General features: G+C 39.3%; 3 protein-coding genes across 3 annotated transcripts; all 3 read right to left on the bottom strand.

The window, feature by feature from the left end:
* Positions 1 to 29,996: 29,996 nt before the first annotated feature.
* Positions 29,997 to 43,088, bottom strand: LOC130087967 (XK-related protein 8-like). Its single transcript, XM_056254541.1, has 3 exons — positions 42,664 to 43,088; positions 32,103 to 32,296; positions 29,997 to 30,854 (listed from the first exon to the last, which is right to left on the bottom strand). The coding sequence occupies exons 1-3, from the start codon at positions 42,972 to 42,974 to the stop codon at positions 30,124 to 30,126; spliced, it is 1,236 nt and encodes a 411-aa protein (XP_056110516.1). The 5' UTR covers positions 42,975 to 43,088; the 3' UTR covers positions 29,997 to 30,123.
* Positions 43,089 to 45,345: 2,257 nt separating this feature from the next.
* Positions 45,346 to 49,549, bottom strand: xkr8.3 (XK related 8, tandem duplicate 3). Its single transcript, XM_056254258.1, has 3 exons — positions 48,991 to 49,549; positions 47,632 to 47,819; positions 45,346 to 46,214 (listed from the first exon to the last, which is right to left on the bottom strand). The coding sequence occupies exons 1-3, from the start codon at positions 49,326 to 49,328 to the stop codon at positions 45,346 to 45,348; spliced, it is 1,395 nt and encodes a 464-aa protein (XP_056110233.1). The 5' UTR covers positions 49,329 to 49,549.
* Positions 49,550 to 54,428: 4,879 nt separating this feature from the next.
* ptp4a3a (protein tyrosine phosphatase 4A3a) lies at positions 54,429 to 119,498 on the bottom strand. The gene is made up of 6 exons (XM_056254561.1): positions 119,371 to 119,498; positions 64,277 to 64,764; positions 63,713 to 63,805; positions 57,438 to 57,568; positions 55,005 to 55,079; positions 54,429 to 54,631 (listed from the first exon to the last, which is right to left on the bottom strand). The coding sequence occupies exons 2-6, from the start codon at positions 64,379 to 64,381 to the stop codon at positions 54,514 to 54,516; spliced, it is 522 nt and encodes a 173-aa protein (XP_056110536.1). The 5' UTR covers positions 64,382 to 64,764; positions 119,371 to 119,498; the 3' UTR covers positions 54,429 to 54,513.
* Positions 119,499 to 128,964: the final 9,466 nt, after the last annotated feature.

Genomic DNA, 128,964 nt, shown 5'->3' with positions numbered 1-128,964 from the left:
AACCTGGACCATCCAACTTTATCAATAGACCTTCATCATAAGGGCACACTCTGGAGGAAGAGTAAGACCAAACATCTCCACCCCCAATTGGCTAGAGTGGAGTAAAAGATCTCACCTTCCTGTCACATCATCAGTTTAAGGGGATGCATTACTTCAGGTTATCAAACATTCAATAACACAATCACAGTGTATGAACTTGAATTCCAGCAGCGGTCCCACGTTGCCAGAGGAACTGCACAGGCGCTTCCGGTGGCCTGGAGTGCTATCTGGGTTGCTCCATCGTTGCCAGAGGTGCCCAGGCCTTGCCTAGAGCGCTATCTGGTGTTGGAGCAGACAGCGGGTTTTTAAACCACCAGTTGAGTCAGCTCTTGTTTCTTCAACAGACGATGACCGCGCTTACAAATAATTCCTCTTTTGCACTATACTATATACATGTTCCAATGGTCTAATGCATGTAAGTTCTAAATTTCTTGACTTGTTACAGGAATATATAAGGTATTCAAAAATATAAAAGTTTAGTAAGTGAATAAAGTGATTAATAGTAATAAAAAAAAAACATTCTTATCTTTTTCCCATTATTTCTTGTTGCATTACCTCGTACCACGGGCAATGACCTGCTTTAAACCTTCTATCGTCCCCTCTCAAACACATATTCATAATTGTGACAGTTAGTGTGATTATATATAAAATTTCTTCCGTATGATTATATAAGTAAAACATCCAAAAAGATTATATTGGTTATATGAGTAAATATATTCAAGAAATAAGGGCCCTTATATAAAACCAAAGGAATGTAGAAAAACCCCTCTAACTAACTTCCTACTCTACCCATGCTCTAATTGTTCTAACTAATTTTATCCCCAAATCAAAATACACAGTGGGGCTATCTCCCTATCTTGTCAAAAACAGAGTAAAAAGATTATCAAAATCAAAAGTAATTAAGGTACCCTTATTCCTTGCTTCTTCACCCAACCTTTCACAGGAAGTCATCCAGTTCGTCCAAGCCTGGGCCAATTGGATATACTCCTGAGTTGGTACATCCAATGTCAATGCCTGATGGTTTCACTGACACATTGATCATTTGTTTTGCAGCTGCACTAGCCAGCATGGATCTGAGAAAAGGCACAATACAGCAGAACAACACAAAAACAACGCCAATAGTTACTGCTATTATTATTCCCACCTTAATGAGCCATTCCCTCCATGATCCAAATATAGAATCAAGCCAGTATCCAAAACTTCTGTCCCTCCCTGCATTTGTGGCAACTTCATGTCTCAACTCCTTTATCTTCTTCATGGCTCTAGTAAACGATCCATCTGGGGCTGTATCATTTGGGATGAAAGTACAACAGTCAGATCCGAACATTACACACACTCCTCCTTTCTCTGCCAATAGCGTCAAGATACTGTATGTACTGTCTTCCCAAATGATGTCCTTCCCCAGGTAAATTAACTCGAAGTCCCAGGTTAAGTTTTTCCCGAACCACCGGCCTCGTGCAGTTATTTCTCCTGCCCTATGTTGATAAGTGAGAGATGGAGTCAGTTTCACTTCACTGCCTTTTAACATGGCTATTGACACATTTAATTCCTCTTTGGTGCAGGTTTCTAATATTAAGGGTTCAAATAATTCAATTAGTGTCATTCGTTCTTTTTTGGTTAAATGCCTCTTCCCCCTACATCCTCTCTTGCCTGATCTATTCGACCATCCTTGTTCCATTCTCTGTTGTCACTGGCACTTCTTCTAGCTCCTCTTTGTTTTGCCGTATTTCTATCAGCAGGTGACGAATGCTGTTGGGGTTGTTTCTCAGCACTATCACTATCACCAGCTTGTCCAGTGTCCAATTATCCACTAAGACTGGTCTGATTTCACCTGAGCTTCCTACTTCAACAATTACATCATTTTCCCATTTTACTGGTCTCACACATGACCCCACTATCATATAAAGGTTCTGCAAAATTGTTGATCCCCCAAGTCCTGGTGGCCAGAAATGTGCTCGATTACTTTTCAGGTATGGGACACATACTGGATTTAGTTTTATCTCTGATGTTACCAACAGTGCATCCAAAAGGAGAGATTTGGGGAGCTCAAATTTGTTTAAGTGTTGTCGCAAACCCTCATACGTTATTTGGTTTTTAACTACCCTAAACCAATCTACATAGGGCCACTCTTGTTCAAGCTGATTGATATTTGTTATTTTAACCAAATCTCGCAAGAGTTCATCTCTTAACTGATCTGTCATCACCTGTCTCTGGCCTTCCTCATTTATGAACTCTTTTTCTAGCCAGAAATGATTTTTTATGCCCTTAGTCAATTCTGATGCCTGTCTCAATCTTTCATCCTCTCCCTGTCTTCTGATCCATCTCATATGTCTCTCTCTCTGGTATTCACTGAGTCCGTCCCACATTTGTTCTGTTTTTAATGTCTCAAAAAAGCCTTCTGCTGTTTGTAGCTTTCTATCTTTCTTAGCTATTTTTCTTTTCACACTTTCACACTTTTTATTCTCTTCTCATTCACACACCCGGGATTTCACTCACACACATACGCGTACATTCACTCGTTATTTGATATCTTATACTAAATGCAAAAACAATGCTTCTTTACTCAGTTCTTATCCAACAAACACTGCGTTTCTGTCTGGATCGCAGCACTTACAGTCTGGCAAACGGCCAAACAGTCGACACAACCAATTTCTTGGAATATTTCTCGTTCTCTGATATTTATATCTTTGTATTCTTTGTTCACTAACTCGATTTTTATCATCCATTCAATTAAAAATAAATTGTCCGCACACTTAAATTAAGCCAATTTAAACACCAAGCTTTGGTCAAAAGACCATCCTCAGGGCATCATCATCCATTTAATTCTCAAAGCTTTGTTTCTCCATAATTTTTATATTATTATCTTAATGTTATTATCCTTATCTTTTCAAAACTTTGTCTCAGTTTTACTAACTTAAACTGTCACTTGCAGTTCAACTTTTTGACGGTAAGCCCAGAATTTTGACAAATGATTTGCTGATTGGCTATACGCCCAGATTGGCTGTACGCCCGGTTTGGCTGTACGCCCAGACTGGCTGTACGCCCAGATTTGATCTGCAGTATATCTAAAAGTCCCCTTTTGTCTGTGTCTTCTCCTGAAGCATATTATTCTTGTACTTTTAATCAGTTTGTTCTATCTCAGTTATTTTATTCTGTTTCCTCAAAATCTATTAGTAATTTTTATTAAGTTGATGTACCTCATGCATATATATATATATATTTTATTAACCTCTCTCTACACTGCCCTCCTTACCGCTCAGTTTTAGTAAAAATAACCAAACACTCAGTGCACTTTCTACATTTAAGACAAACAAAACATCCAGAACAAACAAACAAATAATAGACTAACAGCCCCCCAAGTGCACTACACACACATGCATTTTTCACGTTGCAACACTCACACCCACACGCACACACACGCTTCTCACGTTACAACACTCACACACACTTTCACTGCTTTTCCTAATATACTAATAGACTTTACTTTTTGTCTAGTAGAGGTTGTGTCTCTTTGTCAGGGTCACAGAGCTTGCAATCTGGCAGGTGACCAAACAAACGACAAAACCAATATCTTGGGATATTCTTTGCTTTATAGTTTCTATATTTCTGGGATTTCTTTTCGCCAATTATATTTTTACCATCCATCAATTTCTTCAATTATTTTGTTAATTCATAGTTTGAAGCTTCTTATTCACTGTGCACAATTTTATTACTGTTGTTCTTTCTCCCTCAACTCAGTCTCTCTCTTAACAGTAGCTCAGGGGCTTTTTGGCAGTGTGCCCAGTTTGACTGCAAGGCCACTCCGTCTGCTTCTACAGTCAGAAGGCACCCCTTCTCTCTATCTGGGGAATTTTTACCTATTCTCTTAACTTTTTCTTTAAATTAATCACCTGTTTTGATCAATATTTTTATTAAACTGATATATTGTAATTCAATGTTCTCTCTTTTCTCTCTGCAGATCTTCCACTTTTTACGCTATCCCTCAGCCGGCACAATTTTACACTTAACAACACTAACAACAATTATAGCGTTTCTTTATCTTTGTCATTCATACAAGCAAATTCACAGCCCTTCTTGTGATCTGCCCCCTATAGCCCTTCTTATAGGGTTTTTAACATTCACTCAGGTAAAATACAGCCCTTCTTGTATTGTTACCCCCTGTAGCCCTTCTTACAGGTTATTTAACATTCACTCAGGTAAAACACAGCCCTTCTTGTGATTTTACCCCCTGTAGCCCTTCTTACAGGTTATTTAACATTCACTCATGCACTCATTCACACACATGCGCTTCTCCAGGACCTGAAAGCTCGACTCTTTCTCTTTTTAATTTAATTTATTCTTTTAGGTTCTTTTTGGTGGGGTCTTTTATTTAAGGCCGTTACCACCCAGGCGCTTACCAGGAGCCTCACAAAGCAAAAATATAAGCAAAAAGCTGCTTACCTTATTTTTATTGGCGCCTTTTGTTTTGTGAGACTTCTGTCAGCATGCCCACCGTGGCTACTCCGACCCCTTCTCCACTCCTGGCTGGCTCGCCAAATATGTTGTGGCAAATTCTCGATCTTTGGTTCAATTCTTCAAAGTCTGGTTCAGGTCTCAGAAGAAATCTTTCAGAGTCGAAGTTTCAGGTCTCAGAAGAATAACTTTATTGAGCAGTTCAACAAAGTGAGATGACGGCCACTCATCTGATCTTTCATGGGCCAGTGCTCTAGTCTTATACCTTTTTCTTATCTTTAGTATTCAATTAGCGTTTGTATTAGTATCTTTTTACACCATGGGCATCTGTATTAGTATCTTTTCACATAATGGGCATCTGTATTAGTTTTTCTTTTCACACAATGGACCTCTTGCTTTTAGCAGTCGTTTACTCAATGGACATCTTGTTTCAGTATCTTTTTCTTGGTGGTACATCGTTACATTGTATACAATATGTTTCTCTTCCAGTGCCTCCCAACACCTGCATCTGTGCTACAAGTCTTTTGGGTACTTTTCCACTCTCTTGTCCATGTCCTTATGTGCCCTATCCTCACATGCCCTGTGACCTAGTTTTTCTGCTTGGCATTACAGCATTCAGACCTGGTTTTCTCTAGCATTACAGCATTTTATATTCAGACCCATGTATGAGACATGTATGAGACAAATGAAATTCCCCAACAAAGGCACATATTTTCTAAATGCTCAGTTGTCTAACAGAGGTAAAGGCATGATTTGAATTATTTAAAGCTTCAAGCCTACAGTAGCTGGAAAATGCAGGTGCATTTGAATCTTGGTCAACAAAGTCTGCTGTCAAGTAACCAAAAAGGCAGTACAAGCTAGTTACTCTGAAACAAATAATGTAACTAAACACACAAGAACGCACAATATCCGCACATGAAAGACTAGTCTGGCTAGTTTGTTTAACAAAATATTCAATGGAGACCTATAAAAAAAAAAAAAAAAAAAAACCTGAACAGAACTGAGAGATTGTATCATAACCCATGATGCATTAGCTTGCATTCCGCATTCATGACAAGAGAACACATGTTTGAATGAGCTAACCAATATTTAAACCTACAGGCTTTTCATGACTTCCAATTCTAATGAAACCACAGACATAAAAAACAAAAGCATGAACTTACAGAAGGGGACATTCCCAATTGAATACTACTACAAGAACTTCTACAGTCAGATATTTGTTCTGACAAAAATTAGTAATTTAATGTGTTGAAAAATATATTGGAAGTGTAGACCATAATCATTACCAGTTCTGTTCTGATCAGTCCATAGTGCAAAATAAGATAAAGATAAGGTATATTTTCACAAGATATAATAAAGGCTACAGAAGTAGTGGAGGCGACCACACTCAAAATATATTAAGGTTGAACTAGTCACATGGACTATTTTAACAATGTTTTTGGGCCTTAAAAGTTGCAATGACGTTGCGGTCAATGGAGGGACAGAAAGCTCTCAGATGTCCTCATTAATATCTTTATTTGTGTTCCGAAGATGAACGAAAGTCTTACGGGTTTTGAATGACATGAGGGTGAGTAATTAATGACATAATTTTCATTTTTGGGTGAACTAACCCTTTAACTTGCTCATGAACCAATGGGCTGACAATTTTAAACTAGTGCCTATAGTTTCCCTTTTATTTTTCTATCAATTAATCTAATTCCGCTGTCATAAACGAATGTAATCTAATGCCAAACATCATCAATCTTGCACATTTGATTACTTTTTTGATTAGTTTTGGTGGGAGTTTGTTCTGTCCCAAACCAAGCATAAATTTTTGATTGTCTTTTGGGTAATCCAAATTTAAAGCATAAAACAGACCAAAATAGATGCAAATTGCCTGAGGCAGGTTCTGCAGATTATCCATTACAATACCTCTCTCAACAATGATGGCAGTAGACACTGGGCAATGATAGTCAATGACAATGACAGTCAGCACCCCAACAGATACTTGTGCCCAGGCTTCATCAACATCACATACCTGAATGAAACCAAACAATACAAATATTACAACAGGGAAAAGTGAAAAGGCATGATTAATTGTCAGTTATCTGCCCTATACACTGCCTTTAATCCATGTCCCATTAAGTATATATCATTTATCTTTTTTTTTACTCTTAAAGGGATAGTTTACCCAAAAATGAAAATTCGCCCATGATTTACTCACCCCGAAGCCATCCTAGGTGTATATGACTTTCTTCTTTCAGACGAATACAATCGGAGTTATATTAAAAAATGTCCTGGCTCTTCCAAGCTGGGCAGTGAATATTTAAAAAAAAATCCATCAAAATGCATCCATCCATGATACAAGTGCATCTATCCATCATAAAAGTGCTCCACGCGTCTCCGGGGGTTAATAAAGGCCTTCTGAAGTGAAGTGATGCGTTCGTGTAAGAAAAATATCCATATTTAAAACTTCCGGCAAACGGCCGTACGCAAGTCGACTTACGCCACAAGAGTAACACTTGATGATGTATGACGTAGATGTAGGAGTAGTGTAAGCTTTGACACCTCTCGCGGTTCAAACAAACAGGTCTGGGCAACAAACTCAAGCTCCTCCAACATTTCTCTTTAAAAATTGTCGTTTTAGACTTCCAATACGTGACTGGTGTTTTGTTTTGCTCTATCCTCTGCGCTTTCACGTTGTGCGTCAGGTCAAGTGTTACTCTTTCACCGTAAATCTATGCGTACATCCGTCTGCCGGAAGCTGGTTATTTTAGGCAATAAAGTTTACATTTTTCTTACACAAACGCATCGCTTCACTTCAGAAAGCCTTTATTAACCCCCGGAGACGTGTGGAACACTTTTATCATGGATAGATGCACTATTATGGACAGAACAGAAACAGCCATTCACTGCCATTATAAAGCTTGGAGTGCTGATTATAAATAAAATAAAGTAAACAATGACACGCATATTGCACGATCGTTGCATATGCTCAATATTAGAGCAGCGGTAAACATACAACATGTCATCAAATTCGACATTTTCAAACAATATTGAACAAACAAATACTGATCTGTAACTAGGAAGAGACTATAATATCTTATAACCTAATATAATGACAATCATTTTTGAGCTCAAAGTCTAATACGAAAAACGGTTCGGTTTCACTTTGTGACGCAGTTTAAATTGCATTCATTTTACGAGCAAATCTCGACATTCAGAACAATAATATTAACGCCAAAGGGAAAAATATATATGAAAACTCACCCGTAATCATTTACGCACTGAGAAAGAACATATATATCGCTGAATAACAGGCCAGCCGGCCTAATTTGTAACTCAGCTGCCGATTTTGCATGTCTACACCTGGCTGAGCGCTGTATAATACCAGTCACTCAGGGGGCGTGGTTAGGGCTTTCTCACACAGCCGCCCCCAAATGTGTGTAAGGACATTTGAAACAGTGAGGAACCCTGACTAATTGGTAGGCTCAATAGAGTCATCATCAGAGAGTTTAGGGAGTGGGACTATACGGGATACAGGTCTCACATATGTGCGATTGTGTACCTTAACTTCAACTGTTCTGATACGGCCATCAAGTCCAGGAAAAGTATTAGTCACTTTTCCTACTGGCCAACATGCTCGTGGAAGTTGTGGGTCCACTATCAGTACCACCTGGTCTAGACCAATTTCTCCTCCATCCTTTCGCCACTTCTGTCTTTCTTGCAGATTCGGAAGATAGTAATGGATGAATCTAGACCAGAAATGGTCAGCAAGTACTTGACTATGTTTCCATCTTCTGGTTCCCAAAAGATTACTTGAATCATAGAGTACTTGTGGGAGTGAAGAATCGTGGCGGCCCATTAGGAGAATGCTAGGCGTAACCGGGTCCAAATCCGACACGTCTGAGGACACGTATCCCAAAGGCTTGGCATTTAGGATACCCTCTACCTCAATAAGCACGGTACGCAGTACTGTTTCAGTCACTGTTTGATCCTTCAGTACAACCTTTAGGGCTTGCTTTACTGACTTAATTTCCCGTTCCCAAGCTCCCCCGAAATGAGGGGCACTCGGGGGATTAAATCTGAATGAAATCTGTTGTTCTGCAAGTTGTTCCCTTAGTTGAGGCACCATGGCGTCATATGCTGATCTCATTTCTTTGTTTCCTCCAACAAAGTTGGTACCGTTGTCGGAAAGGAGCTCGAATGGTTTCCCTCTCCGAGATATGAATCTGCGGAGAGACATCAGAAAGGCATCTGTGTCAAGGCCCTCTAAGAGATCAAGATGGAGACAACGGGTGGTCAGACATTTGAAAACTATTCCCCATCTTTTCTCTGTTCGTCGGCCGATCTTCACTGCGAATGGACCAAAGCAGTCCATTCCAGTGGAATAGAATGGGGGTTTGTATAGACGTAGACGTGCTGGTGGGAGGTCAGCCATCTTGGGTATACTAGGCTTGGCACGCCATTTCCGGCAGTCCATACACATGTATTGATGCTTCTTGATAGCTTCCCTTCCTCTCAGAATCCAGTATCGTCTTCTCAGTTCGGCAAAGACTCTTTCTGGCCCAGGATGTAAAAGGGAGGCATCATAGTCCTTGATTAGAAGCTTGGTTAGGTTATGTTGCGGATCAAGCACAACGGGATGTATTGCATCCAATTCTATATGATTAGCATGTCTGAGTCTCCCTCCAACCCTGATAAGTCCACTGGCTTTATCATACTCAGGTGATAAGGATGCTAATCTGCTGTTGGATGGTAATGGTCGCTCAGATGCGAGAGCCTTGAAATCCTCAGGAAATGAATCTTTCTGAGCCTGTTGTAGAAGGAGCTTCTCTGCTGATATGTAACCCTCTGAATCATCTGTTGAATGAGTGAAAGATGTAGCCGCCCCATGAAGGGATGTCACTGTAGATTTGAGCAATTCAGTCCAAGTACTAAATTGGTTGACATCAGGAAGGGGAACATCTGAACTAATGCACGCATGCAGGCAAATTGCTGATTTTTTCAACTCTGCCTCTGATTCAGGTTCCTCTGATGGTAAAGTGGGCCAACATGACTCTGGCTGATGCAGGAAATGTGGACCATTAATCCAACGGCAAGGTGGGGCTAAAGCCTTCAACGACTGGCCTCGTGTTATAACATCAGCAGGGTTGTTCGCTGAATCAACATACCTCCAAGAATTAATATCGGTGAGTGACTGAATCTCGGCCACTCGTGTTCCCACGAAGACTTTGTATCTGCATGATTCAGATTTAAGCCATTGGAGGACAGTGGATGAGTCTGACCAGAGAATGACATTATTGATGTCCACAGTTAGTTCTGCTTGAAGGATATTAGCCACCTGCGCTCCGGTAAGTGCCGCACTCAGTTCTAGCCGAGGGATCGTCATTTGCTTCCGAGGTGCCACTCGAGAACGGGCTAACACAAATGAGACATATACATGTCCTTCATTGGTTTCTGTGCGCATGTATGCCACTGAGCCATAAGCCCTCTCAGATGCGTCGCAGAATATATGTAAATCCCGATTGAGGATTGCCCCATGGCCCTCAAATGGAGTGTAACACCGTGGGATTGCGATCTGATTCAAACTTTGGAGCTCTTGTTGCCAGTCTTGCCATCTGGTCAACAGACTATCAGATGTGATTGTGTCATCCCACCCAAGATTGGTCTTCCACAAATCCTGGACCAACACTTTGGCTCGGGTAGTAAACGGAATTAGATAACCCAGTGGATCATATTGAGATGCCAAAACTCTGTATACATTACGCAGAGTGGGTTCAAGGCATCCAGATTGGCTGGGTTTGTAACTGAACGAGTCTTTGAGGCAGTTCCACAGTAGCCCGAGTGTACCTTCCAGGAGGTCAGTGCTCTTCTGTGATAGCCAGAGTTCACTATTCTGTGATCTTACTTCAGAAGGAAGATGCTGGATAACTTCGGGTCTGTTGCTGGCCCATTGACGGAGCTCAAACCCACCGGTGAGCAAGAGTTGCCGTAGGTCGTCTACTAATGCTCTAGCTTTAGCAACAGTTTGAAGGCTATGGAGACAGTTGTCTACATAGAAAGAGTCTTTGACCGTTTTCACCTGAGCTAGGTCCACTTGTGGGTGGTTCTGAACAATTTCCTGGAGTGCATATATGGCACAGCACGGGCTGCACGTTGTGCCAAATGGTAAAACTTGCCATTCGTAGATCCTAGGCTGTTCTGTCCTCTGCATGTGTCTCCACAGAAAACGCACTACAGGTTTATCACTTGGCAAGAGGTGAACCTGGTGGAACATGCCCTTTACATCTCCGCTGATGGCTACAGGGTATTCACGAAACCTCAGCAAGACACCAAGTAGAGACGGACCGAGAACGGGCCCAGGCAAGAGGATGTCATTTAAAGATTGGCCTTGGTATGAATACGAACAGTTAAAAACAATTCTGTCTTTGTTGTTATGCGTCACCATATGGTGAGGAATGTACCACGACTCCGGGGATTGCTCAGCTTCTTCCATTGATATCTCTGCCACATAGCCAGCTTCTTGAAGTTTCCTCATTTCAGAACAGTAAGACTCAGTTCGCTTAGGGTCTTTAGATCAGGTAATGTATAAGTGCGGTCTGTGCCAGTTTGTAGAATACCTCGGCTGAAACAGTACTCAACGAACCCATCGCGATATGATGGTGGCATCTTGCTTAACAAGCGATCGACGTGGGAACCACAGCGCAGCTCATATCCGTTTGGGCCCTCCAACGTTCTAAGCATCCCTACTAATGTTTGGATAGATAGGGAAAAAGAATCAAAAGCCTCTGCATCACCAAACTTGACTAATGGTGCATTCAGTATGGCACCTAATTCGGACTGGACCAGTTGACGTGGTTGCCCATATTTGTCCTGCAGCGCCTGTAAGGAGGTTGTGTATGGCCTGGGGTCGTGCATGTATGCTTTGGCCAACTGAAGAGCACTGGGGAGTTTTAAGTGACTTAAAAGGACCTGGTATTTGTAATGTTCACTTAAATGCTGTTGGTTATTCATTACATTGTCTAAGGCCATTTTCAGTAGTGCAAAGTCACTTTCCTGGCCAGTGTCGAAGTATGGGATAGCTGGCTTTGGGACACCATAAGCTGAGGCAGCTAACATTTCCAGACCAGATGGTTGGGCTGGGGAAGGGTACAATACTGCTCGACTATGATAAGCGTCAGGTGGGGGAACAGGGTGCGATAATGCTGTCAAATGAGGGCTAGGATTCATGGCTTGATAAGTCTGAGTATGTAAGGGAGCCCCTAATGTTACAGGAACTGTAGGTGGAACTATAGGCAGGACACTGACAGAGGGTGTCTGACTATAAGTGACAGAGGTATCTGAGTAAATGTGCGGCCTGGCCACCGCAGCCGGGTTAAACGTTAGGGGAACATCATTATCTGGCCTAAACATTAAAGTGGGCTGTGCTGCAACTAACGAAGCAGATGACCTTATAACCATGTTGGGTTGGGTTACTTCAGCAGCTGAGGTGACAGAACCGAATGGGGGTTCAGCTACTGAAGCAGTAATGTGTACAGCGGGTGAGTCAGGGTGAGGCATAACTGATGACGCAGTGGTAAAATTAACAGGGCAAGGGGTAGAATGACGAGGCATTAATTCAACTGATGACTTAAAATCATTGGTAACAGCGACTATGTGTTGTTTGCTTACCTCTGACAATGGGTCAACAACATGGCTGAACTGTGAATCAGAAACATTAACCTCTTGAGATTCCTGTTTAATAAGTCCACAAACATATTTAGCAACCTCAAGCTCATTTCGTACCTTTTTAAGGCGCCGTCGGGTCTCTACCTGCTTAGCTAGCAACTCTCTAGCCTTAGTGGCTTGTTCCTGTCTATACTGCGCTTCTCTAGCCTGAGCATCAAGTCTCTCACACTCTTTATCTACAATGGCATCCTCTTCAAACTGCTGTTGAAGTTCTTCCAAGTCCAGAGTCTTTAGCCTTTCCTCCAACATTGCAGCGTGAAGATCGGAGAGTCCATGTTTGGGAGATCTGCGTTGTGCTTGGCGACTGGATCTGGATGAAGTACTGGAAACCGTACCAGAAGAAATGGATCTAGACGGATGTCTTGATGACCTGGATGGTCTCTGTGAAGACGAATCAGCAGGAAGTGGGTCCGGGTGCAGGTTAGGCGGGAGCTGGACATCATAATCGGCCAGATGAGCAGGAAGGTGTCTCTCTCTTGGAGGGCGAGGTCGGACGACGGGCTCAGTTGCACTGGGATTTTCAGAATCCATCTTGAGGCAATCCGGCTCGAAGGACCATATGCGAGCGTATGGGACGCTCAAGGGGTTCAGAATTAATGCAGTCAAGATGGTGGTGTGTAGTTTCCGGTAAAACAAACACCCGATGGAATCCCAGTTTAACTTATTTATTCAAGGGAAGTTGGTATATGTTACTTCACAAATGTGTGGTCTGTAATAAACAAAATAGAAACAAAGAAAAACAATTGTAATTATATCAGTAAATGATATAAACATTCAGGTATTAAATAATATATAAATGAACATACATGGGTTAACTGCGTGCTGATTATAAATAAAATAAAGTAAACAATGACACGCATATTGCACGATCGTTGCATATGCTCAATATTAGAGCAGCGGTAAACATACAACATGTCATCAAATTTTGAAGAGACATTTTGAAACAATATTGAACAAACAAATACTGATCTGTAACTAGGAAGAGACTATAATATCTTATAACCTAATATAATGACAATCATTTTTGAGCTCAAAGTCTAATACGAAAAACGGTTCGGTTTCACTTTGTGACGCAGTTTAAATTGCATTCATTTTACGAGCAAATCTCGACATTCAGAACAATAATAATAACGCCAAAGGGAAAAATATATATGAAAACTCACCCGTAATCATTTACGCACTGAGAAAGAACATATATATCGCTGAATAACAGGCCAGCCGGCCTAATTTGTAACTCAGCTGCCAATTTTGCATGTCTACACCTGGCTGAGCGCTGTATAATACCAGTCACTCAGGGGGCTTTCTCACACTGGGAACTACAGACTCACTGCCCAGGGCTGTGTTTCCCAAAAGCATTGTGAGCTAAGTTGATCGTAGAGACCATTGGTGGCAAAGGCTCTACCAAAACGATCTGCTTAGACTTGCGATGCTTTTGGGAAACAGATGGACTATGTTACTAACTACAATGTTTTTTCATGTTACATGTTATTTGGAATCATTAACGGAATACATTTAGTAAGTAATCTAGCAAGCTCTTTTTTTTTACAGTGCATTGCTGAGTGTATTTGGTGGTTTAGGAGTGTGTTTCTAGGATATTTTCAGTGGTTTGCAGTGCAGTGCAGTCCACTCCCCTCCCAGGTGTCTATGACTTGATACTCTTAAAGTATAAACATGCAGTGAACATTCAGTATAAATCTGTGTTATTTTTCGATCATCCATCCGGTGAAATCATCATCTCCTCAATAAGCTGCACAATTTGTGGTCTCATTCAATTACAAACAAGTTATGCAACAATGTTTAATACTTAAGGTTTAATGTTTTGTTCAAATGTCTAACCTTAAGTTGAACAACAGTAGTAATGCTTGCCTCAGCAAATACCACTAGCAATACAATTCAAGTCAATTTATAAAGCGCTTTTTACAATGTAGATTGTTTCAAAGCAGCTTTACAGTGATAACAGGAAAATAATGCAACAAAGTTTGTAAAAGGCACATATTTTCTAAATGCTCAGTTGTCTAACAGAGGTAAAGGCATGATTTGAATTATTTAAAGCTTCAAGCCTACAGTAGCTGGAAAATGCAGGTGCATTTGAATCTTGGTCAACAAAGTCTGCTGTCAAGTAACCAAAAAGGCAGTACAAGCTAGTTACTCTGAAACAAATAATGTAACTAAACACACAAGAACGCACAATATCCGCACATGAAAGACTAGTCTGGCTAGTTTGTTTAACAAAATATTCAATGGAGACCTATAAAAAAAAAAAAAAAAAAAAACCTGAACAGAACTGAGAGATTGTATCATAACCCATGATGCATTAGCTTGCATTCCGCATTCATGACAAGAGAACACATGTTTGAATGAGCTAACCAATATTTAAACCTACAGGCTTTTCATGACTTCCAATTCTAATGAAACCACAGACATAAAAAACAAAAGCATGAACTTACAGAAGGGGACATTCCCAATTGAATACTACTACAAGAACTTCTACAGTCAGATATTTGTTCTGACAAAAATTAGTAATTTAATGTGTTGAAAAATATATTGGAAGTGTAGACCATAATCATTACCAGTTCTGTTCTGATCAGTCCATAGTGCAAAATAAGATAAAGATAAGGTATATTTTCACAAGATATAATAAAGGCTACAGAAGTAGTGGAGGCGACCACACTCAAAATATATTAAGGTTGAACTAGTCACATGGACTATTTTAACAATGTTTTTGGGCCTTAAAAGTTGCAATGACGTTGCGGTCAATGGAGGGACAGAAAGCTCTCAGATGTCCTCATTAATATCTTTATTTGTGTTCCGAAGATGAACGAAAGTCTTACGGGTTTTGAATGACATGAGGGTGAGTAATTAATGACATAATTTTCATTTTTGGGTGAACTAACCCTTTAACTTGCTCATGAACCAATGGGCTGACAATTTTAAACTAGTGCCTATAGTTTCCCTTTTATTTTTCTATCAATTAATCTAATTCCGCTGTCATAAACGAATGTAATCTAATGCCAAACATCATCAATCTTGCACATTTGATTACTTTTTTGATTAGTTTTGGTGGGAGTTTGTTCTGTCCCAAACCAAGCATAAATTTTTGATTGTCTTTTGGGTAATCCAAATTTAAAGCATAAAACAGACCAAAATAGATGCAAATTGCCTGAGGCAGGTTCTGCAGATTATCCATTACAATACCTCTCTCAACAATGATGGCAGTAGACACTGGGCAATGATAGTCAATGACAATGACAGTCAGCACCCCAACAGATACTTGTGCCCAGGCTTCATCAACATCACATACCTGAATGAAACCAAACAATACAAATATTACAACAGGGAAAAGTGAAAAGGCATGATTAATTGTCAGTTATCTGCCCTATACACTGCCTTTAATCCATGTCCCATTAAGTATATATCATTTATCTTTTTTTTTACTCTTAAAGGGATAGTTTACCCAAAAATGAAAATTCGCCCATGATTTACTCACCCCGAAGCCATCCTAGGTGTATATGACTTTCTTCTTTCAGACGAATACAATCGGAGTTATATTAAAAAATGTCCTGGCTCTTCCAAGCTGGGCAGTGAATATTTAAAAAAAAATCCATCAAAATGCATCCATCCATGATACAAGTGCATCTATCCATCATAAAAGTGCTCCACGCGTCTCCGGGGGTTAATAAAGGCCTTCTGAAGTGAAGTGATGCGTTCGTGTAAGAAAAATATCCATATTTAAAACTTCCGGCAAACGGCCGTACGCAAGTCGACTTACGCCACAAGAGTAACACTTGATGATGTATGACGTAGATGTAGGAGTAGTGTAAGCTTTGACACCTCTCGCGGTTCAAACAAACAGGTCTGGGCAACAAACTCAAGCTCCTCCAACATTTCTCTTTAAAAATTGTCGTTTTAGACTTCCAATTCGTGACTGGTGTTTTGTTTTGCTCTATCCTCTGCGCTTTCACGTTGTGCGTCAGGTCAAGTGTTACTCTTTCGCCGTAAATCTATGCGTACATCCGTCTGCCGGAAGCTGGTTATTTTAGGCAATAAAGTTTACATTTTTCTTACACAAACGCATCGCTTCACTTCAGAAAGCCTTTATTAACCCCCGGAGACGTGTGGAACACTTTTATCATGGATAGATGCACTATTATGGACAGAACAGAAACAGCCATTCACTGCCATTATAAAGCTTGGAGGAGACAGGACATATAACTCTGATTGTATTCGTCTGAAAGTAGAATGTCATATACACCTAGGATGACTTGAGGGTGAGTAAATCCTGGGCTAATTTGAACTTTTGGGTGAACTATCCCTTTAAGTATGCAAGGTATTGAATTAAAGCTACAGTAAAAATAATTTTGTTAAAGGGTTACTTCACCCAAAGATTTGAATTATGTCATTGATTACTCACCCTCATGTCATTCCATACCTTTGAGACTTTTGTTCATCTTCAGAACACAGGTGAAGATATTTTTAATGAACTCTGAGAGCTTTCGCTCCATAGACATCTAGCACTTTAAAGCCCCAGAAAGGTAAGAAAGACAAAGTAATCCATTCAAGTCTAATGGTATAATCTTAATTTTATGACGCAATGCGAGTACTTTGTTTGTGCAAATAAACAATATTCCACCTCATTTACAAAATAACTGACCTGCAATGCGTGTTCACGAGGACATCACAAAGTATGTGTGTTTTGCTAATGCATGAGGAGTTGTTGTTCTGTGAACATTCGATAATATTTAGTAAATAAAGTTGTTTTTTTAAACAAAAAGCACTCATGTTGCTTCATGAAATGAGGTTAAACCACCGGAGTCACATGAGCTACTTTAATGATTTCTTTCATTACTGCCTATGGAGGAATAGAAAGGACTCCGATTTCATTAAAAGTATCTTAATTTTTTGTTCTGAAGATGAAAAAACAAAAGTGTCATTACCATTATGCTGCTTGACAGTGCACATTTTACTTCACTTAGTAAACCTCCAGGCTGAGCAGACGGAGCAGGCTGAGTAGGCTGCCATGGCGGAGCAGGATGAGCAGGCGGCCATGGTGGAGACGCCCCTTCGGGTGGCCATGGCGGAGACGCCCCTTCGGGTGGCCATGGTGGTGACGCCCCTTCGGGTGGCCATGGCTGAGATGACCCTTCGGGAGACCAGGCCCTCCCGTGGGAGTCAGGCCTGGCCCCAATGGCTGGGGACCTATATCCCCCTATATATTTTCTTGGGGGCAGTGACAGGCTCAAGGACATGCTCAGGAACAGAAGAATCAGGCTCAGGGACCGAAGAATTAGGCTCGGGAACAGTCTCTGGTTCGCTGTGCATGACGGTAACAGTCTCTGGCTCGGCGGGCGTGACGTGAACAGTCTCTGGCTGGGCAGACGAGACGTGAACAGTCTCTGGCTGGGCAGACGAGACGTGACCAATCACTGGCTGGGCAGACGAGACGTGAAGCGCAGGCTCGGCAGGGCTGACGTGGAGCTCAGGCTCGGCAGGGCTGACGTGATGCGCTGGCTCTGTGCTGGACGGGACCAGCGGTGAAGGCTCTGTGCTGGACGGGACCAGCGGTGAAGGCTCTGGGCTGGACGGGACCAGCGGTGAAGGCTCTGGGCTGGACGGGACCAGCGGTGAAGGCTCTGGGCTGGACGGTACCAGCGGAGAAGGCTCGGGGCTGGACGGGACCAGCCGTGAGGGCTCTGGGCTGGACGGGACCAGCCGTGAGGGCTCTGGGCTGGATGGGATCAGCGGTGAGGGCTCTGGGCTGGACGTGACCAGCGGTGAGGGCCTTGGGCTGGACCGGACCAGCGATGAAGGCTTTGGGCTGGTGGTTGGAGAAAAACCTGGGGCTGAGAACCGGAGAAGGGAAGCTGATTTCAGCGCTGACCGGACGGACGTAAATGCAGGATCTGCCACTTTTGCCCCCAGGTCCATGCTATTCGAAATTTTCTTCCGGGCTCGGGGAAACACGGGTGGACGGGAGGGCATGGGACCCTTGGAAAGGTATGTGGAGTGTGCTGGCTTAGGGGGAACTGGAACGCCTACATGCTCTCGGATAGGGACTGAATGATGATTTTGATTGTCTTCATTAGCTATATCAACAAAGAAATCTGAACCATTTAAATCAAGGACATAGTTAATACAGTTTGTAACGGACCTATAACAATCACCAGGAGAAAGGAATCGAAATAAATTATCATCATCCAGTCCTATCATAGCATCATCCCAGCTCACCAGATGGGAAACATACAGGAACTCCTCCACATATCGCTCCAAAGGTCGTCCGTTCTGCTGAATGGTGAGGAGCTTGACTTCAGCCCAGTTCATTTTGGAAGGTCGGCTCTTCTGTTACGGTTGAGTGGTAACCAGGAAGCACGAGGAGACGAGGAATAACTGGAAACAGGAATTTAATCTTCAAAATCTCAGGAGACACAAAAACCACACTATACATAAACGAGAACCGACAAAGACTAACTGAACAGAAGGAGACTAATGCCGCGTTCCAGGCACCCTGTAACCCGTGTTTTTCCAACCTTATACCCGTGAAAGTGCACTGGAACGGCAGTCAAACCCGTGACTTCCCACCCGTGAACTCGTACTAGATCGATGTACTCCCAGTTACGAGCTCTGACATCACATAGCCCGCGAAACCATACAAAACAACAACGGCAGCCCCTACGGATGCAGTGTTTCTGCAGGCGGTACACGGTGAGAATACACTTTAGGACAATATAAAGTTGAAGTCAAATTAATAATAAATAATAATATAATAATAATGATAATAATACACACATGATTATGTATTACAATGTTATGTGTCTGAAACAATAAGTATGTATATTGCGCTCAGGTAGCTTGGCGTGACTGGCCTGGAATGCTACAAAGTGGTGAGTCGTGGTTTGAAGTCGTGATTTACGTGCTCAAAAACCTGCCTGGAACGCAGCATTAATACAGATACCAATGAACACTAACGAGGTGAGGACAGGTGACACAGATGATGATGATGATGATAAACAGGTGGGTAATGAGGGAGTGAGTTTAGGTGTGGAGACAAGGAGGATTCTGGGAAGTGTAGTGAAGACGATTCAGGATGGTGCAGACAATGACTGTGACACAGAGGAGAATGCATCAGTGAAAATGGTAAAATAGAAAACCATATTCATATTACATTTGGGACAATTAAATAACTTTTCAGGCATTCCAGGAACTGTTATGGTACCTGATAGTTTTATGTGCAAAAAAAAACAGGCCAAACCATATTCTTCTAGCTCCAAATATCACAATTATTTGGTACAAGAAGATCAGTAAAAATTAGCGACAGACAATAAAAAAAAAAATTCACACAAAAGTCGCATGCTTGATAACTCACCTTATTATTATTATTATTCCAAAAACGTAGCGAAGCTCCAGATAAAAATAGTCAGTCTGTCAAGTCTTTCCACATCTGCAAAATTGGCGCCGAAATACGCACAGAATCTATCGCGCACAATGCTGCTTTTTCTTCTTTGTTTTTTCTGCACATTACATGGTTTAGTAACGTCATTGCATTCTTTGTTGCTAATTGCTTGTTTCAAGTAAGCGTCACTCAAACGATTGAGTAACTTGTTATTTTCACCCTGCAATTGAGTATAACTCAACAAAACCTAGTAAGAAGTATGTATTTTATATTACTGAGTAAAGTTAACTAAGTATATGTGAGTCAGGAAAGCTATTGAAATTGACAGTGTATTGATCATTGATATATCCATATCTATGGTTTATATCACCTGCAAACTCACCACTTTTTATAGAAATTCTTCGTTCTAAGAAGTGCAGCTGCATAAGCGCCAGTAACTGTCAGAGAGTGAATTAGCATTTTCATTCAGCCCATCTGCTGTCGTAAACAACTGCAAAAATCAACCCATATTTTTACACAGCAAGCACGCAGTGTTGGGGGGATCGAAAAGAAGGGGAATGAAAAGAAGCAAATGTGCATTCTGAAAATCTAAACATCTATTTTAAATATAATCATTAATAATGTTCTCATCCCTTTTCTTAAAAACTGCTTTAAAGCTGAAATGTGACGTTTATAATTGTATAAAACTTTTTGTTTTTCACTTCATCATGACATTTCAGTTTAATATATTACTGTAGACATTGCCCTACCCCGCACATACATTATTCATTTTATGCAAGTCTTAAAAAAGGTCTTAAAAAGCTTTTAAATTTGATTTTCAAAACCCTGCAGATACCCTGCACATGGGGGTGCTGTTACTTAGTTGAGTAGTAGTTCTCTGGCTTGCCTTGTTCCTCATATTTGTTGATATCTAATCAAGATTATTGGAATGAAGTTCATGACAGCCTCCCCAGATAGCAGAAGATGTTATTTCAACATGGAATTTTGGTTGAAATGGTTGATTTATGGTTATGGTTGAAATGTGTTGGTGAATCAACCACTGAAGAATTGAAAGTTGAAAAAATGTCATTGAATCAACGTTGAATTATGGTTGAATTTAATGGTTGAATTGCAAACATTAGATCAATGTTTAATCAATGCTGTCAAAGTTAAACAGGCGGGACGCACGAGGAGTGGCGGTTACTGCTAGGTGAGACCATTAAGATGAGGGGGTTTATATATTTGTAATTGTTATATTTTTAATTAAACACAATGCTTGGACGATTGATTGTGATGTTTTTTTTAACATGTATCTTAGGTTATGTGTGTAACCTGTACAGAGAACAAATAAAAAAGTAAGAAACAAAAAACATATTTCTTTGGAACGGTCCATATCAGTTTCTAGCTGCTACCGTTAGACCTGCAGTTAGCCAGCGCCATTTCCAGTGACTGCTCATACCCACTCCTGCTTGTGGTAAGTTTTAACTGACTTTTGTTTTTAAAAAAATTAAAATAAACATGTTGTTTGTTTTGGCACTTTGTCGTTAAATGGAAACTTTATCACTCAATAAGGGAATGACCATGATTCATTTATGTGAATAGTGCTAGAGCTAGTTAGCTAGCAGGTAACACTAGCTACAATTTAAACAGTTGCTGTAGTGACAACAAGCAGTAGCGGTTTTAGGCACGGGCGAACCGGGCAGTCGCCCGGGGCGGCATTTTTTCATGTAACATGGGGGGCGGCACGAGCAGTTAAAAAAAATCCTCTGCGCCGCGAAGGTTTTCTATTTTCTATCATTTCAATTCAATTATTGGCAATGGCGCCCCTGCTTGCTGAGAAGGTGCCGTGCACAGAAGCGATGTCAAGGGAGTCTCCTGATTGGAGGAGCTCACCAAGGGGCCGTTCACATATCGCGTCTTTTGCGCGCTCGAGGTCGTTATTTCAAATGTAGGCGCACGGGAAGCGCGCTCATAATTGAAGCGACGCGCTCATTTTTTTTCCAGGAGCAGCGAGATGAACATTTTTAATCTTTTCAGTATGGGGGTGCACCCAAACACGTGGGTGTTTTTCTCTTCTCCGTAAATAAATCTTTTAGCAGAGCTACTGCAAGCGTTTTTCTGTGGTGGAAATCCATTAGCTACTAAAACTTCTTTGTCGTTGTGGAGAGCGCAGGGCATGGTTGTATAGCAACGACAGCCATGGGAAAATCGGACCGAATTTTACTATTAATAATAAAAAATAAGCTACTGTGCATTATAAATGTCAGGAATTTATCTTTATTGGCCCATTCTTTTTATAAAGATGATTTAAAGGCTGAAATATGTGAGGTTTATCTTTTTATACAACCTTTTTTGTCAAAAGTTTATTTGAACGTGTACATGTTATTAGATAACATAAAACACACTCCTTTAAAATTTGGCCATCATCTTTAATGTTATTAACTTGGTGAATAGATTTCATTGTGTATTAGGCCTACTTTTTGAACAAGATTCTGTGTTTAACCGTGATCATTTTGGTCACTATATTCATGAAATGAAAATCATTTTCATAATGATCAACTAAAATCAACTATAATTATGTGTTTTTACAGTAGCCTATAATATGCAAAGTACAATTTTCTATTAAAAAATAATCTCTGATTCTGTCCTTTTCTCTGACATTTAAGGCCTAAGCTATTTTAGGTCTAAAACAGTTTGGATAGTTGTTAATATTAGAGTTAGAAATTAGAAATTATTTAAGAGATAAGTATTGTGTTACTACATAAGTATCTCTCGGCCACTTTCACTTTTAAAAACTCTATTTCGTGACAAAGTATAGTTTAACAAGTCATAACTAAAAGTGCTCGAAGGGGGTCTCGCCCAGGGTGTAATTCAATGTAGAACCGCCACTGACAACAAGTCAACGATATTGTTGCAAAAGTGCGAGCCGAGTGTGTCACTAGCGAGGAGGGGATCAGATCCGTAACGTTTCAAAGTTAACAGAAAACTTGTAAAATGTATGTGCCCATAAACTAACTTACAGCAACCGTTCAAATTGTACCTACCGAGTTGTCTCAGAGAGTGATTCGTTTTGTTGATGGTCCCAATATATAAATTAATATCTTTGTTTTGCAGGTGCCAGTATATCACCGTATGGGACCATGCACACCCCATTTCGTGCCCCACAAGGTGAAAATGGGTAGCTTTTGAAAGGCAAGTCTATTAAAAAATTTTGTGCTATGTAACCACAGAAGTATTTTGCACATTTTTATCTCATGACAATTTGTTTTTACCCTTGTTTAAGACCTCGCCATCCAAAAGATGACAGGGATGCTTGCCGAAGTGCTAGTGGTGGTGAAGGAACTTTCACGAGATGTGCAGTTCATCATGGGGGAAATGGCCGAGGGTAGAACCCCAGCTAGTGGACCAGCCACAAGCCGAGAGCCGTTCCCCGTCCAGCTGCCTATCACAAACGAGGAGGACTTTAATGAGGCCGAAGCCCTCTTAAAAACAGAGGCAGTCCGACAAAAGATGGTAATTTGTTTGATAAACTGAGCTGCATAATGAGACATTCTGCATATTAGGCGGGGCCTTACCAGGTGCTGTTGGGCCTTACTGCGCACCCTACCCCATAATCCAACAAAACCAATTGTTTTTGAAAGGTCTGACCATGCTGAACATTGATCAGAATGTTAAGTAAGGGATAATGTATAGAACGCCGGTCATTATCGAGATTCGCCTTGTGAATCAAGTAGAAAGACTTTACATTTTGGTCTCTACTATTTAGGGAAATCCAATATACCACTGAAAGCTTACATTTTCTGAAAGCTTATGTCCTCTAGATGTTATTAAACATGCAAAGACAGATGTTACACCTTCCCCTAGCTCATGGAGAGTCATGTTCCTGTAATGGATTTCCCAACATTTCTACATTTTCAACATTTTAACATTTCACTGTTTTTTATCCATGTTCCGCATGGTCGGACCTTTAACACCAGTGTTCCAATTGAGTTACATCAACAGGCAAACTGGAATTGTACTTAAATCCATTTTTCCTCACATCTCAATAGATTGTCCGCTTGGCCATGTTGGGAGGCACCAGCTCGACCTGCATGATCAGGAGGATGCTGGCAGCAGCCTTAACAAACGGCCTGGCCTGTAAATTTAGTTGGGCAGGGAAAGCGTACAAACACAGTGAGGCCAAGCTGCCATTTAGGGACACTTGCCTGCAAGACTGCATGTTTGGTGAGTTTAACTTAATATTCCTTGTGCTGTTTTCAGCTGGCAACAAGTTATTTCAACCCAACTTATGCAATGAGTATCTTATCATTCCTTAAACAACCATTTTGGATTCATGTCTTTCAGTTGCTTCTCGGCAGTGTGACAGGAAGCTCACACAGCAGGCCTTCAGTGACATCGTGAAGAACTGGCTACGTTACGCCCCTTGGCGTGCAGGAGGCTTAAAGAAAAATTAGATGTAAGTGAATTTGATATTCCTAATATTACTAAATAGCTGTTGCATAAGTTGCTCTGCAAAATGTTTCATCGTGAGTGCTGACATGTTGTCTCTGCTTCTCTCCCACAGTGTCCTCTTTAGATGTGCTATGGCCCTGCACACATACAAGCCCACTCACACACATAGCATCACCCCCTTGTTCTTCATCTTTTGTTTGTTGCATTAAAAAAAAAGAAGAAAAAATCTTAAAAATATCTAATAAATGTTTTTATCCATATAACTAAATGAATCCAAAATGTGTCTGTTGTTATTATACGGTTAGTCCTATTGTTGGTGGCAGTCTTAGGCCTACTGCTAAATAGTGTATTTTCAATGGAGGTTGATGTTGATTGTTCTTCAAGATACAATGCCCATCAATCATTTTAATATATATATATATATATATATATATATTAATGCATATAAATTAATTTTATACCTTTTAGATAATGGTTGAACCAATATTGATTCAGTAACATTATTTCAACATAAAATCAACATAAAATCAACTTAAATTGATATGTAGATTCTCATTAGATGATGGTTGATTCACCATTGATTAAGTAACATTATTTCAACATAAAATCAACTGAAATTTAAATGTAGATTCTCATTTAGATGATGGTTGAATCACCATTGATTAAATGTCAGTATGGTTGAAAATCCAATGTTGATTCAACACAAAAGTAGAGGGGACACTTTCAACATCGGATCAATGTTAGGCTTCAACGTAGTTTCAACATTTCTGCCAAACCATATTTCAACGTTGATTCAACTGAATTTTGCTATGTGGGTCGATCATGTGTGCTGCCTGATTGAACTGACAGTGGTTCAGTTGTGGAATAACTGGTTTACTGTTCCAGCATGCTATAGCTTGTACACAGAACACCGAATTATATTATACCACGTCCAGTTGTATCTTTAAATTATGCATATTATATATAATTATTACCCGTAAAACTTCAAATAGTAGCCCGGGCTTTTATTTTCCCAAATCGTCGAACTGCACCGGCTTGTATTTGAGACAGGCGTCTATATGAGACAGGCCTTTATAATTTAGTGTTGAGATGTTGTTCATTGAGTGTATAGGCCTGTCTCTAATCTCTAAAAATCTCCAAATGCTCCACGTGAAACTGCGGTCTTCCGACCTTTTACTATCGCGTCAATTGATTTTGATTAATATGCGCGAGGGAGATAGAGCAAGACAGCGCTCGTGTTTTTTGAAGACGTGAGAGTGCGTGCGCGCGCGCGGCCGGGGCTCTCTCTCTCTCTCGTAATAAAGCCTTGTTTATACTCGACGCGTCCGCACGAGCGCGAGTCTCCGCTGACTGCGCGCGGACCTCTCCATATGGACGAGGCGTTTATACTTGACGCGCTCGCCGTTGTGCTATTCTGTGAAACGACAGGGGGCGACTTGGAGTAATTCTCCTCTAAACCACCAGGAATCAGCAGTGAAGAAGTAGTTTGCCATTTATTAGTAGTTTATTAATTTCTGATTCATATAAAAAGAGTAATAAATGCAGTAGGTTTATTGCACTTTCACTGCATGTAAACTAGTAAACAACTGAAGCCTTATTGAAGAGTGTTTAAACCTTAATTTCATCAGCAGGGCTTACTTCTGCTATTGTAGGCTTATTTTGTAAATGTAAGCAGTTACTTTATACAAGTGCAAACTGGGTGCTTAATGTAAATGTGTTCCTATTCACAAAATGAGAGGCTTTTATGGTCGCCCATCAATGCAAATGTCTCTGTGTATAGAAGGATCATAAACATGGTGGTACAGACATACCAGTTCGGCCAGATTCGGCTCGAAGTCGTTCATCTTCGGATGCGGCGCCGCGCGCGATGTTACAAAAAGTGCCGTGCACACCGCCAGGCGAAATGGGGTCTTGCGCACCCAACGCGCACGACCGCCCACACCGCAATGACGTCATTTTTGCCGCGCGCACTTCGCGCTCTTGCGGACGCGTCGAGTATAAACAAGGCTTAACGCGCCCTGTCAAGCGCAGCAGTCATTCTATTCTACATCACTCATCGATCAAAAAAGTCTTTGGAGGGACAAAAATTTACTTTGGCGGCCGCCAAAAAGCGGTCAATCTGACGGTTTTAGAGGATTGAATACAACCCGAAACTAAAAAACAGACCCGGCCTCTATTTGAGACCGGCCGTTATTTACCCAAACCTGTAGCCACACCAGGCGTGTAAAAGAGACAGGGACTGGGCTATTATTTTAAGTTTTACGGTATATATAATATTTAAATGTCAACATTGCATTTTTTTTTTAGGTCTGCTGAGCCCAATGAAGAGAGACCTACTGTTCAGGCTTCGCTCAGAGATTGAGACCGTTACAGATGCCTGGCGGAGCACTGCCCTCAAATCTCTCTTGCTTGTACAGTCAAGGTACGACTATAGCTGCATCTAGGCTGGGCAACAAAAAAAAAGAAGAAGATTTTTTCAATTCAATTTCAATTTCAATTATTGTTATTTTTATAAATGATGCATGAATTTTCGGTCAAGATCTTGTATTGACAACGCAAGACTCAAGCACTCTGTAAAGTCTACTCCAGCACAACCCAAAGACTTTCAATGAATTTAAGGTAAGGATTCAGAGGTGCCAATTCATGTGTGAAAATGATTCTTCTTTTCTCTCTCCCAACCATTCTTTAACATTTTGATCCTGATGAGTCTTGACATTGTCATTCTAGAATGTGGCCATGATGTGTCTTCTTACATGATTAAGAAATGAAAACCTACACAGTACACATTCCATCAATTAAGGTTAGAAGAACTGTTACATATAACATGCTAGAAACATAATAATCACTGCAACAATGATCCAATCATAGACTCTTAAGCATTTGTCTATTTAAATAGAAACAGTGCTTTTTTATATATATTCATTGATTTGAATTGAGAAACACATTGAGTCAGGACATCTGTACCGATACCCAGCCCAACTGCATCTGTCTCTGTTCTCAGAGCATGCATGATTTACAGGAAATCATCAGATCCTGATGATTTTGGTGTTTGTTCACAGGGGCAGATGTATGAATATTCTGGTTATCACCACTCAGCTAGTTCCTGCTTTAGCTAAAGTGATTTTCTATGGCCTGGGTGACGTCTTTCCCATCGAGAACATCTACAGTGCCATTAAAATAGGTAACAGGTTTGGTTAAGAAAATTTAAATAAATAAAAAAACCTGGAAAGTTTAAAAAAATTCTGGAAACTTTGAAACCCTATTCCAAAGCCAGATGGTCCACACTTGCAGAACACAAGAGGATAATGTTAAAGAATGTTCAAACTCCAAATTTTTCTATACAGTCACCAGGGGCTGTTAAGCTCCAAAAATGTAAACTAAACTACAACCGTATAGACCGTAAGCTGTCAAAAGCTGTAAAAATAAACCTTTCCACATATTTCCATTTGACAAAAAAATAATCAGGAAAATATGGATTATGTCGTGGAAGATTTAAAGTCTCATGTCTCAAAGAAATCTCTCAAAGTCGAAGTTCCATGTCTCAGAAGAATTAACTTTATTAAACAAACAACAAAGTGAGATGCCTGGCCATCTGACGCTGACAATGGTCAGGTCTTATACCTTTTTCTTATCGCTAGGTACCCAATGAGCATCCATAGTTATTTTTCTTTTTGCTCCTCCTCGAGATATTGCCACCGTTAGAAACATCTTCCCCGAGGCCTTCTTTCTATTGGTGGAGAATCTCTGAGCATGCGCCTTTTTAAAAAACATCTAATATTTCATAGACTTTTTTAAAAACTTCTCATATTACATGGTTTTCAGTACCTTCTCGTGCCTTTCACCATGTCCACCTTCCGTAAGATATATTGTACAGAGCTGTTGGGTACTTTTCCATCCTTGCATACCCTGTGACCTAGTTTTCTGCTTGGTATTGCAGCATTCAGGCTTTTACATGAGACAAAGGAAATTCTCCAACAGTTTCAGCAATAATACCTCACCGTAGACCATAATATATCATATGTTCTCAGAAGACTTGGAATGTACAACCTTGAGTCTTAATAAATTATTCCAGTATGTTCATTTTAAACATCCTCTCCTTTTAAAATCATTGCTATCAAACTGAAACTAAGCACAAGCGTAAATTTACACATGGTATATCTAACATTTGTTAGAGTAACGCTGAATGACTCGTCTGTTAACAGGAAAAGAGAGTTGCTTTGAACGCATCATCGCTCGCTTTGGGAAGAAAGTGACCTATGTTGTTATGGGGGACAGCCGTGATGAAGAGTTTGCAGTATACATAATCATGTCAACGTGATCACATCACATCACAATATAATACCTCATACTTTAATGATACTGCTATTCAGGTTTTTTTTTTTTTCAAACTCTATGATCTAAATGATTGACATAAAGTATACCCTTAAACGTTTGTAAGTCAGTAAGATGTTTTTGGAAAGTCTATTATGTTCAACAAGGCAGCATTTACTGGATTTGATGTAAAAACAGCAATATTGTGAAACATTACAATTTTAAAATAACTGTTTTCTATTGTAATATATTTAAAAAAAAAACTGTGACAAGATGAATGACAGGCCAGTTTATGGTGACAGGATGCATGTCAGGATGAGACAGAGAGCAAAGATGCAATTTTATGACATGATAATTATGTTTGATAGTAAAGCTTGTCTACTCTTTTGCTATACTCAAAAGTATGTTGTAGCAATGACTACATCCAAAATAGCATACTTCCTTACTATATAGTATGTGAAAACGGTATGTAACAAAAGAAGTATGTCCGAATTTACAGTACTCATAAAAGAGTAGGCAAAAAGTACCCGGATGTCCTACTCTTCCGGCGAGATTCTGAAGTGTGTATACGATGAACACTTTACTATTTAGCCATCAGGCCACAGGAGAGAATTTAAGAATGGCAGTGAAGCGACTGACGCTGGTAGATCACATGATAATGACAACATGGCGAATAGTACGTCCAGATAACATTCATCTAGAACATACTTTTTCAATGGTCGTGAAGTAATTACTTAATCAAAATTAGTACCTACTAAAGAGAGTATGCGATTTCAGACGCAGCCCACATTTAAGTATATGCTTATGTTAAATTACGCTATCATCAATATTAAACAGCATATAAATCAAAACTGCCTAATGTTACTGATTGAAATGTCGACCCAGGGCGATCTATAGGACTGTGAATCTTTGGGGGTCTTGATGGACTCGATCGACCCCATCTGTGTTTTAATCATCGTTCTGAATCCCATCCAGACGAGGTCATTGCTTAAAATGTTGCTTTTTTATTAAATGTACCCACATTCAAGTGTTGATAAAAAAGGAATGCATAAAGCTATAATAAAACAGGCTTTTTTTGTTTGTTTGTTTAAAAGCAGAGGTTCTGTTCTTTCTTTTGTTATATGGCATATTCAGATATTCATATACAACAAAACATTCTGAGGGCCATGAAACTTGTGAAAAGGATAAAAAATGGTGGTGGTGGCTGGCAACTTTTTTCAAAAACATTGGCGGGGAAAGAGTTAAAAAGAGTACTTCTTACTTGTATACTTTAAAAGAGCAATGTAATGACACTTGTAATGGAAATGTAAATGTATTATTGTTTAATTTTCTATTAAATGCAGTTATCTGAACTTTAGGGTGCTTTTTGGCCCACTTATTTATTGGCCACTTTACCCCTTCACTTAGCCATTTTTTTATGATAAAGTTCTGGCAGCCACAGCTGCTGTTTTGTTTTTACCATACATTTTAGATTTTTTGGTGTATAGTTTGCTCTAGTCATCCAGAATCCATTCAGTTTACCCGTCTTGCTCTAATAAACGTGTATGATTTGATCACATCTACATTTTAAAAGCTAAAGTCATGTTGCGTGCAGTAATGGGTCAAAAAAAGAAATCTATTATTCATTCTTTATTATTCATTCAAAAAGAATTCTGAAAAAGATTAAATAAAAGTTTTGGCAATTTTTTTTTTTTTTTTACAAAACAAGGTAGTCTGTGTATAAATACTTATGTTATAAATAAAACTTAAATTAGGCATTTAATAATTTATTCTTAGAAAAGTTGAACCAAGAACTAGTAGAAATTAGCAGCCATGTTCCTCCCCCTCTTCAGAACACCAGTGACAGGTAGAGCAAGAGTTGCATCCACAGCGTCAGATGAAGATTCCAGGGAGTCAGTCACCATGTTATAAAACGCTGCAGCTTGTCGTATATTCTGTTGTTCAATGAGTTTAGCTATTTTCTGTTCATCACAGTTAGGATGAAACCACCTGTAGTATATCATTTTCAATAGAATTCCAACAACGTGCAAACCTAGTAGTGTCGGGATCACTATGTAAGGATTTAAGGAGCTCCAACAGCCTGTATACTCAAACACCTTCCAGCACCAGAACCCCAGCAGCATCATTGTGTCCAACCCCATGACACTGTAATAGAGAATAGTCTTTAATTTAATATTTCCTGTTGATACGTTAAACCAGCTGAAGTACCAGATGAGTCCAACAGTAGCTCTGTAGAGCCACTCCCAACCAGGACTTTCCATGTGATCTGTTTTTTGGCTCCAGACCCCTAAAACCAGCAGCATCCACAAAGACAGGAAATGGGCTATGATGTAGCATGGCAATACACTGCAAAAGAGTGCCAGAGCGGTTACACGGGGAATGATCAGCAACAAGTTCCACAGAAAGTAGACGCCAGTGGAGATCCAGCTCATCTTGCGTTTTTCTTGAAGAAAGGAACGCATGCTGCGGTGGTACAAGGCTACGGTAAAGGCTATTGCAGCAGCTGATGAGAGGATTTTTAAACCTGAAATGAAAAACCATTACATATTATTAAACAATATAACACAAGCAATAGTGTTCTTCTGAATATGCAAGTGATGCATATAATCACAGCCATGCTGATGCTGAGACTATGAGAAACACACATTGGCACTACTGACTGAATCAATGTTTGGAATTAAATGTTTTTTATTTGCATAATAATTGATCAGTGCACAGACATGGGTCCTGCCCCAAATGGCCCCCAAGGCACTCGCGGTTTTCCAACGCATTCTCATCCTTTGGCGTCATATGGTGACGCCATATGACATTTCGTCGAAATCTTACGCACATGGCATCCTTTAGCGTCAATATAACACGCACTGTTATGGGTAGGTTTAGGTCTGGGGTAGGGTACGGTTATGACGCCTTGGGATCTGCGTCTCATATTCACGCTAAACGATGCCATGTGCGTCGGATTTAGGCGAGCGTCACCTGTATGACGCCTTGGGTTCTGAGTCTCATATTGATGCTAAAGGATGCCATGTGCGTAAGATTTCGACGAAATGTACAAAGCGTCCAATGTATGACGCCAAAGGATGAGAACGGGCTGGGTCTTCCAACGAGTCGCACTTTCGTGACGTGACGTAAAAAAAACAACAACCTGTCACTCACACAAGATGCAATCGACAATGATCCAACAATCTAATCAATTATCATTCGACAATATCATGTCCCGTCCTACATTTTTTGTCTTATTTGAGAAGCCCAGATATGCATCACAGTAGAGAAGAAAAGACCATCACAATATCTGTTTCATGCAACTTTAAAGGTATTTTTTGCTTCTTCTTTTTTTGGTGCTTGATATAGCATCAGTTACAATCCACTTTCTTTATATAAAAAAGAGGTAAATATTTTAGATAAATATCTTCTTTGCTAAAGATCTTCTTTTGTGTTCCATGTAAATATAAAAATCTGAATGACGAGGGTAGGTAAATGACAGAATTTTCCTTTTTGGGTTAATTATCACAATAAAGTCAGCATTAAATGGAAGTTGCAATCGTCTTTTCTTCCCTATTTTGACATATCAGAGTGAAATGGCTTCTCGGGCAAGAAAAAAATATATAGAGCGGGACTTTATTGGATCATTGAATCGTTGCGGTTTGCTTTCTCAAGTGATTGGCAGGCTGTCCCGTCATTTAAATCGTTCATAATAACGTTCAGAGACACATAATAACTATCTGAAAAATCTGAAAGTAATAAAGATTCAAAGTGTTCTGGATTTGAGACAGACCTGTAATAAGCTCCAGCTCTCCTCTCTGTAAGATTCTACACATCATAAGTATGAGTTGTGGGGCACTTTCAGAAAATGCCTCAAATAGACGAAGCATCTGAAGGTCATGGTTCAGGTACACAGCCACACCCTCTGTGAAACTATTAGATTTTTTAAGGAAACGTGTTGTGGAAATCTCTATCACTCCAGCATACCTGTGAACACAAGGTTGCATTTACTTAAGCAACACTTAATACAACACAACTTTACAACCCTTACAAAAAAGAAGTTTATTCAAGTGTGCTATCAGTATACTTCTAACTAACTAAAAATAAAGTATACTTTCAGTCTACTTGTTTATGTACCTCTCAGAAATATACTTAAAATTGCACTTAAACTTTTCTGTCAGTACAAGTCAAGTATACTTAAGTATATTTGCCCTGTATTTGTATTCAATCTATTGATATAAGTATAATTAAGTATTCTAAATATATTTGACTTATATTATATAATACATACATATATATATATATATATATATATATATATATACATATATAATATATAATGTATATAATATATATTTGACTATTGACTTGTAGTTGTGTTTACTCTTTTGATAGAGTAGCCTAATTTTTTCACATAGTTTTTCACACTTAAACCTTACATTGTTTAAAAAATATTGATTTATAAAGAAAACAGATGTTCATAATTCTAAGTATCTGAATTTTTGTGTATAGGCTAGCCTAGTCCACTGGTATTGTAGGAATTTACTTCAAATCGACTTCACTCTTTCCCCACCACTGACTGGAATTTTCCAAGTAGGTATAACTGCAGACGGGAGATCTCCAAAATGGGGCGTGAACTCCAAAAGTGGGCAGAACCTCCAAAATCGGGCGGGGTCTCACCGCGCAGAGACTTTCACCATTGGTTTTGGCTTCTGCCAATTGTCACAGAGCTCATGTCCAGTGTCATTCGGACTGTGGGAAAGTTTTTACTCTATCACTGTGTTCTAACGCAATGGGGGTGTCCCGGGTCTTGAGATTCGCAGGGGAGGAGGGGGTAGTGACGCTGAGTGCAACTAAAAAAGTCCCATTGTCAGGAGAGGTCCGGTTGGGGAGTTATGGATCTGCCCGGCTCAGCGATCTCATATCGCATCTTATTAACTGCCATGCAGTCTATTTCACTGGTTGAGGTTAGGGTCAGGTGTAGGGTAGGTTTAAGGGTTAGAATCAGTTGTAGCATAGCATTGTGTAGGAAATCAGCACTGTAGAATCGATCGGCTATGGGGCGGAGTTTGCACCGAACTGGATTGCTGTAAAAAATCTCGCACGAGTGTCAAATGAAAGATTTAAAGTACAAAAATGAAGACCTAAATAGGAACATAGTAGTATACTTAAAATGCAAAAATAGCCTAATATATAAATAATAAACTATAAGTATAATGTCAAGTTAACAAAGAAAACGTTCAAGTATACTTGCTGTTAAGTAGGTTTCTGGACTGTATTGACTGGTTCTGACTCAATTGGGATCATCACGGGGCATCAGTAAGCATGCATAAAAGTCCAAAAGTCCAATCAATGTTGTTTAATAGTACGTTCAAGCCATCAACATACTCAATGCGGTGCATTAACATATGTATTTGATATAAAGGGTGTGTGTGTGTGTCTGGTTTTTTCAAAGTTACGCACACTCATCTATGGCTTGAATACACGCAAGCCCTCCACAGCTTTCAAGCGGAACATAAGAAGTCACGTCAAACTCTGGGGGCGGGACTAAGTTACAACTGTTAATAATTCACAACCCACCAATAAGAATGAACTTACTGAGCCTTTTCAACAGCTGACCCAATTTACATAGTAAATTCTACTTTAGAAAACGCTTATGAGTCTTTGTTATCATCAGGTAGTGGTGGCAAACAGATAAGTTTACTCACTGGTCGGATGTATTTTCGACCCTGCACTTGTACTTCAGCAGTTCTGAAATTCCCATCAGCCCCTGGTACTGTGGCTGAGACCTTACCCACTGGCCAGAGGGCTCGAAGCAATTGGTGATCCACTATCATCACTACTGTCCCAGTCTTTAGATCTTTGCCAGTCTCAGTCATCCACTTTGTACGAGTTTACAGTTCAGGCAAGTATCTCTTGATGAAGTGGGCCCAAAAATGGTCGGCAAGGACCTGGCTATGTCTCCAGTGTTTTCTGCTAAGTAATTCGGATTCAGGGTATTAGTGTTGTCAAAAATATCGATATTTCGATAAATATCGATACTGAAATATCTGAACGGTACCAATACTAATTTCCCGAAGTATCGATACTCAGGCGCGTTGACAAACACCACACGTGACGCACTCGTCTCATTCGCTCTGGTTAAATAGCAAAAGTGAAGTGAATGGAAAGATGGCGAGGGCGGCGCCCCCGCGACCGGCTTTGGTTGATTGATAAAGAACACCGCGAGCGGGCATGTCGGAGAATAGCGCGGACACGCGTAAAAAACACACCGCGAGCGGGCATGTCGGAGTCGGAGAATAGCGTGGACACGCGCTACACACCGCGAGCGGGCATGTCGGAGAATAGTGCGGACGCGAGCGGGCATGTCGGAGAATAGCGCGGACACAAGCTACACACGTCGCGAGCGGGCATGTCGGAGAATAGTGCGGACGCGAGCGGGCATGTCGGAGAATAGCGCGGACACGAGCTACACACCGCGAGCGGGCATGTCGGAGAATAGCTCGGACACGCGAGCGGGCTGCGGGCACCCAACAGATTGTTTGACTATCAATAATCCCTCACATCACTCATTTTTTTAAATTATTGTATAGGTGAAAACAGACTTAAGGAACAGGCTCCAGGGGTAGGCTACTATTTAGCAGCATGCTCAGCATCAGGGGTTTTTGTTGTTTGGACAGACCTGCCCCCACTGCTAAAAAAAAGTCCTCAAGGAAACACTGTAACTCTTCTCATTTGAACTTTTCTGAAACATTAACCAAGAGGGCCTAGTATTGTTGTTGATAAGAGTCTGTGTTGTCTCGTTTTAATTCTTAAAGTTAACATAATCTGACTGAGGAATCTTAGAAAAGTAAATATTGTAACTGTGGTCAAATGTAAATTAACTGGTGCCTATTTAACTTTATTCAAATATTATTATTTAATTCTGCAATTTTCCTTCATTAGCCATTATCATCAATTTGATTACACAGATATTATTTAAACTAAACGGCTATCTCTGAATTCAATAATGACATGCCTTTAACTGAAAATTGAATGTTTAATCTTATTATTATACATTACTGACTCTCTATCCTCCAATTTGATACTGTTAAGTGCTTTTTTGTTACAGTATATTTTAATCTTTGATAACAGTAGGTAATAAAAATACATCATGTTAGCTCTGGTCCAATTAAAAAATATAAACAAATAGAACTCAGGACATTTTTGTTCGTGTAAAATATACCTCATTGTCATGTTCTAGACTTGTTGTATTTAGCTTTAAATTAAAAAAATACCCCCTTAATATTGTGGCAGCTTTTTCTCCGTGGTATCGAAAATGGTATCGAATATCGATATTTTTCAAGGTATCGTATCGAAGTTAGAAATTCTAGTATCGTGACAACACTACAGGGTATACAATTTGGGGTAAATCAGGGTCTGGCAGCCCCAATAAAAGGCTGTTTGGAGTGATGGGGTCAACATCTGCTACGTCCGATGACGCACAGGGGTTTAACATGCCTTCGATCTCTGTAAGCACTGTACTTAGCACTTCCTCAGTTACATGTTGGGCTCCAAGTGTAACATTGAGAGCAGATTTTAGAGACCTGATCTCCCTCTCCCATAGTCCACCAAAATGAGGAGCTCCAGGGGATTGAATTTGAACTGAATTTTCTGCTTTGCAAGCTGACTTTGCAGAGTGGGTTGTATGGCTGCAAATGCTTCTGACAGTTCCCTTTCTTCTCCCTTGAAAATTGTTCCCCTGTCAGAGTAGAGTTCATGGGGAGTTCCTCTGCGTGCAATGAATCTGCATAGGGCCATGAGGAATGAATCTGTATCAATTTTGGGAAGTAAATCAATGTAGACTCCTCTGGTCGTCATACATTTAAATATGATCCCCCACCGTTTTTCATTGCGCTGGCCTACTTTGATTGTGAAAGGCCCAAAACAATCAACACCAGTTGAATAAAAAGCTGGGCAGTGAAACGGAGTTGGTCTGGTGGTAAATCAGCCATTTTTGGCACTTCAGGCTTTCCACGCCATTTTTTGCATTCACGACACTGATGTTGGTGCCGCCGCACTGCTTCTCGTCCTCTAATGATCCAGTATTTACGGCGTAACTCAGCAAATACTCTTTCTGGGCCAGGATGATGAAGTTTCTCATCATAAATGTTGGATCAGGAGTTGACTGAGTGGGTGTTTGAGATCAAGGAAAATTGGATGGGCAATATCTGGTCTAAGCAGCTCACTACGTCGCAAACGGCCACCAACTCTTATGAGCCCAGTAGACTGGTCAATCTCTGGTGCAAGTGAGACTAATCTGCTGTTGAAAAGCAAAGATATACCACATATTAATGTGTCAAGTTCAACTGGGAAACACATTGGGCTTGTTTCAAGAGTGAGATCTCAGCAGCTGCATAGTCTTGCACAGATAATGATTGGCTTGTTTTAACTTTTCTTGTGCTTCATGTTCACCAGTTGATAAAAACTGCGGTATGGCGAGAATTCTTGCATTATGCCAGAGAAGTCTACTGTGGTCAGGCTGCAGAAGGTTACTTTCTTCTCTTCATCTGTGCTGTGTGGACCAATTCCTCTGGGTCATTAGACCAGGTACTTGGGTCTTGCCACAAAAAAATGTTTGTTCTGAGAGGTTTGTCCTTGTTTCCACTGACTGACTTGGCACTAGGGGTGACCCCGAATAGTCGAATGATGCTTCGATAGGAGGAGCCTGATTCGACTACCAATCTCACGGTCGAATCTTCGCAGATGTGTTGTTAAACGAGGATTATGTCATTTTGGCTATATGAGTGTGCTCAATGTCTGATTTCACATAGAACTACTGGTTTTCTGTCAATACGTTAATATACAGCCTATTATGATAATGCTGTCAATAAAAATGTGCAAAGAAAGAAGCTTTTAATAAATATTTTTTAACGTGCGTGCAGCGTGAATAAATCCAAACACCCCGTGACAGATTTAAGTTTCACTTTCGATCCGTGACCGACAGAGGAGCGTCTTGTCGGCAGGGATTTAAATCTTTGAAAATGTCTGGGATAAGAAAATCTAAATGCACACCATCAGAAAGGATATTCTCCAAGGCTGGATTTTCATTTTCATCAGGAAAACCATGATCGCACTTCTGCCGGCCAACGTTAACAGGTTTTCCTCGGGATGTTCTAAAATGCCTAACGTGAAAAAAGCTTTTAAAACGCTTAAATGGCACTTTTACGTGCTTAATGTATGTACAAAGTAGGCTACACACCTTAAGAAACCATTCTATGTGCAGATAAGCAGATGAACCCAGAATATGAACGCAACGCGTTTCTCCTATAGAAAGTCACGTAAAGCTTTTTCTTTAACGGTTTTCAATGGGAGGAAAATGCTTAACGTAGCCTATAATAAAACGCGTTGCGTTCATATTCTGGGCTCATCTGCTTTTCTGTAGGCTATATAGTATGCTTTATTAATAAGGTGTGTACAGAATTTGATCTTTTAATATAACAGTTTTAGGACAAAGCCGTTAAGCGTTTTTCACGTTAAGCGTTTTAGAAGCCAGGTATTTTATCCGCGCACACAATTTTAAAAGACTCAAACGGACACAGGCCGAGTGAAAGACTGGATTTTGTTTTTTCGATCAGGTATGGGTACAAGTGATTTCAAAACATTTCACCCGGTTCTAATTTGATTTTTGGATACTGTGAACACGTTTAGCTAAAAAGACTGCCGCTCCAGTTTAGCGTTTATTGTTGTTTCTGCAGTTAAAAAGACAAAGTTGACAATCCTGGCCATACTTTCGTTATTTTAATAATTTCTTTATTTTTTTTTTATTAATTGATCACTCAGGGTGATCTAATTTAACTATTTGTGACTTGTGTTATGAATATTTGTTATATTTGTTTTAGGCATTTTGCACACATTTGTTCTGCTTCTTGTGACTTGACTTATTTCGTTTTGTATTTTTATTTATTATAAATGTATATTGTGTTCTTAATTGTTGATTATTTTTCAGTGCATCGATGTTGCGCTGTAGGCCTACTTAGAGCATGCTCATACAGGCAATTCAGCCGATTTAATTTGCATGTGAAATGCAAATCCTATCTGCAGTGTGGCCTTTCTGCAGCTATTTATGTTATTTCTTAGTTTTATTGATCCAAAATGTTTTTATACATTTTCTTCTATATCTTTGTGTGATGTTCTGTACATCGCGGCTTTAAAATGTTAAAGCCCCGCCCCCTTCCCAACACCACACACATGATTCGACTATTAGTCGACTATAGGCAGGACTTGACGAATCTGATTCGACTATGAAAATCCTTAGTCGGGGACACCCCTACTTGGCACTGATAGTTGGTGAAGTGATTTACCATGGATAATATCATATGCAGGATTGTTTTCAGACTTCACATAATGCCATGCTTGAGAAGCAGTCAGCTCCTGAATTTCTGAAATTCTTGTGCCCACAAACACGTGATATCTGCATGAATCTGATTGGATCCAAGCTAAAACTGTCTTTGAGTCACTCCACAATGTCACTTGTTGAATGTTCAGGGTGAGTTCCTTTTCCAGAAGTCTTGCCCATTGAGCCCCACTGAGTGCTGCACAGAGTTCTAACCTGGGAACAGATAACTGCCGCTTTGGTGCCACCCTTTATCTTGCAACCTCGACTTGGCCTTGAGGACTCTCTGTTTTAAGGTACGCCACTGACCCATAAGTATGATTGGAAGCATCACAGAATACGTGGATGTCTCTTTTGCACACTTCAGAATCCAGTTCTGTGCTGGTGTAGCATCGTGGTATAGAAATCTTGTTCAGGTATTGCAGTTCTTTTTCCAGTTCATGCCAGGCTTGCAAGAGGTCACTTGGTAGCAATGGGTCATCCCACTCCCGTTTGGATTCGGAGAGATTCGGTCCCATTGCTTTTCTGTAAGCCAAAGCTCATTTTTCTCAGATCTGGCTTCTACAGGAAGGTGTGCAACGACAGAAGGAATGTTGCTAGCCCATTGTCTTAACTCAAACCCACCAGAAACTAAACGAGCTTGAAGCTTGTTCACCAGTTCAGTCGCTTTGTCAGTAGAAGTTACACTTTGCAGGAAATTGTTCACATAGAAATGTTTCTCTACAACCACACGTGTGTCTTCTCCTGGAACAGTGTTCTCTTGGACATGTTTTAGGACAGCAAATGTTGCGCAGCATGGGCTTCATGTAGTCCCAAAAGACAAAACCTGCCACTCATAGACACTGACTGGTGTATCACGCTGCATGTTTCTCCACAAGAATCTGAGAAGTGGTTTATCCTCTGTGAGCAGACGAATCTGGTGAAACATGCCCTTCATATCGCTTGTGGTGGCAATCGCATGCTCTCTGAAATGGAGTAACACTCCTTTTAAAGTGGAAGTGAGGGTAGGCCCAGGTAGGAGGTACTCATTGAGGTTATGGCCTTGGTACTGAAAGGAACTGTTGAAAACGAGTTTAGATACTCCCTGCTGTAAAGCAACCCCTGCTGCTCTCTCTAACAACTTCTCTTTCTCTCACACCCCTCACCAGTCTGGGAGGGTGGGGGTACAGGTCTGCTCATTTCTAACAATTGGAAATACTCAACACTCTCTTCTCTATGCAATAACAACTTGTTTGAATATCATGCCATTACACTTACAACCCCCATTAAGATCCATATTGTAGTTAATTATCGCCTCTCCCACAGCCAAAAACCTTCTCTCTTCATTCTCTCTACTAACCGAGGAAGAAGTATCTAAACACCTTGTCTCCAGTCATCCTACCATCTGCCTTCTAGACCCCATCCCCTCACACCTTCTACAAGCCATCTCTCCCACACTTCTACCAGCACTCACACACATCATCAACTCATCAATCCATACTGGCACTTTTCCTACAGCATTCAAGCAGGCTCGGGTAACTCCACTGCTTAAAAAAACAACATTACAACACATCACTTTTAGAGAATTACAGACCTGTGTTGCTTTCAACCAAGTGTCATCTTTCTTGTCTCTGACCAACAAAGGGCTTTCAAAAAGGGCTTTCAACCAAGTCTGCATTACTGTCGGTCACAGAAGCCCCGCGGATTGCAAAAGCTGCTTTCAAATCATCAGTTCTCATTCTCCTGGATCTGTCAGCTGCCTTCGACACTGTGAACCATCAAATCCTTCTGTCTACCCTCTCATCACTGGGCATCACAGGTACTCCTCTCCACTGGTTTGAGTCCTATCTCACAGGTCGATCCTTCAGGGTCGCATGGAGAGGCGAGGTATCCAAAGTACATCAACTGACCACAGGGGTTCCTCAGGGTTCAGTTCTTGGACCGCTCCTCTTCTCCATTTACACCGCATCACTGGGACCCATCATACAGGCACATGGTTTCTCTTACCATTGCTATGCTGATGACACCCAGCTCTACCTCTCATTTCAACCAGATGATCCCACAGTAGCTGCACGTATCTCAACCTGTCTGACGGACATCTCGGAATGGATGAAGGAACATCATCTGCAGCTCAACCTGGCAAAGACTGAGCTTCTCGTCCTCCCTGCCAATCCGTCTCTACAGCATGACTTCACTATCCAGCTAGATTCAACCTCAATCACCCCATCAAGGTCAGTCAGAAATCTTGGAGTAACATTTGATGACCAGCTGACCTTCACAGACCACATTACAAAGATAGCTCGATCATGCAGGTTTGCACTGCACAACATCAGGAAGATAAGGCCTTTCCTAACTGAGCATGCAACACAACTTCTCGTTCAGGCCCTGGTTATCTCTAGGCTTGATTACTGCAATGCTCTTCTGGCTGGACTTCCATCATGTGCAACTAAACCTCTACAAATGATCCAGAACGCTGGAGCTTGTCTTGTCTTCAACGAGCCCAAAAGGGCCCACGTCATGCTCTGTTCATCTTTCTGGACTGGCTACCACTCGCTGCTCGTATCAAGTTCAAGGCATTGACGCTTGCTTACAGATGTACCACAGACTCAGCTCCCTCCTACTTTCACTCGCTCCTACAAGTCTACATCCCTACCAGAAGCCTACGATCGGTAAATGAGCGACGGCTCGTGGTACCATCACAAAGAGCCACAAAATCACTCTCCAGAACATTCTCATTCACGGTACCGTGCTGGTGGAATGATCTCCCCACCCTCATCCGGAATGTAGAATCCCTGACAACATTCAAAAGACAGCTGAAAACTCATCTCTTCCGTGAGCACTTAACCTAAATCATATATATTTTTTTTAATCTTTCTTTTTCCTTTAATCCTCCCTTGTCTGGCTTATGCTACTCTAAGCAGTGCCTGGACTTTGTATTTTGAGCACTTCCTGCGTTGTTTTTGCCTCTTCACGATGACTCGCTTGCTTTAGTCCTCAGTTGTAAGTCGCTTTGGATAAAGGCATCTGCTAAATGACTAAATGTAGCCTATGTAAAAAGTAAATGTAAATTGGGATCATCACGGGGCATCAGTAAGAATGCACACAAAGTCCAATCACTGTTGTTTAATTGTACGTTCAAGCCATCAACATATTAATTGCGGTGCATTAACAGATGAATATGATATTAAGGTTGTGTGTGTGTGTGTGTGTGTGTGTGTTTTTTTCAAAGTTATGCACACTCGTCTATGGCTTGAATACACGCGAGCCCTCCACAGCTTTCAAGCTGAACATAACAAGTTGCGGAAAACTCTGGGGGCGGGACTAAGTAACGACTGTCAATAATTCACAACCCACCAATAATAATTAACTTACTGAACCTTTTCAACACTTGCAGCATAAAACAACTAAACTAGTTAGTATACTTTTATAAACTACAAAATTTGCTACAGGTATTTGACTAGTGAACTATCAGTATACCTAAGTTCACTTGTAGTATAGTTGCAGTAGCCTACAACCGAAAAACTTAGAAACTACTTGTGTAAAACACTTAAAATATACTTAAAAGTATACTTTTATACACTCAAAAGTGGTCCAATTTAGTCCCAAGTAGTATTGAAACAGTACACTTACAAGTTTACTACATTGATATTAGTACACTTAGAAATATATGAATTTTACTAAAGTATACTTAAATGAACTTGAAGTACACTTATTTTTTTGTAAAAAAGACAAAAAATAATAAAAATAATAATTACATACAAAGATGTATTGTATAAGTCCTACTTAAATGGGTCAAAAGACAAACTAATTGCATTTAATATTTTAACTATAATGCATTTTCATTTAATTGCAATTAACATGCAGTGAAGTGTCTAAAAACATTGCATTCAGTTCACACTTAAGTATATAAGAACTCTTTTTAAATGTATGCTAAAGTGTAGGCTACTTTTTTCCCCACAAGACTATTCAAGGAAAATTGAGAAGCAAATCTGTCACAGACCTGAGGTAGACTCCAAGCTGAAGGAAGTGGAGGGGTTTGATCAATATATGCCTGTTAGCAAATTCCTCCACCTTAGTCTCAAGCTTAGTCTCCGGGGAATCTGAGTACCAGACCCAGCTGAACACCTGTAACAATACTGAAGAGCCCAGCAGCAGAAAAATCATCACCGCCATATACACATATGCCCCTTCCTGATAAAATAACACAACAGTCCAAATGTCCAGTGCTATATCCAGCAGGAAAAGTAACAATCCCACCAATGTAAACAGGTATTCCAATAAAGAGTACTTGAAAGGGAAGCTTTCCTCCATGATTGCTCCAGTGTAACAAACCTTTACAGCATGACAAAGTAAATACAACTACCTCATTTTTACGTGGATATATATGCTGTTAAAAAAATCTGAAAGAGAAAGTAAACTTTACACCCAGACATAAACTCCTCCCATGTCATGTTTCTGAATGATTAGTCATGTGTGAGATAGTGAATGAAGTCACTTAAGCATGTGACCAGACTCACACACAATTGATCAAAGTGGGAAGCTAACTTGTGAGCTAGTGTTATGGTGACTTTGAAGACGTAAATAAAATCATACAAATAATATTTAATTAATTAACAGTAATTTTAATAAAACATTAACATTAGAATTTGCAACTCAGTATTTTAGCTTTGAAATGTATGCACAAATTTCACAACCTGGCACTCAACTAATTCATGAGGTTCCAATGATATATTTCAAGACCTGATGTCCATTGTACTTAAAAAAATATTGTGTTCTGCAACTCTATTTGCAAAAATAACTTTGAATATTATAACTTGGTACTATTAAGCTTATAATAGGTGCAAGTTGATGAGGCTACCATGAACATAAATCTTCATATAAAAAGTAAAAAACGGGGCTTCCTCCTTCTCCTGTCTAGTTGATTAGCCATGCCTGTCTTTTGTGATGCCTGAAGCTCATCCAGATTAATTTAGGGGTCATATCTTCATTGATTGGTTGATCAGTGACCAGTCATTGCTCATATTATAAAAACATAAAATTGTATTTGTTTAAACAAAAAAAATCATGTGATGTCCATTCCAATTCAACTTCATTGAAAAGTTTAATATTTTGTGTGTGTGTTAAGAGGTTTATTTTGATGACATTTTTTATGATTTATTATTAACTGTTCATTGCACTCACAAACCCCCTGCCATTCAATCACGAACCTCAATCTGGAAAACCCTGACAGTAATATTTAATCCATGTCATGTTGTTGATAAAGAATGGAATATATTTTCTTTCTTTTTGTATTTTTATACTATTCAAACCAATGTGATAAACGAGTTAGGTCAAAAGTAACCGTAAGTAGTCAGATTATCTAAAATGTCAAATGTAATGGATTACGTTACTAACTACAATTTTTATTATGTTATTTGGAATCAGTAACGGACTACATTTTGAAAGTAATCAACTCAATTAATTGGAGACCAGTCAAAATAAATAAATAAATAAAAATAGAACTGAGACATACTATTATAACCCATGATATATTGTATTCCACATGGCATGACAAAGAGAACACATGTTTGAAAGAGCTAACCAATATCTAAGCTTACAGGTTTGTCACGACATCCAATTCTATTGAAACTACAGCCATACAAACCAAAAACAGGAACTGACCGTAGGGGATATTCACTATTGGATAATGTTACAATACTACAAGAACTTCTACTGTCAGACATTTGTGCTGACAATAATGAGTAATTTACTGTATCGAAAAATATATTGAAAGTGTAGACCATAATCATTAACAGAGCTGTTCAGATCAGTCCATAGTGAAAAATAAGATATAGGACAAGATATATTTTTACAAATTATAATAAAATGAGACCAATAATAGACACAGTTGTGGACACCATTGACTTAAATGGGCAAAAAATACTGATAGCTTTCTCAAAATATATTTTTAATTTCCACAGAGAAAACAGTCATTCAAGTTTGGCATGGCATGAGGACGAGTAATGATAGAATGAATAAGAATCAAAGGTGGTTTCTTTTTTCTTTTTTAGTCTTGCTTCTTAGAGGATTCTTGTTTGATCCCATTGATTGATTCTTAATTATGACAAAAAATTCCATTAGCATTCTGTAAACACTTTTGACAATTTTTGAAAACCTCAATAGATAACAAAACTTATTACAACTGTACACACATATATACATGTACAAAAGATAGAAATAGTTTTGGCAAGTTGACTAAGGATCAGTCTGTGCACATATTTCTATTCTACATCAAAGAAATGAAAGAACATTCACTGAAACCGTAGTTGTGCTTCATGTGAGTACTACAACTTGATTGAAGTAAAAAACAACTTCAATTTGGGTCAGTTCCTCACACAAAGCCATACATTTTTAAAGTTCAAAGTTCATAAGTCGATACAAACCAACTTAATGACTCTTCGTAATTTTTGTAGCTTGTCAGCCCACCAATCGTCTTAAAGTCATGCGGGTGTGGAAAGTCATGAGGGTGAGTAAATGATGACAATTTTAGTTTTGAGTGAGCTATTCTTTCAATACAAACAACAAAATGAATGACTTCATTTCAGCTGTCACGTCATCCAAAAACAATAATTTACAACAACACTATGTACAGAGAATTTTAAAATATTATAAAAAGTGTAACAGTCAAACATGCTATTCATATTTACCGTACCAATACATTATTTGCTTTACGTTCAATTGTTTTAATTGCAGAGGATGTGTTTGTTGTGTAAAAGTTAGCAGCATGTTGGCTCATCCTCTTGTTAAATCTTTGAAAAGATGCACCACTGGCCTGAACAACGCTGTGTGGCTTCACTCCATCCGAATCACCAACGGTCTGAAGAACGCTGTCTGTCTCCCCTCCACCAGAAGCACCATCAGCCTGAAGAAAGATGTCCGTCTCCCCTCCACCAGAAGCACCATCGGCCTGAAGAAAGATGTGTGGCTCCCCTCCATCTGAACATTTCTCCAAATTCACTGACCGCCACAATTTGGGGTGAAAACAGCAATAGTAGAGAACTTTTATCATTAAGCCCAAGACATAACAAAGTGGGATGGAGATAATCAGACTAATGGCGTACGACTGGGTCGTCTCTGCATCGCGGTAAAACCACCATGTGGCCAACAGGATGCCAGTGTCTGTGATGATAAATGTGTGGTAGATGCTACTCCTACTCCTGGTGTGTCCTTCAGCCACATTAAACCAGCTAAAGTACCAGATGAGACCTATGGTGGCCCGGTAGAGCCATTCCCCCCCTATGCTGTCCATGAAATTGGTGCCCTGCCTCCAGGCCCATATAACAAAGCAAGGCCACAAAAACAGGAAGTGAGCAACAATGTAGCAGGGCAACACAGAGGCAAAGAGAGCAATTGCAGCTACGCGTGGGCCAATAAGAAAGAGGTTCCAGAAGAAGTAGACCAGTGAGGACAACCAACCCTGCTTGTCCTTGTCAGGCAGAAATGAACGAAGCGACCGATGATAGTCCACCACCATCCAGGCTATGGAAGTAGTGGAGGCGACCACACTCACACCTGTGAAACAGAAACATCAGTGTCTTGTTCTTCCATTTACATCAGAGGTTTTCTACTGCTGGGTCATAGACAAAAAGAAAAAAACAATGCGAAATACATTTAATAAAATCTAACTAATATAATAGCAGTGTATTATTATTAACTAGAACCATTAAAAATGATTTTCATTAATTGAACTAAACCTGAAATAAAATAAAAATATTAGATGGAAAAACTTTAGCTTAAATTTTTAGTTTTGGGGAGGTGCACCAAATTACAAATTACAACCTGAAATAACCTTAACACTGTGTCTACAGCGGACGCATCATAAAGCAGGCTGTACACTGGACGTGACAAAGCGACCATTGCGAATCCACTTGTTCTTCCTGTCATAAGTAGCACGGGGAATCAGTTTACTGTCAGGGATTTGTCATGTCGCACCGCACCACATCCAGTGTAGACGGCATCACTGATTATAATGGGTTCTATTTGCTTTTGTCGCATCGCGCCGCTCACATCTAGTGTAGACAGTATAATAAATTGTAAATTGATGATATACAGCCTTAAGGGTCAACATGGATCCTCTCTAAGATATAATTTACGGTTTAATGTTTTTTTGTTTCTCCATGTTGGTCACACCACATTTGGTGGACAAAAAATATATTTACTAATACTTAAACTAAAAAATTATATTTTCAACCCAGCCCTAGAAACAGCTGACATATTTACCTTTTGTACCTTATCCAATTTGTGTGCACAAAATAGAAGCAGACACAGTCAAAATGTGCATTCTGACAAGCGCTAATGAAACGTCACTGTTTCGGTCAGTGATTTCTGCCCTCCAAAACCATTTCAGCCGAAACATTTTTTCTTTCAACTGATAAAAGTTGCCGAAATTTCAGTGCATCACTAATTAAAATGTTTTTCTAAAAAATAATAATAAAATAATCTGTCAAACTATTTAATAATAATGTCCGACAGATTCAAACATTTCATTCTTTTATTGAGGCTTTTTTCATTATGATATTAACATTTATATCACTGGGGCATTTTTTTATTTTATACATCCCCAACCCTACATACATAAGTAGGAAGTCTGGTACTGTATTTAATGTCCAATGTAACATCATTAACCTGTAGGGAGATCAGATTTCTGCATTTCCTCTTTAGGTCAATGCTCAAGTTTCTCAAATCAGACTGGATGAAAAAAATGTCAGCTTCAACTAAAAGGAAATTCTTTTTACCACAAACTGGCAAGAGGAAATCAAGCATAAATTAGAGGAAGTGTTGTTTGGAGGTTTTATTGTAAACTTACAGTATTAACTAATATTGGATGAATCGCACGCGGATGATCATCCCTCGAGCTGATTGGATGTCATAAGTTTTATAGAGAAGTGGTTATAAGCATCATTAGAGCAGAAGCGAAATGGTTACCCACATTGTACCATCCTTGCGTGGTTGTTGCGTAGCATGATGTACATCATGAGGGTGAGCTGGGGAGCGCTCTCGCAGAACGTCTCAATGAGACGCAGCATGCTGAGGTCATGGGTCAGATAAACTGCAAACTCAGACCCACACCCCCCTCGCGACCACACACGAAAGCCCTGCCAGATAGCTGATACGTGCCTATTGAAGAAAAAGAGAGTATATGAACTAAACATTATCAAAGTATGCTTAAAACGGAGATTAACAACTTTTTGTACATGACCATGTTTTTTGGACCATACAGTAACATTTTGTCTGACAAGAATCCAGCTGTCTATAATAGCTTGCCTTGGACTTTTACACTTACTTCCATTACTTCCAGTACATATTACACATCTCTGAAGATACAGCATCAACTACATTTAAATCCACACACACCATCAAGTGCTGAACTACTACCAAAGAAACTGAATGTCACACATGAACAGTAAGTCATTAATCAGTAATTCTGTCACACTGTCTTAAATGAGATGATCTGCCAGTGTGACATAAACAGAGCAACACAAGTATTAGGAAATCAGAGAAAATGTCAACGTGACTCTGCGATCACTTGGTTCTGGACGTGCTATGGTAATAGTTGTTTATTTGTTTTTACACTGTCCATTTTAGTATCATATTTATATCATATGGTATATGGTATAAAATTAATAAAAAAAATAGAATAAAATAAACATTTGGTATTAATAAATGAATAAATACACAGCACAGTACTATAGTGAGTAGAAAACATAAGCAGCTAAATATTTTCCAAAGAATACTTTACACATTATCTAATTTATTTTGCACTGTTTATACATAAAAAATTCTAACCTTGTTATAAAATTCTAAACCTGATCTAATACACCACTGGATTTTGGTAATGCCACAATGCGTTTTTGCTAGCAGATCAAGATCTAAGGGTTTACATTTAAGAATGTAAATCTTAGGTTTTTCATGTTTTGAATAAAAACTGTATTCAAAGGAAAGAAAGTCAACTCACTGACTACTAGATTACGGTATATAACAAAAGTTACTATACACCACAACTTAAGCTGTTGCATGCCGTTATCAAGATTGGAATGTGACAGATTTAACGATAGAAAAATGCACACATTTTACTTTAAATAAATAAATAAACATAAAAGCGTTTGCAAGGTTTTTATATCTTGTCAATAAGTCCTATTTTTTTTTTTTTTAAAGATGTATTTGTTTGTAACTTACGTTTTATTTAAAAGACTTGAAATAAATTGAAATGTGGAAAAAAAATCTGGAAATAAAAACAAAATTCTGCCATGTGTGGTATAACAAGCTCGTGATAGCACTGCAGTCTCACCTGATGAAGTAGCCCAGATGACACAAATGCAGGAGGAGCAACAATTTGACTCTTTTCGCTTCGCCGAAGAGAACGGTGTTCCCAGAGGACGCTTGAGACTCGAAGTCCTTCAAATGACGATCATACTTAAGCCAAAACCAGCTAAACAGCTGAACTACGACAGATGACATGAGCATGAAGCCCACCAAGACCCCGAACCACATGAAATCTCCATGTTTGTAGAACTCCTTCGCAACCCACAGATCCGAGCCCACGTCAAACAGAAATGTGCACACGCCGATCACAGTAAAAACAAAATCCAACCAGGAATACGTCGAGGGAAAAGTCGCGCTCTCCATGATGGGATGAACTTCAAAACAGAAGCAGCTGATTGAAGTTCAGCCACAACATGCATTTAGCCGTGAACCGTTAGCATATGTAGGGCTATAGGCAAACCACACAAAAGTTCCGCACCTTAAGTTAATTCTCATTATTCACGTAAACGAGAAATCGGCGAGCAAATACGTCTCCTCAGAGCCATTTCTACAGCAGCAGATAGACGATGACATTTTTGAACATAAAGTCATCCAAACTTCTACTGTCTGGCATAACTTAAGTCACGCCCACGTGACGTCACACTGCAACATACTTGGTGGTGAAAATGTCATTAATGGTAAAATGTTCATATATACGTAGATCAAATGTTTTTGCACAGAATTGGGTAGGCTACATTTGAAATAAATTAAATTTATTCAATGCTTGGAAATAATTATGTGGCAATTTAATTTCATGACTTTAATTCAGAAATGGCAAATAAAAAATATTGAAAATGCAATAATAATAATTATTATTATTAAATACAAGTCTGGATGTAGCAATTATTTTAGTAACGTGAAACTAGCTTCAAATGTTTTAATTAAATGTATATTTCTTTTTGACCACCAGAGAGCAGTGTTGTACTGTAGCCCTTCATAATTGACTGATCAACAACACAAAAAATAAATAAATAAGCAAGCGCATCAAGTTCATATATGCAACAATAAACTTTTTTTCAACATCAACATTTTAGGTTGATATTTATGTCTATGTATAAATAAAAGTGCACAGTACCGTCTCACAATTAATAGGAGGATATAAAAACATTGTAAATTGTTATACTATGTCTAATAATGTATAACAACTTCTTGATATTTCATGTGAAATATCCTTATTTATACACATGGGTCAATGACAACTAAGATGATAAAATTGAGAAATCATTTAAAAAAACAAGTTTAAAACATCTAAATAGAATGTTAAGTTCATGTTAATGTTGCTTTCATACACTTTTGAAAAATATTCATACCATTTGCCACAAAATCTTTCTAAAAAAGTCTTGGCGATAATCAATTGAATATACAAGTGTATATTATTATTATTATTATAATTATTTTTACAGATAGGCCCATCATCAATGTTTGGGTCATGAATAGGTTGAACTAATAATTAACGCCATTTTTCTTTGTAATTGATATATTTCAACTTCAAACTGCAACATTTAGGTGGAACGCCGAAGGTGGAAAACTGAAGGAGATGTGAATCTTTCATATTTCAGTACAGATACAAGATACAGTAATGAATATGAGGAATTGAGAAAATGTACTTTGATTCTTATGTGATGAAATAGCCGGGTAAATTTAGACTTCATAAGACCAGAAACAAGCATGATTTTCAAATTCAGTTAAGAAAAATTACATATTTGTAGGTTGTACACTTATTATGACTCATAATTAACAAACTTTTTTTTTGTTTGAAACAATAAACTGTTACACTTGGATTGTAGAATAAGCTCAGAATCTTTTCTGTGGATGTCTTCAGGTAAGAAAAAGTTAAAAAATGATGTTTTACTTTGGGTGCACTTCTAATTATCGTATCTGGTATCATTAGTAGGGGGAAATAGCCGTTTCTATGCCATTTCAAGTTTATTTCTTAATACTCTCATTGTAGAATATCTTTTAATCCAATCAGCTGCTATTAATCATGTTGTCATGACAAGAAATTGTGCTCGATGCTGCCCTCTGTTGTTTTCTCAGTAGAAATGACCGAACGACAATGAATTTTCAAATGATACATTTTAAAGTTCGTCGACCGCGGAGGTGTTACAATAAACTGCAACACTTGGGTTAACATAGGAGGAATGAGTTCTGAATCTTCCTTTTTATGATGTTCAGCTTCAGGTAAGAAAAAAATACCTTTTTATTGGTTGTACACTAAATAGGTCTCATAATTAACACTTTTTTTATATTGAAACAACAAACTGCAACGTTTGGATGAACATGGAATAAAATAATTGTAGGAGTTTGCACTGAACTGGTTTAGGGGGAAAAAACTCCTCCGGACTCGGAGCAGGTTATATGTTCAGAGAACAAGTTGCTATGGTTACTTGCATATCCTGAAAGCTACTTCAGTTTTCTGGAACCAAAAGTCGAAGTTATCAATTTACTTATCTGTGAACTTACCCAGGCATGTTGCATGACCACCATTCCAGGGTTCCCTGGCCTAAAGCACCTTGCAGATCTTAAAATAACCTTTTTCTTAATGTGAAGAACATTTTAATAAACCATTTGTGCAATGGAAAGGTTCCATGGATGTTAAAGTATCTCCATAGAAACCAATAAAGAACCTTTCTTTTTAAGACTGTATGACTTTAAGACCTTTATTTTACAGGTCACCCATGTAAAAAACAAAACAAATACAACATGAGTAGGAGAACATTTTCTGCGAGATCACTAGGTTACACTATTTCGATAGCCTGACTTCGTCATACTCATATTCTAGTCAGAATGTGAGTCTGATACTGCTTCATAGGGCTTTGATTATGAGGCGTGTCTTAACCGAACCAGGAAAAAAAAAAACTCTGCACTCAATTGGATAGACCTACAACCAATGAGAGCAACGCAGTAAGTCAACTACTTTGCATAGCACAGTTGTCAACTACAGAACTCAACTACACGCACGCTGGAAGAAGTAAAACAACGAGTGTTGCTTCTTTTACTTGGTCCTCTATGAGTGCTACCAAAGGAGAAACCACAACGACCACAGGGTTTTCATTGCGTCCCATCTTCTTAGTTACCATCGGAGACAGCTGATAAATTAAACTTTTGCCGAATCCCGTAGGAAGGACGGCAAACACATCTTTCCGATCGACAAATGCCTTGATTGCAGTTCTCTGTTCGTCTTTTAAAATGAATGCGCTGTCGATTTCTTTTACAACAGACGCGATAGCGGAATCTCTACATCTCAGTTCTCCAGCGGCAGTCATCTCCATGGCATACACAGTATAAGAAATGGACAGAGCCATCTCATTGGAACTCAGTTGAGACAGTTGAAGCCCATTTTAAGCGATTTCTGAGCACTTCCGTTCCTGACGCGCAGACTCAAACCGACTCAAACTAAGCTTGATGACGTGAGCAACCTTTCTGACAGACGTTACTCTTCTAGTAGCTGTGCGTGAAAATTGCCAACGTTAATCTTGCAGAGACGGGGAACTTGAGCAAAGATTTCTTTGGGGCGTGAGTGAGCAGGAGTAAGTATTCCATTGCTTTTATGGACTCATTATCTATGGGCTTCTCCCTTGACGGGACGTCCCCCCCGATCGCCTGCGAGCTTCTCCTCCTGTCTGTACGGTAATTTCTGTACAGCGCGACAGAGAGTCGAGTGGTTATGACGCAATCGTTAGCCTATTTTTACTAAAACTGTTTCTACGGGGCCATAATGTAACATAGAAGGTAATGGAGCACTTTATACATTGTCGTGTTTCTTTAGAAATAAATAATGGACAAATGGAGTCTTTAAACGCCTCAGATGTAAAGTTATTCGCTGTCAAAGTGACGCCAAAATGAACGGGAGTCAATGGAAATGCTAACGCAAGTGAAGTTCTGCTACAACATGGCGGCACCCGGCCGGCTTCAACTTCCGGTCGATGGATTACCCCCTTGGTCATCTTTGAGGGAAACCAGTTCAAACCAAGCGCTCTTTGATAACGTGATGATTACGTCCCTGCAGATCATCTGTCCATCATCGTATAAAGCCCGCCCTGGCAATTTGATTGGCCCGACGATTTCTGAACCGATCATAATTACTCCTCAATGGAGCGAGTCCAGACCGAACTTCCCAACCAAAAAATGTTGTGGGCGGGGTTCGGGCTGGCATCCAGGCTACTATTTCGATGGTCCACTATAGACATTCTACTAACTATAATTAACTTTGCAACTACATGTCAACTAACTATCATTAGAGTAATAGACTGGTACACTGTTCAGTTAGGTGTTAGGGTTCAGGTTAGAATAAGTTGACATGTAGTTGCAAGTTACTTATAGTGACTAGAATGTTGGAGGAGCATCAAAATAAAATTAACAGATATTAAGCAGACAGTCTACTAATAATCTGATGAGAGTTAGTTGACATGTAGTTGCAAAGTTACTCACAGTTAGTAGAATGTATAAAGTGGACAATCAGAATAAAGTGTTACCCATCACTATTTAATCAAAAAGATCTGAGTCTTTGCCCTGCAGAGGGCAGTATGGCTATATTTTGACGGGCAGTGAACTTGTTACACATTATGAGGTCACCTCATGACAAAACACTCCCAGTCCTTATTCATGATTGCAACAGCCTTTATTTGTATTATGCAGCTGGAGGTGTGTTCTTAAAAAACAGAGAAAAACAACTTTAAACCACTGTCTTGTCTGGTAATTCATTTATATAGGGTCGTTTTTACCATCTGATCTCTGTTGAACTGAATGGACAAGTATCATAGACAGACCGCTTCCAGGGAGCCCTGAAGTCCTAACACAGTAAAATTACTCCAACAAACACAAGGTTTGATTTTAAGCACATAAACACGCATAAGCATTTTCGCAGTTAAATTCATTGACCTTCGCATGTAGCTTTCAGAAACCTTTAAGTGTCTGGCACTGACCCTAATAGAAATAGCAAAGAGCTGCTTTATGAAACAGAAATATCTTTCACATAAGCCCTTCATTAGTCCACTTTAACCGTTGTTTGCTCATAAAACAAAAGCATCATGGAAAAGGTCACCAGTAAAAAGATTTGTGCTGAAAACTGAAAGTGTTAAAGGAACCATAGTCGTCTAAAAATTGGACTCCTGGCAGAGAAGAGAAGGAAAGCTGTAGAAAGAAAAATTAGTAGAGAGTAAGAAAGCACAAATTTTGTCCATGATTCACATTATCACACCGCCTGGCTCTTTCAGACAGTCACGATCATTTGAGGCATGATTAGGGTGTCAGTCCTGGTGCAGGGTCAAAGGTCAGAGGTTGCCTTCACCATATCTCATTAACCTCAGAGATGCGCAGCCTTTCAGACCTCTGAGTCGTAAGTCTTGGAAAAGCCATGGCAGTATCCACACCACAATCAGAGTGAGGAGGATTTTAGGCACCAGCGGGGTTTTCATCCATATTTGTATAGCAAATCAGCAAAAGTGCATCAGTTGTGGCCCAGTCCATCCGGTTCAGCTCGGTTCAGAACAGTAGGGTGAGGGTGCAGTCACATGATGCAGCACTTGTTCTTGAAAATGTGCGGGTGCTTATAGCGCAGTCTCTGTTTTGGCCGATATTTCTCTAGATATGTCAACTGCTTGCTGTTTATTGCACCTCTGCGCTTCCTGTGAAGGCAAAAAATGTCCATTAGCATGTTAATTTACAATTTCATCGCGTTACAATTAAATGACTTCTTTCAAGAAAGATGGCAGATAAAAATGGCTTGCAAACTCATGTTTCACTCCAGCCCACATTGGACTGAAAATAGCATTGAAAACACAAGGAACAGTACCTGAGGGAGCAGAGCTTAAAAAAGGATCAATTGCGAATCTTTTGCGTATTGAAAGCTTTAAGCTTGGCCTTGCTATCAAAAGGCACTCTGGCAAGCGTAGCAACTAAGAACTAGCTTTTATGATCCACTTGTATGTATATAGCAGTTGACGTCAAGAGCTCAAGGTCTGTTGTCCTTGAAAGAAGTCAAGAGAGAGATGTACGTACTGTCTGATGAACTGGATGGCATCTTCATACTTCATCCCACTTTCAATCAGTGCCACAGCCACAAGTACTGGAGCTCTAAAGAAAAAAAAAAACATTGAGATATGGGACATTGATTACTTTTTTCGTTTTTCAATGTTTACTTAAATACTGCAGAACTTCAAGGACTGAATTCTTAATTTGTATCTTTGTTCTATTTGTTATTTGTCTATCACTTGTAATCTGCTAAGTTTTTTATGCTTTATTTTATTACTGACATTTTACTTGAATAATTACTTGAAAACAACATACAACAAAACCTGCATTGTTTCACAGGTAGTAGATTTGACTACTAAAATGTTGGTGTCGTAACCACTCTAACACACACACACACACACACACACACACAACTTTAATGGCTCATTAGAGCAGCTCAATTGTTCCATGAGATGTTTCTTAGATAGAAATGACTGTAGCTGTACAGTGCAAAACAGATGGAGCAATGCCACATTAAATGCAGTGGAAAAGAGGCATTACAAGAAGTTAATTCATCATACATAAATTCATGTTTCACAATCCTCAAAGTCAAGATTCAGGCAAAGCAAAAAAAACAACTTCCAGAAAAGGTGAGTGGTGGAAAACAAAGGTTAATGCTGTTGCTAGGTGTTCTGGATGGTTGCTAGGTGGATACCTAATGGCCCAAGTCATATGCAAAGACCAGAATATCGCAGAGACTTGGGGGTGGGTTTCTTTTTATATCACTCGGGTCCCCTCTTTAATGTCTATGCAATCTTTCCACTCTCTTTATCGCCTGCGAAGCGGAAAATGTTAAATCTGATCTCTTTCAAAAGTAACAGCACACTTCTCCTTAACAAGCAGCGACTGAGGTATAATTCATGCCTGCAGGGACAGCAAAGAAAAGTTTAATACTTAACCCTCAATGCTTCACATTCAAACATACACTGTACAGTAAAGACAATTAAATCTTACGCCATAAACCCCAGTTCTAAACAGTGTTGCCATCTGAAAATGAACGAGTCAGGCCAAAAAAAAACATTGGCACTCTTTCAAGATTCGAGGCAGATTCCCTTTGGAAGTGGATGAAGTGCGTCAGAGATGGAGTTTTACTGAGAGCAGCGAGGCCAGACTACCTCCTCCTCCTCTTAACGTCACTTGCTGTTTTATAGCCGTCGTTTGGGGTGTTTTGTTGCACTGTACGTGTACCAACAGAGAGCATAAATACATCATCTGTAGGAGATACTTATGAGACACATACTGTTCAATGTTTATAACTGCAATAGTTTCATGGTAACAACAATATTGCACAACATAATGCACTACGTACCTATAGTACACATACTGTATGTACCCATTAAACTTCTATGGTCAAACACAGCTAAGGGAGTTCCCATTCATAAGCAAAATTCATCCAAAAGGTAACTGGGAGCATCAGTCATGTGGGATAGACTGTCTGGCATAAAGGTTATGGACGGAGCACACGTTTGAGGAGGACAGTAATAACAAATGGATAAAAAGCAACTTCCTGTTTTGTCTTCGGCCCTAACCCCAATGCCTCTTAAAACAGAGAGGGACTGCAGCAGAGTCAGTGCACTTTGGGGACTGTTGACTTTGGCGGAGCACTCTGTCCACTTTAAAGCCTCCGAAGAGGTACCTCTCGCTCGCAATGTACGTAGTATGGTTTCAGTCCATTGGGAACTATCAACTTCATCTAGAGTTAATAGAGGAGACATGTCTCCTGGGAGACCAGAGGTGCATAATGTCCTATAGGGCACACAGTACACATTCCTTTCCAGATTAAGGTCTAGAACAGGGCACACAAGGTGGGCTTACTTATGGGACACCAGACGAGAAATGAACCCATTTGCCCCCAGAGTTCCCAGGCCTGAGCAAAACCCAGCTAGTCAGCAAGTTAAAGTGTCATGAAGCCTCGTTGCGTCGTTCCGCACAGAAATATACACTGCACGTGTCCAAACGCAAAACTGAACAGGCAGATGAGAACGAACAGTGCTGAAGTGGTCTTTCGTGACATTTGAATTCTCTGCTTTACTGAGATCTCATGCGTAATAAATACAGCGCAGTGATTGGGTTAAAAGAGTTAATTCTCATGAATAATGTAGAGAAATGCTCAGAAACTGCTGACGTAATTTCGTATTGACCAGCCACAGCAGCCAATCACCACTGATAAAATTATACTCACTTTTCGTGACGCTGGTTCAACTTTGCTTTTTAAATCGGAAGAACGAAATAGCTCAGAATAAATAAAAAATGGCCACTTTTCACCTTATAATAAACATACCGAGTGCTATTGTTGTTTTCAGTAACGTGTAACCTGTACATATGTTAATATCTCAAAAACTGTGTTTTAGGGTTTCATGACCCTTTAAAAATATGTTTAAATCTTTATTCGATTCTCTATCTGTAAGGACATTTACTGACCTTCCTAAACCGGCCACGCAGTGCACAGCCACGCAGCAACCGGGGTCATCTATGAAGCGTCTCTTCAGGAGACTCAACCAGTCCTCCACAACCTTAGTGGGAGGAGGAGCGCCGTCATCAAATGGCCAGTCCTAAGGAGAGAAGAACAAGCTACCCCTTAACATGAGCACATTAGTCTGTTCACACTGAAAAACAAGCTTTGACTTTGAAACAATCCATTATCTCGGACTTCACGTGATAAACTATGTTCAAATTTGTTGCATCTAACTGTTGCTTTTAGTCATGTTGCCTCAAGTTGGTGATAATGAATAACATCCAACTTAAATGCATGAATGTTATTGCATGATACAACTAAATATCAAACCAAGGGGCATTTATTTGAATAAATAAATAATTTCATAATAATTAAATAATATATATATATATAGTACAAACACTTCTAAAGCAAAATATTTTCCAAAAATAACTTTAAAATTAAAGTTCTGAAACACTTTGTGGTTGTCCAACTGTAGTGTTTCGTTCAAAGTTAATGTGATGAACTATACCTGTGGTTACTGCGAGTGGACACCCGTGTGAATTGCAAAAATGGTTCAGAAAGGGAAGCAAGTTCTGAGAAGAGCTAGTGCAGCATTTGTTTACAGATGCCACCAGGTTTGCATTTAATGCAAATACTTTTTTTTTTTTTTTAAATGTGACTTAAGTGTCCAAATAATGGCTGGGGCCACTGCATCAGTTTTCTGCTGGCTTTTGCTAAATGTTTCTACACCTGGTTTATTTGTGAAAGTGGGTTATCCAAATGGTGAAGGTGTTGGGGGTGGTTAGACCTGCAACAGTACTGGGTTAGTGAGGATCATTCGGAAATAAACATCCATGGGTGCATATCCCATACAAAGACGTAACTGGCTGCTGAAGTAATTTAGTCACAACTGTTTTTCTAAAACCATAGTAACTTTGACGCACATCAGTTGTTCAAGCAAAGTTGGTTCAACAATATAAAACTATTGCTAATGATGTCTTCACGCAGGTGGAGTAATAACTTCTGCTAATTAATCGGTTCAAGGTCAGATTATTGCTGTCCGAGGACTACTTTGCTTTTTTGTTCTCTGTTGTTATGTTGTATTTTCAGATGTTTGACTCAATCATGGGTTCCTTATTTCAAAGGTATTAAAGCTCGTTCGAGACTTCAAATATGGCGGTTTCTGAGGTGAATATATCCATTGTGTTCGTGGTAACAAGAAGTTATCGCATTCACATCTGTCAACTGTCATCAGACAAAAAATAAATCAGATTGGGTTATATTTAACTCATGTATGTACACTGATACTTTTTTTGGATTTCTTTGCATTGTATTTTATGTCGCATATTTATTCATCTTGATTTCTCACAACTTGTGTGATTTTTCCGGGAGAGACGTGAAGTGTGGAGTCTCAAGAATACACACATCGTGTAGCCATGCACAGATGACCAACGGCCAAGGTCAAGATTTTTGTTAAATAATAGGCCAACATTAAATTTCAGTTTGTTAAAAACCTTATTTTATACCCCCAGAACACATGGAATATACAAAATGTGTCACATGGCATCATTCTGTGATACTTTTGCATCTTTTTAAAAAAAAAAGCTTGATGCTGGTCGCTATTCACTTCCATTATATGGATGAGCACAAATGGGAATTTTGTGAAAATGAACCTTTTGTGGTCGAAAAAAGAAAGAAGTGCATACGGCATTAGAACAAAACCAGGGTGAGTAAATTATGACTATTTTCTTTTTAGTGTGAACTATCCCTTTAAGTCCACGTTGTTCAAACTAAAAAAATCGAGAGCCATAGTTTTTTAACCCCACAACATCGTGATGCTGTTTGCAAATGTTCATTTGAACAATATTATAGGAAACACCAAATTGTTTGGAATGGTGGAATATGTGAACAGTTGGCTAGCAATGCTTTTGGGAAACCAATTCCAGAACAAAAAATACAGACTCTGAGAGCACTGGTAAACACATTTATGAAGCCAAGGAGTCTCCTATCAACTGAGATTGTTGGGTTTTTGGGACTTGTACAATATGGTTTGAGACTTTCAGACAATAAACCCTTCAGCTTACTAACAAATGTGTAAGTTCAGGGTTTGATATAAAAATTTGTGATGCCACTAAAGTGGTGATGTACTGTCATCTATCAATCCCTGCTACTGTTCAGGTGGTTTGTAAAAGCGGTGCATGCTTATGTGCCATTAAGGCAAAGCGCGAGGCCCGAGAGGCACGTGGAACACGACATAAATTTAGCATATGTGTGTATCTTTCCTGTGCTCTTTTGACCTCAAGGTGAGAGGTGAATCACAATCATGCTTCACAGGAGATCGGGAAAATCCCACCCCTCCTCTTCCGTTTTCCCGCCTAAACCACCGCTGGGGGACTTTGATGTGGTTCAGCTGCTGAGGGACGTGGCTCACTTAGACCAGCACGCTAACTGGCATGTCTTCACAGGCGCAGATGCCCACACAAACACGTACTCATGTGATCCAGAGAGGCTTGGCAGGGCAGGCCTTAATTATAAAAAGCTTTCTCACAGTACAGACACATAAGTCGGCATTCAGATGCCTCAAAATATCGCTTATCACATGGGACCGACGAGTGATATGCAGTCACACAACAGCCCCAGGGACAGGACGCTCAACACTAGCAGGTGCGAGTCTTTTCAAGTAAACAAGTCAGACCAGCAAGGCCTTTAGGAGGTTGGCTTTACAGAAAAGCCTTTGAAGCATGAATGACGCGCGACAAACGCTTCCTCTACTTCCCTCCAGCCCATCCTATTGATTTCCTGGGCAAACACACCTCAGAAACCTTTCGGGAGCGGATGGAAGGCCACTGACGTAATGCAGGTTGGGTAAACAATCGTGGCCTACTTTTCGAATCCAGAATTAGGTAGCGGGGTCACTTGCTCAAGCCTGCAGTCTCGCAGATCTCTTTACAGTTGTTCTGAGTGAGAAGGGTGTGGAATGGCACGTGTGTGCCTCCCAGGAGAACACAGTTTACTCCCTTGTTGCAGGTGTTCGCACAAATACACGAGGCGAACAACATAGTTGATTGTTCCCACTGGGATTTTGTGCTTCGCAAAGTTTCTCAGCAGCTTGTGCTGCGGACATAAACAAACATACGTCTTAGACTGTGTATGACACCAACGCAAGCCACTAATGTCCAATGCGTCACATGTAGCAGTCTTTTGAATGCGTCTTGAAACAGAAGTCTTTTTCACTGCAGGTGATCAACCTCTCTTGAAAATATAAAATACATAAAAAAACGTCATATTTGTGTGAATTTTCAGGTTTGGCTAATGTTTGCGGAAAGAAAGAGGTGTATCCAGCAGCCAGCGTGTCCTTAATATTCACAGAAGTCAGTAAAAACAAGACTTATACAACAGTTAGCCTTGGGCTCTCTTTTCTTTACAGTTTTGCTGTGAGAAAGTCAAGAAGAAAAAGTATAAAAGAAAGGTTGGGTGGTGGGGGAAGGTGGGCGGGGACCGATCGGAGGCCACACGGAGAGACCAGGCTCTGCCGCTACCATAGCAACAGTGAAACGTTGACGTCGGTAATAAGAAACACGTGTGGCTGCTTGGAAGAGAACATTCTCTATAATGAATTTAGTGTGTGTGTGTGTGTGTGTTAGAAAGAGCGAACGAGTATACGAGGGTCAAGGGGGTCTGTGGGGAGCTGTTTCACTTTTCACTTCTAACGCAGAACACTTTCAATAACTGCCTACGTGCACTAGAAGCTCTTACCTCTCCATCGTTTTCACCATCTGGCCCTTTAAATGTGAAATAAACTATTTATTTACACAGCTCTAGAATAGTTGTTTCTGATTGGGTGATGGTTGCATTCTGGGGTCAAATATTTTTGCATATTGACCACTAAACTGTATATCCAAATATTGTCCTGGATAATCCATTTTCTAATAGCAGTCCTAGTTTCATGTCACTCATATCACTCTGCTGTCTTTTTTTTTTTATATGATAAAATTATTTCAAATCGAACCAATATTTTATGTCCATTTATGGACTATCTGGTAAGTAGCGATGAATACTGCAAAAATGGCTTCTTCGTGAATTTATAATTACTCTTTTGTTTATGGTTTTCCATTTAAAATATCTAAAAATCCTTGAAACAAAACAAATTTACTTGAGAAGTAACACTGCATACGATTTAAAGACTTCACATTTTGCATAATCTTTTTTTTTCTTGTTTTAACTTAAAAAATCTGCCAGTGCAATATAACAAAATACTTGTATTTAAGATTCTTTAACAAGAATGCCAATAAGTCTTACACTGTCTAAACCAGCCTTTCTCAAACTTTTTTCAGTCGGGGCACCTTTCAAAAGTGCATAAAATCTCAAGGCACCCCAGTGTAAAATATAAATTAAAAACACTGCATAACCCAAATGTAAATGCAAATGTCCTGTTTATTTAGACAGAACAGTAATGAACAGAGCATAATACGAACTGTAAATAACAATAACAATAACAATGATAATAACAACTTTACAGGGCTATCACTTTTGTGAAAAAATCCTGATCGATTTTTGAGACATAAACGTTCATTGAATCGATTGTAAAATCGATTTTCCATGTCTAAAGACGTTTCCATTTTCAGCGCCAAATATAGGCAAATCCACGGACAACTAACAGGCATTAGCACGAGCGTAAAGAGTGCGCTTGAGACGCGCACAAGTCAGCAATATTTCTGATGATTTATTGGCATGAAGTTTCGTGCACAATGACAAACAGGAGTGCAAGATTCTCGAAAAACAATAAGCAGAGTGGACTGCCATAACATCAATGAAAAACATTACTGCAGGCTTCAACATGGCTGTGTTTACGATTAGAAATGTCAAACAAATTTCGCCTACGTAGGCGATTGTAGGCCGGATCTGTATCTGTATGCATGGGACTGTCTGAATATCGGCAGAATTCACATTTTTGTTGTAAAAAGAGACACATTATGCAGAAGTATAGTATAGTTTGTATGTGTGTTTGTCATAGCCTGCAGTTGCTGTGTGACGCGCGTTCGCGCGGTCGGTGTTGTTGCTATAACGCGGTGCTATGGGTTGCGTCACTTGCGTCAAGTTGTGTGTGTGTCTTGCTTCTGTCTTGTGAGACAGATTTTTATGGTTAATTTTATATATATATATTTATCTAAAATGAATTTACAATTGTATTAATACGTTCATATGTTTAAAAAGAAGAAGAATGTATTTATATAAATTCATATATATATATATATATATATATATATATATTTAGCCTACGTAATTTTTTGGCGGCACCCCTGACAAAGTCAGGGGGCACCCCAGTGTGCCGCGGCACCCACTTTGAGAAAGGCTGGTCTAAACTGTCTTATGCAGTTTCTCTTCTCAAGCATCCAGTTGGTGATCTGATCTTGTTTTAAGGATTTTTAGATATTATAACAGGACAATTAAGACAAAAATACTTAAAGGTCCCGTTCTTCGCGATTCCATTTTTCAAACTTTAATTAGTGTGTAATGTTGCTGTTAGAGCATAAATAATACCTGTAAAATTATAAAGCTCAATGTTCAATGCCTAGCGAGATATTTTATTTAACAGAAGTCCCCTTTCAAAGCATACAGCGAACGGCCGGTTTGGACTACATCCCTCTACTTCCTTTTTTAATGACGTAACTAGAACAGTTTTTTGACTAATCTCCACCCACAGGAATACACAAAAAAAGGGGGCGTGGTCTTGTTGCGCTTCCACGGAGAAGAAGCACTTCAGCTGCGCATGCATCTCCAATTTATGGTAAGAGGCGTGACCTTTCTGGGCAACGTGCGATAAGCTGCTGTCGAATCACAACACAGGAACCCCTGGCACAATCAGAACTCGTTACGTATTTCTGAAGGAGGGACTTCATAGAACAAGGAAGTCATCAGGCCGTTTTTTGGACAGTGAAAACAGCGGTATACAGATAAGTAAATTGTGTGAAAAATACTGTTTTTTTTACACGCGAAACATGAACACATGTTATATTGCACACTGTAAACACAATCAAAGCTTCAAAAAAACATGAAGAACGGGACCTTTAAGAACACTTTTACTGTGCATTCAGTGAGATATCCTCTAGTCAGACAGTCAACATCGCAAAATAAACCCCTTCAGGATGACAGAAGACCCTTCATGTCGGGGTTCTGATCACCCAGTTGTTGTTTTTTTGTAATGTCCAGCTGATAGTACATTATGGCTTACAAGGGCATCAAGAAGATGTGCACTTACCACGACAGTTATCCCATCCTTCTCCAGTGGAGATTTGTCATAGGTTATCTCGCAAACTCTGACCACCGTTGTGGCACCATACTTCTTAAGATCCTAAAGTGTGATGGGAATAGAAATACAGATGATAAAAAAAAAACTCAATTGAGTAAAAAAAAAAAAAAGCTAAAAAAATATATCACCATTAGTTCTGACAACATTAAAATACAAACAATCATTTTAATGGCGTGAGAGGTAAGGTAAGCTGTTTATGAACACACTCTGTTCCTCATCCCTGCCATGTGATGGAACACTGGGATGGGTTTCCATGGAAACGGAGGCTTTGTGGATGTGCTGTTATCATTAGAGCCTCTATGGTTCATGCACACTTTCCCAGCAAGATAAGAATGAGTGGGCCATGTGACAGTGGAGTTGTCTTAAGATAGACGGAGCCGAAACGGGACGTGTTGCTAAAATGAGTACGTGTTCAAGAGAGGGATAAAAGTAGAAGCGGAGGGTGGGAGGAAACAGACGACAAATACATGCAGAGAGGGGACACACGGGGTAAGATGGTGTACAAATGCTCACCTCTATGAAGCTGCTCAGAGTGGAGTTTGTTGGGTTGTGAGTGATTAAGAACCTCATGTTCTTGTAGCACACCTCCACAGGGGCCGGCCGGTTCATCCGAGCCATTGTGCTTCCTCCAACTCAGTGTCCAAACCGTTCACAAGCAAATTCACCAAAAGGACGCTCTTCACGTTTTGTTCAGCCTCTGATCTTGCTTCGTGAATAAAACACTGCAAAACTCTTCGATGTTCAAAGTTCCCAATATCTTGTTTTCCCTCTCTAATGGCTTGCCGTAGCCAAAGAGGTAAGATCACCCCATTAGATTTGAGAGGAGTTTTGGGTTGCAGGACCACAAGTAGTAGAGGGAAGAGCGTCTCAGTGCATCCAGAAATCAGTGAAAAGAGCGCAACACATTCTCCCAGGGTTTAGACGTGTAGATGTTGAGCGTGGCAGTAGTCTCCAGTCCTCTGCAAGAACGCCATGGACAAAGCCACTACTGAAGGACAGTGCTGTTGGAAAGAGAATCAGAAAAAGAGATAAGTGAGTTTTCTTCTGTGACATAACCTAACACGCAGGACCAGGGCAGTCCGTTGAAGACAAACATGACGCACACATGACAGCGCAGCTCACGTTAACTATGAGTGTGTGACCGGAGATTACATACAGTGTCCCCGAACCCACCCACACACAATCCCACTCACACACAAGCACTCAAAACATTGCGCAACATGGAGGCTGATAGGGACTTGAGGTTTTACAGAAAGCAGATAATAAGAGTAAATACTTTTCCCAGGCTTTTTCCTTTTTTTTTCCCAACTTTTTTTTTAGGTACAAAACCTTTTTTGTTTACATTATTCCTTTTTGAAAAAGTGCTTTTAAATACATTTAATAAATGCACTGCCTCTTTAAATGTTATATAGATTTTTTATCTTAGTAGGCAAAATTTTGTTACAAGCAATCACTCTAATTAGCATTGAAACAAATTTGTAGAGCAGTGAAAGATTTTCACTGAAGAACAAATTTAAGGTATACAAAAATCACATCTGAATGCAGCATTTCAGATCAAAAAGTGTGTTACTTACCTGCGCTATGTCTCTTAATAATATTTTTAGCGTTATTGATTACAATTCAAACTGGTCAGATGCACAGGCAAACTGTGAGAAATTCTGATGTATGAATGCTGCTCTCTTGCGCTCTACAGTTTTACTGTGCGCTCCCCGCAGACCTGCGTCTGCAGGGACTTACACGAGTGTCTTCAGCAGTGGCATCTACAGCAGTTAAAGGTACAGAGACAAGTTTTCAGATTTGGCCGAAACTGGTTTGGAGTGCCGAAATCACTGACTGTTCAGACTAAAGTGGAAAAACTTTGTTTCTAACACCTACTGTACATGTCCCACAGAAGAAAACAATTAAAACTAAATTTACATTATTTCTAAAAGGCATTTAACACAGAATCCTTAAAGAGTATATATTTATTTTTACACATTTGTTTACACTAACACAGTTTTACATTTTAGACTGGACTAACACATACCAGCCTAGAAAAGATATCTAGATTACGGTTGAAAATATTCTGATTCTTAGTACATAAAGCTGTGTTGTTTTGCATTTTAATCTATTTAAAACATTGGTTTACTTCATAAATTTCAAGTGTATCACTTCACTTTATTGTAGGTTATTGAAAAAAGTGATTAAACTTACCATTAAAAGTACAATATTGAATACAATACTGTTTATTTATCTTTTAAATAAATTCAGCATTGTGATAATACTATGAAATGAAAATTGCATACTGTCACGGCTACTTGTTGTCACTGGAAAAAATTGTGAAGACTCAATGTTTCTTATGTGTTTTTTGTATGTGTGTGTGTGTGTGTTGATTTTGGCATTAAGCAGTATTCAATATTAAGCCATATCAATAGCCAACTTTTTTTAACGTTTACTTAACATTTATTCAAAAGTACAATGGCAAAATTTCAATAATAATAATAATAAAAAAAAGAATGAATATAGTAAAAGATGGGCATCTGAGTTTTGTGCTCCTGCAGTATTGAGTAAATAAAATCAGGCACATAAAGACTTCATTTGGAAAGTTGTATTAAGCCAATAATTGCAATCCTAATTCGCCGTTTACGGCTGGTAATTAATTAAAACTTTAATACTAAGGCTTAACCTTATTTGCCATTTCCTCTCCTGAAAATAAACATACTTTTTCTAAACGTAATCCACACTTCCAAAATTCCAAGTTGCTTAGACCCAAACTAATAATTTCATTCACTAAGTGAAGCAACAAAAAGAACAAAACAATAACAACCAAACAACAATGACATATTTAATGTGGTTAATAAAAGCCTACTTTTGAACAACTTCACTGAGGAACAAAATAGAGGCTGTGCATGATGGTTAATATACACTGGATTTTTCACTATATTAATTTGTGTTTGCAAAGGCAAGCGCTACAAATTATTTTGCGCTTTTGTTAATATAACTTGTGGGTGGGCTCTTTTGACTTTAATTATACATAACTACCTAGCAATGACCCAAAACACCCTAGCAACCACATAGGAAAGCCCTGGAAACCATCCAGAAAACCTTAGCAAAGACAGAAAACCACAACTAACACTTTTGTCATAAAAAGTACAAATGCAATTATATACAATAATTGTATATCATAATATAATAATGAAATGATAACATTGTAACTATAAATTTAAACAATATACAATTAAAATAAATATTTTAATACAAATGTTTACTTAGTTTGGAAAATGTTACTGTCATTATTTCTTGCTTTTAAAAATGTAATTTCATATAATAAAATATGCTGATATACTTTGACTGGTTGGTGTTGCCACGGCAGTCTATTTTAATGACGAGTAACAAATTACCTATATTAGGTTTTTAAATTTTGCTTTAGAAAAAAACTCTAAAATGGTATCAGGTTTGACTGTAAAATTTCTTCTAAAGTGTTTGTGTGGTAACAAAACCAGCACAAATTAATACAATAATATGTTTAAGAGACTCTGCACTCTAGCACGAGGAGAACAACAGTGGATCTTCATTTGATATTAAGAACTTTGTGTGTGTGTGTGATTCTGGAATGTCCTATTCAGCATCATGTACAGTGGGGAGAACAAGTATTTGATACACTGCCGATTTTGCAGGTTTTCCCACTTACATAGCACGCAGAAGTCTAATTTTTATCATAGTTAATCTTCAATTGTGAGTGACGGAATCAAACAAAAATCCAGAAAATCACATTGTATGATTTTTTAAGTAATTCATTAGCATTTTATTGCATGACATAAGTATTTGATCACCTACCAACCAGTAAGAATTCCCGCTCTCACAGACCTGTTAGTCTCTCTTTAAGAAGCCCTCCTGTTCTCCACTCATTACCTGTATTAACTGCACCTGTTTGAACCCGTTGCCTGTATAAAAGACACCTGTCCACACACACTCAATCAAACAGACTCCAACCTCTCCACAATGTGTGCTGAGCTGTGTAAGGACATTAGGGATAGAATTGTAGACCTGTACAAGGCTGGGATGGGCTACAGGACAATAGGCAAGCAGCTTGGTGAGAAGGCAACAACAGTTGGCACAATAATTAGAAAATGGAAGAAGTTCAAGATGACGGTCAATCTCCCTCGGTCTGGGGCTCCATGCAAGATCTCACCTCGTGGGGCATCAATGATCATGAGGAAGGTGAGGGATCAGCCCAGAACTACACAACAGGACCTGGCCAATGACCTGAAGAGAGCTGGGACCACAGTCTCAAAGAAAACCATTAGTAACACACTACGCCGTCAAGGATTAAAATCCTGCAGCGCACGCAAGGTCCCCCTGCTCAAGCCAGCGCATGTCCAGGCCTGTCTGAAGTTTGCCAATGACCATCTGGATGATCCAGAGGAGGAATGGGAGAATGTCATGTGGTCTGATGAGACAAAAATAGAGCTTTTTGGTCTAAACTCCACTAGCCGTGTTTGGAGGAAGAAGAAGGATGAGTACAACCCCAAGAACACCATCCCAACCGTAAAGCATGGAGGTGGAAACATCATTATTTGGGGATGTTTTTCTGGGGGACAGGTAGACTGCACCGTATTGAGGGGAGGATGGATGGGGCCATGTATCGCGAGATCTTGGCCAACAACCTCCTTCCCTCAGTAAGAGCATTGAAGATGCGTCGTGGCTGGGTCTTCCAGCATGACAACGACCCAAAACACACAGCCAGGGCAACTAAGGAGTGTCTCCGTAAGAAGCATCTCAAGGTCCTGGAGTGGCCTAGCCAGTCTCCAGACCTGAACCCAATAGAAAATCTTTGGAGGGAGCTGAAAGTCCGTATTGCCCAGAGACAGCCCCGAAACCTGAAGGATCTGGAGAAGTTCTGTATGGAGGAGTGTGCCAAAATCCCTGCTGCAGTGTGTGCAAACCTGGTCAAGAACTACAGGAAACTTATGATCTCTGTAATTGCAAACAAAGGTTTTTGTACCAAATATTAAGGTCTGTTTTCTGATGTATCAAATGTTATGGCATGCAATAACATGCAAATGAATTACTTAAAAATAATACAATGTGATTTTCTAGATTTTTGTTTTAGATTCCGTCACTCACAGTTGAAGAGTACCTATGATAAAAATTACAGACTTCTACATGCTTTGTAAGTGGGAAAACCTGCAAAATTGGTAGTGAATCAAATACTTGTTCTCCCCACTGTATGCTCTGATCCCAGTGACTATTGAAAATAAAGACAACTTTTACCCACAGTAGGGTTAATTTCAAACAGTTTGTTGCTTGTACACTGATCCCATTTAAAATTAAAGATGGGTTTCTTGGGATTCCACAGTGTCCAGGTACCCAACAAAAATAGATAAAGTTCTGTGTTTCTAGTTCCGACCACATGGAAAAGATTTCTCTGAGCTGAATATAAATCTACGTCTGTGTGAAGCAATGAGCTATGAACTTCAACTGTTGAACAAAGATCAGCATGTAAAACAAACAGAGAGAAGAATACTCCTGACTCCAAGTCCACCGGGGGTCCGACCCTGAGGTACTGTACTCGTTTACTCCATGCAGAGTAAGGTTAATTGTGTGGTTCTGAGCTATGTCAATAGCACACAGGGGTCACACACATCAACCGAAACACACAGAGAGAATTGTGAAGATCAGTAATAATAATGAGTTACATTTATATAGTGCTTTTCTGGGTACGCAAAGCGCTTTACATGGAAGGGGGAATATCCTCAACCACCAGTAAACAATTGCTGTCGAGGTAACAGCACCACCAGCATTTACTAGTAAACCCGCAGAAGTACCATTAACTTCATCTCTGAGGGTAACCATGACAGTGTTGTGATTGTCTTCACAGACCAATTACCAGCCCTTGTCCCTTAAGACTGCAATACTGGTTAAATATTTGTGCTGACAATTTAAAGTGCTGCTGTGGGCGTCTGGGACCTTTGTGTAGTGGCACTAACAAATAATCTATGGGAAAACAGGATGGGGAATAAAGGAGAAAGAAACTACACTTATGTTTGACAGCAAAAGAGAAAATTGTCGAGAATGAAAAGCTTCTTGGACTTGAGTATATATAGTGATTTGGAATATGCACGGGCTAATTTCGAGCTACAGGCAAAACAATGAAAAATGTAAATTGTTCGATTTTGAGGTTTTCACAACAATTTGTTGATTAAGCCCTCATCTAACGATCCCAATGCTCCAAATAGTGATTAAGCATCTAAAAGCATCTTTATTTGTGTGTTTTCTGAGAGGTGAACCTTTCCTTTGTCCATGAAAAAGGCTGTTTTTCTCTGCTCGCTTCTCATGCTTCCTCTCAGCACAAGTTTGATATCATTGTAAAGCGCAGTATTCCAACTTTGTGAATATTCATAGCAAATTATCGATGGCATGAGTCTGAACCAATGAAATGTAATTTTCAAACTCATGCTGCTGTATGTAAACAAAACGATCTTACTTGCGCTGACTGACAGAGCTGAAGCGAAGCGTGTGCACAAAGACGCCTCAGACAGCGCACGATCCCGATATACACATACTGTATGCATAGAATTACAGTTTTTCTAAATATCTGTCTTGGCGAGTATTCACGCAAACATTATCTGTTATGTCTTAAATAAACGTTTGGTTAACTGTTGGGGAAAATCATCTGATGTGTAACATTACATCCGTGTGGTATAGGCTACATTAGGTATACCTGTCTGTTAAATAAAATGTTAAAATAAACAAATAAAAATGTTAATCAAACAATTGTGTTATCATGGGAAAAAAGTTGAATATATATTTTTCCTATATTTGGTTTTGACTTTGTGTGTGCCAAATTTGGTGTCATTACCAGGGATTTTAAGGTATGGTTGCTTGCTAGGGGATTTTGTTTTGGAACCTTTTCAAAATTTACTTTGCTTACTCTATCGACTTCAAAAAGGTGTAGCTCAGTATTTTTTTGTCTGATACATCATTTTGAAGGTTTTTTAATAGAGAATGTGAAAATAACAATAACTCATTTTTGGCATGGTTTGTTGGGAAATTACAAACCTGCGCACACATATTCAAACAAATTTAACTATAGAATCAATTTTTAATGCGCATGTGAACGCCATCAGGTCACAGGTTCGCGTTTAAAGTCTGTTTAGAGAGAACGCCATCGTCTTAGTGGCCCCTAATGTAATAACAAATGATCATTTTGCTGGAAGTGAATCAATCAAAACCAACTTTAGCTGGAAATAACATTATTCAAAAATCGCTATAAAGCCAAAACAATCTCTGTTACCGTAAATTGTATGTTTATCTCTGTAAAGCTGCTTTGAAACAATCTCCATTGTTAAAAGCGCTATATAAATGAAGATGACTTGACTTGACTTGAAAATGTGCTAATTCCGACTCATTTTGCCAGCACGGGTCACATATTCAGTCACAGAGTGTTCATTGAATCGATTGTAAAATCGGTTTTCCATGTCTAAAGACGTTTCCATTTTCAACGCCAAATATAGGCAAAACCACTGACAACTAAAGCCTGGAACACACCAAGCCGATGGTCGGCCGTCGGGCAGTTTTTGTGCGTCGGTTGACTAAGTCTTCTCAGTGTGTTCCGGACGGTTCCGCACCGTCGGCTGAAATTGGTCCTCGTCTGCTTTTTTTCGGCCGATTCGACATGTTGAATCTGCGTCGGGCCGTCGGTGAAAGAGGGAACTCTGATTGGCTGTTCAGCTTAGTGAACGAGTCAGTGCACGAGAACAATAGCAAAACAGCGAGCAAAGAAGTCAAAACGGTACAGATAGAAGGCTGTTCTTATGTTATGTCATCTTACCTGAGTGCTCCTTGGCCAATATTTCAACATGAGCGGAGTGGAATAAAGAAAGTGTTGAGCAGGATTGATATTCAAAACGGTAAGCACGCACTGCTTTGTTTACGGTGTGTGTGTATCTGCAGCCGGCAGCGTCGGTTTCCCTTTTTGAATGACGAGTATAGACGAATATATCTGCAGGAATAGACAGTTGTCTCATTTACACGTAGGCGCAGAACGCGGATTCTAGCTAACAGTCGGCTGTAGTTCTCTCGGTGTGTTCAAGTGCAGCTTTTACCCCGACACGAGGCGACAACACAGTCGGCTTTCATCAGCGCTAGTTCGTCGGCGTTGGTTTGGTGTGTTCCAGGCTTAACAGGCATTAGGACGAACGTAAAGAGGGCGCTTGAGACGCGCCCAAGTCAGCAATATTTCTGATGATTCATTGGCGTGAAGTTTCGTGCACAATGACAAACAGGAGTGCAACATTCTCGAAAAACAATAAGCAGAGTGGACTGCCATTACATCAATGAAAAACATTACTGCAGGCTTCAACATGGCTGTGTTTACGATTAGAAATGTCAAACAAATTTCGCCTACGTAGGCGATTGTAGCCCGTAGCCCGAATCTGTATCTGTATGCATGAGACTGTCTGAATACCGGCATAATTCACATTTTTGTTGTAAAAAGAGACACATTATGCAGAAGTATAGTTTGCTGTTATGTGTGTTTGAAAGAGCCTGCAGTGTGACGCACCCATATGGTGCGGATCCACTTGTCCGTGCGACACTTCTGTCGTGCCGCGCTCCGCTTTATACCTATGGGTGATGTCACGCGACTTTAACGCGCCCGCAAAGCATCCCGGCCGGGAAGGCGGCGCTTCATTTGGAAAAATGCTGCGGGTCAAAAAAGTTGCCCAATGCCCATCTTTATGCAAATGAATCCGTTGAACGTGACGCGTTTATCCAATATAGAAGTAGAGCACATGGAGACTGGGGAAGTCTCTCGCGGGTCCCATTTGTTCTAGACGTCCTACTACAAAAACCACGCCCATAGCGGTAAACTTGAGGAAGGCCCATCAACGTACAAATGTGGGGAGGCGTCACGACACCACGCGACAGTCGTGTCGCAAAAGTGGATCCGTACCGATAGGAATAAAGCGGAGTGCGGTGCGACAGAAGTGCCGCACGGACAAGTGGATCCGCACGAGCTGGACGCGCTCCGAGAGAAGGCCGTTAAAATCGATTCCCTATTTTCGTTTTCGATACTTGCGTTGGTTGGTCCGATCGATTGTGCAATCGATTTTTGAATGTAAAATGACAGCCCTGACTACTATAGATTTTGGTATCGTGACATCCCTAGTATAGTGTATAGTAGGGTATTGGATATAGGTAACTTATAAAAGAAAATGTAAGCTGGTCATCGGATATAGTCAACAAATCGTAATTAACCATCAAGACCTCCAGTGTAAATGCGGCCAAAGAGCCAAAGCCTAAGGTCTGAACCTTTAGACATGCAAGCCAGGCTAATAGTATCTCACAAACAACTCTGAGCGATGATCAGAGTGACTGGCCCATGTGCTGCATGTCACCTGAATGTTATAAATAGGCCCGGCAGCTGTTTTCTGATGCATTTAGCCCTGACTGGACTGGGCCATTGGATATGAGATAACAGCAGTAGGGGGTTCGTTTCCAACTCAGTCTAGTTTAGTGAACTTTGTTTGAGAGACCAACCCTCTATCCTGAGCGATGGAAAATCTGTAATTAATTATGGATTCATTGGGCTGTTGAACTGGAAAAAACGGCATCATAAAGTTGTTGTGGTGGAAAGTACAAGATGAAGTTATCCAGGAAACATGAGATGAGATCAGAACAGAAACGCACAAGCTGACTTATTGAAATGTCCATTAGCTATTGCTGTGCTACTGAAATTGGTGTCATGAATTGTGAAATTTCCCTGGAATTGGCATAAACTACTGAAATGGGGTTTTGATAGATCCTATGATTTTTAGTGATGTGAAAACGAGGACAGAATAACAGAATCCAGTCATAAAAAATAGAGTTTACATCACTGAATGTCACAGAATATGAAAAAAAATTGAAGAATAATTCAAAAGTAGTGCTGTATACATCACAATATCGACTAGTATCTGTGAATATTAAGCGCAAAAACACTGCTGCTTAAAAATGATCCCAAATAAATTTGAGCAAGTACATAACCAGCCAGTGTTCAAAACTAAATGCTTCCCTTAGCTCAATTCAAAACTGTAAGCTTATAATATGTTTTTAATTCCAGTGGTACTGGTGGATTTCCACGGGAAATTCGAGCATGTCTTTGCGTCATTATGTCACATCTGTACACATAAAGAAGGTGTCTCGGCTAGTAGGCTATATTGCATGTGAGAATGTTGGAGGTGGATATTTATAGCCTTTTCTCACAGAACTTGATATAATTAAACATCAATTTGATGGCGGATCCTGAAAGGTTCAAACGACAATCACCAGTGACAAATGGAGATTCACCCGTTGTAAAATGCAAAGACTTCGGACTTCGGAGTGGCTATAGAAAAAAAGAGACTGCAACCGGGCCCATGCGAAAACAAGGATAAATATCGGAAGGGCATTAAATGTAGTCACGCAATGCTGATGTTGTTAACATTAACAATTTGATAAAGTATAATTTGCACGGTTTGACGTGATATGATAAGCGATCGTTAGATTTAATCATCGCGATTTACTGCAATGCTTTTTTTCGCTTAGTTGGTCAGAACAAAATTGGATGTTACTTGTTAAGATGATATTTTCCGGTGAAAATTCTTATGTTGGTCATACTTCCAAAAAGTAGAATCTGTGATTGCAAATGACAGTATCCACACCGCGCGTTGACTGACAGCCGCACATTCTCCTCAAAACATTGGATTCATCCGCACTGTGCCGTGGCGAGGCACAACCCATGTAAAGTTGATAATTCCGCGAATAACTGCAATTGCAGGTTTCGAACAGAGATGGCGACAAAGAGCAAAAAACTATGGACTGCAGCTTAAAGGAATCTCACAAAAAAAGTTACATGGTGGCATAACTTCAAAATCCCGATCCATGGTGATAAACAAATGAGATTTGGAGAAGACATTGTGTACTTGTGTTGCAGCAGGTGATGGGCCCTTAGGGGCAAATCTGTGCCTCTATTTCTATGTACACACAACTATGTGCTTCCCACAGGGATAGTGCAGTTGATCTCCAATAATCTCAGAAGCATGGATCACCATGGCAGGAATTTGTGCAGCTACGTGCGAGTCATGTTACATGAGTCAATTTCACAATTATCAATACTTTAGCAAAAACTAATGCTATAACCAGGGTTCTAAATTAACACCCGCCAACCCGCCAACTGCGGGTTAAAATTCATTTTGGCGGGTGTTAATAAAAACTTACTAGCCAGTTTGGCCGGTGATGCATAAGGCTCTGTTCTCGGTCATTTATCCCCTGGCCGTACTTCCTACATTTCCCATGAACACTGTGCCGTAATGCTACGTGATGACGTTTCATACGCCCATTGGCTGCGCGCAGTTTGCAGTGAAACCAGCGCGAGAAATGATCATGGAAAAGAACGGAGCGTCCGTCCACCAGAAAACACAAGGAAGATGAAGAACGAATGGAGCCAGAGCAGGGAGCATAGACTGAAAGAGGAGGGAGCTAGTAAAGTAAAGTAAAAAGTTAAGATTAAACTAAATGCGGAGGTGGTTGGGACAGACTTCTGGGTTTAAATTTAAATGTCGTTTAACGAGAGATACGTTATTTTTTTAAGTTTAAGGTTTTTGTCATTATTTCTGAACAAGCTTATACATTAGGCAATATACACAACAAGCTTACTATATATCTTAAGGTTTTCTTTTAGTTGAAAACATTAAACAATATGTGTAAACAAAAAATATAAACAGCAAAAGCATTTAAGCTCAAGCAGCGCAAACGGGGGAAAAACGCTAAAAAAGCAGACTGCGCAGTTATCGTACAGAACGTACATAACGTTACTCGAGTAAGCATGATTATCGTGTTTATATTGTTTCACGTTCATGTTGAGAAAAACAATAATATCCACATGCTCGAGTGAGAAAACGCGCTGCGCTGACAGACGTTGCAGAGACACGTGTGTGTGTGCAAAGTGAAGTAACAGCACTTTGCGTTTTCTGTTCTTAAACCTGTATCCCTCAACGAAATTTAAAGGAAGCATATGTCTCAAAATCATTTTGCTACCAGAAGATATCATCTCGGATCATGATTCCCTTGGGGTACAGCTGCTGTCCTGCAGTCGTTAATGCAGTGATGGACAGCTGCTTCCTCAGTCGACTGGTGTTTCTTTGTATTTCATGTGATTTCTCATAGGCCTATATATTGTGGTGGTGATATTATGATAACTCAGTTTAATTAATAATTGATTAAAAGTAATTCCATTTTGTAATAGGCTATAATTTTCATCTAAGTAATTCCAAACTTCGTGAGGCAGACAACGACATTATGTGATCAAATACAATCCACTTGTTAAACACGCTCCACTCAGTGCATTTAATTATAACTGGGAAAAAAAAGAAAAAAAAATTCGAATAGTATTTTATTTTTTGAATTACAGATCGAAAATTTGAATATTCGTGCACATCCCAAATAGATAGATAGATAGATAGATAGATAGATAGATAGATAGATAGATACCAAACTTGAAATGAAATGGTTGCACTTTCTGTGTTGTATTGTACTTTATATGTGTTTTTCATGCCAACAAACAATGTTAATAAAATGATCAAATGCATTCAGTGGCACTCATAATTTCTCTTATTTTCACTGGAAAAAAATTTGGCTAGAGGAAATTCTGATTGGCTGGTAACTTTAGAAAGTTACCAGCCACATTGGCTGGTGATCAAAAAAGTTAATTTAGAACCCTGGCTATAACTTAATGTAAGAAAAAGGTCCTTAAATTAATTACATAAGACAAGTAAACAGCCAGCCATACAATTAGAACAAAGGAACTAATTACAAACAAAACAGACAAATAAATAGAACAGAACGAAAATACAAATGAAATAAAGTGTTTTAAAGGGGTCATCGGATGTCCATTTTGTTACATACTTTGGTTAAAATTCCTCAATGGTTGTGTAAAAAAAGCTCCTCAGTGGCAAGGCACCGGGGGTGGATGAGATCCGCCCTGAGTACCACAAGTCTCTGGATGTTGTGGGGCTGTCTTGGCTGACACGCCTCTGCAGCATCGCGTGACAGTCGGGATCAGTACCTCTGGACTGGCAGACTGGGGTGGTGGTCCCTCCGGAGGGTGTGTTCCAACTACAGGGGGATCACACTCCTCAGCCTCCCCGAGAAAGTCTATGCCAGGGTACTGGAGAGGAGAATTTGGCCGATAGTGGAGCCTCGGATTCAGGAGGAACAGTGGGGTTTTCGTCCCGGCCGTGGAACACTGGACCAGCTCTATACCCTCGCTAGGGTGCTGGAGGTTTCATGGGAGTTTGCCCAACCAATCCACATGTGCTTTGTGGATTTGGAGAAGGCATTTGACTGTGTCCCTCGCGGCATCCTGTGGAGGGTGCTCTGGAAGTATGGGGTCCAGGCCCCCCCATGATTTCGTCTCTGCTTTTTGTGGATGATGTTGTCATGTTGGCCTCATCAGACCAGGACCTTCAGCGTGCACTGGGACAGTTTGCAGCTGAGTGTAAAGCGGCTGGGATGAGAATCAGCACCTCCAAGTCCGAGGCCATGGTTCTCAGTCGGAAAAGGGTGGCTTGCCCGCTTCAGGTTGGTGGAGAGTTCTGGTCTCAAGTGGAGGAGTTCTAGTATCTTGGGGTCTTGTTCACGAGTGAGGGAAGGATGGAATGGGAGATTGACAGACGGATCAGTGCAGCTTTTGCAGTAATGCGGTCGATGTACCGGCCTGTCGTGGTGAAGAAGGAGCTGAGCTGTAAGGTGAAGCTCTCGATTTACCGGTCAATCTATGTTCCTACTCTCACCTATGGTCATGTGGGTCATGACCGAAAGGATAAGATCCCGGATACAGGCGGGCGAACTGAGCTTTCTCCGCAGGGTGGCTGGGCGCTCCCTTAGAGATAGGGTGAGGAGCTCGGTCACTCAGGAGGAGCTCAGAGTAGAGCCGCTGCTCCTCCACATCGAGACCGGCCAGCTGAGGTGGCTCGGGCATCTGTTTCGGATGCCTCCTGGACGCCTTCCCGGGGAAGTGTTCCGGGCACGTTCCACCGGGAGGAGACCCCATGGAAGATCTAGGACACGCTGGAGGGATTATGTCTCCCGGCTGGCCTGGGAACGCCTCGGTATTCCCCCGGAAGAGCTGGAGGAAGTGTCTAGGGAGAGGGAAGTCTGGGCGTCTCTGCTTACACTGCTGCCCCCGCGACCCAGCCCCGGATAAGCGGAAGAAGATGGATGGATGGGTTTATTAATATTAATCATGTTTACATCATTCACTAGCGATCCCAGAGACAGGAAAGAAGCACAAAGTACTTCACATTTTAAAGATTTTAAAGGAATCTCAAGTTGTATTAACCCGAAACAGTCATTTAATTTATGGGAACACTTCCCATATATCCTGATGTACTTGATACATCACAAAAAGGATGGCATCTACGCTAATATTAGTCTCTCTGTTTCTCCCGAGGTTTACCGCAGTCCGCCGGATTCAGGCCGTATCCAGATCTGATGAAGGACCTGCGGCTGAACCCGACGACAACGCAGTCCTGAAGTCTCAACTAGTTTCTCCCCTGTAAAGGCCTCCTTCCCTTCCCTTTACCTCTGTACAGATAAAGCGTTGTCGGGATAATTCCGGTCCACGTGGCTACGTGCTTCAAGGAAATGGACTCATTCAGAGGTTACTCATGGGTCTCACTTAAGGCTGCACGATTTGGGGAAAATGTCATATTGCGATTATTGAGGTCAATATTGCGATTGCGATATAATAAACTATAATAACTTGCTTGGTTCTAAAGCAAAATGCACACACAGATTAGTGATAATTCTGAAATGTGTATTTCTCAACTCAAACTAGCAACAACAACTAAATGATTGATAACACCTATAATGATCAATAAGCCATTGATGTCTGGATAAAAATTGTTCTTTGATTAACTTTACTGACAGAAAGCTTTATTGGCTGCTGGCCCTTTAAGAGCAGCCGTTGCTGACAGAGACAAGGATCTCACACGCGCCTCATTCTCTCACAACTCTTTACGTCCATCATAAGACTGCTCTTATGTTATGAAGATACTCGACAAACGACATTTTTGCATAATTGTGTGTTATTGTTCGTTCAAGCGCGAAAGAGAACTGTATTCTGGCACGCGGTCTGTGCATGCGCATGATACTGGTGTGCGTCTTTCTGTGAGTCACAGTCAGTACATTCACAGGCAGCGCGCTCTCTTTTGACTTTTGACTGAATGGTTTAAAGCATCCGCACGAATAAGAGCGGGATCATGGAACACTAGCCAAAGGATGACAAAAAATAACAGATGCTGTGTTAATAGCCCTAATTTGTTTATTACATATTAAATCGCAGCATTTTGCTTCATATAATCGCATAGGCTTGACATCGCGATTGCGATATGATTAGTCGTGCAGCACTAGTCTCACTGCTAACTAGGGGTGTAACGGTACACAAAAATCACGGTTCGGTACGTACCTCGGTTTTAAAGTCACGGTTCGGTACGTTTTCGATACAGCAAAAAGTAAGAAATGCCAGAGAAATTTCCTATTTGTTAAAAGAAAAAATATTTTTTAAATAAGTGAGTTTTCCTACATCTTGAAACTTTCAGGTTTATAAATGGGGGTCATCTTTGAAGGATGAACAAATAATGTTTTGGTCATCACATTAAAAATAACATTTAAATTTATGAGGAGTTTAGATGCAAAAGCCATTTGAAATTTTCTTAGAATGATCATTTTTATCAAGCTTGTATATTTAAGTTCAGTAATTTCACTTAAATGGCAATGAAGATTGCCTATTAATTGTCATTTGAGTGAAATTACTGAACTTAAATGTACAAGCTTCATAAAAATGATTATTCTAATTTCTAGAAGAAAATTTCAAATGGCACTTATAGAGGCTTTTGCATCTGAACTCTTCATATAGGCTATTTATTTATATAATATTTGAGTTTTGAAGTGCTGGAAAAAGATGTGTGAAGTACTTGAAAGCATTTCACTATTCCAGCCAAACTGGTTACAGACAGTTAGTGTTACTATATTAAATACATGGTGAATGTTGCTGGTCTGTGGACGTAAAGTATTACTAGTTCATTCACGGCACAATGTTTCTCCTGGTGTCCACGTCAGCGCTGTTTGATCTAATAGAGATCTACGGTTAATAACGGAGAAATTTGAATGCTTCTCACTAGATCTCGCAGCGATGTTATTACTTCAGTGGCGAACTCAAATGTTTTCTTTACTGGATCTCTTAGCGCTGTGTTGTAATGGTTGTAACAGTGTCGCTTGATCGAGATCGGCTCCCGCTGCACAGATGTTGCTGCTCTGCTCCGAACTGATAAACGATCCGTGAAGCACAATAGCGCAGTTTCGTTCCGGTTTCATTACGCTTGCCATTTGATGTTGCGCAACGTTGTGGTGATCGCGCCAGCGCGAATTTTGTCGGCAGGAAAAATGGTCCAAGGAATCGTTCGGTTTGTATGCATACCGAACCGGAAGCCTCGAACCGAAACGGTTCAATACGAATACATGTACCGTTACACCCCTACTGCTAACAGTTTTTAAATGCAGCTGACGTGTACGGTGTACTTATAGGAAATCATGAAGAGGCCAACAACCTCCAGGTGCCTTTGAGCAGAACCACATGTGTATGAGATGGGTGAGTGGTTTCCTTATGAAAAGATACCTTATTTCAGCAATCAACAAGTTAAGAACAGCAGGTAACATGTTGCAAACACCTGCTGTAAGCAAGCTGGGCTATGTTAAGAAAATATAGGCCTATACAAATTATATTATTATCATAAAAAAAAACTTTATATTTTCCAAACCACTCATCTCATTTTTACACCATTTTGATGTTTTAGTATAGTACTGATGAAAATGTTTTTTTTTTTTTACATTTACATTTCATCACGTCATTAAGGGTGCTCCGATTGATCGGGCGCCAATCGTTAACGGTCGATGATAGCTTTATAAAGTTTGACCTGTGGTCTGGTCTCTATAAAGGCAGAGCAGAAAAGCTGATCAGATGATGCAAAACTGGCGAGACATTTTTTCTATGCGCAGCTAAAATTGCTTCTCTATTCACCAGTCTGGAAGTTCTGCCAGGTATCTGATAAGGACAATAAATTTTAAACTTATTTGCGGAGAGCTTGAAACAGCTTGACGTGCTCGATAAAAAAAAAAAAAAGTTAAACTGCATTAACCCACTAAAGTGATACTGTTTCAAGCAGCTTTCTGTGTGAGCACTCCAAGACGGAGTGGGGCACGAACAAGCAAAGTGAACTTTGAGCCTCGGGTTCGCGCCTAAATGGTTATATACACACAGAAATATGCCAAAATCACTGGCTTGGTGAGTATTCGCTTTAAAAACATTGGTTATGTGTGACCATAAACTGTTGTGAAATATGTGTATCAGTATATTGGATCCGCATTATGTTTTCATCAACTTACAGGTTATAAAGTGTATTGTACCTATGTGGGCGCTCAGTTTTTATTGTTGTTGAATTCATTTGAACAAAATCTCATGATATATAAAAGATGAAGCACTAGGCCTATGCATTATGCACAAGATATTTAAAACAGTTGATTGGCTAACTAGATGGTAAATACCAGATTAAGACACTCTTCAAAAAAAAACAAAAAAAAAACATCCTTTATAGACTGTTTAAGTAAAGAAAACGCTGTACTTGTTCAAACATCAGTTCTTTGTTTACATTTGCATTGCAAACATGCTGCGATCTCCAAACTGCGTGCAGCACTTCATTCATGATAGAGGCGGGTGGAGCTATGAGGTTTGACTGACAGTTTGAGGATCCAATGGAGTTACAAGGATTAGTCACAACACAAGCTCTTTTAAATATTTATGAATCCCACATACAGGTGTGAAGGATGACCAATAGCATTGATTTTTTTAAAATAAAATAAAACAAAAAAGATGAAATATAGAGATACCGGTATGTAACCCTGGATCACAAAACCAGTCACAAGTCGCACGATTTTATTCGTGGAAATAGCCAACAATACAATGTATGGGTCAAAATGATAGATTTTTATTTTATGCCATCATTAGGACATTAAGTAAAGATCATGTTCCATGAAGATATTTTGTAAATTTCCTACCGTAAATATATAAAACATTTATTTTTGTGAGTGAATGCAGTACAATCACGAACATAAATGGACAACTTTAAAGGCGATTTTCTCAATGTTTCGATTTTTTTGCACCCTCAGATTCCAGATTTTCCATCTTGGCCAAATATTGTCTCAATTAAATCTCGATCGCCTGACAGCGACAATATATCCTTATTTGTAACATTTTTTTATTTATTTTTTGGCATTTGATAATTCCCACAGCACAAGAATAATATAGAATTCATAGACAATTGGAAAGTTTTGGGGCAAGCCTGACCTGTTGAAAAGAGATGGTATCCATCCCTCCTGGGCTGGTGCTGCTCTTCTCTCTAGTAATTTGGCTCATAGTCTTAGAGATAAAACATGACAATCTGGGGCTCAGGTCAGGAAGCAGACAGACTGGCTAAACCGACCGTCTGCTAGCGGCCTCACGTCACCAAGGTCAGATAAATCCCATCACATAGAGCCTCTTTCACCTAGATATCATCATATAGAGACTGTGTCTGTTCCCCGAATTTGGAAATCCAAATAACGTCAGGTTAAAAATTTAATTGATGTTCAACAAATAAAAAACAGATATAATACAGATGAGCAAATGATAAAGCTTGGGTTGCTGAATATTTGATCCCTTACTCCAAAATCTCTCATAGTTAATGATATGATTTCAGATTATAATCTAGATGTGCTGTGTTTGACAGAAACCTGGCTAAAACCAAACGATTACATTATTTTAAATGAGTCAACCCCACAAGATTACAGTTATAAACATGAACCTCGTCTGAAAGGCAAAGGGGGAGGTGTTGCTGTAATTTATAGTAATATTTTCAAAACCACTAAGAAATCTAGTTTTAAATATACTTCTTTTGAAGTATTGGTGCTTAATGTAAAAATATATAGTGTAAACGATAAATCACATTTGAGAATTATGCTGGCTACTGCAGTGGTCTCAAACTCGCGTCCCGCGGGCCGCGTGATATTTTGTGGCCCCCTACTTGACATTAAAGTTTAATGTTAGTGCGGCCCGTCGTTGCGTGTGCCGCGTTTTAATTTATTTTATTTTTATCCCTTATGGGCTACCATAGATAGTCTCGTGACAGCTTACGGTGGGTTTGTTGTCAATAGTTGTCATAGACAACCGCGAAGTACAAACATACTGCGCCTGGAAAAAACGAGCACGTCGCTTCAATTATGAGCGCGCCTAGATTTGAAATAACGAACTTGAGCGCGCAAAATATGTGAGCGCGATATGTGAACGGCCCCTTGGCGAGCTCCCACCAATCAGGCCACGAGCTACTGATAGCTCGCGAGCGACGTGTTGGAGATCCCTGCTCTAAAACAATGTGAGAATAATCATTTTGAGCTTGTAATATGTGGCCAACAGGTTGATAAGAAGGTTTGCTTTGATTTGTGCAGTCAGTAATTTGAGACACTATACATGTGTAGAAAGAATTCAATAAGACGGGCAGACATGACTGCAAATATTTGTATTTCAAAAGCAATAATTGTTTTTCTAAGAATAATAAAAGGAAATGTGCCTTCCAAAAAAAAAACATTCAATATCATTAATGTGTTGTATAAAGAAAATAAAAAGGACATAAGCAAATATAAATATCACAAATATGTGTTATAGACAAATAAAGTTTGTAAAATGAACTTCAACTGTCAGAAGGACAGCTCATGAAGAACCAATCATGTACAGAAAGGAATGTTCAAATTCAGAGGAACAGTTCAGAAGAAACGTTAATAATAAATATTGAGAAGATTGAATCAGTTGTGCTCCTTTTTTGTAATACTTGAATACTATTTTTTTGTGGAATACTTGATGCGGCCCAGCCTGACCCCGACTCTACCTCCAGCGGCCCCCAGTTAAGTTGAGTTTGAGACCCCTGGGCTACTGTATACAGGCCACCAGGGCACCATAAAGATTTTATCAAAGAATTTGCAGACTTTCTATCAGAATTAGTATTGGCTGCAGATAAAGTACTAATTGTTGGTGATTTTAATATACATGTAGATAATAAAAAAGATGCATTGGGATTGGCATTTAAAGACATTGTAAACTCAATTGGAGTTAGACAACACGTGTCAGGACCTACTCATTGTCGTAATCATACTCTAGATCTAATATTATCACATGGAATAGATGTTGATGCTGTTGAAATTCTGCAGCAGAGCGATGACATCTCAGATCATTATCTAGTCTCATGTAAATTACATTTAGCCAAGGCTGCAAAGCCGACTCCGTGTTATAAATATGTTAGACATATAACTTCTGCCACTAAAGATTGCTTTATCAATAATCTTCCTAATCAGTTTCATCATCTCAGCATCCCGGATAGCTTAGAAGAATTGATATTGCAACAGAAACTTTTAACTCTCTCTTTTCCAGCACTTTAGACGCAGTTGCTCCGTTGCGCTTAAAGAAGATTAAAGACAATAGTCCAACGCTGTGGTACAACGAGCACACTCAGGCCCTTAAGAGAGCAGCCAGAAAAATGGAGCGCAACTGGAAGAAAACTAAACTAGAGGTATTTCGGATTTCATGGAAAGAGAGCTCGATTGCTTACAGAGAGGCTTTAAAAGCTGCTAGATCTGCTTATTTTTCAACCCTATTAGAAGAAAATAAACATAATCCAAGGTATTTATTTGAAACAGTGGCTAAACTAACGAAAAAGAAAGCTTCAAGCTCAGAAGTGTCCAAGCAACACAGCAGTGATGACTTTATGAAGTTCTTCACTTATAAGATTGATAATATCAGGGACAAAATTATAACTATGCAACCGTCTACCACAGTATCGCATCAGGGAGTGCATTGTAGTCTCCCTGAGGAAAAATTTGATTCATTTGTTGCTATAGGAGAGGAAGAATTCTGCAAACTCGTTAATTCATCTAAATCAACAACTTGTATGTTAGATCCTATACCGACTAAGCTACTGAAAGAGATGTTTCCAGAGGTCATATATCCTCTTCTTAATATCATTAATTCATCTTTGTCTCTAGGATATGTACCAAAAACCTTTAAACTGGCTATGATAAAACCGCTTGTTAAAAAACCACAACTTGATCCTACAGAATTAGTCAATTACAGGCCGATCTCGAATCTGCCTTTTCTGTCAAAGATATTAGAAAAAGCAGTATCCTCACAACTGTGTTTCTTTCTAGAAAGAAATTATATCTGCGAGGATTTTCAGTCCGGATTCAGACCGTACCATAGCACTGAGACTGCTCTCATTAGAGTCACAAATGATTTGCTCCTATCATCCGATCGTGGTTGTATCTCTCTATTAGTGTTACTCGATCTTAGTGCTGCATTTGACACAATTGACCACAACATTCTTTTAAATAGACAACTATGTTGGCATTAGTGGAATTGCACTAGCATGGTTTAAATCATACTTAACTGACCGTTATCAGTTTGTAGCAGTAAATGAAGAGATGTCTTATCGATCTAGGCATGTGCCGGTATCAAATTTTCATGCTGCGGTTAATTGATTGAGCTTTTATCACGGTATACGGTATTATCACGATATTTTAATTGCTCAAGAGAAACAGATGGATTGTGGGTATCTAAAAAACAACAACTTGCATCACAATGTGTAATTGTGATTTTCAAAACATATGGTAACTAAACAATTTTATTAAGTTTAGCGACAACATGTTACAATGTTTACATGGTACAATGACTGGTAGGCTACTGTTTGTATTATTCAATTAAATTCTTGGATTTGATTTCAATCTTAATTCAATATTGACTCATTTGGATAAATATTAGGTAGGCTACAGTCTGCATGTTAATTTTTCTCAAGAAAAAAATATATCTCACATAATGCTGTAAACATACAGAGAGAAATGAAATACAATGCGGTTTTACAATGCTGAATGTTTTTTTATTATATATATATCAAAAGTAACCTGCTCTGTCTAGTCTGTCGGTGTCAGTGTCCTCTTTGCTCCGCGATTTTTCTCTGCGTGAGAGCGTGTGAAAAGTGTCAATTGTGTAAAGCGCCTTTCAGACAGGACCCGGAATGCGCTGCGCTGGCCGCTGGGTTCAACGTTGCCCTTTAGATACAACGCGATTTGCTATTTTGCAAATAAAAAGTTTAACTATTTTGAACTTTGACCCAGGCGTCCTTTGGTCGACGCAGCAACAAAACGTCCACGCACGTGTTCCGCGTCCTGTCTGAAAGGCGCTGGAGTCTCAAGCTGAATGCGTGAGAGTTGGCAGCCCTGTGGGGGATAAATCGTCGGCAGCGTTCCTCCTTCCGCCATGCTTCTACTCCATGTGAGGATTGTTTACATTGGACTAGAGAGCGCACTGCGCCGCATGCACACAGTGCTTATACATGTGGGGATTGTTTACATCAGAGTGCGCACGTGTTTTGCGCAGCATATACGCAGTGTTTAGGCGGTTGATGGAAAATAAGCTAATGCGCGTTCTAAAAGTCTAAATTCGAATCTATTATTTTTCACGGTATTTTAAAGTGCCCGCGATAACAATATTGTGCATATTCATTACCGCAATTTATCGCATTACCGAATACCGGCACATGTCTATATCGATCACAAGTTCAGTATGGCGTACCACAAGGCTCAGTACTAGGACCGTTGCTGTTCACTCTGTACATGCTACCATTAGGAGATATCATTAGGAAACATGGAGTTAGTTTTCACTGTTATGCTGATGATACTCCAGGGTATCTGCACACTTTTTAAATTCAAATTTAAGGCTTTTTAAGACCTTTTTAAGACCTGAAGAAATCAAAATTAATACCTTACATTAGGGGTGCGCAATATTGAAAAAAAAATGTCTCAATATTTTCAAAGTTTTGTTGATGATAATTAGATGATATTTTACTGATTGTGTTTGTGTACTGGTACCATGGCTGGTTTAGGCCTGTTGTTGACAGCTGACTCACGAAGATATTAATATTTTTCATATTCTATGCAGTGGTCAGTTCACAGCAGTGAAAGGAATTAACATTTTTTTATTAAAGGGCAATATTTGCAACCTTAAATTGAGTTCCAGGGGCATTTTCACCCATTATGGACTTTTTTTTTTTTTTTTACTTAGAGGTATGCATCACCTTTTATGTCAAATTCTAACATTCAAATTAAATTATATTAGAATAATAACACAATACCACTGTTACCAGTTATATTAAATCATTAAATCAAAATCCATCTTTGCAGTGCAGAGGAGACACAGAAGCAGAACTGGCATTAATATATTTATACTCCATTTACAATTGCATAAATAAAGCTATGATATATTCATTTTTTTCAATTCTTAATTCAATATTTAAATATGAACTGATTTCTAATTGTAACATTTTAATTACAGGGTACTTAATGTGAAACTAAACCCGCAAGTAGGTGGCGGCAAGTCACTGTCTCAGGGAGTCATTCATTCAAACGATTTGTTCAAACGGCTGATTCATTCAGGAACTGCAAGTGATTGTTCATTGAATCGTTAAAATGATTCGTTCAAAACGCGGATTTCAGTCAAGAAATCATCGCTGTCTTTTGCATTGAGACTCTGCTACGGTTTCATTTTGAAATTCTCGTCAGCGAAATAAAGGGAAAACAAACAATATTGACAATATTGTTTATAAAATGTAACAATGTTAATTTAACTGTTATATAAAATAAATATCATATTTGCTATTGTGCACGGGAAAACAGCCCTCTTGCTGATGTAATATTGTATGATGACAACATATGATATATAAAATACAAAAACTTTATACGTCTATTAGGGAACATACCTATAACTGCACTGACACATCACGCAGTGAAAGCAAGCATGAGAGACAAATGCGATGTCAGCTCGCAGTGCGCCCTCGTACATAGTTAACGTTAAAGTAAAACAATGATTACAATATCATAATAGACAATACACATCGCACACCACTACGCACATAAAGAATGAACTTACAATTGAACTGAAATTAACCAGCTTTCTTCTCCTCTCCTGCTGTTTCGCGTGCAGGAGACAGACGTAATGCTGGCGCGAATGTGACGCGAAATGTCACGTGAACGAGCAGATCCACAAAGAACGAATAGTAAATAAAAAAGTACGCTAATTAGATAGTTTTAATTTGGAAAACATTTAGATATGTCTAACTCAAATTGCCATTGAAAATTTAAGACCTTTCATAAGTCAAAATAAGACTTTTTAAGACTTTTTAAGGCCATACATTTTTAAAATCTAATTTAAGACTTTTTAAGACTTTTTAAGGACCCGCGGATACCCTGTACTCAGCTGTATATTTCTTCAAAACCTAACGAAACTTACCAATTCACAAAATTAACGGAATGCATAGCTGATATAAAAAATTGGATGACTAGTAATTTTCTACTACTGAATTCTGAAAAGACAGAGATTCTAATTATTGGACAAAAAACTTCCACACGTAATAACCTAGAATACTGTCTAACACTTGATGGCTGCTCTGTTAAGTCTTCGTCGTCGGTTAGGAACCTGGGTGTGCTCTTTGATACCAACCTTTCTTTTGAAAGCCATGTGTCTAGTATCTGTAAAACTGCATTTTTCCATCTTAAAAATATATCTAAAATACGCCATATGCTCTCATTGGGAAATGCGGAACAATTAGTTCATGCGTTCATGACCTCAAGGCTAGACTATTGTAATGCTCTACTGGGTGGTTGCCCTGCATGCTTAATAAATAAACTACAGCTGATCCAAAACGCAGCAGCTAGAGTTCTTACCAGAACTTAAAATGTTGTTGATTACTTACAAACCACTAAATGGTTTAGCACCCCAGTACTTGAGTGAGCTCTTAACGCATTATAGTCCTTCACATCTATTGCGATCTCAAAATTCCGGCCATTTGATAATACCTAGAATTAGAGTTGTTCTGATTCCGATACTAGTATGAATTGCAGCTGTATAGATACACACCCAGGTATCGGAATCAGTATCGGGAAGGGAAAAAGGGTATCGGAACATCTCTACCTAGAATATCAAAATCGACTGCTGTCTGCTGGCGGTAGATCCTGTTCCTATTTAGCACCAAAACTTTGGAACAGTCTTCCTAACATTGTCCGGGAAGCAGACACAGTCTGTCAGTTCAAATCTAGACTAAAAACACATCTCTTAGCCTACCCCTTTTCCACCAACAAGAACCAGGTGCTGGTTCAGAGCTAGAGCTAGAGCTAGTGCCGGTTCGGAGTTGGTTCAACTGACGAGCTTTCAAAGAACCGGTTTGCCTTTCCACAGGCTAGAGAGCAATCACAGAGCCAGATCTTACGTCACTGTATACATCTCATGTTGCCCAGCAACGCTACCGCGGCACACACAAACACACCAGGCTTGTTCGAGATGGTTCGGCACTGCGAATCTCGAACTGCGAGAGCGATCCAAAAGCAGGAGGAGTCGTATGCTCTCTCCAAACACTCCCGCAGCTCTGATCAGTCCACGCCGCTCCGATGCATCTCGAACAAGCCTTCCATCAACAATGGCGGTCGTTGCGTTACTATTTATGCACATGGCTTTGCAAACCTACATCGGTATCCAAACCCGGCGAATCCAGCACGTTCGTGCAGCTCGCCGTAACTTGCATTAACGGAGATTACAATCGAGCTGCTATTAGCACGATTAGCTGCTATTTAAAAAATGGCGGTCACAAGTTTCTGTTCGTCTTGTTGGTCACGGTAACCCCGCCCCCAGCCGCTGACGTATCCAGTTCTTACTTCTAGACCAGCAATGGTTTGGTGCTACTTAAGTACCACTTTTACTGGTTCGGAGCTGGTGCTTTGGTGGTCGAAAAACAAAGAACCGATTTGAAACTAGGCTCTGGCTCCAAACCAGCGCCAACTCTGCCTTGGTGGAAAAGGGGTATCTTTGACCTAGCATACACATAACACATTGCAGACTTCTCTAATTCAATGTTAGGCTGCATAGATTAAAATCCCATAAATCCTAATGTACTTGTTTCATCATAAGAAGGATGGCGCCTACGCTAATATTAGTCTCTCTGTTTATCCCGAGGTTTATCGCAGTCCGCCGTATCCAGGCCGTATCCAGATCTGATGAAGGACCTCCGCCTGAACATGACGACTGAAGTGTCAACTAGTCTATCCTCTGTGAAGGCTTCCTTCCCTCCCCTTTACCTCTGTACAGATAAAACGTTGTCGGGATAATTCCGGTTCACGTGGCTAAGCGGAAGCGATAAATAATTCTTTATTATAAATCTTTAAGGCCTGACAAGTAGTTTGTTGAGGGTTGGTTTGTAAAGAAGGAGTACACGCCTGTGCACATATTCAAACATTGTTGTAAATATTGTAAAGCTGTTTTGAAACAATATATATTGTAACTTTAATCTGTAATTTTAAGCATTTGACATTTGAATTATATACAATCTATCTATTTACATTTGAATCATATTCTATCTATCTATCTATCTATCTATCTGTCTATTATCATCTTTCTATCTTTTAAAAATCATTAAACATTCAAATGTATGCATTACATTTGAAAAGATTAGAGTATTATAATAAACTGATACAGATTTTTCGTTATCAAAGTTTATAGTTGTAACAAAAAGCAGAAATCTCACACTCCTTACCTTCTGCATTTTATAATAATTTCCTTTTCCTCTGTCGAGCGATCATGAGAGTAATCGCTCGACAGAGGAAAATATAACCGCTGAAAAGACGTAGGAGGAAGGGGCTCTGTGTTTCGTGAGACCATTTTTATCATTTTTATATGCCTTAATTCGTGAATTCGTATTTGGCGCGTTTCACCATCAGTGTGTAATGCGCGTGACGTCTACGTTCGTCAATAAATAAACTGCACGTGTCTTGCGGAAGAACATTGTAGACGGAACTTCTCTCCGTTAATGTCTATGGCGAGTCACGCAGGCACTGGGCTACTCCGCAACCGAGACGACATATAGTCCGAATATAAACACTTATTATAGGCGTACTGTACTAGTGATTCAGAATAAGTCAAAAACACGGTGGAAAATGGATTCATGATGTAGCCTACTCGTTCATTTTGAACATAAGTTACGGACTGCAGCAGCTGATACAACAGCGTTCTGTTGCTCAAGCGTCCACTCGCACAAATGCGACCACATAACATTTTAACTCGCACATTCTCAAAAAATGGTCGCATATGCGACCAATTTGGTCGCAGTCTGGAACCCTGAGAATATTAGGCTGATGTCACTTTAATACCTAATCATTAGACAAAATATATAAACATTTCTAACAAATTTGAAATCAACCAAATTCGAATCAACATAATTTCACTTCAAAAACTTCACGATCCTCTAGGATCTTATTTCACAAGAAGGTGGACAATTTGGCCTTCCTGTAAACCCCTAGGAGACCACCAGTGGTCTGGTCTGGAGGTCTGTCTGAATGCAGGAATCCAAATTCTCACAGAACTCTGAAAGGTCAGGAGTGCCTAAATTGGCCAGAGCAGGGAAGGAGATCACAACACAGGAAATCCCTCATCCTGTCTCACAAGTATCAATGAAACAAATACACACACACACACACTTTAGTGTGCAATGAACACTAGTCAGCAAGAGGACAGCATGACCATGTCAGTACATTAAACTCATACACCTGCATTATCATAGTCTGTTTAACAAAGTTGTCTAGCAGTTTAAAAGAGAGCAAGAAACTCAGAACACATGAAGTCCAGTGTTTCCCAACCACTAATGTGCCGTGAGAGGTTGTCAAATGACAAAAAAAAAGAAAAAAAAAAGCTACATATAAGGCTATATCGTCGCTGTCAGGCGGAAACCTCATATCTTTTACAATTACCAATTAAATTATAACCTGTAAGTTGATGAAAACGTAATGCTTAGACTGTCTCAGATGCGGCTGGTCAAGTGACGGACAAAACACACATCTCTGTTAATCACTGGTCAAAAACCTCAGAACTCCATTTGAGCTTGATTTTCATAATGACATGCATGACCATATAGAAAGCCACAATACCAACTTTGATGACGCAGTGTTTAATTATTTAAAAAACACAAGATTTCCGCCCGTTTGCCGTGGGATTTTTACTTATCAAAACTGTGCTGTGGCAAAAAGGTAAAACACTGGGAAACACTGATCTAGTCAAAGTGGATATTTTGGATGCAGATTTTTTTCATGGGACATTCCCTGTGTCTGAGTGCAGCTGTGTGTTTTCAAACAACACTGATGTCAGAGGGTTTCCTGTCTGAGAACTGCAGCTGGACCGTCAGTATTGTAAAAAAAAAGAAGACGACAAAGACAGGGGAGGCAAACACCTGTGTCTACCAACATGACACAGACTCAAAACGCTAAATAAAATTATCCGGAAACAATTTTGGTACTGCCCTACAAATTTTCACATTGAATATCCTGTTTGACTTGGAAATACGTCACATTACAGATGTAAAATGGGCTGCGAATGTCATTTCATGTTGACTTTAAAGCTGTAACTTTTGTCGCTCTAGCAGTTAATAAACAGAACTGTATGCGACTTGCGGAAGAACATTGTAGCCAGAGCTACTTATCTCTGTTTATATCTATGACGAGTCACGCGGGTACTGGGTGACTTCGCGGGGGTACGACACATACCAGTCTAAGATAGTCTGAATAAAGTAAACACTTATTATAGGTGTGTACAATAGTAATTGAAGATAAGACAAAAACACAGTTTGGAAAATGGATTCATGATGTACTCGCTTATTATAAATTTTGTACATTTTGAACACAAAAAAGTTACGGACTGCAGCTTTAAAGACAAAATAAAATTGAAATTGATCTCATTTACTTTAGTACTAAACATTTCATCCATACATTAAAGAAACACCAAGCCAACCAGGGAATGAAATCCCAATGGAAAATTACTTACGAAAGAACAATATTTTTTACTAATACTAATCTACACTTTCTGCACCTTTAAATGCAATGCGACATGTGAGCTAGACTCTTCCATCATCCTCCATGAAGTAGAGGGGAAAAGAGTCTGGGAAGTCTGTTCAGTTGGCCAAAGCACAAATCCTAAATCTCCTTGAAGGAGACTGCTGCATTGCATCACACAAATCATATGGTACAGGTCTTACAATTTAGTACCTGAATTTGACATTAACATTCAATTGTGTTTTAACCCCAAATTTATTTCAGTAGATATAAATGTTTAATCACGAAACAGAATAAACTGATTGTGGAACATTTTATCGTCAGTCAGTCTGATCAAAAGTTCAAGAAAAGACAGATGATTTGAGGTCTCATTCATGTCTGTAGCACAAATGGTGTGCTTTCAAACACAACTAAGGTCCAAATATGTTTCCCAAACAAGGTGCACATAAAACTGGGATAGGATAAAGTATTTTGCCATTTAAAATGTTTAAACATGGGCCTCACATTTTACATTATTGTATGGGATTAAATGCCGCCCAACGCCTATCTTAAATCTTTAATCTCGTAGCATGATGTGAATAGTTTCCTGACTATTCACATCATGCTATAACACCAGAAGTTTTGCCACTTTTAACAGCCTGATATGGGGGGAATGAGTTTTCCCTCTTTTCCCACCCCATCTTCTCGTGATTAAATCCCAGTCTTGCGTCACAGCAGGCTCAGGCAGCCACCCATGGCCCTCCACTGGATTAATTAAAAGCATTTCTATTATAACCACTTTATGGGATGAGAACAATAAGCCACTGTAAAAGAGCAATACAACATTGGGAGGTAGTCTGTGCAGAGTGATTGCTTTCACCGGTGTTTCAAGTTAATGGATGTAAGACAATAAAAAAACCACTGGTTACGTTCACCGTTGCATAACTTCCTGTTGAGATCACAGGCTTTTTAAATAATGTGCGAATATATATCACCAATTAAAGGTGATTTCAGTTGCCATTTTGTATTCTATATTAATTGCATGTTACACTGTTGGTTACTAGTTTTAACGTGTCTTACGTAGCCAGACCTTTGATTATCTGACTTGCAAAAAATCAACAATTAACCACTGTTCGCCTTTTATGATTTTGATTTTGCTTTTGATTTGTTGTGAATGTGATTCAGCGCTCAGGGCTCCAGACTGCACCAAATGTTCGCATTTTGCTAACTTTTTTCCTGCCGGTGCAACTAGATTTTGTTAGACCACGTCGCCCAACTGATAAGAGCAAAAGCATGTCTGTTGCATATGAGAAACATCATAAGGTAAACTAAATGAAAGCGGACTATTCTTGTTTGAGCCGTGCAGAGTGGACCGTTTATTAGCTCGGAGCAATTAAGCAATATTAGACATTAGCATCCAAATTCGGCGAAGAATTCTCTGTTACCATAGATACTGTATCAGATCAAACAGTGCTGACGTGGAAACCAAGAGAAACATTGTGCAATGAACGAACAAGTTATAGAAGGCTCTCCAGTCCACAAATCACTAACATTCACCATGGATTTAATGTAGTGACGTTACCTGTTACTATGGTATTGTGGCAGAAATAGTCAAATGTTTTTACATTATTCATTTCAGGGTTCATGCAAACTTTTGAGGGTGAATTTCAACCACTTTTTTAAAGTACTTCACACTTTTCCAGCACTTCAAAGCTCTAAATATTACCTATACATTTTTAATGTTGTTTTTAATGTGATGATTTGTAAAACTTAAAGTTTAAAGATGAAGGAAAACTAACACTTCACGGCAAACAAACACTTTTTATTTAAAAAAAAAGTCAAAGTCTCATGAAAAACAAAAACTTTTTTTCAATTGTGACTGAATTACACAGAAAGCAAGTAAAGAGCCCTCCCTTTTATAGCCTAATCCCTGAAGCTGTCGGTCAGTTTAGTGTGGTACATTTAGTAAGAGTAGAATTTGGACAAGAGGTGAACTGGACTGGACTGTTGTAAAACTCTCGTGGCAGGCCGTCCATCATGCACTGTCAAGCCTCTGCAAATGATCCAGAATGCGGCAGCAATAGGGGTCTTTAACGAGCCAATGAGAGCGCACGTCACACCTCTCTTCATCGGTTTGCATGCACTGGCTGCCAATCACATCAAATTTAAGGCTCTGATGTTTGCCTACAAGACAACCACTGCACCACTATACCTAAACTCACGACTTATGTGCCATCCAGAAGCTTGCGTTCTGCAAGTGAATGGCGCCTTGTGGTGCCATCCCAAAGAGGCACAAAATTACTCTCATGGACCTTTTCCTCGTCTGTTCCCTGCTGGTGAAATGATCTGCCTAACTCAAACAATCTGAGCAGCTATGGCTAAAGTGTTTTGTGAACACCTGACCCATTAATATAAGCTCTTGTTCTATTCCTCTATTTTTTTTATTTTAATTTTTTAACTTGCTATGTGCACTCTGCTAGACTAACTGGGACTTGACTTACTATACTGTTGTAGTAAGTCAAACTTACTACAAACTTCTTGTATTATTTTCATGTTATCACTGTGAAGCTGCTTTGATACAATCTGTATTGTAAAAAGCGCTATATAAATAAAGATGACTTGACTTGTTGTCCTCTTGTTGATTTAATTGCTTCTATTGTTCTCATTTGTAAGTCGCTTTGGACAAAAGCGTCTGCTAAATGATTAAATGTAAATGATAAACTATTAATTAACTCCATCTCATCATCCTAACAAGCCTGAACCAGAGGAGCCTCTCGAGACATCTGTACAATGACGCATTTGGTGCGAGTCAGAGGCTGTCATGAGAACTGTCATCTTGGATACTGAATGAAATGTATGGAACAATGCCTTCTGGAAGACTACAGTTTGATATCTAATGTATGTAACACCTCAGTCCACAACCAATGAACTGAGCTTAATTAAAAGCAGATAAAAAGATGAAAACCACCAGTGTTTCCGGAGTCTCTGTTAAGGAAAGCCACTGCGCTTGAATCACCAAGGAAATAAATTATATAAGATTGAATCGGTCAGACAAACTCACTTCCTGACTGAATCATCTTAGATTAGACGCTCACTTACTGAACCACAGATCATTAGATCTGACTCAAAATACCGCTAATAGTTAGCAACAGGGTTGCACAACAATATTGCAAAAAAAATATGATCTGTGATGACGTTTATTAATGCGATACGATAATGCTTTCAGTGTGTAAAATCTATTTAAGTGATATTTAAAAAAAAAAAAAAAAATCCAACAAACAATTTTCACAAGAAAGCATCACGGCACCTAGAGCTGCACCGAAATGAAAATTCTGGGCCAAAACCAAAAATTCTGGATGCACTTGGCCGAAAACCGAAACCGAAAATGACTATATATATATATATATATATATATATTAGTGCTGGGCAAGTTAACGCGTTATTATCGCGTTAACGCATTTATTAATTAATGCCGACAATTTTTTTATCGCGCGTTAACGCAGTTTTTTTTTTAATTATTATTTTGAAAGTCCGTTGCTTACTGGCTCTGAATACACATAGGCCTACAGTCAAACCATGATCACAGGAGGGGTGGGATGTTGGTCAGCCAGCAAATAACCCACCCAAACAAGCAGTGGAGAGAGGCTTTGGCAGGTTCTCTCAGGTGAACAGAAAGGGAGACAGCGCTCCGCGAGTGAATGACAGGCGCTCTATGGATAGTAACCATGGCAACGGCTTCTGTGCGCTACGCAGCTGTAGCCTTTTTAACTTAAATTAAAATTATACATAACTTTACCTGATAGGCCTGCGTTTAGTTTAGCGGGGGTGCTCTGCCATGTGAATTCCCTCCTGTTAACTATTTAGATTCTGGAAACTCGCAAACAGCGAGCCGAGGATCAGTCTCTCTTCCAATGATTTGTGCTGCGCGTGACGCGTCGTGTACAAAAAGTTAGACAATTCAACTTCGGCAACGCGCGGGCGCGTGCGTGAGGCGAGTATGACCGCAACTATTTCACAGGAACGCACCCGCTTGTCGCTGCCACCTGTGCTCGACCACTTAACCTCACTCTAGGCTGATTTATACTTCTGCGTCGGACCTACGCCGGAGCCTCAACGCTATAGACTACGCGTTGGTTTTCATTTTTATATCTGCGTCGTTGTCCGCGTTGACGCGCAATTACACATGCAGAGGGAGAGTGTGAAACCCGGGGAGCGGTTCTAGCAATCACAGCGCTGAATTGACGTTACATTTTTGGAGAGATGCACGTCAGGGTACGCGCGCTACACAGCTAAGGCGTGACTTCGACGCAGAAGTATAAATTGGCTTTACCTCTGTTTAATGTAATCTTACGTGGGAAACCATGGCATGCCATGACCAAACCTAAGCTGCTATCAGAGGCGTTGGTCGACTTATATCTGTAGTAGTGATCATGACCCTTTGACTACATAGACTGTTTCTGCTGCTCCCTGATACAAGATACCTGTTCAGAAAAGAAAAAAAAACAACAAGAAAACTGGACTCGTTTTAACAAGCTAGATAAAAGGTAATGCCCTGGCAGTGGCAAATAGCTTTGTTTAAATATTTGATTTGATTACATTAATGTTTAAGTTGAGATTTACAAGAAATATTTTATTGATACTGTGTAAAGGGAATACTGCTGGTATAAAAGCACCTTATTTGTTTAAAGTTTTTGCAAACCACATGTTATTGCACTTTTGTAGCAGTACATTTAAATCAAATGTGCGCAATACATTACTTTAGAATTCATTATTCAATTTTGCGCGTAACAATGCGATTAATCGCAAGAAAATCATGCGATTAATCGCGATTAAATTTTTTAATCGTTGCCCAGCACTAATATATATATATATATATATATATATATAGAAACACTCTCAAATATCATTGCTGTGCTTTATTTTAAAACTGGGACAACATTCCAATCATAACACACTAATAAATGAACATTTGAACAGCAGATAGGCTATAATAACCATTTGAACAAAATATGAAATATGAAAAATATAAAAAATAAATTAGAGCAATGACATTCAAGGTAAATAAATAAATAAATTTAGCAGCATTATCTCAGTTATCATAAGAAACATAAGATTTTATCAATATCAATGCCACTGACGATTCTGCTTATCGATCCGATTCTTTAACGATTCTCTTATCGATTCATGATAGCATTGTGTGGAAAAAAGTAGTCATATGCTTTTTCGGGGGGAAAAAACAAGTGTTTTTATTTGTTTTATGTAATTTATGTAATAAATGAAACCTTATTACAAAGTGTTAACGATTAGTTATACACCGATTCAGACAGATCAGTTGTTTTAACCATTCATTAAAACGAATCGGTTCAAATGAGTCATTAGTTCGCGAATTGGACGTGTCATTATCGGACGTGTGCGCGTTGTGTGATTATCCCGGCGGTTACATCCCACTGTCATCACAGAAAACATTTCATGACTGGATAGTTTTTTTCGTTTATTTAAAGTGTGGTTTATGTCAGCTGAATGTGCGGAACGATTCAGAGAAGATAAGGCAACGTATTTTACCACAATTTACACCCAGCGGTAATTCAAAAAAAAAAAAAAAAAAAACTCCGAATGCTCCACATGAAACTTTAGTCTCCCGACCTTACCATCGTGTCGAATTATTTTCATTAATATGTGCGAGGGAGAGAGAGAGAGCAAGACAGCGCTTAGTTTTGAGACGGTGCAGCCTTGTTTATACTTTCGCCTGGCTCCGCAGAGAGAGAGAGAGTGCGCGCGCGCGACCGGGGCTCGCTCACTCTCTCTCTCTCTCTCTCTCTCTCTGCTCGTTCAGTTCACGCGCCATGTCACCAGGGCCGCATTAAGAGCTCACTGGGCCCCGGGGCTATGAGTTACTGCAGGGCCCCCCACCACTACAGGTCACCAACTACATGAGCTAAATGTTCTATCATTATACGAGTCATTTTATCCATCTATGATATACTTCACAGTTCAGTTATATTACTTTTAAAACGATTTTTTATCATATCAAAATTTAATGGCACTAACATTTCATAATTCTTGTGACCAATTTTAATATCACAAAAAATAATAGTAACTTAAGAAAAGAATCTCAAGCTTACCGATGACAAGAGTCACAAATAACAATAGAACAAAGGCACATAATAAATCGACCTTGAAAAACTTAAAGCACTGAATAATATTATATTGTATAAAGTAATCAAATATACAATACATAGTTTTCACTATAAATTCAACATTCATTCTTAATAATTTTTACAAAAGTGATTCATTCAAGGGCAGTAAATTACTTTCTTTCTGATGTTTGATTATGGACACAAATGGCGACAAATGCTTTATTAGCAGCTACTGTCACTTTAAGACCTCAGGGTCGGAACTCAAGTGCGCTGTGCAAAACCGTCTCAAGTTCACCATCATTTAAAATAATTTGTATCCAAAGTCAAACCACAATGATTAAAAACGCGTTTAATTTATAAACTTACATCATGATGTCTCAGCAAAATTTACATATTTCTACCGGATATATTATCGCCAGCCCTTTAGGTGAATATAGAGTTTGATCAAACACAAAAAGCAATATCAAACATCCATCAAGTTAATAATCAAACTTACCGAAAATTTGTGGGGTCGACGATGACGCTGTGTTTTAAAAAATAGTCTAGACTCTAGATGAAGTGAAGGGTGGAGGCGATTTATTGGTTGATGCATGCGTAGCTATATTCTAATAAGGCACAGGCACTCCAGGCAGCCATCTATAGGCCTATGTGCAGCAGCAGGTCGATCGTTCACAAGTTAAATATAGAATAAATGTATTATGTTAAATTAAAACGTGACGTTTCATTTCACCATGCCCTGTCCTGCTGACCACGGGGGTTTGATTGACAGGCGACATGGCCAATCAAAACGCCGAATACGCAATTTTGTCCGACAACAAAGCTGTCAGTAGATTAACGTCGGTGGACTTGAACTTGAAAACGGTATTGTTTAAATTATTTAAATTACAATATTTGAAAGCTGAGACTTTGTTTCATATCAACAGTAAGCTGCTCTGAACTCTCTCTCGTAGTCAATTGTGTAACGTTACGCGTTAGTCTTTGCCCCGCGATGTATTTTTTCACTGCGTTAGAACATGATGTGCGTGACTCGTGAGAGCCGCCTTGCTTGTCACACAGTAACTAAAAAAGGCGGGTCTTTGCGAACGGTCACTATAATATTAATGATAATGATTCCATGATAATGCATGGAATATTCGGCAAAGCGCTACTAAATAACAGGGCTAATTTGTGGGGGGCGTTGCGTGGTAAGGATTTGGCAATCAGATGGCTAGTATCTGCTCCACAGCCAATCAAGGGCCCCCTCCTTGTTCGGGCCCCGGGGCTTTAGCCCCGCCTAGCCCTATTGTTAATGCGGCCGTGCATGTCACACGCGCATGAGGAGAAAAACACAGACGTCCATAGGGAGGCACTGGAAGCGTGCGTTGCACACACCAACATGCAATACTCTCTTAAAAATCTGGAACGCGGTCATTCTTAGAAGTATCGATACTAATAAATTTAGGTATCGTGAAGTTTTTAATTTCCGAGTATCGCGATACTTTTGAAGTAGGGGAGAACCGGGGCGAAAGTAACACGGGACGAAAGTAACAAAGCGATTTTCTCTGAGCCCTGACTACATTTGCATTTCAACCTATGACAGCACTTTCGGCATGCAGCCAGTGACCGAGCTGATAAATATCACGTGATTTCATCATCGTTTCACGCGGTTAGGTCCGGAAAGCAGTTTTCCAGTATGATAAGTAAATTTCTTAAACGGTACTTTTTTTTAATTACAAGTTGTGTTTTTCGTTTCATGTGTCACACAGTAATGATCAATCTATAGGTTATTTAGTGCTGTAACACATCCTGAAGTTTGCCTGGTCAGAGTTTTTCAGTATAAAAGTAAATCGGGTTTAAATGTCAGGAGTTCCTGTCGGGACGAAAGTAACACTCGTTACTTTTGTCCCGCTATAGGGAAAACAAGCGTTTCTTTTGTTCCTCCTCTAATGTGGTGACTTTCTGTGTGTTGCAGCATTTATTTAAACATATTTATGTCATATTATACCAACAGAATATGGCAGATGTTTATGAGGGGGCTTTTAAAGCTTAAGTCACATTTAAATCAGCTGATTTCTGTCTCACCATTTTTTTCACTCAATCTGTTTCCATTTACCCTAGTCACATTTAGATTTTAGCCATACCTTATAGCTTTAACACCTCCACCTATGCATTTGCAGGATTTCTATCCAGATGTTTTTTATGCACATTTTAAATGTAGGCTATGCATAAAAACAGCTGGATGGAAACATGACTATTGTTACATTATGTTGATAATTTATATTATGCTAATTTAATTTAATTTCATATTTTTCATGTTGAAAAAAACATTTTATAAAATGGATTGACAATAAAAATAAAAAATCTAAACAATTCAAGTATGTACTGTTGGGTTACTTTTGAAACATTTGATGAAACTGAAATTTAAAATGAAAAAATGTAAATTAACAATTTTTTGCAAAGATAAAGGCTAAAATATGTTTGCAGTTACATGTTAACAAGGTCATACTCGGGTATATTTAGGCAAAAAACAAAAACAAAACAAAAAACAAGAGTAACACAAAAAATCTAGCTTGTATATTGTTGTGTTACTTTTGACCCACCTGTGTGTTACTTTCGTCCCAACTGATGGGGTCGAAAGTAACATGAGCAGTCTTAAGTTCAAAGTGAAATTATACTGAAGTTGTTCTACATTTTTACAAAATACCACCTGGTATTGATAGACCACACTTGTGAGTGACTGACCACAGCAAAAATATATCTCTGTCTAAACCATCATCTTTTAAAAAGATGTTTTTCTGAAAAATGGTACTTTCGCCCCCGCTCTCCCCTATCGGTGCACCGTGCAACACTACTAGGCAGAACTGCGGATCGTACCACACAAGTCTTGTACGTGACCATTCAGCACATAGTTATAGGCATCTAAAGATTTATATGCCCTCAGTTTCTTTTTCCGCTCTGTTTCTCTATCAGGTAACGTTAGGTGTAGAAGTCGGGCCACTCAACTGGAGGTAGCGTTGACGTTAATCCTGTCAGATCGTCCATCCATTGAGTGAGCGTGTAGGCCTACAGTACGGGCCAGCCAATCTGGTTCCGTCCGTTAAAATTAACTTTTGCAAAAAACTTTTGCAAAACTTGCTAACTAACGTTAGGGAAGCGGCCAGAGGGATCGTTCTGCCAGCACCTAAGCTCCGCCACAAAAAAAACGTCACCATGTTTACTTACTGAAAGGGGGTCTATTGGAGCCTTTCATATTACAATACTTTTGCGCAATGAAAGTTTATTGATAGCCTTTCTTGTTCTGTATATAACTGCTGCTTCATTAAAAAGCTCCGCTTAAAATAAAAAAATAAATGTTTTTTATTTTATTTTATAGAATATATTGTTTTTCATGAATGTGTCATACTCAAGCGGCAACCTTACTGTACGTACACACCGCCGCCGACTTGAGCTGCAAAGAAGCTCTGGCCGTCCTGTCAAGGACGCTTGCCAAAAAGTATGGGGAAGCTTGTTGACGCTTTGGCCGCTCTTACGTAGCAGCATTCTATGTTTGATCATGTGAGAAGAGAAGTGTCACAACATGAAATGTAAACAGAAAAAAAACAAGCAATACATTGACACTAGAAACCTTTTATAATGACAGCATTTTTATAACCGTTTTGGTCACATTTGGTCGAAAAAAAAAGAATAATTACCTATTATTATTATTTGCATAATTGGTCAAATTACCGTGTTACCGTGAGCAAATGAATTGCATTCTCACTTAAACGAGCGTTCGTAAATATTTCCAATAAAAGTTGCGCTCATCCTCAAATGTGTATCACTGGATCATTATGGATCATCGCGAAGTTGTTGTGTTTGGTGCTGCTGTATTGTTTTTGCGGAGAAGACGTCGGACTCTTGAGATGTTGGGTTCATGACACCCTCCACTCCAGGACCGTTATCAATTCGGAGATATTTCCTCCATTTTCTCGGAACTAATGTTTTGGTAGGAACGAAAGTTTACATCGTATGTTTCTCCGGAATCAGCCAGCGTGAAGGATGTCTATATTCCGATTGGTTGCTGGCGTTTTGCCTCTGCTTGCCGCTGAACCGCGTTATAGCTTATTACCATAAAGTTGAGCTACTTTCAACTTTCTGATTGACGCTCTGGTCGCTCAAAACGCGACGCCGATGGATTTGACGCTCCTTGCAGCTGAGAGAAGCCAGCTTCCATTCAAAATTAATGACTTCCGGTAACTTTGGAAGCTCAAGTCGGCGGCGGTGTGTACGTACAGTTACTGTCTCTCTCGTGAAACCAACACGGAAGTGACTTATACTGCAATTCATCTACTGACCACTAGAGACAGGCTGCAAAAGAGAGTCAATCCCCCATGTTAAAATGCCGCGTTTACAGCCTAGTGCAAAAAGTGGATTTGGTCTATATAGCTAATTTTGCCCTTCATGACAACTGTGAGGGGGGTGAATTTTTTTATACCTCATCCTTTTAAATTATATTAAGCCTTAAAGTTCTGCATAATTAAGGGCGTGGCCACTTGAGTGACAGGTGGATTGCCGCTGCTGTCACTATAGCCGTTTGTTTGCTGTCTGTTAGCGTCACGTTACCTCAGCTAATACAGCCTCTTTGCACATTTTCTGTTATTCGGGACTCGGGAGTGATGCACTTTGATGCTGTAACGGTCACCAGCTGGAGTGCCCTTGAGAGCCACCAGAGGGCACTCCAGATAAGACTATTATCACTCACAAACTACATTTCCCATAACTCACTGCGCGGACTCACCATCACTTATCACTGATCACATTCGCCTGTACCTCATTCACTGATTGCATTCACCTGTCTCATCATCCTGTTAGTCTGTCTATTTATACCATGTTCATTCATTCACTCACAGCGAAGTCTTGTTTAAGTGTTACACTGCATTTCTGAGCATTCTCATGGTTTTCTTGTCTCTTGGTTTTGGATATCTTGCCCTGTTCCCTGGATTACTCTCTTGCCTCTGGTCCCTGCCTGTTTTGTTTGTTTGTTTGTTTGTTTCTCTGTTTTGGACTGCCTGTCTGTGTATGACCCTTGCCTGTACTTTGGTTTACGCCTCTGGATTGCCCACAATAAATGAGCTGCATTTGGATCTCATCTTCGTGTCTTGGAGCAGATCGTAACAGATGCGCTACCAAGATGGCGAGGGGCTTTGGGCTTCAAAAATGCTCTTCAGAAACCTACGGGTGACGTCACGGACACTACATCCATATTTTTTACAGTCTATGGTCATACTAACTACATGACCGTTGGTCTTCTGCCATCAGTCTGAAGGTCTGGCTACGTGAGACTATGAATAAAGGAGTCAGCCTGACTCCTGGTTATTTTGAATGTCTACCAAGCTATTGAAGCTATTGGTTTATTTACAGTTGCTGCACTGGTGCATAATTATTTAATAAATAATTCACTACATTTTTGTCTGTATATTGTTTTACAAAGTTAGGCAAACATTTTTAAGTCAAGCCTGATGCCTTTCACAAAAGATTAAATCACAGTCTCTTCCCCACAGTGAGGAAAACAGATACAGTTTATTAGGTAATTCAGCACTGTTTTTTTAATTATTATTTTAGTATCGGATCGGTACTTTGTATCGGCCAGGGATGGAAATTAACTTTTTTGTCCACCGGCCACTGTGGCTGGTGGATTTCAAAATCTACCAGCCACTCAATGTTTTTACCAGCCACTTTCTTGTTTTTAACCGACAATGTGTAACTGCATGTGAAAATTAATACTACAAGAATACTTAAGCAGTTCATTTAATCTCAAGTCTCAATGAAATACTGACATTTTCTCTTTCTCTCACCCTCGGCCTCATCCACCTAATCTGTCATTTATTTTTGTTTTGATGATAAATTGAGCCAGCCTCCAAAAGTAATTAACCTGTCCTGTGATTTTTTTTTTCTCTCACACAACACTCTCCAGACACGGATTTATGAGCTATAGTATGTTGGTTGCCTTTACATTAGAATAATATTTAATATAATCTAGAAATGAAATGAAGAGCATTCAATACAAAATGAATGAGTCACATACCGTATTTTCCGCACTATACGGCGCACCGGATTATAAGGCGCACCTTCAATGAATGACATATTTTAGAACATTTTTCATATATAGGGCGCACCGGATTATAAGGCGCATAAGATACTGCAGTCAAACGTTTGACTGGGTTTGCGTTATGCATCCACTAGATGTCAACAAATGTCAACAAAACAGTCAGATCAAACTTTATTAAGCGTTCTGACAACTCCGTTCACTCCCATGGTAACGTTGTTCAAACGTTAAAGGAAAACTCCGGTCAATTTTAACATTGAGCTCATTTTTTTGTAAATTTGGAGTGCTGTCAGTACAGATAACAACGACAAAAACCGGTGTTGCCTACACCGTGTTATCCTCTTTTTAAAATTTGCACCCTGTTGACTTAAACGGGAAAAGTTTTAAACCTGCTTTTAGCCTCTTAACAACCTTAATTTGTCATTACAAGTGCACAGCCATGTGAGTGAACACGGTGAATCTGACTGCAGTGCAGTAAATGTGAAAGATATGAATAAAAAGGATGTTTATTCAGCCAGCTCACATACCCGTATTTTCTTCCTGTTTTCGGTCGAAGTCCACAGTAGGCGATTGTCGAGTGCGCGCGCGCGATCATTGGTAACTGAGCAACAGTGGAGACTCAGCCTGTCAGCTGTCAGCCGATGACGGTGCTGTGTGGTGTGCTGAGAATATCAGCTCAAATGGATAGTTCATCAGGATCAGATGTTGAACACACGGAGGAGGTTTGATCGCGCTCGCGCGAACTCGACAATCGACTACTGTGGACTTCGGCCGAAAACAGAAAGTAAATACGGGTATGTGAGCTGGCTGAATAAAGAGATTATTCCTGCGGCCTGCCTTCGTGAAAGCTCGGATCACAGTTGAGACTGATATATCAGCCCAGGCATCCACGATCCATTGGCAGGGCGCGGTCTCCCCGTCTTGGTGAACGTGTGTTCACCATCCATATATAAGGCGCCCCGGATTATAAGGCGCACTGTCGTTTTTTGAGAAAATTAAAGGCTTTTAAGTGCGCCTTATAGTGCGGAAAATACGGTATATTGAAATTAAGTTTTATGTGATAAAATATTTGCTTTGTTGTGCATTAGAACCACATCAGGCATTTAGTACAAAATAATTTATTGAAGCATCCAGATACTTCACCACGTGACAGCAGCTAGGCTCCTGATTGGTTAACGCGGCGCGAATTGACGCCAAAGTTCAGATTTTTCAACTCGGGCGGCAGACGCGAATTCGCGTCAAACGCGTGAATGCACAAAAGCACTCAATAAAATCATGCGCGCGGAACGCGTCATGGGCCTTTCACACAGGACGCGGAAAGCGCTGCGCTGTGCTATGAAACCCATTCATTTCAATGGCTTGCGCCGCGCGAAGACGTTTTGTTGCTGCGTCGAGCAAAGCGCAAGCACAGCGGTGCGCACCATTGACTTGCTCGCGCGCACGCCGCGGTCAAAGTTCAAAATAGTTTAACTTTTGCCGCTGCGCTCTGTGACGATTATCAGCGCGGCCAATAGAAACGGGACATCCAAACAAACACGGAAATCAAAATGGATGAACGGCTAGTACTGTGTGTATCGGAATTTCCTGAGCTCTATGATACAAGTTTGAGGTCGTATAGGGACATCGGCAGAAAAGCGGTGTCATGGAGACATATCTCCATTCAAGTTGGCATGTCAGGTGTGTTTTAATATAGGCCTATATATAATTTGTTCCTTTGTGTCAGCTTTAATGTTTGAATAAATGTTTTATTCTAAAAAAGAACTGAGCTCATGATTCGTGTGTTGATTTCGATGTTATATGTGTGTATGTGTGTGTGTATATATATATATATATATTTATATCAGGTAGCTTGTTATAGATGGGCAATATGAGCGGCGGACCTTTAATTTTTGACGTGCTGAGAACGCCAGAGAGCCTGAGCACATAGTGCTCGCATTCTCTGTGTTTATTAGTTTATTAGATCTGTTTAATAGACCTGTCTAATACAACTGTTATACATAGAATGTATGCACGTCCCCCATGACACCTAACGTTACACCTGTTCAATTTTCTCACGTGGGGGAGAGCGAGGTATAGTATAGTTTAGTTTTAACATGTTTTTTGTAAGCCAATTTCTAAGGAGGAGGATCACGTGGGAAACACTGACAAGTGCTACAAGTCACAAAGAGTTCTATTTCTCTGTGCAGACAGAACACAATTAAGGTAGGCAAGGAGTTGTCAGAACAACACTAAACACTTCTAACACAAGTAAAAGCACATCAGTAGGAGCACTGGAGCGCACGGCTTAATAACTCCCCTGCTGTGAAAAACGAAACCAAAGTTATGTTTACTTGGCAACAGCTGAAATGTTGTTGGCAGCTGCATGTTTGAGAGTTTACAGTTTAAGATGTTTGTTACGTAAAGGACGTGGGAGGTTCTTACAATTGTCTAAGAAGAAACTGAATTGGATTTGTGCACATCTTCACAGAAATAGTTGAAGGATGACAATATAAAACAGGGCTGCATGAGTGGTCAAAAAATGATAATGAGGTTTGAACTGCAATATGATATTATTAAACAATGAATTAATCATTTAATAACTCATATTTCTGCTTTTCTTTAGGTCCCGGTGCTGCAACACTGAACACAGAGTTCCTCAAATCCGGTCCTGGAGGGCCATTGACCTACAGAGTTTAGTTCCAAACCTAATCAAACACACCGAAACAAGCTAATCAGGGTCTTCAGAGTTACTAGATCATTTCAGTTAAAGGGTTGGTTGATTATGATTTCACTTTTCTAACTTTAGTTAGTGTGTTATGTTGCTGTTTGAGCATTAACAACATTTGCAAAGTTACAACGCTCAAAGTTCAAAGCAAAGGGAGATATTTTATTTTACAGAAATCGATTTTTTAAGGACTACAACAAACTGACTGATAGGGACTACACGAGCTTCCTCTCGGGTTAGTGACATCACGAACCCAAAAATTTACATAAAGCCCGCCCCGGGAATGCATTTATAGATTATCATGACACAATATGATAATCAATGACTAGAAGATAGTTAACTCCAGATCAGCTACATAAATTCATCAACAAACCATTCAGAAATGTCCTGTTGCATTCTACATGTTCACTTCTTCTTGAGTCTCTCCATCATTGTCCGACTCCGGTTTGAACATAAAAGGCAGAACAGTTTCTGAAATTTCAGTGCGTGTCTGCGTGAGGTAATCGTTGCTAACACACAAGCTGTTGTAGCTCCGCCCTCTTCTTGAAAGGGAGCAGCAGCTCATTTGCATTTAAATGGACACACAAAACGACGCGTTTTTGCTCACCCTCAAAAAAATTTAACATGCTATAAAAAATTATCTGTGGGGTATTTTGAGCTAAAACCTAACATACACACTCTGAGGACATCAGAGACTTATTTTACATCTTGTGAAAAGGGGCATTAGGCTATACCACCCCTTGAGTTAAGCGAGTTTGATCAGGGTTGAGATAAACCAAAGACTTTAAAGACGGTGCACTCATATTACTATGAATTGGAAAGTGCAATGCGCAATATGGCGGAACAAGTCCTGTCTTCTAAATAAAAGAGCCAAAGTCACTGCGTCACTGCAGCCGCCTTTAGAAGCTCTGGCAGCTATAGAAACAGTCAGTGTTCTCAGATATGCGCACACTGACTGGTCTAGCCTGAAAAATGCAGGGTTTTTTGTCATGATCCGAGCTTTTAGAAACAAAATGTATTATACAGTTGTTGTCAGATTTCACTGGTGATTTAATCGTGGTGAACAGCTTTGGAGAATTTGATGTTTCCCCATTCAAAGAAAAAGGAGCTGTACTTGCATGACTGAAATAGCCTGATTTGAGGAACCCTGCCCTAAAATGTGTTCATTTATTAGGGATGTGCAAGACTAGTCGACTAAACCGTACAGCTGCAACTAGTCGACACTGGAAACAATAGTAGATTACACAGAAAACTACACAAGATTTTATTTTCAATTTCATTTAAAAAACTAATACTAGCCTAAAAAACGTCTCAGGTTACGACTATAACCCTAGTTCCCTGAGAAGGGAACAAGTAGGGCTGTCGAGGTGAAGGAATTTCCCTTGCAGTAATTTTGAGTGGCTCAATAGCACGATATGCGGTATTACCGCCATTTATTTATTTATATTTATTTGTTGCTATATAAATACGTGTTACGATGTGGTCAGCATGTACAAAAACAAGAACATTTTCAGTAACCAATGTAACCGAAACTAAACAGCGTCTCTGCGCCACTCTAAGACTGCCACTCAGCGCGCAGTTACATTGTTACGCCAACGGACTGTCTTTGAGTGAGTCATTAAACCGTTCATTCAACAAAAACGTTGATTCATTAAATGATAGATGTAATGAAACAAGGTGTTAATTATTTTTTTACTTTGAGCTCCCCTTTTCAAGGCTCAGCTGACCAGCAATGCTTCGCTTTTGGGCGATGCTGAAGCAATGCTTCACTTAATAGAGACCAATGGCATTGATTCAATGCGTGACTCACTGCTTTTTTGCCCCCACAGCTTCCTCACGCTGTGTAATGCTGACCAGCGCTGACGTCATTCATGGTAAATAATACCCTTACATGTTAAAAGGATGATACGACATATTTTGTTTTCCTTGGAAACGGCAACATTTTCACAAATAACCATGACTTGACTTCAAAGACAGATGCAGGTAATCGCACACGCTCAGTCGATCTCATTCACTGTCTGTTTAGGCTTAAGTCCAAATCCACGAAGCCTATGTACAAATCACCATGATAAACAGTCTTGTTATCATTATTAACTTATTAATCATTCAATACACATGGTACGAAGTTCAAAACAAGAAGGGTGTAGCCTTATGAAAAAAGAAAACATGTGAATATCACGGTTGCTGCGGTTACTTGCATTCCTCTGCGGTTGGCCTGTCAGTAGTGCGGTACTGCAATATTGCGGTTATCGCGACAGCCCTAGGAACGAGACGCTGCGTCGATGACGCTTTGGGAACGCCCCTGCGTGATTGCGTCTGAAGCACTTGTGTCAACTAGTCCAATGGTGACGTCATGACCAGGAAAGGAAAAAAGCACATCCGGTCTGACCGGCGTTAGCTTCAATTTAGCCGAAGCAAGTCGATCACAGGAATGCAGGGAGTATGGCAAAATGATGCAGAATCTCGTTCCCTTCTCAGGTAACTAGGGTTACAGTCATAACCTGAGACGTTCCCTTTCGAGGGAACTCACGCTGCGTAGATGACGCTTTGGGAACAAGAATGCCTGAACGCCATACGAACCAGAGCCTGTCAGTGTGAATACTGAGAGCACAACTAAGACAAGAGCACCTGTGAACCTGGGGTAGTGCCCAGGTCGAAGTTCTAAAACCTTATGAATGTGAGCGGAGAGGACAAGCCTGCCACATACCACGTCCTGCAGGGATACCTGCTTATATAATAAGGCTTCTAAGCCGCCATACTCCTGTACTGGTCTACAAGCACCACGGAGGAAACATGCACCAAAGGTGAGTCGTATCCTGAGACGCGAACAGATCCATCTGTGCCTGGCCATAAACCCTCCAAATGTGCTCCACTCCCTCGGTGTGGAGCCTCCATTCCCCGGGCCTCAGCCCCTGCCTCAATAGGATGTCTGCCCCTAGATTCTGATGCCCCGGAATACAGGGAGAGCAGCTTCCCTAGGGACCACAAGAGAATCTGGTGCGCCAGTTTGCATAGTGGACGTGAACGCAGATCCCCTATGATGATTTATATAGGAGACCACCGATGTGTTGTCTGACCGGACAAGCACATGATGGCCCCTCAGGTCTGGGAGGAAGTGTCTCCGCATTGAAGACTGCATCATCTCTAGGGAATTTATGTGTAACGAAAGATGATGACTCCTCCAGAGACCCTGAGCTGAGCAGCCTTCCATTACTGCTCCCCAGCCAGTGAGGGAAGCATCTGTCGAGAGCACAACTCGATGGTAAAGAGCTTCTAACACTGGACCCTGGGATAGGAACCAAGGTTTCCTCTATATAACCAAGGCGCGGAGACACCGCCGCGTGACCTTGATCATATGAAGTGGGTTTCCCCTCGGGAAGAACCCTTCGGCCCTGAGCCACCACTGCAAAAGTCTCATGTACAGCAGGCCAAAGGGTATCACATTGGATGCCACTGCCATGAGGCCTAACCGTCTCTGAAACTGTTTCACAGTGCGTGACTGGCCTAGCTTTAACTCTTTCGTGGCTGTGAGGATAGCAGCTACACGAGCGGGCGATAGAACGACTCGCATCTTGACTGAATCCCAAACCACACCAAGGAAAGTGGTTATCTGTAGTGGAGAAAGCCCACTCTTCTTGGCATTGAGTCTCAACCCCAATTTCTGCATGTTTGCGAGGACGACATCTCGATGGCGAACCGCCAATTACTCTGACTCCGCTAGAATCAGCCAGTCGTCTATGTAGTTCAAAATGCATATGCCCTGCAGCCTGAGCAGGACCAGAGCTGCATCTACGCATTTGGTGAACGTGCGGGGTGATAGAGCTAGACCGAAAGGAAGCACCCGATATTGGTATACTTTACCCCCAAAAGAAAACCTCAGGAACTTCCTGTGCGGAGGGAGGATGGAGACATGGAAGTATGCGTCTTTTTGGATCTATCGTGACAAACCAGTCCTCGGATCTGATTTGAGTCATGATCTGTTTGAGTGTCAGCATTTTGAACTTGAGTTTCTTGACTGCACGATTCAACTGAGATTAACTTTTTATTTTTATTTTTATTTTTTATTCCCCTGCATCGATGCTCAGCACCTCTACCTCCTCAGAGATAGACAGCTGAAACGCCGGGCTCTTTACCAGGGCGGAATAAGCCGCGGAGCGGCCTTCCGATCCCAAAAGAGAGCGCTGGATCCCCTAGGTGAAGGCAGAGAAAAGGCAGAGCCCGTCTCTAACCCCTCCGTGAGATCCATTTGCGAACCCCACAATACCAGCTCCCGTGCTGCCTCGGCAACAACGGAGCCGGGACTGCGAGGAACACGAGCCTGAACACCCTCCTCAAAGAGTGACAGGCGGGAACGGAGAGTGCAAAGCGATAGTAACTCGCAATGCTCATAGTCAGAACCCTCGAGCGATGACAGATCATGCTCCGTTCCAAACAAACAACACATAAATCATTAAATCGATCTAAGGTTTGTTTGTTCGCCTTAATATCTATGCTTGACTGATATAGTGACATCAATAAATAAGAGACCGTATGAACACGAAGCGCTTGCTGAGGCAAAGAAGCTAACCCCGGTCAGACCCGTGACGGTCACTCTCGCCATTGGACTAGTTGACAAGTAGGGGTGGAACAGTACATGTATTCGTACCGAACCGAAACGGTACGGGCGTCACGGTTCGGTGCACGAATTTACACGGAGAATACACGGTATAAAAATAAATAAAACTCGCGTGAAAATTAATTAATGTAATGCGGAACTACTGTTAGATACGCGGGTTCTTTAGGGACACATAATCTGTACCATCGGCTTAGCTCTGAACGCGCGTTCACTTCAAACGTTGGCTTTATACGCGCGTCCTATTCGCTTTGGACCGCATGTGTGACCGCATAATGAATAGGCTGCGATGTCAAGATTGCAATGCTGGAGTGTGTGTGTGTGTGTGAGAGAGAGAGAGGCGCGGCCGCGATCGAACAGTGGAAACATAAAAAACATACTCCGTCATTTTGTTCATACAAATCATTAAACCTGCAAAGTGTTTACTTATATTTGTGTACACTCGCAATAAAACACAACATTGTGCTTTTGTCACACTGTAAACTCTTGTCAAACTGTAACCTACAACTGTCACCCAACCAAAATCTCTCTCTCTCTCTCTCTCTCTCTCTCTCTCTCTCTCTCTCTCTCTCTCTCTCTCTCTCTCTCTCTCTCTCTCTCTCTCTCTCTCTCTCTCTCTCTCTCTCTCTCTCTCTCTCTCTCTCTCTCTCTCTCTCTCTCTCTCTCTCTCTCTCTCTCTCTCTCTCTCTCTCTCTCTCTCTCACACACACACACACACACACACACACACTGTTTTAAAAGCAAACCATATTTATCCAACTCCATTTCAAAACAGTCTGTGGGTCCCATCTTTTGGACATTCATCATTAGGGATGGGCATTCGATTAAATTTTCTTAGTCGATCGTCGGGAGAATTAACGATCGACTATCGATTAATCATTAATATTTTTTATATATTAAAATTAATTATTTATTTAACTTTTTATAAATTAAAAATGCAATGAAAATACAAAAATACAGCGTGTTTTTCCTCGATGAGATCTTTATTACAAGATAATCAACTTGCGGCAGTTAAACTGGACATTCGGCTAAACTTGAAATATGCGCTGCGGTGCTCTAAAAAGCAACAAAACCTGCAGCTGCGAGTTGGCGTCCTCAAACAGAGACCCGATCGTTTGTTCCAAAATAATAATAAAAAAAATCATGTTAAACAATAACTTAACCAAAAACATAATAATACTCAATGTAACTCAAAACTATCCAAGGTACGAAGTCGAGAAAGAGTGTGAGAGAGATTAGCCTACCTAGCAACAAATTAGGCTACTTAACAAAGCCTCAAAAAAAATATCTATTAACTCACATAAAACTTCTGCACCAGTCTACTGATTTTTGTTGAGAAAGATAAGCATGTTGATGACATGGACTGGGCCTGGGGTCAGACGCGACCGCAACATGGTGACCGTCAAGCCTCGTTTATACTTTTGCCTGGCTCTGCAGCGCGAGTCTCCGCAAACGGACGAGGCGTTTATACTCCACGCGCTCGCCTGTAAAACGCCGAATACCGCAATGACGTCATTTTTGCCTCGCGCACCTTTGCTCGTGCTTGTGCGGACGCGTCGAGGTCGAGTGTAAACAAACTCTTCAGTCCAGCCGCCGAAAACACCCGCTCTGAGGGGACTGACGTTGCCGGGATGCACAGGTACCTCTGCGCTAACTTGACCAGCCCGGGAAACAACTTATTCCGTTCACTTTCCACCCGTCTGCAGTGGTGCAATCCAGCGGTTCATTGCTTCAAGGCTCACATTACGCAACGCAACCATATTACATTTACATTTACATTTAGTCATTTAGCAGACGCTTTTATCCAAAGCGACTTACAACTGAGGACTAAACCAAGCGAGTCATCGTGAAGAGGCAAAAGCAACGCAAGAAGTGCTCAAAATACAAAGTTCAGACATAGCTCGGAGTAGCATAAGCCAGGCAAGCGAGGATTTAGAGGAAAGGATTTTTTTTTTTTTTTAGTTTTATCGATAACAAATTAACATGATCGACGAAATTCTTAATGATCAATTATCGATCGTCGATTAATAATGCCCATCCCTATTCATCATATTGCATTGGTTTTCATTTCTTGTCCTCGGAGCACTAATCTCACACATTCTACATTGATTAAAAAAGAAAATCGAATGTGTTTTCAATGGTAGTATTATTTTATACAGAAATCAATTATTTATAATTAAGATGAGAATAATGTTATTGTTAATTAATAATGTTAATTAAAATTAAGGAAAACAAATATATTGATCTGACATATAGCAAATTAATTTTAAATAATTCAGGTACAATTACCAAACATATCGCAAGGTCTTTTTGTCTTTTTATTAATTTAATTAATAAACTAATTATATAAAACTATTGTCAGTGCACTACAAATAAACTGGTTCTATGCCTTTATTAATAAAACTTATTTAAAAAATACAATGCCTTCTGCATTTTTGTTTTGCTTTTCCCTCCATTGTACCGAAATCGTACCGAACCGTGATGTCTGAACCGAGGTATGAACCGAACCGTGACTTCTGTGTACCGTTCCACCCCTATTGACAAGTAATTCAGACGCAATCACGCAGGGGCGTTCCCAAAGCGCCATCGACGCAGCGAAAGGGAACTCTCAAGCTTACTGAAGACAAATAAACAGGGATAAAGAAAGACCAAAGAAAACCAACTACAATAAAACAAAGACACAAATGAAATGGACCTACCTGGAAAATCTCAAGCGCTAGAAATAGCCTACTACATAAAAAGTATAATTAAATGTATAAAAAAAAAATCAATGGATGGTATTTACTGTGTAAATTAAATAATATAGCCTACATTTATTCTTATTAAAGATACAAAAGTAATTCAGTGAAGAGCAGTGAGAGATTTTCTCTATTTTTTGTTGTTTGAATTGAATAACATTAATAATGACACCAGGTACATTTGGATGCTATCATTTTAAGACCGACTACACGGATCCATTATACTCGAGCGTTGTTCTTTCTCAACTGCTTACGTTTACTTAAGACATGACTTCACTCTGACACATATGTGTATTTAACCGTTCAAGCCCAATTAGGCGCAAAAAGCATTGAGTTCAGTTTTCACGCGCTCTATGAGCAAAGGCTTCATGTCGCGCGTCTCGAGCAGAGAGCACGCACATTTACTGAAATGAGTTGTCTTTCGCAGCTTACTGCTACTGCGCAGCACAGCAATGTCACATGAGCGTAACCGCGATAGAGACTATAGTCAAAAATCTTTACAGGTTGACAAATTTCTACCGGTTAATCGTGTCTACCGTATATCGCCCACCCCTATTTCCTGAATGATATTTTCCATGACATGTTCTTTGAAACTGTTAAAGGAATGTTAGCAGAAATCAATTCACTTCCAATAAGGCACAAATTCTCATAACTGTTTTTTTCTGGATGGGCAGATGACCAATAATTCACATTAAAGGGTTAGTTCACCCAAAAATGAAAATTATGTCATTAATGGCTCACCCTCATGTCGCCCCAAGCCCGTCAGACCTCCGTTCATCTTCGGAACACAGTTTAAGATACTTTAGTCCGTCCTTCGGATGAGACGTTAAACCGAGGTCCTGACTCTCTGTGGTCACAAAAAATCCCAGGATGTCTTTCGAAAGAGTAGGGGTGTAACCCCGGCATCCTGGCCAAATTTGCCCAGTCGCCTCTGTCCATCATGGCCTCCTAATCATCCCCATACTGATTGGCTTCATCACTCTGTCTCCTCTCCACCAGTAAGCTGGTGTGTGGTGGGCGTTCTGGCGCAATATGGCTGCCGTCGCATCATCCAAGTGGATGCTGCACATTAGTGGTGGTTGAGGAGATTCCCCCTTCTATGTAAAGCACTTTGAGTGTTGAGAAAAGTGCTATATAAATGTAATGAATTATTATTATTATTATTATTTAGATTTAGTCCGAGAGTTTTCTGTCCCTCCATTGAAAATGTATGTACGGTATACTGTGCTTGTCCAGAAAGGAAATAAAGACATCATCAAAGTAGTCCATGTGACACAAGTGGGTTAGTTAGAATGTTTTGAAGCATCGAAAATACATTTTGGTCCAAAAATAACAAAAACTACGACTTTCTTCAGCATTGTATTCTCTTCCGGTTCTGTTGTCAAGCCGCGTTCACGAGATCGCAGTGACGCTGATGACGTAAGATGCTGCTGACGTGTTATGTGGTGTGTCCGTGTATTCAGGTTCAAATAAATATGGCTGGGCAAAAAAATGCAAGTCTTCCTCTGTGTCGAAATCCTTAGACATGTTTGCGAAGATTGTGTTGTTTACAGCGTTACAGAGAATACAATGCTGAATAAAGTCGTAGTTTTTTGTTTTTTTTGGACCAAAATGTATTTTCGATGCTTCAAAAAATTCTAACTAACCCACTGGTGTCACATGGACTACTTTTATGATGTCTTTATTTCCTTTCTGGACAAGGACAGTATACCGTGTATACATTTTCAATGGAGGGACATAAAACTCTCGGACTAAATCTAAAATATCTTAAACTGTGTTCCGAAGATGAACGGAGGTCTTATGGGCTTGGGACGACATGAGGGTGAGTCATTAATGACATAATTTTCATTTTTGGGTGAACTAACCCTTTAAGCTCCCAATGGAATTCCATCATTTGACATGATGAATAAAGTTCCAGTCGGCTGGAGAGTGTTTTTGATTGATTTGCGTGATGTTATTTGTTTGAGTGAAATTGGATGTACCCACAGTTCAATACATCTGTGTGTGCTGCCCTCATGTGCACCTGCAAGAATACTTGCATTATTGAACTAATAGAGTTCTCACACACAAATAAACAGCAGACAAACCACCTGGACCACCAAACCCACTTCAGCTTAGAGTCAGCAACTAAACCTGAGAAAAACAGTGAAAACCTGTCAAATCGTAGTCATTTTAAGAGTCTTGTGCCTAAGCAAATATGTTCTTGTGCACAAGAATGCATGCATGCTATGACAACATGAGTTAATATTAATAATGAAAATATTTATAATCTGTCCAATTTAAGCTAATAAACGCATTGAATTAAAAAATATATATATATTATTATGCATGTTAAATGCTCTGCACTGAAATTCGCCCCACAAAGATGCACAAGTCACATCTTATCAGCACATAAATGAGTAACATCTGGAACATAAATTAGCCTAAATCACCTGCGGCTAAGTGCAAGTTGGCATACTGCCTGGCACACTGTGTGTGGCTAACAACTGTTTATCAAACAGATAATTGCATGACCCATATCCGGTTTGGGGTTAAGTGCTGACTGATGCTCACCAACTTTGGCACATACCTCAAAGCTGGAGATAGGAGCATGTTTATTCATTTTCATTCTGCAGGGGCTGGTAACTATCAAAGTCTTAAACCTAGAGAGAATACACAACGATTTTTCGGATATGATTAGGCTAAAGAGCTCCGTGACCCCTACCATCGACAAACACCACCTCTGGCACTTTAGGAAGGAGCTCCATAAGTTTTTCTTTCATGTAAGATGTTAGTGCCTGGTCATAGTCATCCAGGGCAGATGAGATCTACATTTCCCTGGCACCCTACAACCTCGCGATCAAGTTTTATAGACCACAGCTCAGGGCAAATAAAATTCCCAAGGAATTGAACAAAAGAGGAGCTCTATATAGCTAAAACCGCACTGCAAAAAAAGAGCAGTCACTGACATCTCAAGGAATCCTGTACGTCACTGAGAGTGCAGAAACAGCTCTTTCTGGCACACGGACTGAAGGTCATGTGGAAGTATTTATTTGAGGATTGGGACCCTCTTGGGGAAAGCTCTGCAGAATTCTTGGTCCTGAGAATTTGCTGGTCTTTCTCTTACCACATAAGAAGTCCAATGTAGAGAATGAAAAACAATGTGCAAAGCAAGCAGACAAAAATACCACGGGCTTGGAGCGTAAATGTGATGCATTTCTGATGAAAACAGCTGACTTGCTCCGCTAAAACATTTTCTTCTGCAGAAAACAGCTTTGCCTCCAGTCTTTAAGCAGACATTAGTTAAAACATGTGAGAGCTCATGAGCTCTCTACAAAAGCCATTTGTAATTGCAACACTATAGCAAACAAAGTTGACAACAAATAGGCCTACCTGAAATGAAAATGTAGCCAAAGTGCAACCATAGCAGTCAAATGTGTAAGATAACTTAAAAAGTCATCTGTAAATGTGAATTGTCAGTCTGAATTGTGAATGACCTGTTGGGTGGGTGTCTTACTTTCTGCTATTAATCATGACAGGTCTATGGAACACAAACACAATGTAAATGCATACCACTAAAATGTCATCACTCAATAATAGAAGAAATTACCTTGTTCAGCATCCCTCTAAAGTCAAAAGACTCATGTAACTGGCACAAATCCTGACTAAAATATGAATCTGTGATGTGGGTGACCTGGCTGAATTACTCCGGTTTCTAACCAGATGATGCGATGGTATGGGTAGAAAGACATGTTTACTCTCCTATAGACAAAAAAAGCTAAAATACCTAAGGGTTCTTATCATGGAGAAAAAAAAAGTTACACGACCAATTTTTTCAATCTTATATAGGTCTATTTTTTCCCCCACAGAAGAAGTAACGTTAGCCTACTTCATAGCGTTCAATTTAACGACAGAGACGTGGACAGAAAAATGACAAGATGTCGCCCTAAAAACCGTTGAAACTGGCCTAACGTTATAGACTGACAATACAAAATTATTAAACCTCATTTTAAAACGAAAATCGTGTATAGTCTTTGTTATTTTACTAAAATCCTGTAACATTTAATTTATGCTGGATGCCCCCGGACATTTGTCTCGACATATCCCACAAAACAGTTAAGCACATTAGCACAGCTTTTTATGCAAAATGTTCTTTACAGCTACTATAATTCAGTAGAAAAAAATAACCGAAAACTACACTGATAACTCTGCCAACCATGATTTCCGACAGAAAGCCGGTATTCGGGCAACACCCTCAGCCACACAATCCGCTTAAATGCTCATCATACATGGCGCGCTGGTCGCTCATCAAGTCTATTTTCAACAGTCAGTTTTTAACATCTAATACGCATTTATTAAGATAGATTGCGAAAGATTGTGCCTTAATTCTACTTACCGAAAGGTTCCAGCAAATAATATACAATGTCTGAGTGACTCAAGCCTCGCCATGCGATCGTAGTGATGTCCGATTCGCGAGCCAATCGTTCTGTTCGAAGTTCTTTCTCGTGAATCAGACGAACCGATTCGCAAAACCAAATGGTTCAACCAGATCCATTTGCCGGAGTTCTAACAAGCCTTGGTAACGTTTGATTCGTCAAATGAACGGACAAATCAGTGTGACTAAAACTTGTACTTTTAAAGAAAAAATGTCTTGTAAATTTGGACGAAAACAGCTACTGTTAATAATGGACGAACAGCATAGGCTAATGTTTGGCGTTTTATGCTTTCATGCTTGGACAAAATCCAGACATGTCTAGACACTAAAGTTTGCCTCTTCTTCGTTTTTTTTTATTTTTTTTTTATTGATTTCATTTGAGACAAAAAAGACCTAAGTGAGTTTTCACATTTGAATTGGCTGTCATGTGCAATAGTATTAATTAAGCCTACAATTGTAGGCTATATTAAAAAAATAGTTGTGTGTGGCTATACTATAAATAGTGCAAATAAAAATAAATAAATAATTATAATAATTATTATCAGGATATCACGTATTATTTAGATTTTTGTTATAGTATATCTATTGTTAGGCTACTAACATGTTCCAAATTACCGTAATGGTAAACTGTGAATGTTGCAAAATTAGTTTCAACACAATATAGCCATTGTTGGCCTAAATTACATCATATGCTAATCAACAATATCATAATAAAAAAAAGCCTACCAGCATATTTTAAATAAATAATACACGGAACATTCAAAATACAACTTGTGGGGATTCCCTTTCCCTAACATGCATCAGTGTTCTCAGTGAATATTGAATCGGTTGTTGAATATGACTTATTAAAATGATGTGTTCAAAGGAATCGATTCTGTAAAATGAATTGAACTACCTAGCACGTTCTCGATTATTTGGTCCTCCCACACACTCTCCATTGATTCTGCGTCACGACCAGCGAAATGACGACAGCGCCAGATTAAAATCTAAAGCGCGATTTCAAATCTTTATGAGTCCATGTTTGTTTGGAATTTTTAAATATTCATGCATTTATAGCCTAACCATGCTAGTGGTTTTACAAGATGTTTTATCTAAATGTCTGAATTAAGATAACTGGCCTTATATTGCTAATAATAAAATGTGTATTTGGATGTTATTGGTAGACTATATTTGGGAATTTTTACATTTATTCTCAATGTTCAAACTTAGGCTACAGTGTTGTATAGGCCTATGTTACAGTATTAAACATCTACAGCTAATATACAGCTGATGCCCGCCCATGTGTTAACACATCCATCAATTGGCCTACAAAAGAGACATTATGGGCATTCCTCATTAATAATCTCATTTTCTCATCTACTTCATATGGGCCATTCTACAAAATTGGTGCAAACTGCTGTCCGACAACCAAAAACACACACATTTAAAAAGCATTTAAGTATTCACATTTTAGATGTTTAAGATCCATTCTATTGAATCCCACAATAATATTTAAAATATTAGTAAGCTTAATATATTTAAAATCATCCTTTATTGGGTAGCCTACTTACCATTGGGAGGTGGTCCCGAACCCTAACCCCTAAATTTCAACTTGTGAAAATGATATTGAAATATTTGTTTTCATTTTTTTTCCATTGTTGTTTTTAAAAATATCTTTGTGATTTCTTTTACAAAGTAAAGTTAAAAAAAAACTTTATTTAATATTTTATTTTTAAATCATGAAATTTAGTGTGTGTTTTAGTCCATATGAGACTGATTTTAACCACACCGCACACCCCTACATTTTTGATCAGGAAATATTCTTGTGTACCTCTCTTTCATTATAGTAGCCTACCATCATTTTGAGGGAAATGTGTTCAAAAGTCAGAAAATCTGTGTGTAACTTTAAGGGACGTCACTACCAAACACCTTTTTTTTCTGCAATTAAGCAAACTTTTTTGGGTGAAATTACCCAAAAATTTAGTTTGGTTTAGTGGACCCTCAAAGAGGATGCGCTCAGTTTTGTAGGTGTGTACAACTGTTCAGAACTGTGCTATAGGAACCATGTGCTGGCTACATCTTTGAACTAGGCTCAAAAGTATCTTAAATTGTCACTACCGAAACATGTGGTGAAGTTTCGGTTGTGACATCATGTTTTTTTAGTGTTACTGTTATTCGATAAAATGTAGTTTTTGTGTGTGTATAGGTATACAACTGTTCAGAACTGTGCTAGGTAACCATGTGTTGGTTAGCATCTTTGGGTCTGATCGCTTATGTCATTCAAAACGCACCTGAGAAAAGATTAACCTTTTACGAGGTAAGTTGTAGGGTAGAGTGGGGGAAAATGCCCCCCTGGGGTAAAACGCCCCCCACCCGTTTTTCCCAAAATAACCACTAGAATGAATCAAGATACATTTTTACTATTGCTATGCACTACGTTGACAACGGGGATATACAAGTCTCCATGGAGAAGCTGACACCAGCGACGTATTTGAAGAGAAGAGGATTACATGGAAAGTGCTATAACTTTCAGATATTAATAAACAAGTTTTTAATAGAATATTGTTCACAGTGATATCACATTGATGTATGATAGATGAATAGTGATGTCTGTAGTTTGAGAGCATATGTTAGTTATAAGGAATATAATAATATTTTTTAAAAATAAACAATTTTTTAAAAAGACATAGCTTGTGGGGTAAAACGCCCCCTATGCTGAGGGGTAAAACGCCCCCCAAGGGGCATAGTTTCTCTTTATCATAATTACTACAGTAACATATTTCTGTTCATCAAAGTCTTTATTTTACACTTTAATGCAGTATAACTAGGCGGTAAAATCAAAATATTTGATAAAAACATGAAAAAATTACCTCAAGTGAGCATTAGCTAGCTTGGTGAATGCAATGATGGAAGGTGGTTAGGTGACCCAATGATAAAACACAGTGACCTTTAATGCATTTATGGAATATATTTCACTATAAATATACTAATTTATGTTTAATATTTATTTAGGGTTTTCTGTTTTTCTTGATGATAGTGGTGAACAAATACTACATCAATTATCAACCCCATATAGGCCTAGTGTAGAAATCAAAATATTAAAATGTTAGAAATTTGGCTATTTTGTACATTGCTGAAATAAATATTAATAGGTATATATATATACATGTTGTTGCATTACTTGCCTTTTACTTTTAGAGATTAAAAACTATGTTAATTTTGCTGTTGATCTATGAAGCAAACTGGTTGGTAAGAAAGGGGGCATTTTACCCCACCTTGGGAGGCGTTTTACCCCACCGCTGGGGCAAAACGCCCCCTTTGTACAAAAATATTTTCAGTCAAAAAAAAATATTTATTATGAAGGTTGAGCAATTTTAATATTTGGTAAATAACTCCTGCCATAGACACTCAAAACTGGGATGGCAATTCTAGTCACATTTATGTTTTGTTTCACAGTAATGTCACATTTTCCTTAAGGGGGGCGTTTTTTTCCCCACTCTACCCTACATATTTTGCGATATCAATTATAGGCCTATGTTCATTTAACAATTTAATATAAGAAGTAGCCTATTATGCTTCAACAATATGTAGCTCTGTTTTTCTCCCCCTTTCTCTCTTTTTTTGTTGGCTATTTCTATTATATTGTAGCCTAGACTACATGCTATTCATTGTTGGAAATTAAGAATAAAAAAATAAAAAAACTACTTGGCAGAAGAATAGACCTTATTTAGACCTTATTTTACTTATGTCATGAAAGGAATAAAAGCGAGGCTGTGAGGGATAGACTTGCTGTGTTTGCATCCGCTGTAAAAAAGCTGTAGGCTAAAGCTCATCACTTAGCCTATAATTCTCCACAGCATGTTGTCTAAAGTTTTCTGTCAACTGAAATTTCTTAGTAAAGATATTTCGTCAGTGTTTTATCAGCAGAACAATCCAAAAAAAAATAAAAAAAAAATAACATTCAATTACAGTAGGTAACCCACTGAAGAAATGTCCGCTTTCATTAGGCTATACCCTTAAAAATCAAAGATGGCGCTGCTGCGAATAAGGTCTTGTGTCCTGGGTTCAATTTCTGATTTACAGTGCAAACTTTTATTCAGGGCCGGCCCGAGGCATAGGCCTAACCGAACTAAGCGGCTGCTTGGGGCAGGGGGCCCCCCAATCGAGTCGAAAAATCGAAAAATATATATTTTAGATTACTTAAACAAGTGACATAAATGAATGAATGAAAATGAATGAATGAATAATTCGAGACAAGAAAATTCTGATTACACTGCTGCTGTGTCTGCCAGCGTTAATCGTGTCTGCCAGCGTTGTCATGCGCATAATCTAGACACCTCGCGCGTGTATAGCCAATTCGTGCGCAACTGCGTATAGTCACGGTAATGTTAAGCCATGTAACAAAAAAGGACGTATCCCTCTGGTGCCGAAAATAGAAAGAAGAAAAGGACAGAGGAGGAGAAAAAAAGAGCAAGATAAAACTATATTTGCATGATTATTTACGGTATGTTTTGTGCAGCAATTGACCCATTCCTATCTACGGCAAGCCCCGAGGGGAAAAATACATTGCATACACACATACAACGAGCGCCAGTACATCATTACCGGTATTATAGTAACAGACTTTGTTGGATTCTGTCATGTACAATCCAACCAAGTCTGTTACAATAATAATAATAATAATAATAAAGTTACACTATATTGAGACAGTTGAGAAATAATAATATTTTTACAGTTTTCAACAATAATTGTCATTGTTGAACCCTTGCTCTTATTATGTTTCTGATTTCTCAGTTTTGTCATTATTTTAGCAAATAAATTATTTGATATGCTTTGAGACAGTTTGTTTTAAGAAGTTTCAAAGAGTTAGTAAAAGAGTAAAGTAAAAGTTAAAACTTTTTTATTTAAGTAGGCTATCTATTTTTCATTAAGTATTTATTTTGTATTAATACATAACCTCACTGTATTAATTTATAATGTATCATTATTGCGTGATATTTGTGTCAATAATTGTCAAGCACAGGTGACTCCGCGTAGTGGGAGGGGGCCCCCAAATCAAATTCTGTTTAGGGCCCCCAAAAGGCTCGGGCCGGCTCTGCTTTTATTGAATGTTGCTGTCTTTTAAAATTTTATTTTAAAAGCAATAAGCCACTTTCCTATAGGTTTCTTTATATAGGCCTACACTGTAAACCCTAATAAGTTGAGACTACTCAAATGATTTGAGAAAAGTGGTTGCGTAAGTTTTTTTGAGTAATGGGAAAATTCAAACTTAATTAATTGAGTTGACCTAATGTGGTCTTCTCATTGAATTAACTTAAATGTTTAAGTAAAGATAACTTAAAAGGCAAATGGAGTAAACTCAAATTTTCCAGTTTATATTTTGTTGTTTACTTATTATTAAATACATTTTAAATAAATTATAAATCATTAAACCAAGTTTTGTTTTTCACATCAACAGCTTTATTAGGCTTACATTACATATCTTAACTTCTATAATGCATACTGACTGAACATTGTATATTAACATTTAATCAGTAAAAAATACAATTACAATACTTGCAGTAAATTAAATCAATTGATTAAAAATTTATTTAGAAATCGGTCATTTAAAAGTGAAATTGACCAGATCAGAACAATTGACCAGAACAATTAAAAACACAGTGTGATGAACAACAACAGACATTGTCTATTGTAAATATTGTCATCTACTTTAACTTATCTTATCTTTCACCCTTTGTAATAGTTGTGTGTGTCCCTCAGTTGTCACCGGTGTGAATAGATAGATCTCTGAGGCAGAAAAGAAATTTACCAGCCCGTTTTCCATTGAGTCACTTTTGCAGCGGGAGAGCAGCGCCTCCGCGAGGCACAGACCTGCAGTTTGTGCAACCAGGACCTTAGAAAACGTGTTTCTGGTCCGAGCAAACGGAGACCATGGCTTGGCATGCAAGAGGAAGACATGGGACTGGCCCAATCAAACTGCGTATGCCAATTTCAGTGGATCGTATATTCACACTTTTGTTTTACTTACAGTTTGGGCCAAATGAATGATGGATGCAGTCCCTCTAGTGGACCCTCAAAGAGGATGCGCTCAGTTTCTGAACTGTCCTATAGTACAGCACTGTCTTTTAGACATTTCACTTCAAATGCTGTCAGATGGGCCTACATGTAAAACTGCCCAGCATACACTTGACTTTCTTAGTGTACATATTCTTACTGATTTACATATCTGCCAGGTTCTCATTTGCCAAATAAAATGACAGTGTGTTTTTAAAATGTAGCCTACATATGTTGGGAAACAGCTGGTGTGGGAGACTGTGGGAGAGTTATTTATTTATTTATTTTGCGAATACGCCTTTATATAGCCCTTTATTAAAAGCAATTTAATGATAAGCCTTCCATTCAGACACACACAAAAATGGATGATTCAAATAAAATTTATTGACGTCCAGGTTCCAGCAGTCAATATGCATGCATACAGGCTTCAGTCAAAATTATTATTTTTTTCAAAGTTTCCCATCCTTTTTTTTTTTACAAAACTGCGTGCACCTTAAATAATTCTGCAGCGTACAAACCACAAAAATACCAGTTTTACATTATCAAATACTGCACATAGAAAACATTTACAAAGCACAAGTATAAAATTACAGCTTCCCCATACAGCTCTTTACCATTCTGTTATTCCTAAACAGCAGTGCACTGTCAGCTCGAATAATTTTTGGGGTCTACCCATCTCTGATAAATCTTTGATCGTGCTCTCCCAAAGTGCAAGACTTAAACCATAGTGGGTTAAGCCAGGATACATAGATGTATGGATGCAATGGGCATGGATTTCAAAGTAGCTACATTTCTCATGAAAGTTGAAAACCTCGCTCTGCGAAGGTGAGCATGTCCTAACAGTGTCTTACAGTGCTAATAACAATACCATGAATAATATGAATGGCTGGTTTATGGCAACAACAAAAGAGCTGCTAACAGCTTTGCTACATGAATGAGAAAACAGACTACAAATGACCATCTTCGCATTTGTAAAATAAATAAATTGCCAATGACAGTCTTTTAAGTCTGACCCAAGAGTACAATAAATGAGGTTGTAATCATATAATATAAATGAAATAATATATATATATATATATATATATATATATATATATATATATATATATATATATATATATATATATATATATTATTCATTCAATGTTTTAGTTAAGTGTGATCACAAACAAAAAAGAGCCCATTTTTAAAGACACTGCATGGCTCTTTGAGAAAATACAATGCCGGCTTTCTTCATTTAATTTGACAAATCTCAAAAAAGTAGGCCTAAATGTAAATGACTAAAAACAAACATGCTCTGAATGTTTCAACTGATATCTGATATCGATCTTATGTTTTTCCAAAAACCGAATAGGCTACTCAAAACAATTGTGATAGCAAATAGATTAGTATATAGATTGAATTAGATACCAGGGGCCTCATTTATATATATATATATATATATATATATATATATATTAAAAGCAAGTCAAAGTGATATGAACTTTGGTGGGGATTTTAGCGTACGCACACTCCAAGTTCAAATCTGTGCGTAGGCCTATGCTAAAATCCACGCCAATGTTCATATTTATAAACATTTTATGTGGAAAATTGCTCAGCGCCGTCAGGGTCTAAGCAGACAAGCAGAGTCGGAGTACTGCAAGTATTTGGAAATCTAAGCAAATCTTGCCTCCTCTCGCCATTCTCAAGTAAAGGATTTGGACGATGACTGGTGCTCTTTATGTTAATGACATTAATTAGTTGGCGTTTACAAGGTGGAGATCTGAAACCATTCAGCTGCGCACAATTTGAAGATCATTTGCGATTTATACATCTCACATCTGGAAGAGAGGCGTACGAAGTTTTTGGGCGTAGGCCTACGTTCGTTCTCTGAATTACACGTACGCACATTTGAGAAATGATCATAAGATCAAATGCAGGACGGTTATACACAACATTTTATAAAAGAGGCCCCTGGGTTCTTGTGCTCATGTAAGCCTTTAAACATCAACACATGCAGGGAAATGATGTGTCATTGATGTACTGTGACATTCAGACACTGTAAAACAAATAAAACCTGCAATAAAATGAAATTAATATATAATATGTACATTCAAGTTAGCGATACTTTAGTAAAGTGATATCGAAGCAAAACACCCAAGGCTTTCAGTAATACACATCTAAGCCTTATAATAATAACTCACAAGTAAGGCAATAAACAAGCAATCGCCTTTTATCCAGCAGACCACCCTTTAAAATAATTAATTTTACAAAAATAAGATAGATATTGCCTCAATAATCCTTATATTTGTTCACAAATGGACAAAAACAGGGTTTCATAAAAAGACTTCACAAGGGTTTAAATGGCCCAGATAGTTGTAAAGAGAGATTACATTCCTTTTGGAAATTAAATCTATCAACATTTATATCATTTATATACATCATACAGTACCCGACGAAGCAACATTTCATAAAAATGTTCAAAATCACACATCATTCTCAGTTTTACAATCTACTGTCCATTTCTGAATGCAAATAAGAAATGTAAGAATGAATACCAGGTAGACCTCCAACTGTATCGGCTATGATTGTTGAAAACATAACATAACATAACATAACATAACATAACATAACATAACATACATTGATATTGATCTGTATTCAGTGTATTAAGATCATTCCCCAGTCAGGCTGGTGTCACCTACTTACACACACATATAAACTGTGTATGCCATAAAACTGCAAAAAAAAAAAAAAAAAAAAAAAAAACATTTGCATACATAGACCTGAAAAGAATGAAGTGGACTCGCATATAAAAGCATCAAGTACTCTGATACAACACCAAGCGTTTAAACGAACCATATGCTAGTGACTTTTCTGGCATCTTATTCAGAAGTTACAACATCATACTCAAATATTTGTATTTATAGATTATCAACAAACCACAGAAGCATTTGATAACTGTATCCTTTTACTGTCAGAACAAAACAGATCTGATCGTTCCCATTCTATGTTAAAATATCGAAACGCATCCAAACCACAGCAAGTTGGAAGCGGCAAATCTAGATTTTTTTTTGTTTTGTCGATGTTGCATTTGGCTTAGCTATGGATTGCAACAAACTATATCCATCCACTATACCTGAAAAAATAGAGCAGTACAGTACAAATATTCATGCATTCAGACTCTTCATTTTGCAAAAATGCAAGATTTGTAACTACTTCATTGTACAGTAAAGGGACATATATAATCCCATATTCCAATGTACGTAAAATCACATAGAAAAAATATCAATATCTAATAGTCATTTCATAGTGTTTACCAAGGACAAACATTCAGCTGCAAATACAATTTGTTTTTAGTACAGTAAAACAATTTAATTTCATATTTAGTTAGTACCTAATTTAATGTACAGACATTTGTCTGTTAGTGGAATAGAGAAATGTGCAACACAATCAAATTTGTGCAAATACATAAGAAGCAAGAAATGCGTGTGAGAATTAGCAGAGACTTATTTTGTATGTTTAAAGGCAAAACTTTTGAGC

Source organism: Rhinichthys klamathensis, unplaced genomic scaffold (assembly GCF_029890125.1).
Source record: "Rhinichthys klamathensis goyatoka isolate OS25496 unplaced genomic scaffold, OSU_Roscu_1.1 h1tg000111l_1, whole genome shotgun sequence".
Classification (NCBI taxonomy): Eukaryota; Metazoa; Chordata; class Actinopteri; order Cypriniformes; family Leuciscidae; genus Rhinichthys; species Rhinichthys klamathensis.
Note: the sequence above shows the minus strand (reverse complement) of the source record. Positions and strands in the feature narration are given on the sequence as shown.

Excerpts from the sequence above, each read along its gene's own strand:
- LOC130087967 (XM_056254541.1), bottom strand. The coding sequence starts at position 42,974 with ATGGAGGAAAGCTTCCCTTTCAAGTACTCTTTATTGGAATACCTGTTT. Across the intron at positions 32,297-42,663 it reads CAGCTTGGAGTCTACCTCAG|GTATGCTGGAGTGATAGAGA; the intron begins GTCTGTGACAGA and ends TTGTGTTCACAG. Across the intron at positions 30,855-32,102 it reads AGAGCTGGAGCTTATTACAG|GTTTAAAAATCCTCTCATCA; the intron begins GTCTGTCTCAAA and ends TTTTCATTTCAG.
- xkr8.3 (XM_056254258.1), bottom strand. The coding sequence starts at position 49,328 with ATGGAGAGCGCGACTTTTCCCTCGACGTATTCCTGGTTGGATTTTGTT. Across the intron at positions 47,820-48,990 it reads CATCTGGGCTACTTCATCAG|GCACGTATCAGCTATCTGGC; the intron begins GTGAGACTGCAG and ends TTTCTTCAATAG. Across the intron at positions 46,215-47,631 it reads CCACGCAAGGATGGTACAAT|GTGTGAGTGTGGTCGCCTCC; the intron begins GTGGGTAACCAT and ends TCTGTTTCACAG.
- ptp4a3a (XM_056254561.1), bottom strand. The coding sequence starts at position 64,381 with ATGGCTCGGATGAACCGGCCGGCCCCTGTGGAGGTGTGCTACAAGAAC. Across the intron at positions 63,806-64,276 it reads CTCTGAGCAGCTTCATAGAG|GATCTTAAGAAGTATGGTGC; the intron begins GTGAGCATTTGT and ends ATCACACTTTAG. Across the intron at positions 54,632-55,004 it reads GCCATCCAGTTCATCAGACA|GAAGCGCAGAGGTGCAATAA; the intron begins GTACGTACATCT and ends TTGCCTTCACAG.